We start from the raw sequence: 144179 nt of genomic DNA on the forward strand, positions 1-144179 counted from the left end.
CAGATATGACCTAAATCAAATCCCTTAAGATTATACAGACAAAGTGAGAAATAGATTTAAGGGACTAGATCTGATTGCTAGAAAGCCTGACGAACTATAGAAGGAAGTTTGTGACATTGTACAGAAGAGAGGGATCAAGATCATCCCCACTGAAAAGAAATGCAGAAAAGCTAAATCACTGTCTGGTGAGGCCTTACAAATAGCTGTGAAAAGAGGAGAAGTGAAGAGCAAAGGAGAAAAGGAAACATATAAGCAACTGAATGCAGAGTTCCAAAGAATAGCAAGGAGAGATAAGAAAGCCTTGCTCAGCGACCAATGCAAAGAAATAGAGAAAAACAACAGAATAGGAAAGACTAGAGATATCTTCAAGAAAATTAGAGATAACAAGGGAACATTTCATGCAAAGATGGACTCGATAAAGAACAGAAATGGTATGGTATGTGTTCTTAATAGAAGCAGGAGAAATGGAGAAGTGGCAAGAACACAGAACTGTCCAAAAAAAAAAAGATCTTCCCGACCAAGATAATCATGATGGTGTGATCACTCATCTAGAGCCAGACATCTTGGACTGTGAAGTCAAATGGGCCTTAGAAAGCATCACTAGGAACAAAGCTAGTGGAAGTGATGGAATTCCAGTTGAGCTGTTTCAAATCCTGAAAAATGATGCTGTGACAGTGCTGCCCTCAATATGCCAGCAAATTTGGAAAACTCAGCAGTGGCCACAGGACTGGCAAAGGTCCATTTTCATTCCAGTCCCAAAGAAAAGCAATGGCAAAGAATGCTCAAACAACCACGCAATTGCACTCATCTCACATGCTAGTAAAATCATGCTCAAAATACTCCAAGCCACTCTTCAGCAACACGTGAACCGTGAAGTCCCAGATGTTCAAGCTGGTTTTAGAAAAGGCAGAGGAACCAAAGATCAAATTGCCAATGTCCCCTGTTTCATGGACAATATAGTTCCATAAAACATGTATTTCTACTTTATTGACCCATTTCTTTTTTCAGTCATTTGTTATTTAGGCATTGAGCTTCATGAACTGCTTTTGTAGTGTAAGGATTAATTATTTGTCAGTGACTTCGTTTCCTGTTATTTTCTGTTTCATAGGGTACCTTTTCACGTTGCTTATAGTCTCCTACTGTTCGCTATAGTAAAAGAGCGGATATCAAATGAAGTCATAAGTAATCCTGTCAGTCAAGTAAGGAAGAAGTTGAAATTTGCAGTTTAAATATCAGAGGAAGCTGGTTCATCACCTGTAAGCAGTGTATTTGATGAGAAGAGAGACTTGATGAGACCTCAGTGGGAGAAAAATGGATTTTTTGATATCTACAACAAATAATATAGGTACAAGGATTGCTAATTTCTCATCAGAGCTTCTTTCACACTATTATGTCAATCAGTCGTCTAATGGTCTACTTTTCCACGGTCTTTCTTTATCTCCAACACTTCTCAGGAGCTTGGCTTAATTTACAGTTATTTTCTCCATTTCAAAGGGTGCCTTTTCACATTTCTTTTAGGTTCCTTCATTTTACAAAAGCTTTTAACTTCAATTAGGTCACATATGTTTGCTTGAGTTTTATTTCCGTTTCTCTGGGAGGTGGGTCAGAGAGCATCTTGCTGTGATTTACGTCTAAGTGTGTCCTGCCTACATTTTCCTCTAAGAGTTTTATAGTTTCTAGTCTTATATTTAGATCTTTAATCCATTTTGAGTTTAGTTTTGCATATGTTGTTAGGAAGGGTTATGGTTTCATTCTTTTAGAAGTGGTTGATGCTTTTTCCCTCAGCACCACTTGTTAAAGAGATTATCATTTCTCCATTGTATATTATTACCTCCTTTGTCAAAATTAAGATGCCCATGTATGTGTGGATTTATGTCTAGGCTTTCTATTTTGTTCCACTCATCTAGATCTCTGTCTTTGTGCTACTGTCTTGATAACTGTAATTTTGTAATATAGTCTGAAGTCAGTCAGGTTGATTACTTCATTTCATTCTTCTTTCTCAGGGTTGCTTCTGCTTTTAGAGGTTTCCCTGTTTTTCTATATTTACTGTGAAAGTGTAAATACTGTGAAAATATTAGTTCTAGTTTTGAGAAGAATACTATTGCTTACTTGGTAAGAGTTGCATTGAACCTATAGATTGCTTCGGTTTGTGTACTCATTTTCACTATATTATTTCTTCAAGTCCATCAACCTGGTATAATTCTCTATCTATCTCATCTTTCTTTCATCATTGTTTTATAGTTTTCTATATATGCATATAAGTCTTTTTGTTTCTTTATGTAAATTTACCGCTAAGTATGCTATTCTTTTCACTGCAACGCTGAACAGGATTTATTCTCTTTCTATTTTCTCTTTGTTCATGTATAGCAATGCAAGCGGCTTCTGGGTAATAATTTATAACCTGCAACATTTTGATATTCGTCAATTAGCTCTAGTAATGTTCTTGTGGTGTCTTTAGGGCTTTCTCTGTAGAGGATCAGAAAGCTGATCGCCGAATAATCGATGCTTTTGAACTGTGGTGTTGGAGAAGACTCTTGAGAGTCCCTTATACGGCAAGGAGATCCAAACAGTCCATTCTAAAGGAGATCAATCCCGGATGTTCATTGGAGGGACTGATGCTGAAGCTGAAACTGCAATACTTTGGCCACCTCATGCGACGAGTTGATTCACTGGAAAAGACTCTGATGCTGGGAAAGGTTGGGGGCGGGAGGAGAAGGGGACGACGGAGAATGAGATGGCTGGATGGCATCACCGACTCTGTGGACATGAGTTTGAGTGTACTCCGGGAGTTGGTGATGGACAGGGAGGCCTGGCGTGCTGTGATTCATGGGGTCGCGGAGAGTCGGACACGACTGAGAGACTGAACTGAACTGAACTGAACTGATGTAGAGGATCATGTCGTCTGCAAATAGTGAGAGTTACTTTTTTTTTTTTTTTTAACCAACCTGGATTTCTTTTTATTTCATTTTCTTCTCTGACTGTTGTGTCTAGGACTTCCACATCAATGTTGAATAGTTGTGGTGAGAGTGAGCACCCTTGGCTTGTTCCTGATTTTATAGGAAACCCTTTCAATTTTTCACCATTGAAGATACTGTTTGTCGTGGGTTTCTCATATATGGCTTTTATTGTGTTGATATATTTTCCTCTTACACTTGCTTTCTGGAGAGTTATCATAAGGAGGTGTTGACTTTTGTGAAAGACTTTCTCTGCATCTATTGACATAATCATATTGTTTTTAATCTTTCAGTGTAATATGGTGTATCAGATTGATTTGCAAATATTAAGGAATCTTTCCATCCCTGGGATGATGCCCACGTGCTTCTAAGGTAATGATGTATGACCTTTTTGATATGTTTTTGGATTCTGTTTGCTAGAAGTTGCAGGAAAATTTCTGCCCCTATGTTTACCAATATGTTTAGTGACATTAGCCTGTAGTTTTCTTTCTTTGTTGCATCTTTGTCTGGTTTCGGTATTAGGGTGATAGTGGCCTTGGAGAATGAGTTGGGGAGCTTATCAGCCTCTGCAATTTTCTGGAAGAGTTTGAGTTGGTTAAGGCTTTGTTCTTCCATAAACCATTTTTTGGTAAATTCCAAAAAAAAAAAAAAAAGGTAGGATTCACCTGTGAAGCCATCTGGTCCTGGTCTTTTGATCGTTGAAAAATTCTTGATTACAGGTTTTCTTTCCGTGATTCTGATTCATCTATAAGATTTTCTACTTGCTCGTCCATTTATGAACAGTTTTTCTTTTCCAAGATTCATACCTTTGGTATGTCTGTGTTTTCTGTTGTGATTACTCTATTTTCATCTGTAATTTTATTATTTGGATTCTTCTCCACCACCCCAGCACCCCCCTTTTTTTTTTTTCATTTTTTCCTTCATCACTCTGCCTAATGCTTTGTCTTTGATTTATATTCTCAAAGAACCAGATTTTCATTTTATTGAGTTTTGCCATAGTCACTATTGTTTCTTTTTCACTTATTTCTGTTCTGATTTTTATGATTCTATTCATTCTACTAACTTGGGGGTTCTTTTCTTTTTTGTGTTTGCTTTAGATGTAATGGTCACCTCTTTCTTTGATGGTCATCTTCCTTGAGGCAGATTTATATGCTATGAAACTCCTTCTTAACACTGCTTGTTACTGAAACCGAAAGTTTTAGGTTGTCGTGTTTTAATTTTCTTTTTGTAATTTTATTTATTTTATGGAGGCTAATTAGTTTACATTATTGTATTGGTTTTGCCATACCTTAACATGAATCTGCCCCAGGTGTACATGTGTTTTAATTTTCCTTTGATTGAATTTAAATTTGATTTCCTTTTTGACTTTTTCTGTGATCTGTTGCTTATTCAGATGTCTGTTATTTAGCCTCCATATGTTTGGAGATTTATTTAATTTTTCTTCTGTGTTTGACACCTATTCTTACTTCATTGTGATTGGAATAGATGTTCGAAATTCTTTCACTTTTCTTTATTTCTTTCTTCTTCTTTTTTTTTTTTTTGTTTGAATTTAGCAACGGTAGGTTTATGGACTGGGATTTGATCTTTCCAGGAGGCTGTTCCATGTGCACTTGAGGAAAGGTGTGTCCATTACTAATGAGTGTAATGCCTATATATAGCAATTAGGTGCAACTAGACAATTGTGCTATTTAGGAGACCCTCAATATGTAAGGTAAATGCAAGCAAGTAGAAAAGGGGAAATTAACAGTAACACAATTATAATGGGGGCTTTTATATCCCACTCACACCTATGGACACTTCAACTGAAAAGAAAATTAGCAAATAATCATGAGCTGTAAATGTTCTTTTGTAGGTTGTCTGTTTTTACACTTATTGCAGTGCCTCGGGTACGGGAGGAGGAGGTACTTTAAAGTTGGCCATGTTTAGAAGTGGCAGGAAATTACCCAGCACAATTGGTAGAGTTGGAAAATTGATAGAAAAGTCCTAATACAAAGATGTGACTTCCAAGCTATTGCTATCTTCCATTTCTATGAGTCGAGAAGTACTCATCAAGAAAGTGAAATCCCTGATGTGAGGGTATATGATCTCAAAATTGAAATATGCCTATGAAAACAGTCTATATGCATAAAAATGAGTCCTGGCTCGAGCCCTATTAATTATGCTAAGTGTTAGAACATGTCTGATAGACCACATCCTCCGCAAGTCTCCCAGAACCTCCCCTAAATTACTATCTCCTGCATTTCTAAGCTATGGCACTGTACTTGGTATAGTATCATAGGCTGAGGATTTAAGATTGTAAAAGCTCGTTGAGGACAGAGACCACATTAATTTATTACCTTTGGAAATATCTCCCCAAGACCTGAAGCCAAGTTTGGCGCGTCTGCCACCACCCAAAAGACCAGATTCTAACTCTGAAATCTGCCCTTAGTTCTCCTCTCCAACTTCCCCCATCTTATCACCAACCAGTGGTGTCTTTTGTCCCTTGCCCTGGAAAGATTCTTTGTTCTTACAGTCTTCTTCATTGTCCAGGGGTGACTACCCATTGTCTATATTTCAAACTCTCTGCTGATTGAATGAACATAATTTACGAATGGCAATCAGATGCTGCAGACAGGCCTGTACAGAAGTTTCTGAAGTTACATAGTGGGAATCTGCACTGACATATGGCTACTTTGAATGTTATTAGTGACTTGAATCCTATCAACTGGGTCATCTGGGAGATGAACATTTTCTCTGTGAAACTGTACAAAGGATTTCTGTATGATTTCATTTGGTTGCACGCCTTCTCTACAGTCTCCTATACCTGGTACTGTTCCCTCCCAATATTCCCAGTTGAACATACCTTGCCCTGATGTGCACACATTCTGTACTTTAGGCTTGGCTAAGACGGGAGGTTCAGAGGTCTTGTTAGCCCAATTTCTCAAGTTGGTAGAGGACTCTGTATCAATACTGGGGCATGTCCATTGAAGGGCTGCAGATGTTAACAATGAACTTGCCTGGAGCTGTGGTTTTGCTGCTCTAATGGCCCTTCTTAGAGCTGTGGAGGATATGATTATCCATAGGCCCTTCAGTTTGGACTGGTATTTATTTGTTTATTTTTATCAGTTGTGCACTTTGCAAACTAGAATCGTGGTCTTTTGGGGTTCTCACAAATCATGAGGACTGGCAGTAAGATTGGGCGCCATAGATGAAAACTTTTAAAAAGGGACTTCATCTCACCTGGAAAACTCTCTGTGGGAAAGGCTCAGGTGGCTCCAACACATCGTGGGAGAGCTTGTGATCCTCTATTCTCCCTAAAGGCTACTGCAGCCTATTGTCTTGGTTAGGGGAGGTTAACGGAGGTGTGATTACCATGATGTGCTTGCTTTGTGTCATCACTAAATCAATAGGCAGCAATGCCTTGGTCACTGCCCTTTGCAACGAGCAGTCCTCAGGATTGGTCAGGTCTTATCCTCGGGATTTAGAAGGAAATCAGTGGGAAGGATTAAAGGAGAGTTATGTATGTTGTTGACCAGGTCATGCTGCCTTCCTGATTTGCTTACTTTCTTCTATCCCTTTCTCTAAATTATGCCCCTTCCATTGTTTCCTAGGAGATCTTACCCATTTAATAGAATGTTCATCCCAGTTGAATCTCTGAGGAAACAGTGAAAACACTTAGGGAGCACTAGGAATCTTTGAGGATTATCAGTTGATGGGTAAGAGTGTTCTTTACCACTTTCCTTTCCCTGAGAACCTAAGTAAGTACGGTGAATTCTGTTAAGTCACTCAGTCCTGTCCAACTCTTTCTGACCCCATGGATTGTAGCCTGCCAAGCTTCCCTATTCATCAGAAACTCATAGAGCCTGCTCAAACCCATGCCCATCGAGTCAGTGATTCCATCTGAGTATTTCATCTTCTGTCTTCGCCCTCTCCTCCAGCTTTCAATCTTTCTCAGCATCAGGGTCTTTTCCAGTGAGTCAGTCCTTCCCATCAGGTGGCCAACATATTCAAGTTTCAGTATCAGCATCAGGCCTTCCAATCAATATTCAGGACTGATTTCCCTTAGAAATTACTGCTTTGATCTCCTTGCAGTCAAAGGGAGTCTTAAGAGTTTTCTCCAACACCACATTTCAATAGCATTGATTCTTTGGAGGTCAACTTTCTTTCTAGTCCAATTCTCACTTCTACTTGACTCTGTACGTAGCTTTGACTAGACCGAACTTTGTCTGTTTTATAATATGCTGTCTAGCCTGGTCACAACTTTTCTTTTAAGGAGAAAGTGTATTTTGATTTCATGACCAGAGTCACCATCTGCAGTGATTTTGGAGCCCCCTCCCCCAATAAAGTTTCTCACTGTTTCCATTTTTTCCCCATCTTTATGACATGAAGTAATGAGACCAGATGCCATGATTCTGATTTTGGATGCGGTGTTTTAAGTCATCTTTTTCATTCTCTTTCACTTTCCTCAAGAGACTCTTTAGTTCTTTTGAAGTTCTGCCATGTGAATCGTGTCATCTGCATATCTGAGGTTATTGATATTTCTCCAGCAACCTTGATTGCAAACACTGTTTCATCCAGCGTGGCCTTTTGTATGATTAATTCTACATTTAAGTTCAATAAAGAGGGTGACAATATACAGCTTTGACATGCTCCTTCCCCAACTCCTAACCAGTCTGTTCTTCCATGTCCTATTCTAACTGTTGCTTCTAGATCTCCATACAGTTTACTCAGGAGGCATATAACATGGTCTAGTAGTCCCATCTTTTGTCGAATTTCTCATTTTGCTATGATCTACCCAATCAAAGTCTTTGACATTGTCAACTAGGAGTAGATGCTTTCCTGGTATTTTCTTGCTTTTTTCATTCCCCAACAGGTGTTGGCAGTTTGATCTCCGGCTCGTCTGTCCTTTCTAAATCCAGCTTGAACATGTGGAAGCTCATGGTTCACATTCTGTTGAAGCCTGGTTGGGGAATTTTGAGCAGTACTTTGTGAGCGTGTGAAATGTGTGCAACTAAGCCGTAGCATGAACATTCTCTGGATTGCCTTTTTTGCAGTTGGAATGAAACTGACATTTTCCAGTACTCTGGCCACAGTTGAGTCTTCCAAATTTGCTAGCATATAGATGGCAGCACATTCCTAGTATCATATTTTAGAATTTGAAATAGCTCAACTGAATTCCATCACCTCCACGAGCTTTGCTTGTAGTTATGCTTCCTAAATCCCACTTGACTTCACATTCCATGATGTCTGACTCTAGGTGAGTGATCACAGCATTCTGCTTAACTGGGTCATGAAGAACTTTTGTGTATCATTCATCTGTGTATTCTTGCCACCTCTTCTAAATAGCTTCTGCTTCTGTTACATCTGTACCATTTCTGTCCTTTAATGTACTCCTCTTTGAATGCAATTTTCCCTTGGTGTCTCTGATTTTATAGGAGGGATCTGAAGTCTTTCCCATTCTCTTTATTTCCTCTATTTATTGGCATTGATAACCGAGGAAAGTTTTATCTCTCTTTGCTATTCTTTGGGACTCTGCATTCAAATGTGTATAGTTTTCCTTTTCTCCTTTTCGTTTAGTTTGCCTCCTCTTCTCAGCTCTTTGTAAGACCACGTCACTTTGCTTTTTGCATTTTTTTTTTCATGGGGATGGTCTTGATCACTGGTCCTGATCGTTTGTACAATGTCACAAATCTCCACCCATAGGTCTTCAGGCACTCGATCAGTTATAATCCCCTGATCCTGTTTACCACTTCCACTGTATAATCATAAGGGCTTTGATTTTACATGTGTAAAATATATTAATTTCCTGTTTCATGTAGGGAAATTTTCACCCAGGCTTTCATCTAAGAAATACAGAGAACTCTATATGGTATTAGGGAAATACATGAAATATAGCTGTTCAATGTTTGACTGTTTAGCACAGGTCTTAATTTCTGAATCATTGAAAATTCTCTATTTTAAGTTTACAAATCTAGGAAAAGTTTTCATATGTGAATAATTGAGATTTCATATGAGAACCTTTCTCCCCAGATTTTCAAATATGAAATACACAGATTTCCAAATCTCCTATCAGAAGACCTTCATTAAAAATTTCTTGATGGAAATACAGAAAATTTCATAACTCAAGCATGAAAATCTGTGGGCGAATTTTATATGTCTAGTAGGAAAATTAGTGCAAGTTTTTCACATATTAAGTAGACAGTATTCAGTATTTCATGAAGGAAAGACAACACAAAGATTTTCAAATGAGAAATATGAAAATAATCTAATATTGCATGTTAGAAAACCTGTGACCCTGTTTTGATATGTGAAATGGACATTTTCATATCTCCTTTAAAAGAATCTGCATTCAGATTTTCATGGCTCTAACGTAAAAATTCCAGATTTTATGCAGAAAATTCTGTGTCCATACTTTCATGTGTGATGTATAGAGAATTCCATGATTCAAATTGGAAAAACTGTCCCCATATTTGTATATGTGAATAATAGAGAATTCTTTATTTCACCTACTGTAACCTGCATCTAGATTTTCATATGTGAAACTTAGAATTTCGTCTTTTATGTAGGACTATCTCGTTTCAGATGTCTATGCTTGAAACAGAAAATAACTTCATCAAGAGACTCCTTGGTTCCTATTGTTCTTCTGTCATTTGGGTGTTGTCACTGGGATAACTAAGGTTATTCATATCTCCAACATAAACTTTGTTTCTAGCTTGAGCTTCATCTAGGATTTTATTTTTCATGATGTTCTCAGAAAGAGAAGTTAAATAAGTAGGGTAACAATACATAGCTTTGACATAGTCCTTTCCCGATTTTGAACCAGTTTATTGTCCCATGTCCAGTTCTAACTATTGCACCTTTACTAGCACGCATATTTCCCAGGAGACAGGTAAGAAGTTCTGGTATTTTTATAGCTAGGAATTTCCGACAATTATTTTCCCTTTGTTTTGGTTTGTGTGCGATTCACAGTGTCCTAGTCATGCACAGAGACAATTAAGCAAATATAGATGATTGCATGGTATCCCCTTTGTTTTTCTATGATCCAAATATCAATTAATGTGTACCTCTTATGATTAAATCACTAACTACACATTTTGTTTTGTTTGTTTTGTATTTTAATTTTATATTTTGGTCATTGTTGCTATTGTGGTTTTCTCTCTTTTGCAAGTATTCAAGTAGGAACTGGTAATTTCAAGTGTTTGCCTTCTTATTCTACAAGATTTAAGTTATGGTCACGGCAGTCTCTGACCTTTGACACCCACTGAATGGAGTTAAGCTTTGAGATCCAAAATTAGACATCTGTGTTGTGGGAAAATATCAAGAATGTTAAAAAAAAAAAGGTATATATATTCAAGTGATGACTTTTTGAGCTCCATTATGCTATTATATTTTACGTGGAAAGTTCTGAATTTCTTCATGCTGATGAAAATTCTTCATTAAGAGAAATTTCCAAGGGCGAAAGAAAAGCAGTAACAACAACGAAATGCACTTGATTGCATTTGGAAGTCAAAGTAGTACCAGTTATGTGTGTATGTATGCAAACTCCCACCAAACAGAGTAATTCATGTTAAGTAATGTTTCATGTTTTGCTTTCAAGGATAAAAGAGTAATAAAGCTTGCCAGGAAAAACAGAAGTTCCAAGAAGAAAAAAATTTAGGTGGACGTGAAATGCAACTCTTTCAAAGAATGGATCTCAAATACTACTTCTACACTGACAAAAGTTCTCCCAGAGCATCCAATAAATACTAGCAGAAGACCCGGGTCACCAGAGTGTCCCTTGTGGGTTTCAGACATACCAGGGTGTAAAGGAAATAAGATGGAAGAAGGAAGGTAAGAGGAAGCAAGACAAAACCTGCACTTTGGGGTGGGAGAAGGAGAAGCAGGGAAGAGATTTCCAGAACGAGGCAAGACGCTTCACTAAAGTGTACATTACTTTGGCTGAAAGGAAGTAAGGCGGAACAGCTAATGAAATATAAATTGTATAGAGCGAGAGTCACAGAGACAATGTGTGTCATGGCCCTATACGGCCCAGACTACAATGCAGCTCAACCAGTGTGCATGGGGTCTGGCAGCTGGAACACTGGATTTAGAGAGCCTTCCTGGGAGAGGACTGCTCTTGACTATGTGGAGATGGCCTAATGGAGAATGTACGAGTAGATATGTAGCAGCGAATGCATTTTGAGTATTCCCAAACTGCCAAAGAGGCAGGACTTTACTGCTGTGTCACACTCAGGAGGTAGAAACACTTTGTAGCCCCTGCTCTTCCCACCTGTTAACACTGACTGCAAGGCAATAAAGACCAGCCAGAAGTACCACTCATTCCAAATCTCTTATGCCCATGGCTGCTGGCCCCTATTCATAATTGGCACCACCAGGTTTCCAGCATTCCAAGCAGCTGTACCACTTCTGTGCTCACCAAGGCAGACCCCAGTGCTCCACAAGTGTCTCGGGGAAGACTCCTTTGGTGACCACAGGTGAAGGAAAGATGAAAATTACATTTTAGACCCAGGGACAGAGACATTAAGGAAGAGAATTGGATATCTTCCAACCGGTTGAGCATGCCACAGATTAAATACACACTATTAATCACATAGACCCTGTATCTACAGAATAGATCAAAAGATGATAAGAGCTCAAGCAAAAGAAAATTACCAGGCTCAGGCAGCTGTAAGAACGCACAGGAATTATAGCAGTTTTAAGTATGAGCTGTCCTTGGAGAGATCCAGAGTCCAGTTTCCTCCATCATTGGACAGCTTCCTAAAGAGGCATAGTTGTCCTCTGACTCATCTTGGGGACTAGGACACTGACAGATGAGACAAGAGGAAATATGCATTATTCTTTTGATGCATTGCATTGTTGTGTTGTTGGTGCACTAGTTTGCCCAGTTGTCGACTTCTTTGTTATTACACATTGCTTTGGCCTTTTAAGATTATTTCAACCATATTTTTTATTTCTTGTATAGCTGTTTCAACTTTTACTTTGGCTACCTGTTTTCCATGCCTTTAGTTGCTGTTGCATCTCTTCCTTTTTAAAAGGTATGCATTTCTACATTAATTGTGATTTTCTGTTATTCTGTGGGGGCTGTATCTGATCTTGTCAGATTTGCTTTCTTTATTCTTCAGTTGACACTCTGCTCTGGTGTTGTTTTTTTGCTTGAGATTTATTCGATTGGTTCCTTTTATGAATCTGTTGTCTTCTCTGTTGTGTTTATTGCTTGTGCTCCTTTTATTTTATTTTTTTTCTTTTTGCCATTTACCTGTGTTACTTTTTTAAATCTCCTCAATCTCTTCCTATGGTATCTTGGTTCTCTGAGCATAAGTTGGGCCTGATCTTCTCAGGTGTCAGCACGGAAAACAGGATCATGGGACACCAGGGAATTCCTGTCTACAGTGAATATTAACTGGTGACAGTCTCCATGAAGGCCTCCTTCTTGATCTAAGATGTACTCCAACCAACGACCTGTGCAACCCAGGGCTGATGCTTCATACCACACAACAAGCAAGACAGAAACACAAACCAAATCTTCAGCAGATACACTGGCTAATGTCAGACTAATCCCATAGACACATGCAAATGACATGAACAGACATGGTCCCACCATTAGTGAGAGAAGTCTCAGCTGCAGACTCAAGAACATAGTTGCCAGTCTCTCCCACTCCAAAGTCCAAGTAGTCACTCAACCAACTTTATCGACTTGGAGTGGAGATGAGGAGCAATAACTATAACCCAGCAGTCTGAGAAGAAATGACCATTAACACAGAAAGTAGGGAAATATGAAGACAGATAAATATGTTGTGGGCAAAGGAATGTGGTAAAAATTCAAAACACAATGAAAGAAAAAACGGGCAGGCTCCCTACAAAATACTTGGAAATAACGATAGTAAAGGTGAGAAAAGCATTCCTGAGATAGAATGGAGAAAAGACGAGAAATATTTTTGAAGGGCCTAGAAAAACGAATAAGTAAAAAAAAAAACAATTAACAATGGACATTAATAAAAATGGACATTGGTCTCCTATAGGCTAATACACACTGTTGTACTGCTGAAGCCAACACAATTCTAGGAAACAATTATCCTCCAATTTAAAAAAAAAAAAAATGAAGTTTAAAAAGAAACACAACCGTTCAATGGCAAAAGAGACCTGACAAAGTTAAATGATACATATAGGATATTTCAACCAAACAGAGAAAAATATGCATTTTTCTAAAGCGAAAATGAAATATCTCCAGGATATATCACAAACTGACTCTCAAATCAAGCCTCAGTAATTTTAAGGTAATGGCAATTGTATCATTTTTTTTTAAAAACCCACAACGCTATGTTTTACATACCAGATATGGGGGCAGAGACTGTAAAAATCACGAATCCATGTAGGCTAACAAATACACCTCTACATGACCAAGAGATCTCTGATTAAAACAGAGAGAAAATTTAAAAAAATATTTAGAAGAAAATAATATTAAAAGCATGATTATCTGAACGTTGTGGAACATGCTAAAGCAGTAAGAGAGTGAAGTTGATAAATACTACACATCTCAAGTAATTAACATAATATTAAATCTAAAGCATTTAGAGAAAGAAGAAAAAGCAGACAAAATTCCCCAAAGTGAATACAAGGGACAAAAATGATAAAAAACTCAGAGCAGAAATTAAAGAAAATACATGATGAAAGAAAATAGCCAAAATCAATATCTTTAAAAGGGGTCTCTTGGAAAGGATAGACAAAATAGATAAATCATGGTCCAGACTTATCAAGAAAAAAGGGACAAACACTTAAATCAATCAAATTTGACATGACAAAGGGTGACATTATAACAGATACCACAGAAATAACAAAGAATCGTAAGAGACTACAGCAAACAACTGTAAGTCAATAAAATTCAGGGTCTTGAATCCATGGATAAATCCTCTGAAATTCAACGAAGAAGAAACAAAGAATATTAACCCAACAATGGTAAGCACTAATATTGAAACTGTGATAAAATTTTTCCAATTGATAAAATTAAGACAGATGGCTTCACATGGAAATTTTAAAAACCAGTCAGAAAACTGCTAACACATGGGCTTCTGAAACAATTCTAAAATTCTAGAGTGGAAGAAAACCCCACAAACTCTCCTACAAGGTCACCATCACTCCAATGCCAACACCAACATAACAGAGAAAAGGAAAGTTAGACCTATATCACATAGAGGAACAGAGGCAAATATCCTTAGCAAAATACAAGCAAAAAAATCCACCAATACCTTAAAAAGACTGAACACCATTACTAAGTGGGGGGTATATGACAGATACAGAAACATCTTCTGAAGCTTCATATCAATGGGTCAGTTCAGTTCACTTCAGTCTCTCAGTCATATCCGACTCATTGCGACACTATGAATGAGAGTCCGCTAGGCTTCCCTGTTCATCACAATGCTCGGAGTTCACCCAACTCATGTCCATGGAGTTGATGATGCCATCCAGCCATCTCATTCTCTGTCTCCCCTTATCCCCTGTACCCCAACCCCTCACAGTATCAGGGTCTTTTTCTAAGAGTTAGCTCTTCCCAGCAGGTGGCCAAAGTATTGGAGTTTCAGCTTCAGCATCAGTCCTTCCAATGAAAACCCAGAACTGATCTCCTTTAGAATGGACTGGATGGATCTCCTTGCAGTCCAAGGAACTCTCAAGAGGTGTCTCCAACACCACAGTTCAAAAGCATCAACTCTTCTGCGATCAGTTTTCTTCACAGTCCAACTCTCACATCCATACATGACCACGGGAAAAAGCATAGCCTTGACTAGAAGGACCTTGGTTGGCAAAGTAATGTCTCTGCTTTTTAATATGATATCTACGTTGGTCAAAATTTTCCTTCCAAGAAGTAAGCGTATTTAATTTCATGGCTGCAATCACAATCTTCAGTGATTATGGAGCCCCAAAAAATAAAGCCTGACACAGTTTCCACTGTTTCCCCATCTATTTCCCACGGAGTGATGGGACCAGATACCGTGATATTATCTTTCTGAATGTTGAGCTTTAAGCCAACATTTTCACTCTCCTCTTTCACTTGCATCAAGAGGCTTTTTAGTTCTTCTTCACATTCTGCCATAAGGGTGCTGTCATCTGCATATCTGAGATTATTGATATTTCTCCCGGCAATCTTGATTCCAGCTTGTGCTTCTTCCAGCCCTGCATTTCTCATACGTGCTCATCATATAAGTTAAATAAGGAGGGTGACAATATACAGCCTTGATATACTCCTTTTCCTATTTGGAACCAGTCTATTCTTCCATGTCCAGTTCTGACTGTTTCTTCTTGACTTGCATATAGGTTTTTCAAGAGACAGGTCTGGTATTCCCATCTCTTAGAGAATGTTCCACAGTATATTTTGATCCACACAGTCAAAGGCTTTGGCATAGTCAATAAAGCAGAAACAGATATTTTTCTGGAACTCCCTTGCTCCTTTGATGATCCAGCGGATGTTGGAAATTTGATCTCTGGTTCCTCTGTCTTTTTGTAACCAGCTTGCGCATCTGGAAGTTCACAGTTGACATTTTGCTGAAGCCTGGCTTGGAGAATTTTGAGGATTACTTTACTAGTGTGGGAGTTTCGTGCAATTGTAAGGTTGTTTGAGCATTATTTGGCATTGCCTTTCTTTGGGATTGGAATGAAAACTGACTTTTTCCAGTCCTGTGGCCACTGCTGAGTTTTCCAAGTTTCCTGGCATATGGAGTGCAGCACTTTTAAAACATCAAATTGCATTATTTGCAAGAGCTCAACTGGAATTCATCACCTCAGCTAGCTTTGTTCATAGTGATCCTTTCTAAGACCCACTTGACTTCACATTCCAGGATGTCTGGCTCTAGGTGAGTGATCACACCGTCATAATTATCTGGGTCATAAAGACTTTTTTTGTATAGTTTTGTGTATTCTTGCCACCTCTTCAAAATATCTTCTGCTTCTGTTAGGACCATACCATTTCTGTCCTTTATTGATTCCATCTTTGCATGAAATCTTCCCATGGGTTCTCTAATGTGCTTGAAGAGATTTCTAGTCTTTCCCATTCTATTGCTTTCCTCTCTTTCTTTGCATTGGTCGATGAGGAAGGCTTTCTTATCTCTCTTTGCTATTCTTTGTAACTGTGTATTCAGATGCTTATATCTTTCATTTTCTCTTTTGCTTTTCGCTTCTCTTTTTTTCACAGCTATTTGTAAGGCCTCATCAGACAACCATTTTGCTTTCTTTGCATTTCTTTTCCATAGGGATGGTTCATCCGACATTCTATCATATCTAGTCCCTTAAATCTATTTCTCAATTCTACTGTATAAACATAACGGAGGTGATTTAGGTCATACCTGAATGGCAGAGAGGTTTTCCTTACTTTCTTCAATTTAAGTCTGAATTTGTCAATAAGGATTTAAAGATCTGAGCCACAGTCAGCTCCTGGTCTTATTTATGCTGACTGTATATACCTTCTCCATCTTTGGCTGCAAAGAATATAATCAATCTGATTTCAGTGCTGACTGTCTGTGTGTTGAGTCTTCTCTTGTGATGTTGGAAGAAGCTGTTTGCCTGTTTGCTATGACCAATGCATTCTCTTGGCCAAACTCTATTGGCCATTGCCTTGCTTCATTCTGTACTCCAAGGTCAAATGTATCTGTTACTCCAAATGTATCTTGACCTCCTACTTTTGCATTCCAATCCCCTATTGAAGGATTGAAACCATATGATCACCTCAATAGATGCTGAAAAATCTTTCATATATTCCAACAATCATTTGTGATAGAAACTCTCCAACAATTGAACATAGCAAAAACTACCGCAATTAACAAAACCACACAAATCAAAACTATGAGGTATCACCTTGACCATTCCAAATGGCCATCATTAAAAAAAAAAATCTATAACAACCCTGCTGGCCCAGGGGCTAAGACACCATGATCCCAGTGCAGAGGTCACAGGTTTGATCCCTGGTCCTGGAATTAGATTCCACATGCAGCGATTGAAGTTTGTTGCTACCAAATAAAGAAGTAAATATATACGTGTATATATATATTTATATGATTGCATACTAATATATGAAGGAGAAGGTGTGGAGAAAAGAGAAACCCCCTGCCTATAACCCAATAATCCCACTGTTTGCCATACACTAAAAGGAAAGCTTAAACAAAAAATACATGTGTATGCCAGTAACCGTTGTAAAACCATTTAGAGTAGCCAATAAAGGGAAGCAACCTCAGTGTCCATCAAACAAAGAATGGATAAAGAAGCTATAGTCCATATATAGGATGGAAAATTACTCACCCATAAAAAGGGAGAAAGTTGGATTATTTGCAGGGTTGCAGATGAATCTAGAGCTTATTACACAGTGAAGGAATTAAAAAACGGAAAGACCAATATTGCATATTAATATATACAAGTGGAATTTAGAAAATAGGTACTGAATAATCCATTTGAAGGGTAGGAAGAGATGCAGTCATAGAAAACAGACTTGTGGACACAGTGTGGGAAGGAGAGAATGGAATGCATTGACAAATTGCACAGACATATGTAAAATACCAAGTACGGAGTAGATAACTAGTGCTATGGAGAGTTCTAGTAGAGTGGGTTGTGGGGTAAGAGAGGAGGTAAAAGAGGGAGATGGGAGGACCGCTCAAAAGGGAGGCTCAGCTATATTTACTAATAACTGATTTATTTCCCTGGGCCGCAGGAATTAACACAACATTGTAAGTTAATAATGTTCCAAGTTTTAATCATTTTGTTTCAATTGAAGAAAGGAAATCAGTCCTTGGCCAACTTGTGAAAGTGACAAATAAAGTATCCAGGGCATGTCAAGTAAAATATGTAGACTGCTTTAGTATGTATAGACTTAGCAAAAATAAACAAACAAACTTAAAATGCAGAACTAAGTTAGCCAGAATAAGTTCAGACTCTACACTTAAGTGTCCCTTCACTTCACTAATTTGTCATAAACATAAAGAAGGGGTTCCTAAAATAAAGCAAACAAACGTGATATGTTTTCATAAAATGATGTCACCATTTTATGAATCCATGAATCCCCTCAAGTTTTAATAAGTAATAGCAGACCTTTGACTTTCAGAACTATGGTAAGTAGGAATTAGTAAGCATAGGTTAAAACTGAGGTGCTGAACAAGAATCCCTTATATCGCAATACTAGAATGTGTGCTTCTGCTGTTGCTAAGTCACTTCAGTCATGTCCAACTCTGTGTGACCCCATAGACAGAAGCCCACCAGGCTCCCCTGTCCCTGGGATTCTCCAGGCAAGAACACTGGAGTGGATTGTCATTTCCTTCTCCAATGTGTGAAAGTGAAAAGTGAAAGGGAAGTCGCTCAGTCGTATCTGACCCTTAGCGACCCCATGGGCTGCAGCCTACCAGGCTTCTCCATCCATGGGATCTTCTAGGCACGGATACTGGAGTGGATTGTATGTGCTTCGAGAATGCGTGCTATTGACTGGGAAAAATGCATAGCCTAAAAGTGGAGAATTATATTTTCTTCAGCAGGACTTTCATCCTAAGAAGGATTTTATCATGAGGAGTAACTTCTCAAGTATTGCCAAAAGACTGCTCTGAACAAGGATAGATGGAGCCAGGTTTTACAAAAGTTTTGGTACAATGATCAGGTATGGAGAATGTCCAAATATTATGGTTAATGAAGAAACACTGGACACCACAAGTGAATGGATTGAGATATTTTTACTTCTGGGAATATGCAAAAATCTGGGCTCCTTGAAATAATTCCTTTGATAAACACCTTAACTAGGGCTAGTATCTATTCTTTCTGTCTGGAATCAGTCCTTCAGGCAACACTGGTGGCAGCTGCAGTAAATAAGGACTTGATCAGTTCAGTACAGTTCAGTTCAATTCAGTCGCTCACTCGTGTCCGACTCTTTGTCACCCCATGAATCACAGCATGCCAGGCCTCCGTGTTCATCACCAACTCCCAGAGTTCACTCAAAATCATGTCCATCGACTTGGTAAGCCCATCCAGCCATCTCATTCTCTGTCGCCCCCGTTTCCTCCTGCCCCCAATCTCTCCTAGCATCAGTCTTTTCCAGTGAGTCAACTCGTCTCATGAGGTGACCAAAATATTAGAGTTTCAGCTTTAGCATCAGTCCTTCCAATGAACACCCAGGATTGATCTCCTTTAGAATGGACTGGTTCGATCTCCTAGCAGTCCAAGGGACTCTCAAATGTCTTCTCCAACACCACAGTTCAAAAGCATCAATTCTTCAGCGATCAGCTTTCTTCACAATCCAACTCTCTTGATACAAGTCCTTAATTACAAGGACATACCTGAAATTGTATACCTCCTGCAAAATGCATCAGTTCAGTTCTGTTCATTCGCTCAGTCGTGTCCAACTCTTTTCAACACCATGAATCACAGCACGCCAGGTCTCCTTGTCCATCATCAACTGCCAGAGTTCCCTCAAACTCATGTCCATTGAGTCAGTGATGCCATCCAGCCATCTCATTCTCTGTCGTCCCCATCTCCTCCCACCCCCAAACCCTCCTAGCATCAGACTCTTTTCCAGTGAGTCAGCTCGTCGCATGAGGTGGCCAAAGTATTGCAGTTTCAGCTTTAGCATCAGTCCTTCCAATGAACAGCCAGGATTGGTCTTCTTTAGAATATATACTGCTACCTATATACAGCAAGATAACATACGTAAACTTTCTACATATACATACGCATGTATACGTTTAGCTATATATATATGGTTGTCTAGGTTGCACTAGTAGTAAGTATCCTGCCTTCTAACGCAGAAGTCATAAGAGATACAGGTTCGATCCAAGTGTTGGGACGATCTCCTAAAACTAAGCGTGAAAACCAAGTCCTATTTCCTCATCTTGAGAATTCAGTAGATTGAGAATACATGATGGGCGACAGTCTGTGTGATGCAGTGTCAGACAGGAATGTAGTGACTTAACACATGAAATATCACTTTAAATGTTGCTTAAATATATATATATATATATATATATATATATACACATATTACAATACAATATACACTATAATATATGTAAACAATTATGCTAATAGTGTATAATAGTATATATTATATATTATTAATATATATTACATGTGATATAATAGTATAATATAATATATATGTGTGTGTGTGTGTACATGTATTGTACACCTGCTCCTTTCATTTACAACGAATGATATGCTCAGTAAACAATCAGTATAGTACAGCATAAAAAATGTCCAGTTCTCTGGGCTTATTTACAAATAGTGTGGTAACCAATTCTACCTCTTTTTTTAATGAATCTGTTCATTTCTTTCCAGTTTTTAAAATTGTTTTAGTCTCTTTGTTATTCTAGCAATTTGACTGCTTTACATAGCTTGAGACTTTTGTTGACAGAAATACCTGTCCTAAATACCTAAAATTCCTCTTTATTTAGTGTGTTTAATAGAAATGACATCTTATTCATACTCATTTCAGTACTTAAATCTTCTCTTTTTCTTTGTTTAGTTTATCTAATATTCTTTTTACTAATTTTGTTCAATTTTCTCTATTGTTTTATTATCTATATTATCTTATACCCATACCAATATTTGCTGATTTCCTCTTTTTCTTTGCTGTGAATTAAGATTTTTGTTTTCCGTTTCTGAAGAAGGCATTGGCTTCTTCCCAGGATGGCAGAGCTTTCATTTTATATAAGCTTAAATAAATGTGGATTTCCATTCTGATGGCCTGCTACCTTGTGTTTCATTTTGAATCACCTCAGAATATGTTCTTATTTCCCCTGTGAGTTATTCTTTGCCTCATCGAGCCCTTCAGAATGTGTTGTTTAATTTTCCACACATTACATTTCTCAAATTTTCCTCCCATTGTTGATTTCAATTTACATGGTTGGATGCCAGATACCATATGTGGTATGATTTACATAATTAATGGAAATTCCATGGCTTAATATAAACCCAATTATCAGGAATGTTCTGGAGATTATTCCATCTCTCCATGCAGGTGAGATAGATATGTATTTTTCTGTTCTTTTGGAATGGAATGCTCTGCACATCTGTGTTGAGTCCACTGGTTTGTATTGTCGTTTAGGTTTTCCCTTTCCTTACGGGTCTTATCTTTTTCTTGAATGATTTGGATATTTATTGCTGGATGTTTATTCTTGGACTATAATCCTTGCTCATGTTTTGCTTGTTTTACACTTCATGTTAGCATAAAGGATTCAAATATTAGGTAACTGTAACTCTTTGATGATGTGAAATTATGAGTGTGTGTGTGTGTGATATACCAATATATCATTAATATAAGACAATATGAAAATATAAAATTAGAAGGAGTAGAAGATGGGGCGAACACTTTCTTCCCCAAAAAATGAGCAAAAGAATATTTGAATGCTGAGTAAATCCCACAAAACAACTTCTGAATACCGGCAGAGGACACCATGCACCCAGAAAAACAGCCCATAGTCTTTGAAAGGAGGTGGGAAATAGTATAAAAGATAAAAAGAGAGACAAAGAGGGAGGGACGGAGCTCTGTTCTAGGAAGGAAGGCCTAAAGAGAAAAAAAGAGAGAGAGAGAATTTTCCAAACACCTGGAAAAACTCACGGACGAGTCTGTGGTGAGCTTTGGAACCTCAGAGGCCTCATAACCAGGAGAAAAAGAAATAAATAATTAAAACCCACAGACTAAGTTCCCAGAGGAAATTCTCAATGGAGAAGAGGCGCAGACGCCCGCAAACACTAGCAGGCGGGGGCTGGGCAGGGAGGCATGGCAGCAATGCTTAGAGAGAGGACAGGGCCTGAACGCCACGAGGGCAATCTGAGGGCGCTAACAGGAGATAGCTAAGTAGACTGTGCAGCTAAAAGATGAAAAGCCTGTGAAAAGGCAAAAAGCCCTAACCTAAGACTCCACCAGCCCCACTCCCAGAACAAAGGACTGAGCAGAGCAAGCAGGCTGCTGTCGGAACATTCCCCATCCCCCGCCGGGTCTGGCAGGGAGGGCGGCCAGCACCGGAAGAGTCAGCGGCAGCCCCAGATAGGCTTCCCATATCAAGCTGCAGGCAGGCTTCATTGCTAACCAAGACTTCTTGGGTTGGTGTCGGTCGATATCCACCTAAGCAGGTGTTCTGGTTGTACACCCAGAAAACCGAGAGGCAGGGACAGGGGAGGCAATAAATCACGGTGACAGTGCTCACCAAACGCCTGGTCACCTGAGATGCTCAGACCGGGGAAGGTACAAAATGCAGGCCCAACCAAGTCTATGCCTTTGTGGAGTACCCAAGGACCTGAACCTGAGCCACTCAGACATGGGAAGTGCATGCAACCCAGCGCCAGCCATGGACAGCTTCTGGCAGAGTAACTTAGAGCCTGAGCAGCATAGACAGGGAAAACACACATGCCACAAGCAGGAGCAATCCCAGTGTAGCTGTGACACTGCGAGCACTCCTCACAGACGCCAGTGATATTTTTTAGCAGGTTTCCTCCCTTCCCACAGCAGGACTGAACAGATGAGCTGGAAAATAAGTGTCCACCACCGTCCCGAGGTGTCAGGACGGAAATTAGACACTGAAGAGACAAGCAAACAGAAGAGCTTTAACAGAAGGAACTGTCTTGCAAGTAACAGAGGGAGAAGTCTTGAGCCTACTGCAAGAATAAGACTGAAAACCAGAGACAGAGGCTTAAGTCCAACTCCTGAAAACACCAGAGATCTCCTGTTCCAGGGAACAGTAATTGATAGGTGCCCATCAAATGCCTCCATACATACACTGAAACCAGGCACCACCGAAGGGTCAACAAGTTTCAGTGAAAGACATATCACGCAAATTCTCCAGCAATACAAGAGAACAGCCCTGAGCTTCAATATACAGGCTGCCCAAAGCCACTCCAAACACACTGACATTTCAAACTCATTGCTGCTGCAGCTGCTAAGTTACTTCAGTCATGTCCTACTCTGTGCAACCCCATAGATTGCCTCCAACCAGGCTCCGCCATCCCTGGGATTCTCCAGGCAAGAAAACTGGAGTGGGTTGCCATTTCCTTCTCCAATGTGTGAAAGTGAAAAGTGAAAATGCAGTTGCTCTGTCGTGTCCGACTAGTAGCCACCCCATGGACTGCAGACCACCAGGCTCCTCTGTCCATGCGATTTTCTAGGCAAGAGTACTGGAGTGGCTTGCCATTGCCTTCTCTGCTCAAACTCATTACTGCACACTTTATTGCACTCCAGAGAGAAATCCAGCTCCACTGACCAGAACACCGACACAAGATTCCCAAACCAGGGAACCTTGACAAGTCACCCGTCCAACCCCACACAAAATGAGCTAACCATATAATAAAGGGAACTCCACAAACTGCCAGAGGATGGAAAGGCCACCCCAGGCACAGCAATATAAGCAAGATGAAGAGGCATAGAAATACCCAGCAAGTAAAGGAACAGGATAAATATCCACCAATACAAACAAAAGAGGAAGATATAGGGAACCTACATAATAAAGAATTTCGAATTTTAATTGTGAAAATGATTCAAAATCTGGAAAGCAAAATGGAGTTACAGATAAATAACCTGGAGAAAAGGATTGAGAAGATGCAAGAAATGTTTAAATAAAAAGGAGTCAATATACAATGAATAATGCAATAGACGAGGTCAGAAACACTCTCCAGGGAACAAACAGTAGAATAACGAAGGCAAATGACAGGATAAGCGAGCTAGAAGATATAATTGTAGAAATGAATTCACAGAAAATGAAAAACGAATTAAAAGAAATGAGGACAATATTAGATACCACTGGGACAATGTGAAACGCCCCGTCATTCGAATCATAGGAGTCCCAGCAGAAGAAGACAAAATGAAAGGCCATGAGAGAATACTTGAGGAGATAATAGTTGAAAATTTCCCTTAAATGGGGAAGGAAAGAATCACCCAAGTCCAAGAAACCCATAGAGTCCCTAATAGCATAAGCCCAAGGCGAAATACTCCAAGACATATATTAATCAAATTAACAAAGATCAGACACAAAGAACAAATATTAAACGTAGCAAGGGAAAAGCAACAAATAACACACAAGGGGATTCCCATAAGGATAACAGCAGAACTTTTAACAGAATCTCTTCAGGCAAGGAGGGATTGGCAAAACATACTTAAAGTGATGAAAGAAAATAACCTACAACCCAGATTACTGCACCCAGCAAGGATCTCATTCAAATATGAAGGAAAAATCAAAAGCTTTACAGACAAGCAAAAGATGAGAGAATTCAGCATCACAAAAACAGCTCTCCATCAAATGTTAAAGGATCTTCTCTAGATAGGAAACACAGAAATGGTGTATAAACTCGAACCCATAACCATAAAGAAAATGGCAATGGGATCATGTTCTGTTCAGTCGCTCAGTCGTGTCCGACTCTTTGCGACCCCGTGGACTGTAGCCTACCAGGCTTCTCCGTCCATGGGATTCTCCAGGCAAGAATGCTGGAGTGGGTTACCGTTTCCTTCTCCAGGGAATGGGATCATACTTATCTATAATGGGATCATACTTATCAATAATGGGATCATACTTATCAATAATTACTTTAAACGTAAATGGGTTGAGTGCCCCAACCAAAAGACAAAGGCTGGTTAAATGGATACAAAAGCAAGACCCCCATATATGTTGTCTGCAAGAGACCCACCTCAAAACGAGGGACACATACAAACTGAAAGTGAGGGCTGAAAAAAGATATTCCACACAAATAGAAACCAAAAGAAAGCAGGAGTAGCAATACTCATATCAGATAAAATAGACTAAAACAAAGGCTGTGAAAAGAGACAAAGAAGGAAACTACATAGTGATCAAAGGATCAATCCAAGAAGATATAACAATTATAAATATTTATGCACCCAACATAGGGGCACCACAATATGTAAGACAATTACTAACAAGTATGCAAGGGGAAATTAACAACAATGCAATAATAGTGGGAGACTTTAATGCCCCACTCACACCTATGGATAGATCAATTAAACAGAAAATTAACAAGGAAACACAAACTTTAAATGATACAATAGACCAGTTAGTCCTAATAGATCTCTATAGGACATTTCACCCCAAAACAATGAATTTCACCTTTTTCTCAAGCGCACATGGAACCTTGTCCAGGATAGATCACATCGTGGGCCATAAATCTAGCATGGGTAAATTCAAAAAAATTGAAATCATACCAAGCATCTTTTCTGACCAAAATGCAGTAAGATTAGATCTCAATTACAGGAGAAAAAGTATTAAAAATGCCAACTTATGGAGACTGAACAACGCACTGCTGGATAATGAACAAATCATAGAAGACATACAGATGGCTAACAAACACATGAAAAAATGCTCAACCTCCCTCATAATCACAGAAATGCAAATCAAAACCACAATGAGATATCATTTCACACCAGTCAGAATGGCTGCTATCCAAAAGTTTACATGCAATAAATGCTGTAGAGTGTGTGGCGAGAACGATCCCTCTTACACTGTTGGAGGGAATGCAAACTAGTACAGCCACTATGGAGAACAGTGTGGAGATTCCTCAAAAAACTGGAAATATGCCATATGATCTAGCAATCGCACTCCTGGGCATGCACAGTGATGAAACCAGAATTGAAAGAGATACATGTACTCCAATGTTCATTGCAACAGTGTTTATAATAGCCAGGACATGGAAACAACCTTGATGTCAATCTGCAGATGAATGGATAAGAAAGCTGTGAATAACCTGTACATATACACAATGGAGTATTACTCAGCCATTAAAAAGAATGCATTTGAATCAGTTCTAATGAGGTGGATGAAACTGGAGCCCATTATACAGAGTGAAGTAAGCCAGAAAGAAAAACAACAATACAGTATACGAACGCATATATATGGAATTTAGAAAGATGCAAATGATAACCCTGTATACGAGACAGCAATAGAGACACAGATGTATAGAAGAGTCTTTGGGACTCTGTGGGAGAGGGTGAGAGTGGGGTGATTTGCGAGAATCACATTGAAATATGTATGTTGTCATATGTGAAACGAATCACCAGTTCAGGGTCAATGCATGTTACAGGATGCTCAGTGCTGGTGTTCGGGGATGACCAAGAGGGAGGATAAAGGGTGGAGGGAGGTGGGAGGGGGGTTCAGCAGGGGGAACTCATGTACACCCAGGTCGGATTCATGTAAATGTATGGCAAAACCAACCAATAAAATATTGTAAAATAATTAGCCTACCATTAAAAAAAATAAAAAATAAATAAGTTAAGTTTGAGACTCCATAAAAGTCTCAGCAGAAAAAAAGAAAAAAAAAAAAGTTTTATGGTTATATTAAAAAATCAGGTCTTGTTTATTGAGAACAGATCTATTTTTTTAAACAAGTCTTAATTTGGTTATAGTTGGTAAAATGAGGGTGATTTTAGGGAGAATAGGATTTTTCAATAAATCTTAAATCCCAGTTTGTTAATGGCGGTCTACCAATGGAGGTAGTAAGACTCATTTCTTGGACAGTTCCTTGCTGTTATATGATATTAATGTAAAATTTAATTGAATTCTTAAAGAACACCCTAAGTTTGTTTGTGAAGCTTATCTCAGTGATCTGTCTTTGGATGAAGATCAGATGCCTCGTGACCTGCAACCATGACTTAAAAAAAAAAAAAAAAAGGACATAATTTAAAGGACTGTCTCCAACCTGGATGGAAGGACTCTTTTCAGAATAAACTACACTACACCAGGATGCAAAGACGACGACATCAGAGGTAGACAGCTTGCCCAAGATACTGGACCTGATTCGCATGATTATTTATAATGTTTTCTTGACTTCTTAGTCCTCTGCATATAAATCAAATGCTTTTCTACCATAAGTCTGATCTTATGTTAGTTTTAGAAATTAAATGAAATATTGGGTTTGTAGACATGTAAAAGCTCATTCTGCTTATACAAAAACTCTGTTATACTTATGCCATCCTAATGTTCTTAAACCATTGCAACAGTCTGATTCTAAATTGGAAAATTAAAAATAATAGCTGGAAATCAGAGTCAGGGCTATGGGAAAACCAAGATGGCTGCTTGGCTTTTCCCAGCTCCCTGACAAACCTCATTTTTATTTGATGGGTTAAAGCCTCCCTGGCTACAGGGTCTTCATAATGAAAGATCATGGAATATTAAGTTTTGTAAATTGTTAAATTAAGTTTCTAGTTTTGTTAATGTCTAGTATTTACTAAGTCTCAATGCTGAGACAGTTCTTTGTTACATGATACTGCTAAAATATTTAATTAAGTTATTAAAAGGACACTCTAGGGTAGTTTCCAAGGCTTATCTCAGTAACCAATCTTCAGATAAAGGTTGAATGCTCCATAATGTACAACCACGAGATTAACACCAGACTGACCTGCCTCTTGAGAAACCTGTATGCAGGTCAGGAAGCAACTGTTAGAACTGGACATGGAAGAACAGACTGGTTCCAAATAGGAAAAGGTGTACCTCAATGTTGTATATTGTCACCTTTCTTATTTAACTTATATGGAGAGTACAACATGAGGAACGCTGGGCTGGAAGAAGCACAAGCTGAAACCCAGATTGCTGGGAGAAATATCAATAACTTCAGATATGCAGATGACACTACCCTTATGGCAGAAAGTGAAGAGGAACTCAAAATCCTCTTGATGAAAGTGAAAGAGGAGAGTGAAAAGGTTGGCTTGAAGCTCAACATTCAGAAAACAAAGATCATGGCATCTGGTTCCATCATTTCATGGGAAATAGATGGAAAAACAGTGGAAACAGTGTCAGACTTTGTTTTTTTGGGCTCCAAAATCACTGCAGATGCTGATTGCAGCCATGAAATTAAAAGACGCTTGCTCCTTGGAAGAAAAGTTATGACCAACCTTGATAGTATATTAAAAAGCAGAGACATTACTTTGCCAAGCAAGGTCCGTCTAGTCAAGGCCATGGTTTTTCCCTTGGTCATGTATGGATGTGAGATTTGGACTGTGAAGAAAGCTGATCGCTGAAGAATCGATGTTTTTGAACTGTGGTGTTGGAGAAGACTCTTGAGAGTCCCTTATACTGCAAGGAGATCCAACCAGTCCATTCTAAAGGAGATCAATCCAGGATGTTCATTGGAGGGACTGATGCTAAAGCTGAAACTGCAATACTTTGGCCACCTCATGCGACGAGTTGACTCACTGGAAAAGACTCTGATGATGGGAAAGGTTGGGGGCGGGAGGAGAAGGGGACGACGGAGAATGAGATGGCTGGATGGCATCACCGACTCTGTGGACATGAGTTTGAGTGTACTCCGGGAGTTGGTGATGGACAGGGAGGCCTGGCATGCTGTGATTCATGGGGTCGCGGAGAGTCGGACACGACTGAGCGACTGAACTGAACTGAACTGATAATCATTTAACGAATGAATTCAGGTGACTTGGCGTATACCAGGCTTTATCTAGTGAAAATTCTTGACTTATAATTCTTATTTTACTAATAACTGCTAAGAAAAGGCAGAGGTACCAGAGATCAAATTGCCAACATCCGCGGAATCATGGAGAAAGCAAGAGAGTTTCAGAAAAACATCTATTATTGCTTCATTGACTATGCCAAAGCCTTTGACTGTGTCGATCAGAATAAACTGTGGAACATTCTGAAAGAGATGGGAATCCCAGACCACCTGACCTGCCTCTTGAGAAACCTGTATGCAGGTCAGGAAGCAACTGTTAGAACTGGACATGAAAGAACAGACTGGTTCCAAATAGGAAAAGGTGTACGTCAAGGTTGTATATTGTAACCTTGCTTATTTAACTTATATGCAGAATACATCATGAGGAACGCTGGGCTGGAAGAAGCACAAGCTGGAATCAAGATTGCTGGGAGAAATATCAATAACCTCAGATATGCAGATGGCACCACCCTTATGGCAGAAAGTGAAGAGGAACTCAAAACCTCTTGATGAAAGTGAAAGAGGAGAATGAAAAGGTTGGCTTGAAGCTCAACATTCAGAAAACAAAGATCATGGCATCTGGTCCCATCACTTCATGGGAAACAGATGGAAAAACAGTGGAAACAGTGTCAGACTTTGTTTTTTTGGGCTCCAAAATCACTGTAGATGTTAATTGCAGCCATGAAATTAAAAGACGCTTACTCCTTGGAAGGAAAGTTATGACCAACCTTGATAGTATAAAGCAGAGACATTACTTTGCCAAGCAAGGTCCGTCTAGTCAAGGCAATGGTTTTTCCCGTGGTCATGTATGGATGTGAGAGTTGGACTGTGAAGAAGGCTGATCGCCGAAGAATATTTGCTTTTGAACTGTGGTGTTGGAGAAGACTCTTGAGAGTCCCTTATACTGCAAGGAGATCCAACCAGTCCATTCTTAAGGAGATCAATCCTGGATGTTCATTGGAGGGACTGATGCTAAAGCTGAAACTGCGATATTTTGGCCACCTCATGCGACGGGTTGACTCACTGGAAAAGACTCTGATGCTGGGAAAGATTGGGTGCGGGAGGAGAAGGGGACGACGGAGAATGAGATGGCTGGATGGCATCACCGACTCTGTGGATATGAGTTTGAGTGTACTCCGGGAGTTGGTGATGGACAGAGAGGCCTGGCGTGCTGTGATTCATGGGGTCGCGGTGAGTTTTACACGACTGAGAGACTGAACTGAACTGAACTGATGGCTGTATTATTTTCTATATCACTTGTTTCACTGAGCCTGGGATATAATGCTGAACTGACAGTTCCATATGAGATCAATAATTGTAATAATGTGACTCTGGGTATGGGAAAAAGCAAAAAGAGGAAATATTTTCCTGGACCAGGAGGCTAGTAAGACAGTGGTCCAGAGGCTTTTGCTACTTGCAAGGCCTGATCCAATTTTAGCACACTGAGTGGCCCATCACTTCCCTAGACCTGGAAATGAGCCTTCCAAGCACCGTGGGACACAATGGCCATGAAATGGTGTCACATGGTCAGATATGTGGTTATGAAGGGACCCTGCTGACTGGAAGTTGGTCCTTGTCAGCTGCATCTACAAAGATTACATCCTGACCATTGCAAGCTTATGACCTTCAACACCCCCTGAAAGAAGTTCAGGGTGAAAATCAGGAATGAGGCACTCTGTGCTCTGAAAAACAAAAACAACAGTAACAACAACAAGAAAAAAACTGGCAGAACAGGCCTTCAGATAGTTAGACCTTTTCAGAAAAAGGTTTTATGAGTTCTAATTCTTTCATCTTCTCATACCTAGAAAAACACGTGATTAATGGTGAAATCTGCTTTGGCTATTATTTTTTATTTACTTATTTTTTACAATTAAAAGTCAAAATAGAGTAGCTATGGTTCAGACATACTGAGAAATAACTATTTCCCTGATATCCTGAAAAATGATGTTATGGGTGTGATTTCAGATTAGACTCTGTGACCTAATGTAGAAATTAATGCTCCTGTAATGCACTTTGGGTTCTATACTTTGCTTGCTGTTCGTAAAACCAAAGTTACTCCATTTTAAGGTAAGGTTGTTTTTAAGTAAAGTTTCCTAAAATTGTTTTTGAAAAAAATAAAATAAATAAGTAAATAAAAATTTTAAAAAATTTTAAAAATCATATTACTATCTCAATAGACGCAGACAAAGCCTTCGACAAAATTCAACATCCATTTATGATAAAAACCCTCCAGGAAGTGGGAATAGAAGGGACATACATCAACATAATAAAAGCTATATATGACAAACCCACAGCAAACCTTATCCTCAATAGTGAAAAACTGAAAGCATTTCTCCTAAAGTCAGGAACAAGACAAGGGTGCCCACTCTCACCACTACTATTCAGCTTAGTTCTGGAAGTTTTGACCACAGGAATCCCAGCAGAAAACGACATCAAAGGAATACAAATTGGAAAAGAAGAATTAAAGCTTCACTGTTCACTGATGACATGATCCTCTACACAGAATACCCTAAAGACTCTACCACAAAACTACTAGAGATAATCAATGAATACAGAAAATTTTCAGGACATAAAATCAACAGACAGAAATCTCTTGCATTCCTATACACTAATAATGAGAAAATAGAAAGAGAAATTAAGGAAACTATTCCATTCACTGTTGCAGTGAAAAGAATTAAATACGTAGGAATATATCTACCAAAATAACAAAAGACATGTAGGTAGAAAACTGTAAAACACTTGTGAAAGTAATCAAAGATGATACTGTGAATATACAGTGTTCATGGATTGGAAGATTAAATATTGTGAAAATGAGTATACTACCCAAAGTAATTTATACATTCAATGCAATCCCTATCAAGCTACCAACAATATTTTTCACAGAACTAGAACAAATAATCTCACAATTTGTATGGAAAAAAAAAAAAAAAACCTCAAATAGCCAAAGTATCTTGAGAAAGAAGAATGGAACTGGGGGAATTAACCTGCTGGACTTCAGGCTGTACTGCAAAGCCACAGTCATCAAGACAGTATGGTACTGGCATAAAGACAGAAATATAGATCAATGGAACAAAATAGAAAGCCCAGAGATAAATCCACACACCTATGGATACCTTATCTTTGACAAAGCAGGCAAGAATATAAAATGGAGAAAAGACAGTCTCTTTAATAAGTGGTGCTGGGAAAACTGGTCAGCCACTTGTAAAAGAATGAAACTAGAATACTTCCTAACACCATACACCGAAATAAACTCAAAATGGATTAGAGATATAAATGTAAGAACAGAAACTATAAATCTCCTAGAGGAGAACATAGGCAAAACACTCTTCGACATAAATCACAGCAGGATCCTCCAAGACGCATCTCCCAGAATATTGGAAATAAAAACAAAAATAAATAAATTGGACCTAATTAAAGTCAAAAGATTCTGCAGAGCAAAGGAAACTATAAGCAAGGTGAAAAAACAGCCTTCAGAATGGGAGAAAATAATAGCAAATGAAACAACTGACAAAGAATTAATCTCTAAAATATACAAGCAGCTCCTGCAGCTCAATTCCAGAAAAATAAATGACCCAATAAAAAAATGGGCCAACAAACTAAACAGACATTTCTCCAAAGAAGACATACAGATGGCTAACAAACACGTGAAAAAATGCTAAACATCACTCGTAATCAGAGAAATGCAAATCAAAACCACAGTGAGATACCATTTCACACCAGTCAGAATAGCTGCTATCCAAAAGTCTACGTGCAATAAATGCTGGAGAGGGTTTGGAGAAAAGGGAATCATCTTACACTGTTGGTGGGAATGCAAACCAGTACAGTCACTATGGAGAACAGTGTGGAGATTCCATTAAAAACTGGAAATAGAACTGCCATATGATCCAGCAATCGCACTCCTGGGCGTACACACTGAGGAGACCAGAATTGAAAAAAACACATGTACTCCAATGTTCATTGCAGCACTGTTTATAATAGCGAGGACATGGAAGCCACCTAGATGTCCATCTGTAGAAGAACGGATAAGAAAGCTTTGGTATATGTACACAATGGAGTATTTTTCAGCCATCAAAAAGAATGCATTTGAATCAGTTATAATAAGGTGGATGAAACTGGAGCCTATTATGCAGAGTGAAGTAAGTCAGAAAGAAAAACATCAATACAGTGTACTAACTCATATATATGGAATTTAGAAAGATGGCAACCTTAATCATGTATACAAGAGAGCAACAGAGACATAGATGTATAGAACAGTCTATGGGACTCTGTGAGAGAGAGTGAAGGTGGGATGATTTGGGAGAATAGTATTGAAGCACGTATATTGTCATATGTGAAACGAATCACCAGTCCAGGTTCGATGCATGATACAGGATGCTCGGGGCTGGTGCACGGGAATGACCGGGAGGGAACATATGGGCAGGAGGGAGATGCGAGGGTGGTTCAAGAAGGGGAACACATGTACACCCAAGGGGGATTCATGTTAATGTATGGCAAAACCAACCAATGTATTAATGTAAAAGAATTAGCCTCTGATAAGAAAATTAAAAAAAGTTGCAATATCCCCAATAATAGACAGAAAATATAGAATTAATATAATCATTGGAATGACTGATCCTGAAGCTGTGACTCCAATATTTGGCCACCTGATGTGAAGAACTGACTCATTTGGAAAAACTTGTTGTTGGGAAAGTTTGAAAGCAAGAGGAGAAATGGGCAACAGAGGATGTATGGTTGGTTGGCATTACCAACTTAATGGACAGGAGTTTGAGGAAACACCAGGTGTTGGTTTTGGACAGGGAGGCCTCAGATCAGATCAGATCAGATCATTCGCTCAGTCGTGTCCGACTCTCCGCGTCCCCATGAATCACAGCACGCCAGGCCTCCCTGTCCATCACCAACTCCCGGAGTACACTCAAACTCATGTCCACAGAGTCGGTGATGCCATCCAGCCATCTCATTCTCCGTCGTCCCCTTTTCCTCCCGCCCCCAACCTTTCCCAGCATCAGAGTCTTTTCCAGTGAGTCAACTAGTCGCATGAGGTGGCCAAATATTGCAGTTTCAGCTTTAGCATCAGTCCCTCCAATGAACATCCTGGATTGATCTCCTTTAGAATGGACTGGTTGGATCTCCTTGCAGTATAAGGAACTCTCAAGAGTTTTCTCCAACACCACAGTTCAAAAGCATCGATTCTTCTGCGATCAGCCTTCTTCACAGACCAACTCTCACATCCATACATGACCACGGGAAAAACCATGGCCTTGACTAGACGGACCTTGGTTGGCAAAGTAATGTCTCTGCTTTTTAATATACTATCAAGTTTGGTCATAACTTTTCTTCCAAGGAGCAAGCGTCTTTTAATTTCATGGCTGCAATCAGCATCTGCAGTTATTTTGGAGCCCAAAAAAATAAAGTCTGACACTGTTTCCACTGTTTTTCCATCTATTTCCCATGAAGTGATGGAACCAGATGCATTGATCTTTGTTTTCTGAATGTTGAGCTTCAAGCCAACCTTTTCATTCTCCTCTTTCACTTTCATCAAGAGGCTTTTGAGTTCCTCTTCACTTTCTGCCATAAGGGTGGTGCCATCTGCATATCTGAGGTTATTGATATTTCTCCCAGCAATCTTGACTCCAGCTTGTGCTTCTTACAGTCCAGCGTTCGTCATGATGTGCTCTACATATAATTTAAATAAGCAAGGTTACAATATACAACCTTGACGTACACCTTTTCCTATTTGGAACCAGTTTGTTGTTCCACAAATTGCCAACATCCGCTGGATCCTGGAGAAAGCAAGAGAGTTTCAGAAAAACATCTATTTCTGCTTCATTGACTATGCCAAAACCTTTGACTGTGTCTATCAGAATAAACTGTGGAACATTCTGAAAGAGATGGGAATCCCAGACCTCCTGACCTGTCTCTTGAGAAACCTGTATGCAGGTCAGGAAGCAACAGTTAGAACAGGGCGGCCTATGATGCTGCAATCCATGGAGCGACAGAATCAGATACGACTGTATGACTAAACTGAATATACTTAATGCCTTTTGTTTCATATCATTTTTAATGTAAAGTCAGTTTTGTCTACTATTAGTACAGTAACTATGATACTCTATTACTTATTGCTTGCATAAAATGTTCTTTACAATATAATGATGAGAATCTATTCAATTGTAAGATTTGTCTCTTTGATAATCCATTTTCCCATCTTCTAGTTTACCACCTTAAAGTGTGGGTTTTGTTGTTGTTCTTGTTATTTATTTTACTAAATAGCATTTAGAGTGATTTTAAGAAATATTTTGAGATATTTTGATTGATGTTGTTCAGTCTTTCATTCATGTCCAACTCTTTTGTCACTCCCTGGACTTCAGCACAACAGGCCTCCCTCTCTTTCACTGTTTCCCATAGTTTGCTCTCACACATGTCCATTGAACTGGTGATGCCATCCAACGTTCTCACCTTATGTCACCCCCTTCTCCTCCTGTCCTCAATCTTTCCCGGTATCATGGTATTTTCCAAGGTTGGCTCTTATCATCAGATTGGCAAAATCCTCGAGTTTCAGCTTCAGCATTAGTGCCTCAAAAGTATATTCAGGTTTGGTTTCCTTAAGGATTGATGGATTTGATCTCCTTGCAGTCCAAGGGACCCCTAAGAGTTTTCTTCAGCACCTCAGTTTGAAGGCATCAGTTCTTCAGCTCTCAGCCTTCTTTAGATTACAATTCTCACATCTATGCAGAGGTTTGTGACTGAGGAGGTTTTTGTTAATAAGCTCATGTCAATTCTTTTTAACACAAGATCTAGGTTTGTCATAGCTTTTCCTCCAGGAAGCAAATGTCTGTTAATTTCATGCCTGCAGTCACCATTCACCGTGATTTTGAAGCCCAAGAAAATTAAGTCTGCCACTGATTCCATGGTTCCACCTTCTTTCTGCCACGTAGTGATGGAACCAGGCACCTTGTGTTGGTCTTTTGAATGCTGAGTTCTCAACAAGGTTTCTACTCTCCTCACTCATCCTCATCAAGACACTCTTTAGTTCCTTTTCACTTTCTCGTTTTACAGGGTTGTCATCTGCATATCTAAGGGAGTTGAAGTTTATCCCAGAAACCGTGATTCCAGTTTATTATTCATCCATCCTGACATTTTGAATAGTATAGTCTGCATATATCTCACATAAGCAGAGTGATAATGCGCAGTCTTCTTCCTCACCTTTCCCAGGTTTAAAATGGTCAATTGTTCCATGCCTTGTTCCAACACTTGCATCTTGTGCTGCATACACATTTCTCAAGTGACAGTAAGAAGGTTTGTGACTCCAGTCTCTTTCAAATTATTCACAGTTTGCTTTGATACACACAGTCAATGTCTTTAGTGGAGTCAGTGAAACAGAAGTAAACACTTTTCTGAAATTATCTTGTTTCCTCTAGGATCCCATGAATGTTTCCTAATTGTTCTCTGGTTCGTCGATTGTTTCAAAGTCTAGCTTTCACATCTGGAAGTTCTTGGTTTATGTTCTTTTGAAGAATTTTGAGTTTTACACAGCTAGCATGTGAAAGAAGCAACAGTGCATGCTTATTTGAACATTCTTTGGCATTACCATTCTTTGTTGTTGGAATGAAAACTGACCTTTTCCACCCTCATGGCCACTGAAGAGTTTTCTAAATCTGATGACATATGAACTCAGTGTCCCAGTTTAACAGCATCATTAAGAGTTTGGAGGTTTCATGTTAATGAATACTCAACGTTTTGCTTAAACCATTTGGTTTCTCCTTCATATCTGAATGAGATCCTTGTTGGTGTTAGGTTTGGCTCATTCATCATTTTGAGAATGTTCTACCATCCTCTACTGGCCTGAAGAGTTTCTACTGAAAGAGCAGCTGCTATCTTTATGGGGATCCACTTGTATGATATTTATATCTTTTCTCTTGCTGCTTTTAATATTTGTTTTTTGTATTTAAATTTGCAGTGTTTTCATTTTTTTTTCCTCTTACACACACCAATGTGTTTTGTTTATTTCCTCCTTTCTGCTGCTTCTGCTGCTAAGTCGCTTCAGTCGTTTCCAACTCTGTGCGACCCCATAGACGGCAACCTTCCAGGCTCCTCCGTCCCTGGGATTCTCCAGGCAAGAAAACTGGAGTGGGTTGCCATTTCCTCCTCCAATGCATGAAAGTGAAAAGTGAAAGTGAATTCGTTCAGTCGTGTCCGACTCTTCGCGACCCCATGGACTGTAACATACCAGGCTCCTCTGTCCATGGGATTTTCCTGGCAAGAGTACTGGAGTGGGGTGCGATTGCCTTCTCCTTTCTTCCTCCACCTAATTAGTTGTTTCTCTGTCTCAGTTGTTCTACTGTTGGTTCATTCCAGATTAACAAGTGTTGTTAATCTCAGTAATTGCATTGATTAGTATCAATTGATTCTTCTTTACTTCTTCTAGATCCATGGTAAACATGCTTATTTCTTCTCAGTAGAGCCTCCAGGTATTTACTATCAACTTTATTTAGCTTTCAAGATGTTAGACATCTTTACTTTCATCATTCTGAATTATTTTTCACGAAGACTTCCTATTCCCTCTTCTTTTGTTTGTTTTGGTGTGTTTTTATCATGTACCTTTAGCAGTTGCATAATTCTCTCCCTTTTCATTTTGTTTAGATTGCTGCAGTTTGGGTCCCCTTTGTTCAGGCTGGAGGGTTATGGATCCAATTTACTGTGGAAGCTGGTTTTGTGTGTTGGATTGGACCAGTAAGTTTCCAAGGTTTAATATTTGGCGGATCTTGTGCCTGTGGTCTGTCAGGAAGCGCTAGGTCACTTCTCTATGAAGTGCAATGGATTATCCTGCAAGGTGCTTTGCAGGGTCTGTGGCTTTGGTATGCCTTCAGGTAGCACTTTTATATTATTTATTTTTGTGTTTCTGCTTTGCTGATGAATAGGTGAGGATTGACTTGCACTGAAATTGCTGACTTCAACTCGGGGCTTGATTTCCATGTAGGCATGGAAACTTTTAAATGTGCTTCTCTTTTAGTGTTCCTTGGTGTCAGGAGTTCAACAATGATCTAAAGATTGGGAATTGACCTCGTGGCCTCTGGGTTTTGGTCCCTGAGTTACAGAAGCATCAAGAATTCTGCATCCTCAGACAGGAGATAATTCAAGGTTTATGGTGAAGTAATTTTCTATAGCCAAAAACAATCAAAAGGATTCACAGAGTTCTTTGGAGCAGAACAAAGTGAGGTGGGAGATAGAGGTTTCTAGGAGAAGAAAAGGGAGAGTAAAAAGGCCAGCATGCAATCAACTCAGGAAATAAATCCATAAGTGAAAATAGATTCTAAAGATAGAATTCCTAAAGGTATAAACATTAATTAATAAAAAGTTTCAAAAGTCAAAGATTAAGAACCTAGAATAGAATTCAAACTACTGTCAGTTCAGTTCAGTCGCTCAGTACTATCCGACTCTCTGTGACCCCATGGATCACAGCATGCCAGGCCTCCCTGTCCAACACCAATTCCCGGAGTTCACACAAACTCATGTCTATCGAGTCGGTGATGCAATCCAGCCATCTCATTCTCTGTTTTCCCGTTTTCATCCTGCCCCCAATCCCTCCCAACATCAGAGTCTTTTCCAGTGAGTCATATCTTCTCATGAGGTGGCCAAAGTATTGGACTTTCAGCTTTAGCATCAGTCCTTCCAGTGAACACCCAGGACTGATCTCCTTTAGAATGGACTGGTTGGATCTCCTTGCAGTCCAAAGGACTCTCAAGAGTCTTCTCCAGCACCACAGTTCAAAAGAATCATTTATTTGGCGATCAGCTTTCATCACAGTCTAACTCTCACATCCATACATGACCACTGGAAAAACCATAGCCTTGATCAAACAGACATTGTTTGGCAAAGTAATGTCTCTGATTTTTAATATGCTATCTCTATCTATATAAACTACTATAAATACTGGAAAAATGATAGAAGCCAAAATAATTCTCAAACTTGTAATGTAGTATATAGAAATGAATGTAAGGGAATGATAAGGAACCAAAAAAGTTTCCTTAACAAACATGAATAAAATAAGTTGTTCATAGACTATCCTGCTGTGATTTATGTCAGAAAGTATTTTGCCTTTGATATCCTCTAGGAGTTTTGGAGTTTCTCATCTTACATTTAGATCCCTAATCCATTCTGAGTTTATTTTTTAGTGTGGTGTTAGAAAGTGTTCAAATTTCACTCTTTTACAAGTGGTTGACCAGTTTTCCCAGCACCATTTGGTAAAGAGATTGTCGTTTCTTGATTGTATATTCTTGCTACCTTTATCAAAGAGTCTATAGTTGTCTCAATTTATGTCTTGACTTTCTGCTTTATTCTATTGATCTATATTTTTGTCTTTGTCCAGTAGCATACTGTCATGATGACTGTAGCTTTGTGGTATAGTCTGAAGTCAGACAGGTAAATTTCTCCAGGTCCATTCTTCTTTCTCAAGCTTGCTTTGGCTAGTCAAGGTTTACTGTTTGTTTGTTTCCCCATACAAATTGTGAAGCTTTTTTTCCAATTATTTAAAAAAAAAAAATACCGTTGGTAACTTGATAGGGATTGCGTGAATCCATAGATTGCTTTGGGTATTATACTCATTTTTACTATACTGGTGCTTTGAATCCATGAAAATGGTATATTTCTCCATCTACCTGTGTTATCTTTTATTTTTTTCAGTGTTTTATAGTTCTCTATGTAGAGATCTTTGTTTCTTTAGGTAGATATATTCCTGAGTATATTAATCTATTCTCTGCAATGGTGAATGGAATTGCTACCTTAATTTCTTTCTGTTTTCTCATTGTTAATGTATAGGAATGCAAGGGATTTCTGTATGCTATTATTATATCCTGCCACGATACAATATTCATTGATTAGCTCTAGTAATTTTCTGCTGGTGTCTTTATTTATTTATTTTATATAAAGGATCATGTTCTTTATAAACAGGGAGAGGCTTATTTGGTCTTTCTCAATCATTCTTTTTATATATTTTTCTTCTCTGATTGCTGTGGCTAAAACTTAAACAATTATGTTGAATAGTAGTGGTGAGAGTGGGCACACGTCTTATTCCTGACTTTGAGAAATGCGTTCAATTATTCACCATTGAGGATACTGTTTGCTGTGATTTTATGATATATGGCTTTTATTATATTCAGGTATGTGCGTTCTATACATGCTTTCTGGAGGATTTCATCATAAATCGATGTTGAATTTGGTCAAAGGCTTTCTCTGGATTTATTGAGAAAATCGTATGCTTTTTTGTTTTGTTTTGTTTTCACGTCTCAATGTATTAACCTGGTGTAATCCATTGGTTGATATGCAAATACTGAAAAATCCTTGCATCAATGCTTTAAAGCCCCCTTGGTCATGATGTGTAATCTTTTAAAATGCAGTTGGATTCTGTTTGCTAGAAATTTGTTGAAGACTTTTGCATCTGTGTTCATCACTGATATTGGCCTGTAGATTTCTTTCTTTGTGGCATCCTTGTCTGGTTTTGGTATTAGGGTGTACCATTACATCTTGGCTGATGTTGGCGTCTTCTCTCAATTTCCACTCACCATGTGGCCTTTCACCACCACTGCACAGGCAAAGGTTGTAATGGCTTAAGGCTGGTTCAGGTCAATACTGAAGGGTTGTGGGAAGAAATGGTAAAGGATACCAAAAGGGCAGGATACAGTGCCTAGAGACATTTTCACTACTGGAACACCTGTGCCTCTGTGTGTGTGTGTGTGTATGTGTGTATCCAGCCAACTGAAGATGCCGACAAGAAGACAGCAGTAGATGAGATTTGGGGCAACCCAAAGAGAAGGCACAAGGCATCCACAGACAGCAGGAGACTGGTTAATATATTTCCACAGTGCCCCAGTTCAGGACTTGAAATTGGAAAGAATGGCTGATGATAACTCAGGACAGTGGTTCCACAAATCTGGAATGACCTTAAGAGACATAAACACACTCAGAATGTTTGCTGTGTGTTGTCTGTGTTTGTACTGGGAGGAAGGTGTTGAGATTTTGAGGAGTCACCCACTGGTGTGGGGCTTTTAAACCACAATCCTTGGACCCCCTAAAGGGCCTACTGTGAGCTGAAACACACGGTCTTTCACAAGCGGAAGCTCCATTGGGGCCAAAAAGATCCTGGCTTAGAATTGTATTCCTTATGTGGAGCTGGTGGAATTCATGACAAAAATCACTGCAAATGGTGGCTACAGCCAGGAAGTTCAAAGATGCTGGCTTCTTGTCGGAAAAGTTATGAACTTCTTAGACACGTGTTAAAAACAGGGATATTACTTTGCAGCAAATGTCCATCTAGTAAAAGTTATGGTTTCCCCGGTAGTCATGTAGGGATGTGAATGTTGTTCTTGAAAGAAAGCTGAACGTGGAAGATTGGATGCTTTTGAACTGTTCTGTTGGAGAAGATTCTTGAGAGTCCCTGGGAAAGCAAGCAGATCCAAGTGGCCCATTCTAAAGGAAATCAATTCTGAATATACACTGGAAGGACTCAGGCTGAAGCAGAAACTAAATAATTTGGCCATCTGATGCAAAAAACTGACTAACTAGAAAGGCCCCTGAGGCTAGGAATGATTGAAGGCGGGAGAAGAAGGGAATGACAGAAGATGAGATGGTTGCACAGCATCACAGACTCAATGCATATGAGTTTGCATGAACTATGGAAATTGGTGACGGACATGGAGGTCTGGCCTGCTGCAGCCCATGGGTTCTCAAACAGTCAGACAGGACTGAGTGACTGAACTGAAAAGAACTGATAGATAATTTAATATTGAATGGAGGACGAATGAATGTCCATATTTTCAGAGGGGACAAACAGGGGATTCCATATATCGTGTAGGAAAGTGTGCACAGAGAAATTCCTTTATGTAATATAAAGAACTCAAAATTCCATTCCCTGTACACTGATTTCCATATTGGCTGCAGGGAAATCTGTGCCAAGCTTTTCAAATGACACATATAGTGTACTCCATCTCATGACATATAAAATGTAGAAATTACAGCACTCATATTTTCAAATTAGAATATAAAGCATTCCCTATGTCAGAAATTAAACCTGGGCTCATATTTTAATAAGGAAAATACAGAGAATTCCACAGAGCACTCAAGAGAAGAAAGTCTACACCTAGCTATGTATATGTTACACATCGCATCTGTCCTGTCATAGGGAGAAAAATCAGTATTCAGATTTCTTATATGGGATGTAAGGATTCTGAATTTCCTACAAGAATATCTGAGGTAAGATTTCCATATTAGAAATATGGGAAATTCACATATCACGGTGAATATCTGTAACCAAATTTTCATATCCGAAATATGTACACTTCATATGTACTCTTACAAAATCTATAGCCTTGTTTCCATAGGAGAAATGAAGAAAACCTCAATTTTCCATATCACAAATTCCTCATCAGGTGAATTAAAAAGAATATATATGCAATAGAGAGAATTCCATATTGCATGTAGGAAACTCTTCTTGCAGATTTAAGTATGTGAGATACGCAGCCTTCCATATTTCCTTTAGAAACTTCGACACCTAGATGGAGAAATATGGCCCATAAAACATACAGTATTTCATGCAAGAAAACAAGTGCCTTGATTTTTATATGTGAAATTTAGATAATGGCAAAAATCAGGGGAGATGATCTGCACTTAGCTTCATGAATGAATTACAGAGGTTTCACATTTCATCATCGGAAAATCTGAACACAGATTTTTATCAGCGAAATAAAGATAATGACATTATGTGTGATAAAATCTGGGCTCAGCATTAGATCTTGGAAGGACTGAGAGTTTCATATTTAATGTAGGAAAATGGATGACCTGATTTTCAACTGAATTTCAAAACTTCATGCAGTAAAATCTGCACACAGAGGCAGATGAATGGGAAAAGAAGTTATCGTGCCTATAAGAGAGTCTGATGTTAGGAAGGATTGGGGGTGGGAGGAGATGGGGATGACAGAGAAAGAGATGGCTGGGTTGCATCACCGATTCGATGGACATGAGTTTGAGTGAACTCCAGAGTTGGTGATGGACAGGGAGGCCTGGTATGCTGTGATTCATGGGGTCGTAAAGATTCGGACACGACTGAGTGCCTGAACTGACCTGAACTGAACTGAACTGATGCACAACAAAGCAGTATTACTCAGCTGTATAAGGGAATGCATTTTACTCCTTTGAACGAGGTTTATGGACATGGAAACTCTTATATAAATTCAGAAAGAGAAAAATCAATACTGAATATCAATCCATGTATTTGAAATTTATTTTTTTTTTCAAGGTTTTCCATCTTTTTTTTCTTTTTTCGAAAACAATTTTAGGAAAATTTACTTAAAAACAACCTTGTCTTAAAATGGAGTAACTTTGGTTTTACAAGCAGCAAGCAAAGTACAGAACCAAAAAATCATTACAGGAGCATTAAGTTCCAAATTAGGTCACAGAGTCTAATCTGAAATCACACCCGTAATATCATTTTTCAGGATATCTTGGAATTAGTTATATCCCAAGATGTCTGAAACTTAGCTACTCTATTTTGATTTTTAATTGTAAAAAAAAAAATTAATAGCCAAAGCAGATTTCACCATTAATGACGTCAGTGTTTTTCTAGATATGAGAAGATGCAAGAATTGGAACTCATAAAACATTTTCCTGAAAAGATCTAACTATATGAAGGCCTGTTCTGCCAGTTTTTTTTTCTTTTTTTCAGAGCACAGAGTGCCCCATTCCTGATTTTCACCCTGAACTTCTTTCAGGGAGTGTTGAAGGTCAGCAGCTTGCAATGGTCATGATGTAATCTTTGTAGTGGCAGCTGGCAAGGGCCAACTTCCAGTCAGCAGAGTCACTTCATAGCCACATATCTGACCATGTGACACCATTTCATGGCCATTGTGTCCCGCAGTGCTGGGAAGGCTCATTTCCAGGTCTAGGGAAGTGATGGGCCACTGAGTGTGCAAAAATTGGACCAGGTCTTGCAAGTAGCAAAAGTCTCTGGACCACTGTTTTACTAGCCTCCTTGTCCAGGAAAATATTTCCCCTTGATGCTTTTTCCCATACCCAGAGTCACATTATTACAATTATTGATTTCATGTGGAATAGTCAGTTCAGAATTATGATCCAGCCATCGCACTCCTGGGCATACACACCGGGGAAACAAGAATTGAAAGAGACACATGTACTCCAATGTTCATTGCAGCACTGTTTATAACAGCCAGGACATGGAAACAACCTAGATGTCCATCTGCGGATGAATGGATAAGAAAGCTGTGGTATATATACACAATGTAATATTACTGAGCCATTAAAAAGAATGCATTTGAATCAGTTCTAATGAGGTGGATGAAACTGGAGACTATTATACAGAGTGAAGTAAGCCAGAAAGGAAAACAACAATACAGTATACTAACGCATATATATGGAATTCAGAAAGATGCAAATGATAACCCTGTATAAGAGACACAGATGTATAGAACAGTCTTTGGAACTCTGTGGGAGAGGGTGAGGGTGGGATGATTTGGGAGAATGGCATTAAAACATGTTTGTTGCCATATGTGAAACGAATCACCAGTTCATGGTCGATGCGTGTATTTGAAATTTTATGGGAACTGACAATCCTACATAGTGAACATCGAATAAGACACGGACATAAAAAACAGACTTGTGGACTGAGTGGGATAAGGTGAGGGTAGGATGATTTGAGAGAATAGCACTGAAACTTATATATTGCCATGTATATGTAAAATAAATGATCAGTGGGAAATTGGTAGAGGAAGCAGGACACACAAATTCGTGCTCTGGGACAACCAAGAGGGAGTGAATGGGGAGGAAGGTGGGAGGGGATTAAGGAAGGGGTGTGTGTGAGGAACACATATATAGCTTGGGCTGATTCATCTTATTAATGCAAAAACCCTCACAATATTTTAACGTAGCTACCATTCATTACAATGAATAAATGAATGAAAATATTATTCACCATACTATTTCACAATGGCCAGGAACCTCGGAACGATTGTGGGAGGAGAGAGAGATGCCAAAGCACATCCAAAGTAAGTGCGATGATGAAAAGAGAAACGAATGATGGATAGTGAGGCACAGCTCTGTACAAAGGAGACTCACTGATTTCTTCGGAAGAGTGATAGTATTTGAGCCCAAAATGAGGAAGCACCTGTAGTTGGGGTCTTGGTTATGGAATGAGAGTTCAGAGGCACAGTGCAGCTGAGTCATCTGTAAATCTGAGAAGTGACTTTTGTAGGTCAGGCTGCTTCATCTACCCCAAGATTCCCTAGTGGGAACCTGTTATTCAGTAGGTGTATGCACATGCTATCTCATCCAGCTGCCCTCATGCACTGGTGTCACGCTGTGTTACACAGATGCTCAGTTTCTCCACAAGGGAAATACATGACCCAGATTCCTGGAAACATGCCTGTCAGTGCCCATCCCACAGTCTCCTCACTTGGCCTCCTGTCAGTTATCTTTCACGGTGTTGCCTTCTCCCTAGTATTAGTCCTAGTAGTCAGAACTAGCACTGAGAGTTTTGGGCTCGAGAACCTCAATGATGATATGCCAGGGAAACCAGTAAAGTCAACAGAAGGTTGGTCAGACCCTGAGCTCACCGAGCACTCCTACGTGAACTGCCAATTCTGTGCAGGCACAGAGAGAGCCAACGTCTACAATCCTGCTAGATCCTGCTAAATTTTGGTCACAGAACAACCTGAAAAAGTTCATGCTGTTGCTATAATTGTGGTGCCTGTAGGACTGTGTTTTATGTTCAAGTCTCTCGTGCCACTGAATTGGAGGGGAATGACTTGCTGATTCAGGATGCTCCAGGACAGAAAGGGTATGGGGGAAGGACTTAAATCATCTACCAAGGCTAACCTATCCCGTTCAGTCCCCACTCTCCATATCCAGGGTGCTGCCTTATACCAGTGATGCTGGCTACTCCTTAACAATCAGTTCACTGCCATGGCTGCTTGCGAAAGAACAGTGTCCTGTTACATCAATCCGTGGGTTGCCTGAGTTCCTCCACTTGCCAGGACAAACTCAAGGTAAGGCGGGGTGTGAAACCTCATTACATGAAAGCTGTCCTTTCCTCTTTTCAGGGGCAAAATGTGTACCCACCCCTTCACACTCACCATCCTTTTGCATGACATTGTCTCCAGTCTGATATTCAAGTTCATCATGTAGCAGTAAAGCATGTCTTCTTCACGGTATCTAATCAAGGCTGTCATCTGGGAATGGTTTACAAACTACTTTGGGTCAAGGAGCCTCTAGATGATAGAGGTGACAGGGCTGGAAGACAAAACCCAGTCTAGCATCATCCGACATCATCTGAATTTAATTTGCGACTTGTAACGAGTCACGTTCTGCTCACCCAGAATGTATGAAGGCCAAAACCCCTAGTCTGTGCATATCAAACTCTTCCCGAAAGGAGGTGCTGTTCTATCTGAAGGCCCTGAGATCCATCTTCAGGTCAGTTCAGTCATTCAGTCATGTCCGACTCTTTGCGACCCCATGTATCACAGAACTCCAGGCCTCCCTGTCCGTCACCAACTCGGGAGTTCACTCAAACTCATGTCTATCGAGTCGGGGATGCCATCCAGCCATCTTATTCTCTGTCGTCCCCTTCTCCTCCTGCCGCCAATCCCTCCCAGCATCAGAGTCTTTTCCGTTGAGTCAACACTTCACATGAGGTGGCCGACGTTTTGGAGTTTCAGCTTCAGTATCAGTCCTTCCAATGAACACCCAGGACTGATCTCTTTTAGAATGGACATTCATCTTGGACTCCTGAAAATTAGCTTATTCCTGGAAAACACAGCCTGCTCGCTAGGACTAGCATGAGCACTTAGACATCCCAAAAACCTCACCCCAAAATTCACTCAGTGTTTTGGATGGGAAGTGTGTAGCACACAACCCATTTTTCTGAAGAGTCTGTCCCTGGTGCTAATAATTCTGATTAAGACAGCTGCAAGGACAGGCTAAGCATCAGTTTGTGCTCATCAGAACAACAGGGCCATCACCCGTAAATCAGGAACCGATTTGTAGGACTGCAGCCAACACTCATTATCCAGTAAGTATATTTTGTACCCATGCCTCCAGATCTGCAACTCTTTTTCTCAAAGCCCAGATAAAATGGATGCGACAGCACCCAATGGGCCCACAGATTTGAACCAGAAGTGGCAGATTCCCCGTGCATGGAATTTTTCTGTTCTAGACAGGTCTTCCACTTCTGACCAATCCTGGGTTTCATCAGAGATTAGGTCCCTTGGCAACCACAGGGAGGACTTTGAGAGCCTCATATCACTTGATTAACTGTTAGTGACTCCTCAAAACCTTCACATCTGCTTCCCAGTATAAACACACAAAATAACACAACAGAAATTGTGAACTTCTTTATTTTTCTTGATGTAATTCCCGATTTGTGGACCCACTGTCCTGAGTTACACTGGCCATCCGGGAAAGAGCACACAAAGAAATTCATAAATGCAATATAAAAAATTCAGTATTTCCTTCCACTGTATTGAATTCCATATTTCATGCAGGAAAATCCATGCCTAAAATTTCAACTGTTATATATAAAGTATTGTTTTACATTACATATTTATGAATAACAGCACACATATTTTCAAATGTAGACTATGAACCATTCCCAATTCAGAAATTACACCTGGGCTCATATTTTAATAAGGGAAGTACAGATAATTCCACATTTCAGGAAGGAATATCAACACCCAGCTATTTATATGGGAAATAGAGCATCTGGCACTGCAAGAGGTGAAAAGTTGGTGTCCAGATTTCTTTTCTCGAATACAAGGTTTCTCTACTTCATATAAGTATATCTGATGTAAGATTTCCATATTGAAACATAGAATGTTCCATATTTCATGGACAAATCTGCACTCAAAGTGTATGTCTTATTGCACACTCTGTAGTTTGGTTTTCATATTGGAAAGGAACAAAATTCCAAAATTTCCACGTCAAAAATCTCCTTGTCAGGTTAATTAAAGTGAATATATGAAATATAGAGAATTCCATATTGCATGTAGGAAACTCTGCTTGCAGAATGAAGTATATGACATACAGAGAACCCCATATTTCAGTTAAATACATCAACACCTAGATGGAAATATATGACATATAAAGCATACCTTATTTCATGAAGGAGGTGGATGAAACTGGAGCCTATTATACAGAGTGAAATAAGCCAGAATGGAAATAACCAATACAGTATACCGACACATATATATGGAATTTACAAAGATGATAATGATAACCCTGTATACAAGACAGCAAAAAATACACAGATGTATAGAAGTCTTTGGACTCTGTGGGAGAGGGCGAGGGTGGGATGATTTCGGAGAATGACATTAAACCATGTATATTATCATATGGAAATGAATTGCCAGTCCAGGATCGATGCATGATACAGGATGCTCTGGGCTGGTGTACTGGGATGAACCAGAGGGATGGGATGGGGAGGCAGTTGGGAGGGGGGTTCAGATGGGGAACACAGGTACACCAAGGGCAGATTCATGCAATGTATGGTAAAACCAGTGCAATAATATAAAGAAATTAGCCTCCAATTAAAATAAATAAATTTAGAAAAGCAAATAAAATAAAATATCTTATTAAAAAAAAAGAAAAGTTGTGTCTTAAATTTATATGTGAAATTTAGATGATTCCAAAATTCTGATAAGATTATCTGCACCCATTTTCACGAATGAACCTCAGAGGTTCCATATTTCATGTGGGAAAAACTGCACCCAGTTTCTCAGTAGTGACTTAGAAATGATTTTATATTATATATGAGTATGTGATAAAGTCTGTACTCAGAGTTAGATCTTGGAAATACTGAGTATATCGTATTTAATATAGGAGAAAGGACACACTGATTTTCTACAGAATTTCAAATCTTCATGTAGCAAAATGTGGAGATAATAGTAGATAAATGGATAAGGAAAATGTGGTCTAATACTCAGCTCATCTATTGCACTCAGCTATAATAGTGAATGGATTTGATTCACTTCTAACTAGGTGGATGAACATGGAGCCTCATTTTCAGAGTAAAGTTAGAAAGAGAAAGAAGAATACTGAACATCAATGTATGTATTTGGAATTTAAAAAGATGTTACTGACAATCCTATATACAAGGCATCCTATAAGAGTCGGACCTAAAGGATAGACTTCTGAACTGAGACGGATAAAGCGAAAGTGGGAAAAGATTTGCGACACTAGCGCAGAAATACAGACATTACCATATAAATGTGAAATAAATGACCAGTGTGAGTCTGACACAGGAAGTTGGAGACCCAACATTGTGCTCTGGGATAACCCAGAGAGAGAGAGTGGGCAAGAAGTTGGGAAGGGATTCAGGAATAGTGTGTGTGTGCAGAACACCAGTATGCCTAGGGCTGATAAATCTTGATAGATGGCAATAAACCATTACAATATTGTAAAGTAATTACCCTCCAATTGCACGAAATAAATTAATAAAAAGTTTATTCACCGTAGTATTGCACAAAGGACAGTAATCTCAGAAGGACTGGGGATGTCAGAGAGATGCAAAGGAAATTACAGTTTAAATGCGATCAAAAAAGAGAAACCAACGGTGGAATGTGGGTCATGTGTTTGTAAAAATTGATACACTAACTTTTGTGAAAAGGGACTTTGAAGAGGAATAGTAGGTGAACCCAAATTTAAGTCGAGATTCTGGGTGGGGTTATTGGCAATTGAATGACAGCAGAGAGGCTCAGTGAAACCAAGTCGTTTTGCAATCTGAGTAGTGAGTTTGGTCGGTTAAGTTGCTTCGTCTATCTCAGTCTTCCCTAGTGCATAGTTCTTCACACTTCTGACTCATCCTGATTCCCTTTTGTCCTGTGTCACTCTGTGGTCCATGGAGGATCAGTTTCTCCATAAGGTTAATAAATGACCCACATTCCTGTAAACAAAAAAGTCATGGCCAAGCCTCCAGTCTCCTCACTTGGCTTCCTCACAGCCTTCTCCTACAATTAGTACTGAAATGGTTTTGGACATAGATTCTTAAAGGTGATCTTCCAGGAAACAAGCAAAGTCCACACAGGGCTCGTGAGATGCTGAGTTGCCCTGTTCGCTGGCAATTTCTCCATATCAATTGCCAATTTTTGGAGGCTCAGGTTGATCCCACAACTGCACTCCTGCTAGATCCTTCAATTTTTGCCTGAGAACCATTCTAAGAGATTTCAGGTGCTCTAGCAATGACAGTGGCTGTTTGCATTATCATCAATCCTTAGAGGGTAACTGGCAAGAAGACCAGTGGTCTTCAAATGGGAGAAATAGGCCACAAGTATCAGACATTTTTTTATCTCTCTTAAGTGGCAGGAGGAAGCAAACTATAAATTTTAGATTGTTTCCCCTTCTGTATACAGATTTAAAAGTAGGTTTCATTTAAAATTCTGTGCTGCCTTGAGGAACCTTGATTAGAACTGAATTTAAATTTCTCAGGTCTTAATCTAACCAATGCCTTTTTCATAAGGAAATGATTTCCTTAAGCTATGTTAATGAACTATACACTTTCCCTTTGCTCTGTCTTTTTCAATACCGTTCTGCCTCAGATTCATAACCTACTTGACAAAGCAGAATGTTTGTCTAACATAATTTTTTGCTTCAGTTCAGTTCAGTTCAGTTCAGTCACTCAGTCGTGTCCGACTCTCCGCGACCCCATGATCCACAGCACGCCAGGCCTCCCTGTCCATCACCAACTCCCGGAGTTCACTCAAACTCATGTCCGCAGAGTCGGTGACGCCATCCAGGCATCTCATTCTAGGTCGTCCCCTTCTCCTCCCGCCCCCAACCCTTCCCAAGTTATGGTAATTAGATGATGTGCTTGCTGGGAAAGCTAAACCATTTTATGGCGCAGAACAAAACAGATTGCGTCAGTGTTATCTCAAAATGTATGTTATGGGTGAGGATCTCTGATTTTTGAGACATTTTCTTTCTCTAATTAGCGTCCTGCTAGTACCTATGTAAACTTTGACTAAAGAGAGGCAAAGGGTCACTCTTTCTTCCCCCTTCTAATGTCTATGTCTAACTCTTTTTTAATCTTATTACACAAAATAAAACCTTATTACACAAATGATCTGCATGATGAAGAATCCTAAGTGGCCACAGATTGAATTCCTGTCTTCCCCAGGACACGAATCCAAGTACCTTTCACTGTAGCTCATAAGCAACTTTTCAAATCCTGGGTACCGCTGAGTTGTATTGGAATGAATTCCGCGGTATCCTGTAGGAAAAGGAGTATGAAAGATGGACCAAAATCACTTGCCAAATTAAACCCACGCCTCTCTGCTCCTACCCTTGACATCCAGGGAACTGTCTCTTACAACAGATGCTAATGAGATGCTCCTTAACAGTCACCTCATTCTGGAATTGCCAGGTATTTTAACAGAACAAACTGACCTTGCAACACCTTGCTACTTTCTGGATAACCCAGAATTTCAAAAATAACTCTCTGAAAACACTACTCTGGTACACAGTCTCTGGTCACTGATGACATACATTTCCTGCCAAATTGTATGGCTTCTATTCAAACGTGAGTCAAAAGCAGTCTTCTATAGTCATTCGCTCAGACATACAGGTATAGTGATTCCCAGGCTGTTCTGGCACTGTGCCTTTGGTGATCGTAATTCCCGGAGCCCCAAATTCACTTGGCCCCTGTCTCCTAGCCTGTGCCATCACCCCTGGCCCTCTCCTGCTCCTGTTCTTTCTCCTTCTCCTGAGCAACTCACCCCCAAGAAGTGGCAGGAAATATACGACATTGGCTCAGAAGCCAGCGATGCCCTGGATGATGGCACTTCTCTGATTAAATGGATGCCTTCTCTTATCGCCCTTCCTCTGGAGCCATAGATGGGCTTTGGGGTCTTTCTCATTCTCCGAGCTCAGCTCCACCTGCAGGGACACCAACACCTTCTGTAAATTCCAGTGGGGGCTGGTCACTCTAGACGCTTCTCCTTGGATGTTCCTGGCCCTACTCCTCCAGGTCCTGCTCATACTCCTGGAAGGACTCCTGCTCCTGCTCCTCCTCTGCCATCACTCGAACTTCCTCAAAGCAAGGTCTTCAACCAGCAGCTGGAACTTTTACCCAATTTCTGACACCTCTCCCTCATTCAGGAACATGGTTTCCTCCACTGACTCGCCACTGATAAGAGTGGCCTCCTCACCCGGTGTGCCACCTTGTCCGTGAAACATTCCCAGATGGATCCACCATACCAGCGGGTCCAGAGTCCCATGTACCTTGCAGACTCACACTCACAACTATGCAGATTCAGGTTGGTCCAGGGGTGCTCCCACCTTCCTCTGGTCTCACTCTCTATGTGGCACTGGTATTGGCCCAGAACTGCAAAGGAACTGGACACCAAAGCACAACAGGTTCCCCTAAGCTCAGCCACTCCCCACTAATTGGTTTCTTGCCTACAACCTATGAGCAGGGAATGTGAAACATGCTTGTCCCAGGGTCTTGTGACATCACACATGCATAATTTGTTGGTGAGAGGGGACTCACTTCTACACCCTGACCTCCACACCCTATCATGAACCAATCAAACGGAATCGACAGGCCTTTTCTCACAGGAACAACGCCCTAGTAATAATGGGCAATCTGGCAACAGTGACCCCGTTGCCAAAACTGGCTCAAGACAAAGTTGTGGTGAGTCCTCAGAAACTGTTTTAGTGGGCAACAATGGAGAAGAGACTGAGCAGTGAGTGGGACAACAGGGCCAGTAACAATCAAATCAAGGATTAGGAACCTGACGCTGTAACCCTCCTCAAGCCTGAAATTGCCTCTGGGGCAGTGTGTGACTGCCTGTACCGAGGAGTACACTCTGGTGAGAGAAGGTAGCCCTGAGGGTCAGAGGTCCTCACCTTGGATTCAAACTGCAAGTCCTGGGCAGAGAGTGGGGTTGGGTGGCGCACACAATGACCTCGCCTTCTGTCAGCTGTTGCAGAGTCCATCCAAAAACTTGTGCCTTGGGCTACAATAGTGTCAGGAATGCAGTCAATCTCTGAGGAAGGAGAATAGCACTTCCGTTGGCTCTCTGTCTGGTCCCCACACGTACCCCCTAACCAAACCATCCTGAAAATCCTGGCCCAAAATCTGTCAGCTCCAGGCATAGGGACACTGATGTAAAGAGGGAACACAGGTGTTTCATTAGTTGAAATACCAGTGGGTCATATAAATTGAGAGATTTCCTTATTTTCTTGGAAAGTCTTCTCCATTCTGATCTTCAGATGTAAATGTAGAGAATTCCAACTTCCATGAAGAAGGATTAGTTCCTAGATTTTTATATGGGACATATAGAGAATTTGATAGGGGGAAACTGTCCAGACTTCTATGAGAAATACAAATATGTTCGTATTTCATGGGGAAAAAAATTGTTGTTTTGGTATAAATGAATACTACGAAGAAGAATTTCATATTTCATGAAGAAACATTGGTGGCCAGAATTTCATTTTTGAAATAGAGCTAATTCCAAACCCATTTGGCTTTCCCATATCTTTATTACACTTTTTTGTCAGTAAAACTTGATTGCCATGTTTATATTGGATGTATACAATTTCACAATTCAACCAGTAAAATGTAGGCACCATTTTCACATATGAAATATCTAGAATTCCATATTGAGGAAGGAAAAATTTGTGTGTACTTATCCACATGTGAAACATACAAGATTCAATGTATGATTAAAGACATATGTAAGTAGATTTTCAAACATGAAACAGATTTTTTATTTCACATAGAAAAAGCTACACCCATATTTTCTCATGTGAAACATAGAATATTACATACATAATGCAGGAAAATCATCATTTAGGTTTTCTGATGCTTGAAGTAGATCATCCAAAGTTAGTGCTCTGGAACAACCCAGAAGAATAAGGTAGAGAAGGATGTGGGATGGGCTTGATGATGGAAAGGACACATTGATACCTGTGATAAATTAATGTTGATAAATGACAGAAATCATCACAATATTATATAACATTTATACTTCTGATATAATTAGAAAATATAGTTTAAAAAATGCAAAAGAAGAAAGGACTGTATTCATTGATTTATCATGACCTAAATGGAAAATCGGAGAAGGCAATGGCATCCCACTCCACTTCTCTTGCTTGGAAAACCCCATGGATGGAGGAGCCTGGTATGCTGCAGTCCATAGGGTGGATAAGAGTCGGACACCACTGAGGGACTTAACTTTCACTTTTCACTTTTATGCACTAGAGATGGAAATGGCACTTCACTCCAGTGTACTTGCCTGGAGAAACCCAGGGATGGGGGAGCCTGTTGGGCTGCCATCTATGGGGTCGCACAGAGTCGCACACGACTGAAGTGACTTAGCAGCAGCAGCAGCAAATGGAAAAATATTAAAAAGTGAATATGTACAGATGAAACTGATTCACTTTCACTTACAGCCAACAAAATTTTAATGTGACTATAGTTCAATAAAAACTGGTGAAAAATACTGCATCAACTATACCTCCAACAAAGAGTAAATAAACGGTTGCCTTTCTGCACTATATATGTCATTGAGGACATTATGCTAGGTAAAGTACTTAAGTTAGCAGAAGCAAATTTTTGATAATCCCACTACGTTGTTAAAGTACCTGAGTTATAGAAACAGAGAGTGGAATGTGGTTTCTGAGCTAGTGGAAATGAACCATGTTGATCCAGGTTACCAACTTTTAGTCACAGGTTGAATAATCTCAACACAAAAGACTGTAATAGAGGCAGGATGGACATGGAATGGCAGCCCTTAGGACAGGAACATAAGTGAAGTTTGAAGTCCAACTCCACCAACAGAAAACTTCTCAGCAGAGTGTAGTGAAAGATGTATTGCAACCCTCCATGTTCTCTGGCCTTAGGCTGAGTAGAGAGCAGCAGAGTTTCAAAACAAACTGTGTCTTGCAGAGGCTCAGAGCACTTGCTAGAGCCACTCATGGACGTGTCCTGAGTTTCAAAGTAATAGCCAATGTGTCCTATCCCCACATTCATGACCTATGGTCGTGGCAATTTGCGTGGGTCACTGTCTGTGGGATCCGGTGCCCCATTTGGATAAACTGAGAAGACTGAAGGCCAACTGCATACTGGGCACATGTTTTCCTTATTGAAGATGCGTGGGTATAGTATGAGGATCTTGGTAAAAGGAAGGCAGAGAAAACTGACAGATATCTCCTCAGCTGGGAGTGGGCACTTGTGGCAGGACCAAGAATGGGTGCTGGATGCATTTTTCCCAGACAGGAGAGCCAGCATGCACAGGGACACCCTCCTCCTTACCAGGACCTTGGAAGGTGAAAGTCAAACGCGGGCCCCTTTCCTTTCAGGATAGGAAATTATATTTATTTCTGTGGAAGTTTACAGGAACACTGTTACCTGACACTGACCTTACCTCAAGAACAGAGGGTCTACAGGAAGATGGTTGCAACAGCTAATCACACCCTTCCCTCAACTTCCCTATGAGTGGGCTTTGCTGAAAGCTGTGGGGACAGGTTCAGTTCATTTCAGTTCAGTCGCTCAGTCGTGTCCGAATCTTTGCGACCCCATGAATCACGGGGGGCCTGTGATTCACGCCAAGCCTGTTAGCGTTTTTCAAAGGTATAACCCACCCAATTTCTCAAAACAAAAAAAGCCCTGCAATAAAAACACCTTGGTTTTAAACACCTATGTTCTGATATTGCTTAGCCTAACTATGTTGGGCACATGGCTATTTGGTAACAGTAGCACCTAATCTCTCAAGTCTTTAGAAGGTTGCTGACTATCTGAAACCACATCCAAAACCACATTCTCTCATGAAAGTATGAGAATGTGTATTCTTCTATAGAAAACGAGCTTGGAAAGGCTGATGGTAACCCCAATTACCAGGTGAATTTAAACAAACTGAAAAAATGTTGTCATTAAATCTTACTTCAGTTCAGTTCAGTTCAGTCGCTCAGTCGTGTCCGACTCTTTGCGACCCCATGAATCACAGCACGCCAGGCCTTCCTGTCCATCACCAACTCCCAGAGTTTACTCAAACTCATGTCCATTGAGTCGGTGATGCCATCCAGCCATCTCATTCTCTGTCGTCCCCTTCTCTTACCACCCGCAATCCCTTCTAGCATCAGAGACTTTTCAACAGAGTCAACTCGTCGCATGAGTTGGCCAAAGTATTGGAGTTTCAGCTTTAACATCAGTCTTTCCAAAGAATACCCAGGATTGGATATTTAGAATGGACTGGTTGGATCTCCTTGCAGTCCAAGGGACTCTCACGAGTCTACTCCAGCACCACAGTTCAAACGCATCAATTCTTCGGTGTCAACTTTCTTCACAGTCTAACTCTCATATCCATACATGACCACTGGAAAAACCATAGCCTTGACTAGACAGACGTTGTTTGGCAAAGTAATGTCTCTGCTTTTTAATATGCTATCTAGGTTGGCCATCACTTCCCTTCCTAGGAGTAAGAGTTTTTTAATTTTCTGGCTGCAATCTATTAGTTTTTAAAATTCTGTAATGAACTGATTTGCTAGCATAAACATATAGAGTATATCTTTTTGTCTTTACAGTTTTTTAGTAGTTTACTTATCATGAGCATCATCTTATGGCTTACTATTCATTCACAAACAGAAAAGTTTTCCTTCCCATATGTCTTTGTGGTGAGGACTTCTAGATTGGTTAACAACAAACAAGCAAACAAACAAAAACTGAAATTTGCTTTCATCTGTATATTCCATGCACAACCCATTTCCCTTAACCAGTTACTCTTGGGTTCAGGAGTCTTGTCTACTTTTGTGAAAATGGTAAACAGATGCATATACAGCAGTACAAAATGGAAAGAAGAAACTCAATATTATACAATACGTTGTTTTCTCTCGAAATTTGTATGTTGAAGCTCTAACTCTCTGTACTTTATAGTTAGTGAAACTGTGAGTAAATTTTAGTTCTTTCTGACCCTATTTGTAAATAGGACCTCTAGATTGCTAGTTGAGTTTATACGATTGGCACTTTATAAGAAAAGCAGATCAGTCAGAGACAAACAGAAACATTACTATGTGAAGACAAAACCAGAAAATGGCCGGTAAAAATCCAAAAGAGGTCTCAGATGAAAACAAATCAGCTGACTTTAATTACTGCCTTGAACCTCAGAAGTTTGAAATAGATTTATTGACGCTCCCTGGTATAGGACACTTTGTTATGGCAGATTTCAGTTCAGTTCAGTTCAGTCGCTCAGTTGTGTCCGACTCTCCGCGACCCCATGAATAACAACACGCCAGGCCTCCTTGTCCATCACCAACTCCTGGAGTTCACTCAAACTCATGTCCACAGAGTCGGTGATGCCATCCAACCATCTCATTCTCTGCCGTCCCCTTCTCCTCCCGCCCCCAACCTTTCCCAGCATCAGAGTCTTTTCCAGTGAGTCAACTCGTCGCATGAGGTGGCCAAAGTATTGCAGTTTCAGCTTTAGCATCAGTCCCTCCAATGAACATCCAGGATTGATCTCCTTTAGAATGGACTGGGTGGATCTCCTTGCAGTATAAGGGACTCTCAAGAGTCTTCTAGCAAACCAATATATGTGCTTCTCTTGAAAAGCATCTGTCAATTCCCAAAGAATCCTCCATTTCTTACACAAGTTTTCAGGGATTGGAAACTGGCAAAAAAAACTCTCTTATCCATCAATTGATTACCCTCACAACGTCCTAGTGCTCCCTAAGAGTTATCATTCTTTCTTAGAGATTCAGCTGGGTTAGAACTTATTCCTACTTCATGGTTAAAGATGACCTAGCACATATTAGCATGATCATAATTTACAGGAAGTGGTAGAAAATAAGCACAAGGGAAAGCAGGCTGACATTGAAAATATACAACCCTCTCCACTTATCTTTCCCATACATCATGTTTAATTCCCTAGGAGAAAAGTGATAGTCACCAAGGCATTGCTTCCTAATGCCTTGGGAAAATCACAAAGATGTGATGTTGTGGTAATCATACAGACCTAAACATTCCCAAACCAAGACACTAAGCTGCAGTAGCCATGGGGCAGCCTAGAGGACAACAAATCTTCCCAAACTGTTGGGGTCACCTGGGCCTTTCCACCAGACAGTTAGCCAGGAATGTTTGTGTCAGCATCTCTATGGCAGAATTTGTGGTTTATGCCTGCCATTTTTATCACCAACCCTCTCGATTCCTGAGACACCCAAGAGACCATCATTTTAGCCTGTAGACTACATATCTTAAAAATACAGGAATACAACCCAATCCAAAGTGAAGGGTTCCAACCCATGGAGATGTTAAATGGTCCTCAGACACACGAAGGGCTCTTATAAGCAGCAATACCACAGCTCCAGGCAAGCTCGCCATTAACACTTGCAGCCAATGCCAGAAACATATCCTCAGTATCAATAGAGAGGGTAGATTTTAAGTCCACTATCAAGTAGAGGCCACATCCCTAGTGGCTCAGATGGTTAAGCATCTGCCTACAATGTGGGAGACCCGGGTTCAGTCCCTGGATAGGAAAGATCTCTTGGAGAAGTAAATGGCAACCCACTCCAGTATTCTTGCCTGGCAAATCACATGGACGGAGGAGCCTGGTAGGCTACAGTCCATGGGGTCGCAAAGAGTCATACACGACTCAGTGACTTCACTTTCACTTTCACCAACTAGAGGGAAATAAAGTTATATATATATAACCTTCTGTCTTAGTCAAGTCCAAAAGACAGAGTCTGTACTCCAGCACATCATGCCCAATGCATACATAAGTAATAATTTTTGCAGGGAACAGTACCCTGTACAGGACACCTTTTAGCTGATGTGCAACCAAAGTGTAGTAATATAGAAACCTTTAATGATGCTAGTTTCAGAGAGAAAATGGTCATCTCCCAATTGATACAGTCAATAGGACTCAAATTACTAATAACATTCAACTTGGCCATAAGGTATTGCAGCTTCCCTCTATGGAACCTAGTCAAGAAGTTTCAGTTCAGGCCTGTCTGCAGGCTCAAATTTCCATTTCTCAAATATTTTCATTCAATCCTCAGACAGTTAATATATAGACAATCTACATGCCCTCTCGGAAAATGATTAAGACTGTAAGAACAAAGAACATTTCCAAGGCAAGCGACAGATGGTGCTACAGGTTGGTGATTAGATGGAGGAAGATGGAGAGGAGAATGAAACGGAGATTTCAGAGCTTGGATCTGACTGTTTGAGTTGGTGGGAGCAACACCAAACCTGCCTGCAGACCTCAGAATGATATACTAGACCAAGTGCACTGTTAGCACTTAGAAATTCAGGAAATAGTATTTGGGCAGGGGGGTGGTGGTCTTGTGGGAGAATTCTCTATTGGAGTTCTTCCAACATATAGCATAGTTAATAGATCTGGAGCCATGTTTCACGTTTCGATAGCATGCTCTTTCACAAATATTTCAATTGAGTTATCTTCAGTGGATCTATCATATCAAATCTTTGTGAACCCCATGGACTGCAACAGGCCAGGCTTCCCTGGTCGTCACCAAGCCCTGGAGTTCTTCAAACTCGTTTATTGAGTTGGTGCCACCATCCAACCTTCTGCTAATCTGCCATCCCCTTTTCCTCCGGTCTTCAATACATTCCAGGCATCAAGGTCTTTTTCAATGAATTCGAACTTTGAGTCAGCTAGAGCTTCAGTATCAGCCCGTCCAATGAATATTCATGGTTGGTCTCCATTCGGATTGACTGGCTTGATCTTCTTGCAGTCCAAGGGACTCTCAAGAGACTTCTCCAACACTGAAGTTCAAAAGCATCAGTTCGGCACTCAGCTTTCTTTATGGTCCAACACTCACATACATTCATACATGACTACAGGAAAAACTATAGCTTAGACTAGATAGACATTTGTTGGTAAAGTACTGTATCTGTTTTCTAATATGATTTCTAGCCTTATCAAAACTCTCATTCAAAGGAACAAGGATATTTTAAATCATGACTACAGTCCTCATCTGCAGTGGTTTTGGAGCCCAAGAAAACTAAGTCTCTCACTGTTTCCATTGTTCCCCCATCTATTTGCAGTGATGGACAGGGAGACCTGGTGTGCTGTAATTCATGGGGTCGCGGAGAGTCGGACACGACTGAGCGACTGAACTGAACTGAACTGAATGGGACTGCATTCCATGATCTTCATTTATTGAATGTTGGATTTTAAGACAGGATTTTTAGCTCCAAAATAGGTTCTTTTGTTACTTTTCATTTTCTGCCTGAAGGGTAGTGCTATCTGAGTATTCGAGATTATTGTTATTTCTCCTAGCACTCTTGATTCCATATTGTGCTTCATCCAGTTCAGCATTCCGTATGATGTACTCTGCATATAATTTAAATAATTAGGGTGACTACATGTAGCCTCGGTCATCTGTTTTTTTTTTTCAATTTGTAAACGATGTAATGCACCTTGTCTCGTTCTAACTGTTGCTGTTTGACCTGTATACAGATTTCTCACAAGGCAGTTAAAGTAGTCTGGTATTTCTGTTTCCTTAAGAGTTTTCCAGTTTGTCGTGATGTGCATTATCAAAGGTGCTAGCATAGTCAGTGAAGTAGATTTGTTTTTTGGGAATTCTCTTTTCTATGATCCAGTGGGGGTTGCCAATTTGTTTTCGGGTTCTTCTGCTTTTTCTAAATTTAGCTTGAATATCTGGAATTTATCAATGCACTTACTCTTGAAGACTAGCAGGAGAATTTGATCATTACTTTGATAGAGTGTGAGATGAGTGCTACTGTGTGACAATTTCAATATTTTTTTTGCTATGACCTTTCTTTGAAACAGGAATGAAACTGACGTTTTCTTGTCCTGTGGCCAATGCTATTTTTTTTTTTCCCTAATTTGCTAGCATATCATGTACAGCACTTTCACATTCTCATTATTGGGGATTTGAAATAGTTTAGCTGGAATTTCATCATCTCCAATAGCTTTGTATGCAGTGATGCTTCGTAAGGCCTTCTTGACTTCGCATTCCAGGATAGCTAGTTTTAGGTGAGTGATCACACCACTGTGGTTACTGTAAGATCTTTTTTCTGAAATTCTTCTGTGAATCCTTGTCACCTCTTCTTAATATCTTCTGCTTCCTTTAGCTCCATACACTTTTGTCTTATTCTGCCTATCTTTGCATGGGATATTCCCTTGGTATGTCTAATTTTGAGGGAGAAATCTATAGCCCTTCTCGGCCATTGTTTTCATATGCCTTTTTACATTTATCACTTAGAAAGGTTTTCTCAGCTCTCCCTGCTATTCTTTGTAACTATGCATTCAGACGGACATATCTTTTTATTTTGCCTATCACCTTTCCCTTCTCTTCTTCTGTAGAAAGTAAGAAAATTGAAAGTCCTCCTCAGACAACCATCTTGCCTTTTTGCGTATCTTCTCCTGGGGGTGATTTTGATCACCACTTCCTGTGCAGTGTTATGAAGCTCCATCCATCAGTCCATCATATTGGGCACCTGGCAGTCTTGGGAATTCATCGTTCAGTGTCCTTTCTTTTCACCTTTTCATTCTGTTCATGGGATTCTTCTCAAGACAAGAATACTGAAGTGGTTTGACATTCTTTTCTCCAGTAGACTATGTTTCATGAGAATTCCCACCATGACCTGAATATCTTGGGTGGTTATACACAGTATAATTCATAGCTTCATTGAGTTAGACAGGACTCTGTCCAAGTGATCACTTTGGTAAGTTTTCTGCAATTGTGGCTTCTGTTTTGTCTGTCACCTGATGGATGAGGATAGAGGCTTATTGGGGTTTCCTCATAATATTTCAGTTATGAAATCATATAACAACATACCTTGGATTTGCTATTTTTTTTTTCTCTTTGAATACTTCTCTACTGATACAAAATGAAGAGAGTACACACTTGGAAGTCCCATATTTTTATTAGATTTTTTACTAATTTTTTAAACTGTACCAATGTTGCTGAATGACTTCCTGACACTAAATATAACCTATTTTTTAGTAACTCCTCCTGCCATACGAGACACACACAAATAAATGGAAAGGAAGATAAAATGCAAAAGAATAGACAAACCAACTTCTGAAGAGTGTTGCAAATAAAGAAAAGCCGTGGGAAAATCAGCCATCAGTTGATTGACTGACATAGTAGTGTGAGGGAAACTCTGGAGAGAAATCAGCAAAACTTGTAAACAAATCATTTGTCATCAATCTAGTACAGTTCAGTCTCCAAGTCGTGTGTGACTCTTTGTAACCCCATGGATTACAACATGCCAGGCTTTGCTGCCTGCCCACCAGCAACTCCCAGAGATTTCTAAAACTAATGTCCATTGAGTCCATGTTGCCATCTAACCATCTCATCCTGTGTTGTCCTCATCCCCTTCTGCCTTCCATCTTTCCCAGTAGCAGGGTCTTCTCCGGTGACTCATTTCTTCACATTACGTGCCCAAAGGATTGGAATTTCAGCTTCAACATCAGTCCTTCCAATAAATATTCAGGAATGATTTCCTTTGGGATGCACAATTTGGATATCCTTGATGTCCAAGTGACTCTCAAGTCTTCTGTAACCCCACAATTCAAAAGCATCAATTCTTCAGTGATTAGGTTTTCTTGTAGTCCAGCTCTCACACCCATACAAGACCACTGTCACTTGCCATAGATATCAGTAAGTTCCTATTGATAACATCTGATTCTCATTATCCCTCCCTTCCTAATTATCTTGCCTACATATTAAGAACCGGCTGGATTTCAAATCTAAATGACACATTTCAACTTCTTCCTTAGTCTCATGACAGGATTACTTATGACCTTGTTAGCCACCTCCATTTATTTTAGCCTAGTAATCAGTCTATCCCTATGCTTCTGACACCAGGAAATATAGGAATGGAAGGGCCATCCTTTCATTTTTTCATGTCATATCCATCTTGTCCTGAGCCTCCAGATACCTCCATCAGTACTTCTTATATGCTACTGATTAAGACAATTGTGACCACGCTTAATGTGTCTTATAGAACTTATTAATGTATGAAGAAGGGAATTATGCTAAAACTAATGCTAAAAGCATTAGTTCTCACTAATTCTTGAGAACTCCTTCAGAAACGGGACTCTAAGCCTTCCTGATACATTCTCTGGCTAGGTCTAGAGGCTCAGAGGAAAAGAATATTATAGAGATTCACCTTTTTGTATGGAATGAATTGTGGAATATAGTTGAGTCTAAAACCTCTTTAAATTGTGACATAAAAGTTGGCATGACAGCATGCTAAAGACAAAAAACAGCCACATACACTGGGAAAATAGTTCTAGTGGCTCTCTAGTGATATGACAGACCTGTTCATGTCTGCAGCTAAGAAGCCTGGTCCTAGATAAGGAAGAGGTACATGTGGGTTTCAATGTTGACATTTCCTCTCAGTTCCAGAGATTTCCATTGCTCTAGAAAAGGGAAAATTTGTTAGAGGTTATTATTCCCAAATCAACAAAGCCATATCCTAGTTTACCAGATCCAATATAGCCAAAGATAGATAGAAATCCATATTTCTGGTAATAAGAAAGAAATTCCAAAACATCAGTGGAGAAAAGGAAGCAAACTTCTTGCCACATGGGAGGAAGTTTTTCTTTGTTTTGTTTTTAAGAAGCAGCCAATAGTCTATAGAACATTCACAGAAATAATATAGAGAAAAATGCTTGGTCCTTCAGTGTGAAACATATGAAGACCTGTGAAAAAGAAAGAAAATTTGTATCTGAACACCAGTTAGATGTGTAAGTGTGTGTCTCTCTCCTATCCAACTCCTTGAAAACCAATGAGTGTAGCCCACATGGGATACAATTCTGTCAATGGGATCTTACAAGCACGAAACCTGGAGTGGGTTGTCATTCTCTACTACATTAAGTTAGATGTATAAAGCTGAAGAAAAACATTACCCAAGTATTTTACAGCATCTTTTTCAAGGTAAAGCAAGCTGTATAAGCTCTCTGCTCCAGAGAGTCTCTCTGTAATTCCAAAGTTGCACTTGTGAAAAGGGCAGGTTTACAAACTTGTGCACTGGGATGAATCAAGGCATAGAAGAGACAAATTAAACAAAAAAGGGAAATGTTTAACAATCTGGATTACTTAAAAATTCCTTGAGTCCTTTATTTTTTCTCTAAGCCCCAAAACAGAATAAATTCCATCCTTTACTGCTTCTACACGTCAAGCAGGAGAAAAAGGTAAAAAGAAGGAGTAGAGTGCTGAAAAGTGGGTCATAAATCTGTGCATCTGAATCAGTAACTTTGCTACATTTTCATTTTTTTTGTCTAGAACTCATCTCCAAGAACTTCCTTCTAACTCTAATAATGCTGCAGATCTTGTGTTGCCTTGGTGATGGCAGTAGAGGGCCAATGAGATAGTGTCCCTGACTATCCCTCAGGGCTCCAGGTATAAGGCAATGTATCCAGTGTTAATCTTTGTTGTAGGAGAGTCTAGAGATCAGGTAATGACATGTTCCAAATGGGCAAAGAAACCATAGGCATGCAGAACCAGTTGCAGATTAAGAACTTTAATCACTTATTCCTCCTGGACATGGTGTTCAAGAAGATAATAAGATCTAGGCACAGTTTTAGTCTCTGTTTCTATCACTCAAGTATGAAGTACAAGTTTGAGCTGGTTTAAAGCGGGGATGGGTGTACATAGAAGCATAAGTGATCATGAGGTAGTCATGAAGGGGCTGGTTGGTGTCACATTCAATGAATGTAAAGCTGAGGACAATAAATCCATGTTGTAGCATGCTGTTAGAACTATGCAGAACTATGGCTGCTGGTGCTGGGTTTCAAAGATGTCTTCAACATGTCCCCCACTAGGTCCTATCACCTATTCCATGTTTTATGCTATCCCTCCAACAAATGTTCAGGGAGGAGAGAATACCACTAGTTTGGTGCCATGAAGCTTGAGCTAATGTATGTGCTGGAATATGGACTTGGTCAAGCAGCAGTCTCCTCCATTCGTACTACTAATTCCAGGTAAGCTGAAAATACAACGTTCCACGACTAAAGCAGATAGGGTCCTGGAAAATGCGCTTCTTAACATCTTAACTGCACAGAAGAGACATCAGAAAATAATCCTCCTCCACTTAAGCATTTCTGATGAGTTTCACACCTAAATGATAAGATGTTTCTAATCATGTCTGACATCGCTGCTCACTGCACGTGTCCATACATGACCAATCATTCAGGTTCCCTTAAGCTCCATGTTTTATTCTTCCCCTCTTCTGTGCCTTATCAGGGTCCTTCATTTTGCCTGAATTGCCCTTCACTTCTTTCACAATTTCTCCTACCAAATGCTGATGTTTTTAATGCCTTCTTCAGGTGTAATTTCATCTTCAAATGCTTCCTGAAACATTTATAAGCTTCCCCAAATATATCACCACCTATAGTGTGTCTACACTCCACGTATTAATATATATTACACATATTCATTACAATCATTTTTCACTATCTCTTCTATTAAGACAAAGACTTAAAATAATGTGAATAGCACTTTTATGCACTCATTCATAGCACTTATATATTCCTGACATATATAGATTTTTTCTTTCTGATGAATAGCCACAGGTAGGGTGAGAAGCCTGAAGAATATATTCGATACTGCTCATCTATGACATATTCATCAAAGAAATATACATTAGACATTTAGTGCCTTAAAATAATGTAAACTTTCAGATGTTCAATCTGAATTTAGAAAAGGCAGAGGAACTAGGGATAAATTGCCAGCATCTTCTGGGTCATAGCAAAAGCAAGATAATTCCAGAAAAAAAAAATCTACTTCTGCTTTCCTGATGACATCAAAGCCATTGACTGTGTAGATGAAAAAAAAAAAAAAAAAACTGTGGAAAATTCTTCAAGAAATTGTAATGCCAGATCCCCTTCCTTGCCTCCTGAGAAGTCTGTATGTAGGTCAAGAAATAATACATAGAACCAGACGTGGAACAACAGACTGATCAAAACCTGCAAAAGGGATATGTCAAATAATAGTTTCACTTTGCTTATTTAACATATATGCACAGTACATCATGCAAAATGCCAGGCTAAATAAAGCACAAGATGGAATAAAGATTACCTGAAGAATTATCAGTCCTCAGATACTCAGATGATACCTAAGTTATGGCAGAAACTGAAGAGGATCTATAGAGCCTCTTGATGAAAGTGAAAGAGCAGAGTGAAAAAGCCGGTTTAAAACTCCACTTGCAAAAAGTGAAGATCATAGCATCCAGTACCATCACTTCATGGCAAATAGATGGGAAAAAAATGGAAACAGTGACATACTTTACTTCCTTCGGCTACAAAATCACGACAGACACTTACTGTAGCCATGAAATTAAGACACTTCCTCCTTGGAAGAAACGTTATGACCAACCTAAATAGCATATTAAAAAGCAGAGACATTTTTTTGCTGATAAAAATCCATCTGCTTAAAGATATGGCTTTTCCAGTAGTCACGTATGGATATAAGAGTCGGATTATAACAAAAACTGAGCACAGAACAATTGATATTTTTGAACTGTTCTGTTAGAAAATACTCTTGAGTGTCCCTTGAACAAAAGGAGATCCTACTAGTCAATCATTAAAAAAAAAAAAAAAATAAGTCCTGAATATTCATTGGAAGGACTTGAAACTGAAGTTGAAACTTCATATTTGGCCACTTGATGTGAAGAAATGACTCTTTACAAAATACTATGATGCTGGAAATAAATTGAAGGCAGGAGGATATGACAAAACGGTATGACAAAAAATGAGATGGTTGGATGAGATCACTGACTCTGTGGCTATCAGCCTGAACAGGATCTGACCATTGTTGGTGTGGTAGGGAAGTTTGGCATGCTGCAGTCCATGGGGTCACAAAGAGTCAGACATGGCTCAGTGACTTAACTGAATGAAAAAGTAAACAAAAACAAAAACCAATCTGAATGTGATGCCTAATCTGAATGTGATTCCTAATCTGAATGTGATTCGTTACAGATATACTACAGCTACTGATACTGATGCTGAGGAGAATACAGAAGAATTAGGGATAATGATGTCAATGATAACAATTGTTTAGAAATAATGTCAGTTTGCTTCTTGTACTTCGTTATCCATTCTTATGGAAATGTAATCCTAACAATAGCTTCAGAATTTGCTGCAATTTATTCAGCTGATCACCGAAGAATAGATGCTTTTGAACTGTGGTGTTGGCGAAGACTCTTGAGAGTCCCTTATACTGCAAGGAGATCCAACCAGTCCATTCTAGAGGAGATCATTCCTGGATGTTCATTGGAGGGACTGATGCTAAAGCTGAAGCTGCAATAATTTGGCCACCTCATGCGACAAGTTGACTCACTGGAAAAGACTCTGATGATGGGAAAGGTTGGGGGCGGGAGGAGAAGGGGACGATAGAGAATGAGATGGCTGGATGGCATCACCGACTCTGTGGACATGAGTTTGAGTGTACTCCGGGAGTTGGTGATGGACAGGGAGGCCTGGCGTGCTGTGATTCATGGGGTCGCGGAGAGTCGGACACTACTGAGCGACTGAACTGAACTGAACTGGACTGATTCAGGTCAACATTGTCTGAGGAAACCTCATACTAAAAGCTTGCTGGACTTTGACATGCAACATCATTATATTGCTGTTTCTTCATCTATATACATAAGATAGTGGATCAGTTTAGCAGTTGTTCACCTCTAAGCTTTAACCTTTTCTTCCTCAGATGACATTGTATACAACAGACAAAATTTAAACTATTCGAGTTGATTTATGGAATGAATGTGGGCCTGCAAAATTCTGATTTCTAATTTATGTTTTTCCTGCCATCTTCTTAATCAAGACATCTCCCTTTAGCTTCTAAACTCTTTCATGTTTGGATATTTTCAATGACAAACATTTGACTCTTTTGCTCCTTAGAAGCCTTCCAGCTCATAAATATCTAGCTTTGTGCACCTCCCATTGTAACAGGGTATGCAGTTTAGAGAAGGTTGATCTTACAGCCTGGATTAGTAGAAGTCATCATCAAAGAACCATTCAACAGAATTGCGCCAAGGATCTTGAACTTTGAGTATGGTGGTTAGTCAGTGGAGTCCTCATTGTCATTGACCTGTACAGTTCAGACACAAAAAATATCTGCTTGCAATGTTGGAGACCCTGGTTCAATTCCTGGTCAGGAAGATCACCTGAAGAAGGAAATAGCTACCCACAACAGTGTTCCTGCCTGGGAAATTCCGGGGACAGAGGAACCTGGGGTGGGGGGCGGTGAGGGGTGGTACAGTCCTTGGGGTCGCAAAAATCAGAAACGTCTAAGTCACTAACACTTTCCCACTTTGTTAGTACTTTGGTATGGTGGTTTACTGGAAAAGCCTAGTGGTCCAGAAGTCAGAGGTAGACTCTGACTCAGGCATGCAATAAACAGGAAGAACAATGGCAAAAAAGAAAAAGAAAGAAAAAGAGAACTCACCCAATGTGGCTTGCTGGGAAAACTGTACCAGACTATTCCTCCTTAATATTATACCACAAAGGTTTATTTAAAAATTAGGCAACCTTCAACCTTACAAATCCTGGCCACTAATACCTGTAAAAGACTCCCTATTCCGGAAAACTGCCTTTGGTTAAATGAAAGTCTCCTCATCTGAGAGGTGAAAATCCCATTTCCATTGGTAAAATTTTGACAGGGATAACATGGAAACAAATGACTGAATAGAAAGTGAGATAAAGTGTAGTATAATTTGGTTTCCAGTTGGGATTATACTTGCTTTTCCACTGCTCTATCTTGCTTCTCTCATTCCATGTCTCCTGAAAATCCTCACCACTAAGTCCCATGAACAGCTATCATGGGCACTGATTTAAAGGATTCTTATGGAAAATGTTCCAACCACAGTATAGAAAATATATACCATTCACCAAAATAGTAAAGGGAAAAACATTCATAGTCTAGCGTCAGTTTCTCTTAATGAGAAATTTTGCTCTTTCTGCCATTTACTATCCCTGATACAGACCTCTGAAATCTCTCTATTTTCCTCTTTTAGGTTCCTTGCCCACATAAGTCATTGTAAAATATTCTTTCCTTAGAAGATGATGACATTTTTTTAGCTGATCTTGGGAAGGACACCCAATGTTGGTGATTTTAATTTGTAAATTATATACTATTTTTTCAGAGGGTTAGGATCTTAACAATCTTGCTTCCATCCAGAATTTCTTAAGATGAACATGTTTAATAAGTGTTTCTTATTGATCCCATAAGTCCTTATTCAGATGTTTTTTATTTATTTTTTCTAATTAGAGACCTCTACTCCTGAAGCAGGTGAGTAAAAGCAAAAGGAAAAACAGACATGGAATATGACTGTTTATTCCAATCGGAGACCACAGTCTATGAAAGAAAATTGAACAGCTCAACTAAAATAGTAATCTTTTAACAATCTGTAAATTCAGATTAGAAAACTTCATGAGTTATTTAAAATCATATCTCAAAGGTCATTAACACAAAGATAAAAATTAAGGGAAGCAGAAGAATGGCAGATGCACAGGCAGTGACAACAAGAAGAACAGAACACAGACTGAAAGTTCAGTGTGACTGAATTAAAAAAAGTTAATGGAACAACAGGAAGATTGATAATTACTAGTTTAATGTGAACAATGTCAGATTCCTGATCTCTGAAGAAACAGGTTTTGTTTCAGGTACAGGGACAACACTCGATCACTCATGAACTTTTGTGTAGCAGAATTTTATCCAAGAATGAAATGGGACAGAGAAAGCTTCTGACATAGACATCAGAAAGTGGACAGAGAATGCCCCCTGACTAGTCTAAGCACGATAGCTATATACTATTTCATTTCGTCATAAAAATAAATCCACAGAATGACGCAAGGTTGTAAAAAAGTTTACCAGACCACTTCCATAATTTACATTTTAAGGTAACAGGATTAGAATTTACCAGACCCATTCCCACAGTCTACGTTCTAATATTAAGTTTAGTCAGAATGCTTTCAAGAAGGAGAAACTGTTCTCAAGCAGGATACACTGTTGTTATATAATCCTTTCTAAGGAATAATAATAATAAAAAGCTTGTGTTTTCCAACTCCTAGAGAATTCCAGGCCTCTATTTCTTCTTCAAGAACCTCAAACTCTTTCTCCTCCTCAATGCCTCTGGACTTATCATACTGCCTATGAACTGACTCTCTTATTATCCTCTTTTCTTTTTAGGAGAATTACTTTGCCAAGGAAAAGCGGTGTCATTTTAATTCCATAACTACTTCCTGATGTGATGGGGCTTCATCCTTAAATTTATCAGCATCTCTTCTAACCATCATATTGACAGTCTCTGGTTCAAGTAATAGATGGGAGAGGCTGCGGCAATTGTAGGAGCCTGTACATTTGTAACTTAAAAACTTTCACACAGTTAGAAACAAACCCTGTTTTAAAGTTAGAGATGAAAGATAAAATAGTCATTAAACCAAATTAAAACCCAGTCAAAGTTAAGAGTTACATTATGTCCATAGTTACATGAGTCCATTTTAGGATTTTTAGATATCATCAGATCAAGAAGTGTCACATATGATTGTTGTTACTGAAGGCATTCACAGAGCTGAAAAAAGGCCTTTCCTTGAAGTGGAGAATCCCACCATGGGAAGCCCCCTTCAACTGATGGGGAGTTTGAAAAGTTGAAACCTGAATCACATAGTTAATTCTAAACCTTCAGGATACATGCAAATATATGTGCTTAAAAATAGTCTGTCATTGAGATAATCCTTTTTTTTTTTTTTTTTTTTTTGGCGGAGGGGGCTTTCTGAACCTTCGTTAAAGGTATGGGTAAATTTTCAACTAATGGTTTTGTGTTTCCTGAGTTAGATGCAGATGCCTCTTAATGATATCATTTCTCTTTTTCTACCTTTCCTGAAGACTGGAGTTGGTTAAGTGATATTCAATTCATATAACTTTTGACACTCCTTCAGTTACAATAGTTTTAAAAATGGAGCCACTGTTGCTCTGAATTGTAGAGGTTAAGATCCCACTTGAATCATGAGAAGTCAGTACAGTAAGATTTTGTCCATTCCTTAAACTCAGGCTGTAATGGATACTGCTCTTGACATGAAAATAGGTCTTTGAGCACGGTATACACAGTGTCTTTGAGGTTGATAACAACAGGAACAACATTTGCGCTCGACCCATACTTTTCCCATCAGCCCACACCCTAACATTTACATTATTGTTCATATTAAAAGAAAGGGTTCTGTATTCATGAAAACAGAGGCCTGGACTTGTTCAGCATATTCCTCCCCCAAAAGGATAAGAGAGGCTCTGGCATCATTAGGAACCCATGCTGAATTAACACAGAATCCTAGCTGCAGCTTAATGGATGACTGATATAATAGTGTTTGGCTCATCCTGACAGCTCCAATATAATAGTGCATAGGAGGAAAGTGGACCAGAGGCTTCAGTGAGCACAGAGAAATTTGCCACGGTTTGCAAAAGGAATCAACAGATTAGTCCCCGCACAGTGCTTAATACCTGGTGTCCTCTGATTTTATTAAGATGTGGGCTAGTGTGTGGTCCCAGTTCTCTAGAGAATCTGATAACTGGGGCCTAAACCTCAGAGGTCAGTCTCTCTCTAGTGTGGTCTTTTGCAGACAAGACAGGGATCAGAGGTGTCTTAGACGCCTGAGGGGAACCCATATGGAGATGCCCCTCCTTTCCACAGTAATAGCAAGCCCATTCCTTTTCAACTGTGTTCTTCTGCTTATTTTTCTCAGGCTGTTTCAGAGCAGTTGTAACAGACATTGTTGGGGCTTCAGTCTTTTGCTGGATTTCCCCCTCTATTTTCCACCTCATATTCTTTACAATAATATAGCATCTGAAACATTTGCAACACTTTTTCAAGGTTTCAGTTCAGTTCAGTCGCTCAGTTGTTTCTGACTCTTTGTGACCTCATGAATCACAGCACGCAAGGCCTCCCTGTCCATCACCAACCCCTGGAGTTCACTCAATCTCATGTCCATCGAATTGGTGATGCCATCCAGCCATCTCATTCTCTGTCGTCCCCTTCTCCTCCTGTCCCCCATCCCTCACAGCACCAGAGTCTTTACCAGTGAGTCAACACTCCACAAGACTTGGCCAAAGTATTGGAGTTTCAGCTTTAGCATCAGTCTTTCCAATGAACACCCAGGATCGATCTCCTTTAGAATGGACTGATTGGCTCTCCTTGCAGTCAAAGGGACTCTCAAGAGTCTTCTCCAGAACCACAGTTCAAAAGTATCAGTTCTTCGGTGATCAGCTTTCTTCACAGTCCAACTCTCACATCCATACATGACCACTGGAAAAACCATAGCCTTGACTGGATGGACCTTGTTTGGCATAGTAATGTCTCCACTTTTTAATATGCTATCTAGGTTGGTCATAACTTTCTAAGGTTAAATTTGGTCCAAATAACTGTTTTCGTAAATTATGGCAGAAATCTGGAGCCAAATGAATGAAAAATCTTTTTTTAGAATTATTTCCCCCTCTGTAATATTAATGTGAAAGTCAGTAAAATTATGGAGAGACTCCATAGTCTATCTAGGCATGTAACTGAATTTCCTTGTCTCCCTATTCTATGTCAGCCAACTTAGCATAGTTTAAAATCAGTAGGGAGTTGGGGGGTGCAGTCCTAAGATGGCAGAGGAATAGGACGGGGAGACCACTTTCTCCCCCAGAAATCCATTGAAAGAACATTTGCAAGCTCAACAAATTCCACAAAACGAATTCTTTACACTGGCAGAGGAAAAATGACACCCAGAAATGTGGCCAGTTTTCTTCAAAGGAGGTAGGATAGAATATAAAAGATAAAAGGAGAGCAAAAAGCGTTAGTAATTGAGATCCATCCCAGGAAGGGAGTCTTAAAGAGGAGAAGTTTCCAAACACCAGGACACCCTCTCTGCGGCAGGTCTGTGTGGAGTTTTGGATTCTCAGAGCGCAACGTACCCGGGAGGAAAAACACATACATACATACATAAATACACAAAACCCACAGATTATGTGCCTAACGACGACTCCCAGTAAAGAAGTACCCGTCACTCGCATCTACCACCAGGAAGAGGAGGCTGAACAGGGAGAAGCGGGATACATCGCTTAGGGTAAGGACCAGGTTTGAATGCCCTGAGGACAATCTGAGGGAGTTATCATGAGAAAACAACCTCAACTGTGTGATAGCCAGGGCCGGGGTGGGGGTGGGGGATGTGTGTGAAGAGAGGGAGAACTATCCTGCAAAATACCCTAACCTAAGGTATGGCCAGGCCAGCTCACAGAACAAAGGACTGAGCGAATACCAATAGAGAGTTAGCCGGAAGTGGACAGCCCATCAACTTCAGGAGTCAGGAGGGTGGAAGCCAGAGCAAGAAAGGGGCAAACTCGGCCCAGAGACAGCATCCCCTATCAAACCATGAACAGCATTCCACTTGCTAACCAAGACTTCCTGGGATTCTGGACAGTTGACATCCATCAGGAGGGTGGCATCTAGAGTTCAGCTCCCCAGTGGAAATGCATGGTACACCAGAGATGGTGCACGCTATCACCCAGTAAACCAAGCTGCTGGGACACGGGAAGTGATAGGACGAACTAACTGCCCAGGGAATGCACAGTCGCCAAGCACCTGGTTGCCTGAGCTGTTCCGACCTGGGAAGGGTACAAAAAAAAAAGCCCAACTGAGTCTAAGTCTTTGTGGAGTACCTGAGAACGTGAACCTAGATCAGGAACGTGCACACAACTGGGGGCCTACTCCATGCAGAGTAATCTGGAGCCTGAACAGTGTAGACTGGGAAAGCACACACACCAAAAGCAGGAGCAAACCCAGGGTGTCCAAGACACTGTGAGAACTCCCCACACACCAGTGATATTTGTTTGCAATGTTCCTCCCTCTTCACAACACGATTGAAAAAGTGAGCCTAAATAAGAGATCAATTTTTGCCCTTATTTGAGGGTGGAAATTAGACACTGAAGAGACCAGCGAACAGAAGAAACCAAACAAACAGAAGGAACCACTTTGAAGTGACAGGTGAAACAGAATAAACGCTGTAGATAACAGCAACTACACTGAAGGGGCCTTAGATCACCTAAGCTGGAACCAAGAATTATCTGAAACTGAACTGAGCCCACACTGTCTGCAACATCTCCAGAAAAATTCCAGGATTTATTTTTACTACAATATTTTTTTTTTAACTTCTTTTTTTTAAGACCTCTAAACTGCCTTTAATTTTCATTTTTATAACATACTATTACATTCAATTCAGTTCAGTCGCTCAGTCATGTCCGACTCTCAGCGACCCCATGAATCACAACACGCCAGGCCTCCCTATCCATCACCAACTCCCGGAGTTCACTCAAACTCATGTCCACAGAGTCGGTGATGCCATCCAACCATCTCATTCTCGGTCGTCCCCTTCTCCTCCTGACCCGAAACTTTCCCAGCATCAGAGTCTTTTCCAGTTAGTCAACTCGTTGCATGAGGTGGCCAAAGTACTGCAGTTTCAGCTTTAGCATCAGTCCTTCCAATGAACACCCAGGATTGATCTCCTTTAGAATGGACTGGTTGGATCTCCTTGCGGTATAAGGGACTCTCAAAAGTCTTCTCCAACACCACAATTCAAAAGCATCAATTCTTCGGCCATCAGCTTTCTTCACAGTCCAACTCTCACATCCATACATGACCACAGGAAAAAACATAGCCTTGACTAGACGGACCTTGGTTGGCAAAGTAATGTCTCTGCTTTTTAATATATTATCAAGGTTGGTCAAAACTTTCCTTCCAAGGAGTAAGCGTCTTTTAATTTCATGGCTGCAATCAGCATCTGCAGTGATTTTGGAGCCCCAAAAAATAAAGTCTGACACTGTTTCCACTGTTTTTCCATCTATTTCCCATGAAGTGATGGGACCAGATGCCATGATCTTTGTTTTCTGAATGTTGAGCTTCAAGCCAACCTTTTCACTCTCCTCTTTCACTTTCATCAAGAGGCTTTTGAGTTCCTCTTCACTTTCTGCCATAAGGGTGGTGTCATCTACATATCTGAGATTATTGATATTTCTCCCAGCAATTTTGATTCCAGCTTGTGCTTCTTCCAACCCTGCGTTCCTTATAATGTACTCTGCATATAAGTTAAATAAGCAAGGTGACAATATACAGCCTTGACGTACTCCTTTTCCTATTTGGAACCAGTCTGTTGTTCCATGTCCAGTTCTGACTGTTGCTTCCTGACCTGCATACAGGTTTCTCAAGAGGCAGGTCAGGTGGTCCGATATTCCCATCTCTTTCAGAATGTTCCACAGTTGATTGTGATCCACACAGTCAAAGGTTTTGGCATAGTCAATGAAGCAGAAATAGATGTTTTTCTGGAACTCTCTTGTATTCTCCATGATCCAGCGGATGTTGGCAATTTGATCTCTGGTGCCTCTGCCTTTTTTAAAACCTGCTTGAACATCTGGGAGTTCACGGTTCACATATTGCTGAAGCCTGGCTTGGAGAATTTTGAGCATGACTTTACTAGCGTGTGAGATGAGTGCAATTGTGTGGTAGTTTGAGCATTCTTTGGCATTGAGTTTCTTTGGGATCGGAATGAAGACAGACCTTTTCCAGTCCTGTGGCCACTGCTGAGTTTTCCAAATTTGCTGGCATATTGAGTGTGGCAGCACCAAAAAAGTAGAGGTTAGACCATCAAAACTACAATATTTAAACAAAAACATGATCCCCAAAATTATATATATATATATAGTTTCGTTTTAATATTGTATTTTTGAAAGTCCAACTTCTACTTTAGATTTTTAATCTTTGCTTTTTGGTATTTGTTATCAATTTTTACCTTTACAAATCTACTCAATAGTACCCATTTTTATCTTGGAGTGTGAATACTAGCTTGATTACTCTCTCACGTTTGGAAGCTTCTTTTTCTACACCAGGTCACCTCTATTTCCTCCCTCAACCTTCATTTCTCTACCCACATCTGCGAATTTCTCTGTGTGTTCTTGGCTGTGCAGAAGATAGTGCTACCTTGATCTATCTCTCTCCTTTTGATTCCTCTTTTCTCCTTCATTTCAAGCTATCTCCTTCCTCCCTCTTCTCTTCTCTGTATAACTCAGTGAGCCTCTCTGAAGGTTCCAGACTGTGGATAGCACATAGAGAATGATTTACTGGCTCGATTTCTCTCTTCCCTTGTAATTCCCCCTCTCCGCCTTCTGGTCACCTTTTATCTCCCTCCTTCCTCTTCTCTTCTCCATGTAATTCTGCAAACTGCTCTGGGTGTCCTTCACTGTGGAGAGTCTTTTCATCATTAACCTTGAAGTTTTAACATTGGTGCTGTATGGATGTAGAATTCTTGAGGTTACTGTGAGAATAAGACTCTAAACGAGAAGCAAGAGGCTTAAGCCCAAATCCTGAGAACACCACAGAACTCCTGACTTCAGGGAACATTAACTGAAAAGATATCATCCAAAGCCTCCATCAATTCAGTAGCTCAGTCGTGTCCGACTCTCTCCGGCCCCATGAATCACAGCATACAAGGCTTCCCTCTGTATAACCAAATCCCGGAGTCCACTCAGACTCATGTCCATCCAGTCGGTGATGCCATCCAGCCATCTCATTCTCTGTCGTCCCCTTCTCCTCCCGCCCCCAAGCTTTCCCAACGTCAGAGTATTTTCCAGTGAGTCAACACGTCGCATGAGGTGGTCAAAGTATTGCAGTTTCAGCTTTAGCATAAGTTCTTCCAATGAACACCCACGATTGATCTCCGTTAGAATGGACTGGTTGGATCTCCATGCAGTAAAAGGGAATCTCAAAAGCATTAATTCTTCGGCGATCAGCTTTCTTCACAGACCAAATGTCACATTCTTACATGACCACGGGAAAAGCAAAGCCTTGACTAGACAGACATTGGTTGGCAAAGTAATGTTTCTGCTTTTTAATGTATTATCTAGGTTGGTCATAACTTTCCTTCCAAGGAGTAAGCGTCTTTTAATTTCATGGCTGTATTCACCATCTGCAGTGATTTTGGAGCACCCCAAAATAAACTCTGACACTGTTTCCACTGTTTTTCCATCTATTTCTCATGAACTGATGGGACCAGATGCCATGATCATTGTTTACCGAATGTTGAGCTCCAACCAACCTTTTCACTCACCTCTTTCACTTTGATCAAGAGGCTTTTGAGTTTCTCTTCACTTTCTGCCATAAGGTTGGTGTCATCTGCATATCGGAGGTTATTGATATTTCTCCCAGCAATCTTGATTCCAGCTTGTGCTTCATCCAGAGTTCCTCAGGATGTACTCTGCATATAAGTTAAATAAGCAAGCTGACAATATACAGCCTTGACATACTATTTTTCCTATTTGGAATCAGTCTGTTGTTCCATGTCCAGTTCTGACTGTTGCTTCCTGACCTGCATACAGGTTTCTCAAGAGGCAGGTCAGGTGGTCTGGTATTCCCAACTCTTTAAGAAATTTCCACAGTTTATTGTGATCCACACAATAGATCCAAAAAATAGATGTTTTTCTGGAACTCTCTTGCTTTCTCCATGACTCAGCAGATGGTGGCCATTTGATCTCTGATGCCTCTGCCTTTTCTGAAACCTGATTGAACATCTGGGAGTTCACGGTTCACATATTGCTGATGCCTGGCTTGGAGAATTTTGACCATCACTTTACTAGCGTGTAAGATGAGTGCAATTGTGTAGTAGTTTGAGCATTCTTTGGCATTGCCTGTCTTTGGGATTGGAATGAAGAGTGACCTCTTTCAGTCCTGTGGCCACAGCTGAGTTTTCCAAATTTGTTGGCTTATTGAGTGCAGCACTTTCACAGCATCATCTTTCAAGATTTGAAATAGGTCAACTGGAATTCCATCACCTCCACTAGCTTTATTCATAGTGATGCTTTCTACAGCCCCCTTGACTTCACATTCCAAGATGTCTGGCTCTAGGTCAGTTATCACGTTATCGTGACTATCTTGGTCGTGAAGATATTTTCTGTACAGTTCTTCTGTGTATTCTTGCCACCTCTTCTTAATATCGTCTGTTTCTGTTAAGTCCAAACCATTTCTGTCCTTTATCGAACCCATCTTTGTATGAAATGTTCCCCTGGAATTTCTAATTTTCTTGAAGAGATCTCTTGTTTTTCCTATTCTGTTGTTTTCTTCTATTTCTTTGCACTGATCACTGAGGAAGGTTTTCTTATCTCTCCTTGTTATTCTTTGGAACTCTGCATTCAGATGCTTATATCTTTCCTTTTCTCCTTTGCTTTCGCTTCTCTTTTTTTCACAGCTATTTGTAAGGCCTCCTGCGACAGGCATTTTGCTTTTATGCATTTCTTTTCCATGGGGATGATCTTGGTCCCAACATCCTGTATAATGTCTCGAACCTCCGTCCAGAGTTCATCAGGCACTCTATCAGATCTAGTCCCTTAAATCTCTTTCTCATCTCCACTGTATAATCATAAGGGATTTGATTTAAGTCATATCTGAATGGTCTAGTGTTTTTCCCTGCTTTCTCCAATTTAAGTCTGAATTTGGCTATGAGTATTTCATGATCTGAGCCACAGTCAGCTTCTACCTGCCTTGAATGCAAGGATCACCCAAGAGCCAACAAGTTCCAGAGAAAGACATACCACGCAAATTCTCCAGCAACAAAGGAACATAGTGCTGAGCTTCAGTATAGAGGCTTCCCAAAGTCACACCAATCCCATAGACATCTCAAAACTCACTACTGGACACTTCATTGCAATCCAGAGAGAAGAAACCCAGTTCCACCCATAAGAACATTGACAAAAGCTCCACGACTCAGTAAATTAACAAAGATCAAATGCAACGAACAGATTTTAAAAGCTCCAAGGGAAAAACAACAAATAACACACAAGGGGATTCCCATAAGAACAACAGCTGATCTTTCAATAGAATCTGTTAACGTCAGAAGGGAATGGCAGGACACATTTAAAGAGATGAAAGAGAAAATATATAACCCAGATTACTGTATCCAGGAAGGATCACATTCAAATATGAAGGAGAAATCAAAAGCTTTTCAGACAAGTAAAACCTAAGAGAATTTAGCACCACCAAACAAGCTCTTCAACAAGTGCTAAAGGATCTTCCCTAGACAGGAAACACAGAAAGAGTATATAAATTCAAATCCTAAAGAACAAAGTAATTGGCAATGGGATACTACTTATCAATAATTAACTTAAATGTAAATGGGTTGAATATCCCAAACAAAAGACAATGACTGGCTGAATGGATACAAAACAATACCACGACATATGCTGTCTACAAGAGAGCCATCTCAAAATGAGGGGCACATAAAAGTGACCGAAAGTGAAGGTCTGGAAAAATCATCTTACACAAATGGAGATTAAAAAAAAAAAAAAAAAAAAACACTAGTAGAGATACTTTTATCAGATGAAATAGACTTTTAAATAAAGTCTGTGAAGAGAGACAAAGAAGGGCAGTACGTAATGATCAAAGGATTACTCCAAGAAGAAGATATAACAATTATAAATATATATGGACCCAACATAGGACATGGAGAAGGAAATGGCAACCCACTCCAGTGTTCTTGCCTGGAGAATCTCAGGGACAGTGGAGCCTGGTGGGCTGCGGTCCATGGGGTCGCACAAAGTTGGACACGACTGAAGCGACTTAGCAGCAGAAACCTAGGAAATTGCAATATGTAAGGCAAATGCTAACAAGTATGAAAGGGGAAATTAACGATATCACAATAATAGTGGGAGACTTTAATAACCCACTTAAGCCTATGGATAGATCAAATAAACAGAAAATTAACAAGGAAACACAAATTTTAAATGACACAATGGACCAGTAAACCTAGTTGATATCTATAGGACATTTCACTCTAAAACAATCAATTTCACTTTTTTTTCAATTGCACATGGATACTTCTCCAGGATAGATCATATCCTGGGCCATAAAACTAGCCTTGGTAAATTAAAAAAAAAAAAAAAATTGAAATCATTCCAATCATCGTTTTTGACCACAGTGCCGTAGATTAGATCTCAATTACAGGAAGGAAAAAAAAAAAAAAGATTAAAATGCCAACATATGGAGGCTTTTCAATAACCAAAAATCATAGAGGATAGAAAAAGAGAAAAATATACATAGAAAAGAGTGAATAATGAAAACACAACAACCGAAAACCTATAGGACACTTTAAAAGCTGTGCTAAGGGAAGGTTCATAACACTACAGGCTTACCTATGGAAAATCCCCAGAAGAGGGCATGGCAATCCACTCTAGCATTCTTGCCTGGAGAGTTCCATGGACAGAGGAACCTGGTGGTCCACGAAGTTGCAAAGAGTCAGACATGAGTGAGTGACTAACAATTTAATTTGCAGGTATGTTCATTAAGGGTCTTGGGCTGTGGCAGACTCCAGGCTTCAGCTGACTGAAACCTTGAGAATCAGAACGAGATGCTATCAACATCCCTTACATTCCAGCTGGTCTGGTGCAGATATAGATATCTATTCCTCTTCATATTGAGAGAGTAACAGGCAGGAAGGCCAGGGGTCTCCAAACGGAGGAAATAAGCTGGAAGTGTCAGACATTTTTATCTCTCTCAAGCAGCAGGAGGAAACAAACTAGATATTTTTTTCTTCTCTAAACAAATTTAAAGAAAAGTTTCTCTTAAAATACTGTGTTGCCATAATGACACCTGGTTTCACCTGAAGTTAACTATTCTCAAATCTTGAGTTAACCAATGTATTTTTCTTATGGAAATGTTGGTCTTAAAAAATGTTAATGTACTAAGCATTTACCCCAGACTCTATCTTCAAGTCGGTTCCGCCAAATGGCTCAGGACCTACTTGATAAACCTCTATGTTATACTCAGATATTGTTCCCTTAATCTATGCAAAATGAAACTCTTTGTATGGTAATCTGCCCTTCTACAAGATTCAAGCTAATCATTTTTTGGCGCAGGATGAATCATCTGGTGTCAAAATTATCCCAAATGCATCTTATATTTGAGGGGCGTGGTGCCATTCTAAGCCTTACGGCATTCCTTTCTTTCATTAACAGACAGCTGCTGCTGCTGCTGCTGAGTCACTTCAGTCGTGTCTGACTCTATGTGACCCCATAAACAGAAGCCCACCAGGCTCCCCCGTCCCTGGGATTCTCCAGGCAAGGACACTGGAGTGGGTTCCCATTTCCTTCTCCAATGTGTGAAAGTGAAAGCTGAAAGTAAGTCTCTCAGTCCTGTCCAACACTTAGCGACCCCACGGACTGCAGCCTTCCAGGCTCCTCCATTCATGGGATTTTCTAGGCAAGAGTACTGGAGTGGCTTGTCATTGCCTTCTCCGCTAGTGACTATATAACATCCAGCTGAAGACTAGCAGAGGGGAACTCTTTCTGCCCACTTCTGATGTCTATGTCAGAAAGCTTTCTCTATCTCCTTTATCCTTTAATAAAACTTTATTACACAAAAGCTCTGAGCGATCAAGCCTCGTCTCTGGCCCCGGATTGAATTCTTCTCCTCCGGAGGCCAATATCCCGGTGTCTTGCGTCATTCCGCAACAAACTTTCAATATTCTTTCCCCTTATCAGTTCAGTTTAGTTGCTCAGTCCTGTAAAACTCTTTGTGATCCCATAGACTGCAGTACTCCAGGCTACCCTGTCCATCAGTAACTTCCAGATCTTGCTCAACTCATGTCCATCAAGTCGGTGATGCTATCCGCCCAAATCATCCTCTGTCATCCCCTTCTCCCACCTTCAATCTTTCCCAGCATCAGGGTCTTTCCCAATGAGTCAATTCTTCACATCATTAGCCATATTATTTGAGCTTCAGCATCAGTCCTTCCAATGAATATTCAGGACTGATTTCCTTTAGAATGGACTGGTTAGATCTCCTTACAGTACAAGGGACTCTCAAGACACTTCCCCAGCACCACAGTTAAAGGCATCAATTCTTCAACACTCAATATTCTTTGTGAGATTATTTTATGAGAGTTCAATTCTCTTATCCATACATGATTCCTGGAAAATACCACAGCTTTGACTAGACGGCCTTTTGTTGACAAAATGATGGCTCTACTTTTCAGTATGTCTAGGTTCCTCAGAGCTTTTCTTCCGAGGAGCAAGCATCTTTGAATTTCATGGCTGCAGTCACCATCTGTGGTGATTTTGGAGACTACAAAAATAAAGTCTCTCGGATTTCCATTGTTGCCCAATCAATTTGCCTTGAAGGAAGGAAAACAAATGGCATGATCTTCGATATCTGAATGTTGAGTCAAACCAGCTTTTTAACTCTCCCTTTTCACTTCCATCAAGAGGCTCTTTCGTTCTGCTTCACTTTCTGCCCTAAGGATAGCTAAGGTTATTGATATTTCTCCCAGAAATCTTGGCTCTAGCTTGTGCTCTGGCATTTTGCATGATGTACTCTGAAATAAGTAAACATGGTGACAATATATAGCTTTGACATATGTCTGTCCAATTTAAAACCAGCCCATTGTTCCATGTCTGGTTCTACTGTTGCTTCTTTACCTGCATACAGCCTTCTCATGAGTCAGGGAAGGTGGTCTGGTGTTCGCATCTTTGGAGAATTTTCCAGCATTTTCTTGTGACCTACATTGTCAATGGCTTCCGTTCAGTTCAGTTCACTTCAGTTCAGTCGCTCGGTCGTATCCAACTCTTTGTAACCCCATGAATTGCAGCACGCCCGGCACCCCTGTCCATCACAAGCTCTCAGAGTACGCTCAAACTCATGTCTATTGAGTCGATGATGCCATCCAGCCATCTCATCCTCTGTCGTCCCCTTCTCCCTCTGACCCCAATCCCTGCCAACATCAGGGTCATTTACAATGAGTCAAAATTTCACATGAGATGGCCAAAGTATTGGAGTTGCAGCTTTAGTCCATCAGTCCACTTAATGAACACCCATGACTGATCTCCTTTTATGATGGTCTGGTTGGACCTCCTTGCAGTCCAAGGCACTCTCAAGAGTCTTCTCCAACACCACAGTTCAAAAGCATGAATCATTCGGCACTCAGATTTCTTCACAGTCCAACTCTCATATCCATATATGACCATGGGAAAAACCATAGCCTTGACTTAATGGACCTTTGTTGCAAAGTAATATTTCTGCTTTTTAATATGCTATCTAGATTGTTCATAAATTTCCTTCCAAGGAGTAAATGTCTTTTAATTTCATGGCTGCAATCAATTTATGCAGTGATTTGGAGCCCAAAAAATAAATCCTGTCACTGTTTCCACTATTTCCCCATCTATTTCCCATGAAGTGATGGGTCCATATGTCATGATCTCAACTTTCTGAATGTTGAGCTTAAACCCTTGTTTTTCACTCTCCTCTTTCACGTTCACCAAGAGGGTCTTTAGTTCTTCTTCACTTTCTGCCATAAAGGTGTTGTCATGTGCATATCTGAGGTTGTTGATATCCAGGCAAACTTGATTCCAGTTTGTGCTTCTTCCAGCCCAGAATTTCTCATGATGTACTCTGCATATAAGTTAAATAATCAGGGTGACAATATGCAGCCTTGACATACTCCTGGGCATAGTCAATAAAGCAGAAATAGATATTATTCTGCACTCTCTTTCTTTTTCTATGATCCAGTGTATGTTGGCAACTCGATCTCTGGTTCCTCTTCCTTTTTCTATATTCAGCATGAATATCTGGAAATTCTTGGTTCAGTTTTGTTGAAACCTCACTTGGAGAATTTTGTGCATTATTTTACTAGCATGCGAGATGAGCACAATTGTGCAATAGTTTGAATATTCTTTGGCAGTAACTTTCTTGGGGATTGGAATGACAACTGATCTTGTCTAGTACTGTGGCCACTGCCGAGTTTTCCACATTTGCCGGCATATTGAGTGCAGCACTTTCACAGCATCATCTTTTAGGACTTGAAAGAGCTCAATTAGAATTCCATCACCTCCACTAGACTAGCTTTGTTCATAGTGATGCTTCCTAAGGCCGATTTGACATCACATTCCAGGATGTCTGGCTCTAGGTGAGTGATAACACCATCGTGTTTATCTGGGTCATTAGAGAGACGCCGGCCCCAGTGGCACAGACGTGAGAGACGCCGGCCCTGGTGCAAAAGACCACGCAAAGAGGTGCGGCTGTGAGGAGGTACCCCAGGTCTGAGGCCAGGGCCAGTGGTCGAGAGGAGTTACCACACGTCCAATAGGCCATGGCTGTGCGGGCGCAGGAGGGCCGAGAGGAGCTACTCCACCTTCAAGGTCAGGAGGGGCGGCCATGAGGAGATAACCCTCATCCAAGATAAGGTGCAGTGGATGCGCTTATTTGGAGCAGCTGTGAAGAGACATCCCATGCCCAAGGTAAGAGAAACCCAAATAAGATGGTAGGTATTGAGAGGGGTATCAGAGGCCAAACACACTGAAATGATGATCATAGGAAACTAGTCGATCTGATCACATGGACCACAGCCGAATGTGCTTCACTGGAGAAGGGAATAGCAAACCATTTCAGTATACTTGCCTTGACAACCCCATGAACAGTATCAAAGGGCAAAATGACAGGATACCGAATGAGGAATTCCCCAGGTCGGTAGGTGTACAGGATGCTACTGGAGATCAGTGGAGGAATAACTCTAGAAGGAAAGAAGGGATAGAGCAAAAGCAAAACCAATACCCAGTTGTGGATGTGACCGGTGATAGAAGAAAGATCCAGTGCTGTAAAGAGCAATATTGCATAAGAACCTGGAATGTTAGGTCCATGACTCAAGGCAAATTGGAAGTGGTCAAACAGGAGATGGCAAGAGTGAACACAGACATTCTAGGAATCAGTGAATTAAAATGGACTGGAATGGGTGAATTTAACTCAGATGACCATTATATTTACTACTGTGGGCAGGAATCCCTTAGATGAAATGTAGGAGCCATCATGGTCAACAAAAGAGTCCGAAATGCAGTACTTGGATGCAATCTTAAAAACGACAGAATGATTTCTGTTCATTTCCAAGGCAAACCATTCAATATTGCAGTAATCCAGGCCTATGCCCCAACCAGTAACACTGAAGAAGCCGAAGTTGCACGGTTTTGTGGAGACCTACAAGGCCTTTTAGAACTAACACCCAAAAAAGGTGTCCTTTTCATCATAGGGGACTGGAATGCAAAAGGAGGAAGTCAAGAAACACCTGGAGTAACAGGCAAATTTGGCCTTGGAGAACGGAATGAAGCAAGGCAAAGGCTAATAAAGTTTTCTCAAGAGAACGCACTGGTCATAGCCAACACCCTCTTCCTACAACACAAGAGAAGACTCTACACATGGACATCACCAGATGGTCAACACCGAAATCAGATTGATTATATTCTTTGCAGCCAAAGATGGAGAGGCGGTATACAGTTAGCAAAAACAAGACTAGGAGCAGACTGTGGCTCAGATCATGAACTCCTTATTGCCAAATTCAGACTTAAATTGAAGAAAGTAGGGAAAACCACTACACCATTCAGATATGACCTAAATCAAATCCCTTATGATTATACAGTGGAAGTGAGAAATAGATTTAAGGGACTAGATCTGATAGACAGAGTGCGTGATGAACTCTGGATGGAGGTTCGTGGCACTGTACAGGAGATTGGGACCAAGACCATCCCCATGGAAAATAAATGCAAAAAGCAAAATGGCTGTCGGAGGAGGCCTTACAAATAGCTGTGAAAGGAAGTGAAGAGAGAAGGAGAAAAGGAAAAATATAAGCATCTGAATGCAGAGTTCCAAAGGTTAGCAAGGAGAGATAAGAAAGCCTTCCTCAGTGATCAATGCAAAGAAATAGAGGAAAACAACAGAATAGGAAAAACAAGAGAGCTCTTCAAGAAAATTAGAAATTCCAAGAGAACATTTCATGCAAAGATGGGCTCGATAAAGGACAAATATGGTATGGACCAAACAGAAACAGACGATATTAAGAAGAGGTGGCAAGAATACACAGAAGAACTGTACAAAAAAGATATTCACGACCAAGATAGTCACGATAATGTGATCACTGACCTAGAGCCATACATCTTGGAATGTGAAGTCAAGTGGGCCTTAGAAAGCATCACTAGCAACAAAGCTAGTGGAGGTGATGGAATTCCAGTTGAGCTATTTCAAATCTTGAAAGATGATTCTGTGAAAGTGCTGAACTTAACATGCCAGCAATTTTGGAAAACTCAGCAGTGGCCACAGGACTGGAAAAGGTCAGTCTTCATTCCAATCCCAAAGAAAGGCAATGCCAAAAAATGCTCAAACTACCACACAATTGCACTCATCTCATACGCTAGTAAAGTCATGCTCAAAATTCTCCAAGCCAGGCGTCAGCAATATGTGAACCTTGAACTCCCCGATGTTCAAGCAGGTTTTAGAAAAGGCAGAGGCACCAGAGATCAAATGGCCACCATCTGCTGAGTCATGGAGAAAGTAAGAGAGTTCCAGAAAATCATCTATTTCTGCTTCATTGACTATGCTAAAGCCTTTGACTGTGTGGATCATAATAAACTGGAACATTCTGAAAGAGATGGGAATACCAGACCACTTGGCCTGCCTCTTGAGAAACCTGTATGCAGATAAGGAAGCAACAGTCAGAACTGTACATGGAAAAACTGACTGGGTTCAAATGGGAAAAGGAGTACGTCAAGGCTGTATATTGTCACCTTGCTCATTTAACTTATATGCAGAGTACATCATGAGGAACTCTGGGCTGGAAGAAGCACAAGGTGGAATCAAGATTGCTGGGAGAAATATCAATAACCTCTGATATGTAGATGACACAACCCTTATGGCAGAAAGTGAAGAGGAACTCAAAAGCCTCTTGATGAAAGTGAGAGAGGAGAGTGAAAAGGTTGGCTTGAAGCTCAACATTCAGAAAACAAAGATCATGGCATCTGGTCCATCACTTCATGGGAAATAGATGGAAAAACAGTGGAAACAGTGTCAGACTTTATTTTGGGGGGGCTCCAAAATCACTGTAGATGCTGATTGCAACCATAAAATTAAAAGACGTTTACTCCTTGGAAGGAAAGTTTTGACCAACCTTGATAATATATTAAAAAGCAGAGACATTACTTTGCCAACCAAGGTCCGTCTAGTCAAGGCTATGGTTTTTCCCGTGGTCATGTATGGATGTGAGAGTTGGACTGTGAAGAAAGCTGATAGCCAAAGAATTGATGCGTTTGAACTGTGGTGTTGGAGAAGACTCTTGAGAGTCCCTTGGACTGCAAGGAGATCCAACCAGTCCATTCTAAGGGAGATCGATCCTGGGTGTTCATTGGAAGGACTGATGCTAAAGCTGAAACTGCAATACTTTGGCCACTTCATGCGAAGAGTTGACTCACTGGAAAAGACTGATGCTTTGAAGGGTTGGGGGCGGGAGGAGAAGGGGACGACGGAGAAGGAGATGGCTGGCTGGCATCGCTGACACTGAAGATATGAGTTTGAATGAACTCCTGGAGTTGGTGATGGACGGGGAGGCCTGGCGTGCTGTGATTCATGGGGTCGCGGAGAGTCGGACACGACTGAGCGACTGAACTTTACTGATGCCTTGTCACTAAAAAAATTAATAATTATTGACTCTGATGTGAGTAGATTGACGACAGGAGACGGGGACGACAAAGGATGAGATGGCTGGATGGCATCACCAGCTGTGTGAGCATGAGTTTCAGTGAACCCCGGGAGTTGGTGATGGACAGGGAGGCCTGGCCTGCTGTGATTCATGGAATCACAAAGAGTCGGACAGGACTGAGTGACTGAACTGAACTAAACTGAAGATCTCTTTTATGTAGTTCTTCTGTTCTATAATTCTTCGGTTTTATATAGTTCTTCTGTTTTTACCACTTCTTTTTAATAGCTAATGCTTCAGAAAAGTCCATACTACTTCAGTCCTTTATTGTGCCCATCTTTGCATGAAGTATTTCCTTGTATATCTAATTTTTTTCAAGAGATCTCTAGTCTTTAGCTTTCTATCTTTTCCCTCTTTTTTTTTTTTGTGTGTGTGTGGGGGTTGTGAGTACTGTTCATTTAATGTTATTTTCTTATATCTCCTTGCTATTTTTTGGAACTCTGCATTCAGATGGGTGCATCTTATTCCTTTACTCCTTTGCCTTTAGCGTCTCTTCTTTTGTCAACTATTTGTAAGGTCTCCTCAGACAACCCTTTTGCCTTTCAGTACTTCATTTTGCTGGGTGGTTTTGATCATGGCCTCCTGTACAAGTTTAGGTACCCCCAACCGTTGTTTTTCAGCATTGTGCTTGTCAGAACTGATCCCTTGAATCTAATTTCTCTTCTACTGTATAATCATGAGGAATTTGACTTAAGTCATACCTGAGTGGCCTATGGGTTTCCCCTACTTTCTTTAATTGAAATCGAAACTTTGCAATATGGAGGTCATGATAGAGCCACAGTAAGCTCTTGGTCTTCTTTCAGGTTACTCTATAGAGCTTCTCCATCTTTGGCTGCAAAGAACATAACCAGAATGATTTTGGTGCTGACCATCTTCTGATGTCCATGTGTCGTGTCTTCTCTTGGGTTGTTGGAAGATGGTGTTTTATATGACCAGTGCATTTTCCTTGCACTTTTCGATGGCAGCTATTCTAACTGGCATGAGATGGTAGCTCTTTGTGGTTGTGATTCACATTTCTCCAATAATGAGTGACATGGAGCATCTTTTCATGTGTTTGTTACCCATGTGTATGTCTCCATTGGAGAAATGTCTGTTTAGATCTTTGGCCCATTTTTTGGATTGGGTTATTTACTTTTCTGGCAATGAGCTGCATGAGCTGCTTGTATATTTTGGAGATTGATTCTTTGTCAGCTGTTTATTATTTTCTCCCATTCTGAAGGCTGCCTTTTCAACTTGCTTATAGATTCCATTGTTGTACAAAGGCTTTAAAGTTTAATTAGGTACTGATTGTTTATTATTGCTTTTATTTCCATTACTGTTGGAGGTGGGTCATAGAGGATCTTGCTGTGATTTATGTAAGAGACTGTTCTGCCTATGTTTTCCTCAGGCGATTTAGTTTCTGGTCTTATTATTAGATATTTAATCTATTTTGAGTTTATTTTTTTGTATGGTCTTAGAAAGTTTCCTAGTTTCATTCTTATACACATAGTTGCCCAGTTTTGACAGCACCACTTGCTCAAGAGAATGTCTGTTCTCCTTGCATACTTTGGCCTCATTTGTCCAAGATCAGTTGTCCATAGGTGTGTGGATTCATCTCTGGGTTTTCTATTTTGTTCTGTTGATCTATATTTCTGCCTTTGGGCCAGTACCATACTGTCTTGATGACTGTAGCTTTGTAGTATTGTTGGCTTGACATCCTATTTTTGCATCCCAGTCCCCTATGATAAAAAGGACAAGTGTTTTGCGGGTAATAGTTCTAGAAGGTCTTGTGGGTCCTCATAGAACCGTTCAACTTCAACTTCTTTGGAATTAGTGGTTGGTGCTTAGATTTGGCTTACTGTGATATTGAATGGTTTGCCTTGGAGATGAACCGAGATCATTGTCGTTTTTGAGACTGAACCCAAGAACTGCATTTTGGACTCTTCAGTTGGCTATAAGGGATACTCCATTTCTTCTAAGGGATTCTTGCCCACAATAGTAGATGTAACGATCATCTGAATTAAATTCACCCATTATATTCCACTTTAGTTCACTAATTCCTAAAATGTCAATGTTCACTCTTGCCATCTCCTATTTGATCACATCCAATTTACCTTGGTCATGGACATAACATTCCAGTTCCTATACAATACTGTTATTTATAGTATCGGACATTGCGTCCATAATCAGTCCCATCCACAACTGGGCACTGTTTTCACTTTTGCCCTGACTCTTCATTATTTCTGGAGTTACTTCTCCACTCTATATGCAGTAGCATATTGGGCACGTACTGACGTGGGGAGTTCATCTCTCAGTGTCATGTCTGTTTGCCTTTTCATACTGTTCATGGGGTTCCCAAGGTAAGAATACTGAAGTGGTTTGCCATTGCCTTCTTCAGTGGACCACGTTTTGTCTGAACTCTCCACCATGACCCGTCCATCTTGGGCAGCCCTACACAGCATGGCTCATAGTTTCACTGAGTTAGACAAGGCTGTAGTCCATGTGATCAGTTTGTTTAGTTTTCTCTGTTTGTGGCTTTCATTCTGTCTGCCCTCTTATGGATAGGGAAAAGAGAGTTCTGGAAGCTTCCTGATGGGAGACAATGACTGGGGGAATCTGGGTCTTATTCTGATTGGTGGAGCCACACTCAGTAATATTTAATCCAATTTTCTGTTGATGGCGGAGGCTGTGTTCCCTACAGGTGGTTGGGTCTGAGGCCAAAGTGTTGACACATGCTTCCATTAGACTCCTGGACTCTCCCAGGGAAGTCCAACTCAGTCATTTGTGGGAACACTGCTCCTTTCTTCTGGCTCCTGGTGCACACAAGGTATTGTTTGTGCCCTCCAAGAGTCTGTTTCCCCAGTCCTGTGGAAGTTCTGCCATTAAATCCCACTGGCCTGCAGAGTCAAATTCCCTGGAGGTTTTCTGTCCATTTTATAGATACCCAGGTTTGTAAATCTTCTGTGGGTCTTAGAACTTTAGTAACAGTGCGAGAATTTCTTTGGTATAATCGTTTTGCAGTTTGTGGGTCATCTGCTCGGTGGCTCTGTGATGGGTCAGATGGCAGCTTCCTACAAGAGGCAAAGGCTCTTTATTATTCCGTGTATGAAAATCTGGACAAAAAATTTATTGCATGAATATGGCATACTCTTTATTTTACATTTGGAAACCTGAGTACGGATTTTCCCATAAAAAATATGGACTGCTCAGTACTTAACATTTGAAAGCCTAGACATACATTTTTATAAAGGAAACATGAATCTCTCTATATTTCACAGTGAAAACCTGGGCATATTTTTCCATTTAAATATTAATTACCCTTATTTGCCTATGAAAATCTGAATGAGTAGTTTGAATCATGAAACACAGAACGATGTTCATTTTACTTATATTCTGAAGTGAGATATTCATACATGAAAAATGAGATCTCTATATTTTACATATGAACGTATGAATGAAGATTTAAGTACGTGGATTATATTTTTTGTGTGTCCTATATTGAATTCTGGAGGAGATCAATCCTGGATGTTCATTGGAGGGACTGATGCTAAAGCTGAAACTGCAATACTTTGGCCACCTCATGCGACGAGTTGACTCACTGGAAAAGACTCTGATGCTGGGAAAGGTTGGGGGCGGGAGGAGAAGGGGACGACCGAGAATGAGATGGCTGGATGGCATCACGGACTCTGTGGACATGAGTTTGAGTGAACTCCGGGAGTTGGTGATGGACAGGGAGGCCTGGCGTGCTGTGATTCATGGGGTCGCGGAGAGTCGGACACGACTGAGCGACTGAACTGAACTGAACTGAACTGAATATTGAATTCTAGGCATACATTTTCTGATATGAAATATGGAATTCTACATTTCACATATGAATATCTGGGCTTAAATTTTCCTATGAATTTCCTATGAGAATTATGCAATCTCTATAAAAATTTTGGCATGCAATATGGAATACTGTACATCGCAAACATGAAAGTCTGAGAGAAAATTTTCTTCTAGGAGATATCAATTATCAATATCTCACATATGATTATGGTGCAATATGGAAATTTCTATATTTCATGTATTGAAATATGACTCCAGATATTCCCACTTGAAAGATGAGATTCTCAGTTTTACGTATGAAAATGTATGTGCAGACTTTAAGACATGGAATATGAAATTCTCTGTCATTCACTTATGAATATCTGGGGACAGATTTTCCCAGTGAAAATACAGACATATAAAATATATATTTCATATCTATATAAATCTATATTTTACATATTAAATATGGATACAGGTCTTTCTGTATGAAATGTGGAATTCTTTATATTTCACTTTTGAAATTCTGGATGCAAATTTTCTACCATGACAGAGAAAAATTTCTCTATTTCACACATCAAAATATGGTCTACATTTACTAACACGAAATGTGTAATTTTTCGTATTTCTCAATTGAAAATCTCTGTTGATTTTTCTTCATGAAGTATGGAATTCCCTACATGTAACATTTGAACAAATTGGCATTAATTTTCCTTAAGAAATAATGGAATTTTATATTTTACATATGAAAATCTGTCCTGCTTGAGACATAAAATTTTTATTTTAGTGAAGAAAATTTGAATGGATGCTTTCCAACATGCAATATAAAAATCTGTCTCTTTCACAATTGGGAACAGATTTTCTTATGTGAAATATGAATGTCAATATATCACATATGAAAATTTGTGGACAGATTTTTCACACATAAAGTTTGAATTTTCTATGATTCAGAACGTATAATCTGGCCTAAATTCCCAAATATAGAATCTACTATTTTTCGTATAAGAACATTTGGTCACAGATTGTTCTAAAGTTATTTGGAATTCTCTATGTTTCAATAATGAAAATCTGGTTGAAGACTTCCCTAAATGAGATATGAAATAATATGTATTTCATATCTGAAACATCGACTGTCAATATTTCTATATGATTTTTAATTCTCTCAATATTTGAATTTCGTGATTTTGATTTTTCCACAGAAAAAATGGAAATCTTTATATTTCACGTATGGGAATCTGGATGCCAGTTTTCATACATGTAATATGGAACTCTCCATATGAATATCTGGGTGCAGATTTTCCTACATAAAATGTGAGACTCTATAATTAATACGAGAAAATATGTGCATTGATTTTCCCCCCATGAAAGATGAAATTCTCATCGTTTTCGATGTCTAAATTTGAGCATATATTTTATGACTTAAACTTGTCATTATTTATATTCCACATTTGAATGTCTGGGTGCAGATTTTCCTGCGTTAGTTATGCAGTTATCTCTCTTTCACCTTTGAATATCAGGGCATCAATTTTCTCCACATGTGGCATGCTGAAGAAAAAAATCTGCTTGCAGATTAAAATATGTGAAATATAGGGAATTCCAAATATTAGGCAGAGGCATCTACTCCTGGTTGTCCATCACAACTATTTGTGACACCATGGATTGAGATCTCCAGGCTTCCCTGTCCTTCACTGTGACCCGCAGTGTGCTCAAACTCATTCACTGATTCAGTATGCCATCCAACCATCTTATCCTCCATCACCCTCTTCTTCCGTCCTCAATCTTTCCAAGCATCAGTGGCTTTTCCAATGAGTCAGCTCTTCACATCAGGTGCCCAAAATACTGGAGCTTCAACATCATCCATTCGAATGAATATTCAGGTTAGTATCTTGGATTGATCTCCATTCTGTCCAGTGGACACTGAAGAGTCATCTTCAGCACCACAGTTCCAAAGACTCATTTCTTTGGCATTCACCCTTCTTTATAGCTGAAATGTCACAGCCACACGCAACTCCTGTAACACCATAGCTTTCACTATGTGGACAAAGTCAGCTAGTGATATATCTGCTTTTCAATCCATTGCCCCCAGGTCTGTCATAACTTTTCTTCCCAGGATCAAGGGTCTTTTATTTTCATGACTGTAGTCACTGTCCCCAGTGATTTTGGAGCCCAAGAAAATTGTCTGTCACTGTTTCCACTTTTACCATTTCTATTTGCCAAAACTGTTAACCTTGTCCTGCCTCATTTTGTACTCCAGTGCCAAACTTGCCTGTTACTCCAGGTGTCCTTTGAATTCCTGCTTTTTCATTCTGCTCCCTTGTGATGAAAAGGATATCTTTTCTTGGTGATAATGCCAGCAGGTCTCGTAGGTCTTCACAGAACTCTTCAATTTTCCTAGTCGCTTAGATGGTAAAGAATTGAAATACAGAGACTTCCTTTTTTCATGTAGGAAAATCTACATTCAGATGTACATGTGAAAAATAGTGACTTTCACATTCCCTCTAGGAAAACTGTCCCTTCAGATTTTCAAATATGAAATACAGAGAATTCCATCTTTCACATCAAATTGGCAACTAGATGTTCATATGTGAAATGTGGAGAATTCTTTATTTCATGTAGGATAATCTACACCAAAATCTTCATATATGAAATCTAGAGAATATATATTTCATGTGGGAAAATCGACCATATTTTTCATATGTACAATATGGTTAATCTAATTTTCAAGGGGTTAATTCTACATCCAGATATTCATTGTGAAATATTTTAAAAAATCATATTTCAGGGGAAAAAGCTCAGTGCCTAGATTTTCACATGTCAATAACAGAGAATTCCATATTTCATGAAGGAGTATCTTTGCCCAGATTTTCATTGTGAAATAGAGATTTCAATATCTGCATGGAAATCCTAACCCAGATTTACCTATATGAAATACAGGTAATTACATATTTCACTGAGTTAAATCAGTGCCAAGATTTTCATATATGATATATAGAGAATTCCATATAAATGTAGAAATGTGAGTGTTCTGGTTTGCATACATGAAATAGAATACGGTATTTGGTGTAATGAAATCTATGGTCAGATGTTCATATGTCAAATATGCAAAATTACAAATTTCATGTAGAAAAGCCCACATTATATTTTATATGAAATATATACAATTCCATATTTCATATAGGAAAATAGGTACACAGATTTTCTTGTGAAATATACAGAAATTTCGTTTTGAAAAGTATGTGCCAAAATTTTCATCTGTGAAATACAGAGAATTCCACATTCCTTCAGGGAAACTACATACATAGTTTCATATGTGAAGTATACAGTCCCATTATTTCATATAGGAAATTTTTGGCCACATATCTAATTATGACATAGAGAGAATTACAATTTGTGTAGAGAATTTGCACTTGAAATTTCTTCTATGAAATTCAGAAGATCCCATATATTTGGTAGGTGATGTCATACAATCATCTCATCCTCTGACATCCCATTCTCCTCCTGCTATCCATCTTTCCCAGCATCAGGGTCTTCTCAAATGAGTCAGTTCTTCACATCAGGTGCCAAAGTATTGGAATTTCAGCTTCAACATCAGTCCTTTCAATGAACATTCAAGACTGATCTCCTTTAGGATGGACTGGTTGGATCTTCTTGAAGTCCAAGGGACTCTCAAGAGTCTTCTCCAACAAAAACAGTTCAAAAGCATTGACTCATTGGCACTCAGCATTCTTTACAGTCCAAATTAAAAAAACTAATTTTCAAGAACCTGTAGCAATCATGACAACATAATTCAACATTATATATATATATATATATATAACTGTTTTATATATATATATATATAACTGTTTAAACATTGTGGAAATATACTTTTCTTGTCAATGAAAAACTCATATTTTTTAAATGAATGGGGAAAAGACGTTTAATATTCATCCTTAACAGGTTAGTAAAAGACTGTGTGTGACAAATAAAACATACATTTTAAGGAATCAATTGAATAACTAAATCCAGGTGACTGATAATAGTTCTGTTCCAACCTATTTAAAAGGTATTTTTTCTTTTCGGAAAATCTTTCAACATTTTGACATACACATATACACTAATTTCTGTACTTCACATTTATTTTTATTCATACTATTTTCATGATAAGTGCATTATCAAATAAAATTCAGTTTTCAGGGCTTTATAGTCAATTTGTCATTCAGGTATATTTGTTTCGAGTTCTTCTTTTGAATTCGTAAGTAACATGAGAAGCAGTAAGAGATATGCGTTTTTTTAGTTGAATATACTTTGAAATTTAAATTTTGATTGGAGCATAATTGCTTAAGACTCTTTTCTTAGTTTCCACTCTACAGCAAAATTATAGCATGCTGCAATCCAATGGTTCCAAAGACTCGGACACCATTAAGTGATTGAACAATCATACATCTATCCTCTCATTTTGAGACTTCTTTCTGATTCACATCACTACAGTGATGTTCCCTGTGCTGTATATATATATGCATCAATAGTGTACAGCTGTCAGTTGCAATCTCCCACTTCCTTCCACCAGCATTCAGTTTATCCTTGATATGCATAAGTTTCTTCTCTATAAATGTGTCCCTACTTTTGCTTCTCTTATAAGATCATCTATACAGTCTGTTTACTTTATATGCAGAGTACATCATGATAAACCGTGGGCTGGAGGAAGTACAAGCTAGAATCAAGATTGAAGGAGAAATATCAGTAACCTCAGATATGCAGATGACACCAGTCTTATGGCAGAAATTGAAGAAGTAAAGAGCCTCTTGATGAAAGTGAAAAAGTCATAACAGCTCTTTAAGCCAACTTAAAGCTTAAAGCTCAACATTCAGAAAACTAAGATAACGGAATCCAGTTCCATCACTTCAAGGCAAATAGATGGGAAAACAGTGGAAATAGTGGCTGATTTTAATTTTCTAGGCTCCAAAATCACTGCGGATTGTGATTGCAGCCGTGAAATTAAAAGACACTTACTCCTCGGAAGGATGATATGACTAACCTAGACAGCATATTAAAAAGCAGAGACATTACTTTGCTAAAAAAAAGTCCGTTAGTCAAGGCTATGGTTTTTCCAGTGATCATGTATGGATGTGAGAGTTGGACTATAAAGAAAGTTGAGTGCAGAAGAACTGATGCTTTTGAACTGCGGTGTTGGAGAAAACACTTGAGAGTCCCTTGGACTGCAAGGAGATCCAACCAGCCTTTCCTAAAGGAGATCAGTCCTGGGTGTTCACTGGAAGGACTGATGTTGAAGCTGAAACTCTAATACTTTGGCCACCTGATGAGAAGAACCAACTCATTTGAAAAGACTCTGATGCTGGGAAAGATTGAGGGCAGGAGGAGAAGGGGATGACAGAGTATAAGATGGTTGGATGGTATCACTAACTCAATGCACATGGGTTTGGTTGAACTCTGGGAGCTGGTGATGGATAAGGAGGCCTGGTGTGCTGTGGTTCACGGTGTCGCAAAGAGTCGGACATGACTGAGCGCCTGAAGTGAACTGATACAGCATATATATATAAAGTTTATATATATATAAAGTTATGTTACATATAATATATAGGCTATAAAATATAAAAATATATATATTTGTATATATGATACAATATATTAAAATTTTATGTTAGATAAACAGTCTATATTATATAAAGTTATGTTATTTATAATATATGTGATAAAATATGTTATATATAATGTATTAACAGTTTGTATATATGTTAATAAGAGATATTTGTTTTCCTTTTTCTATTTTATTTCATTATATAGGACTCTTTTTCAACCCGTCCACCTCTCTACAAATGACCCTATTTCATTCCTTTTTTGATTGTTCAATGTTCTATTTTATATATATACCAAATTATCTTTATTCATTCCTTTGTAAATGGACATTTCTGTTGCTTCAGAGTTCTGCTGTTGTAAATCCTGGAGCCATCAATACTGTTGTTATGCATCTTTTGTAATTATGATGTTCTTTAGGTAAATCCCAATAATCCCAGCACTGGAATTGCTAGATCATATAGTTTCTTCATTCCTAGATTTTTAAAGGCTCTTCATGCTGATCTGCATACATAGTGGCTGTATCAATGTATATTCCTTCCAGCAGGACTGGAAAGAAAATGAAAGTGAATGTCACGATGCCATGTACAAATCTTTGTGACAGACTGTAATTCTATAGTCCAGAATGCTTCCTCTGAGGAATCTGAGTTCCTGAATTCAGAATCTGAATTAAAATATTCAGGGCAATTCCCTTCTCCAGGGGAATTTTCCTAACCACGGGATTGAATCCAACTCTCCTGCATTACTGCTGGATTCTTTCCGTTCAAGCCACTTGGGAGGGTTACCTTTTCTCCACACCCTCTGCAGAATTTATTTATTTGTAGATTTTAGTTGCTGTTGTTGTTGTTGATAAGGGTCACTCAGGCCAGTGTTAGGTGCGACCTCATTGAAGGTTTTGTTTCCCTTTTACTAATAGTGATGTTGAGCATCTTCTCTTATGATATTGAAAACCTGTTAGTCTTCTTGGGAGTAACGTCTATTTCCTCTCGGTCCATTTTTTTCCAATGAGATTGTTAGTTTCTCTGCTATTCAGCCATGTGTTCTATTTGCTTATTTTGGAGTTTAATCTGTTTTCATTTCCTTCATTTGCAAATGTTTTCTCCCACAATGAAAATTGTTTTCTGTCTTGCTTGTGGTGTTGCTGTGTGAAAGTTATTAAGCTTAATTAAGTCCTACTTGGTTATTCTTTACTTTATCTTCATTGCTTTAGGAGCTAGATTTAAAAAGAAAAAAAAATATCATTCTCCATTTTATGTCAAAATGTGTTCTACCTATAATTTCCTCTAATAATATAGATTTAGAACGACTGACCTTATATTTAGGTATTTAATCCAGTTTGAGTTTATCTTCTTGTATGATGTTAAGGAGTGACTAAAGGTGATCCACTGAAGAAGTGAATGGCAAAACACCCCAATACACCCATGAATTAACTCTATAAAAAGGCAAAAACATATTACCCTAAAAAGTGTCTCTCCCGGTGCAGAAGCTGTCCAAAATGTTACTGGGGAAGAGCAGAGGGCGATTTCTAATGGCTGTAGGAAACATAAAGTGGTGAGATGAAAGAGGAAATGAAGCTCAGTTATAGATATGTCTGATGATGAAAGTAAAATCTGATGCTGCAAAGAACAATAATGCATAAGAACACGGAATGATAGGCCCATGAATCAAGGTAAATTGGATGGGGTCAAATGGGAGAAAGCAAGAGTAAACATCAGCTAGGATTCATGGAACTAAAATGGAGAGGAATGGGTGAATTTAATTCAGATGACTATTTTTTCTATTACAGTGGGCAAGAGTCTCATAGGAGTAAAGGAGTAGTAATCATAATCAACCAAAGAGTCTTAAATGCAGTATTTGGGAGCAGCCTCAAAAGCGACAGAATGATCTCAGTTCGTTTCCAAGGCAAAACATTCAACATCACTGTAATCCAAATCTAGGTCCCAAAAGCTGACCCAAAGAAATTGAAATTGATCAGTTCTATGAAGACTGCAAGAACTCCTAGAACTAAGACCGAATAAAAGATGTCCCCATCACCATAGGGGAATACAATGCAAACGAATGAAGTCAATAAATACCTGGACGAAACTGGAGCAACTTTGACCTTGGAGTACAAAATGAAGTAGGGCAAAGACAAATAGAATTACACCCAGAGAATGTAGTGGTCAGAGCAAACATTCTTTAACTACGTCACAAGAACCGACTTTACACATGAATCTCACCAAAAGGTCTGTAAGGATTATCAGTTTGGTTATTCTAGGCAGCAATCAAGATGGAGAAGCTGTATAGAGTTAGCAAGAGCAAGACCTGGAGTTGATTGTGGCTCAGATCATCAGCTTCTCATGAAAAAGTTCAGGTTTAAAATAAAGAAAGAGTTGATTGGGTTGGAACCGCTAGGCTAGCCAGGTACAACAAAAATCAAATTGCCTCTGGAAAATGCAGCGGAAATCACAGCCAGTTTTAAGGGCTTAAATCCAGTAAACAGTTCCCCAAGAACTACAGAAAGAGGTTCAAAATGTTGTACAGGGAGCAGTGAACAAAACCATCCTAAAAAAAAAGAAAAGCTCGAAGACAAAGTGATTTTCTGAGGAGGGTTTATATGTAGCTGTGGAAAGATGAGAAGCAGAAAACAACTGAAAAATATAAAGATAGCCCAATTAAATGCAGAATTCCAGAGAAATTCAAGAGACAAGAGGGTATCTTCAATAAATAATGGAGATAAAAAGAAGAAAGCAAGCAGATAGGGAAATACCAGTGATCTATTCAAGAAAATTGAAAAGATCAAAAGATCATTTCCTCCAAAGATGGACACAATAAAGGACAGAAACAGTAAAGGACTAAAGAAGCAGAAGAGATCAAGGCAGGATAGAAAGAATACAGAGAAAAACTTTAGAAAAAAAAAAAGTAATAATCCAGATAACCACAAGGTGTGAGCATTCACCCACAAACACTCATTCTGGAATGTAAAGTCAAGTGTTATGAAGCATTTCTGACCATAGAACTAGTGGAGGTGATGGATTTCCAGCAGAACTGTTGAAATCTTAAATGCTCTCAAAGTGCTGCAATCAAAATGGTGCAAATGTGGAAAACAGCAGTGATCAGGCGACTGGAAAAGGTTAATCCTTATCCAAATTTCCAAGAAGGACAGTACTAAATAAAGTTCAAACCACCACTCAGTTTCACACATCTCCCATGCTAGTAAAGTTATGCACAAATTCCTTCAAGCTAGTCTTCAGCATTACATGAACTGAGAACTTCCAGAAGTTTGAGCTGGGATTAGAAACATCAGAGGAACCACAGATCAAATGATCACCGATTACTGGATCACAGAAATACCAAATGAATTCCAGAAAATCTCTGCCTGTTTTTCATTGACCACTGTAAAATCATAGTCTGGGCAACATATAAGTTGCAGAAAACCCTTAAAGAGATGGGAATAGCATAACATTTTATCTGTCTCCTTCATACTTGACCTGTAGGCAGGTCCAGAAGCAATAGGGTCAAGTTTGCAATGACTGACTAGCTCGGGGTTGAGAAACGAGTATGATAAGGCTGTTGATTGTCACCTCATTCATTTAAATTATATGCATAGCAAAGCATGAGAAATGCCAGGCTGGATGACTTACAAGCTGAATCAAGATTGCTGGGGACAATGTCACCAACCTCAAATATGTGTGTGACTATCACTCTGCTGCTACTGCTACTACTGCTAAGTCACTTCAGTCGTGTCCGACTTTGTATGACACCATAGATGGAAGCCCACCAGGCTCCCCCATCCCTGGGATTCTCCAGGCAAGAACATTGGAGTGGGTTGCCATTCCCTTCTCCAATGTGTGAAAGTGAAAAGTGAAAGTGAAGTCGCTCAGTCGTATCCGACCCTTAGGGACCCCGTGGACTGCAGACCGCCAGGCTCCTCCATCCATGGGATTCTCCAAGCAAGAGTACTGGAGTGGCTTGCCATTGCCTTCTCTGAATGATAGAAAAAGATGATGAACTAAAGAACCTCTTAATGAAGGTGAAGGAGTACAACAGCTTTTTTTTTTTTTTGGCAGTGGTGACAGGGTAGTTTACTTTATTACTCATTTCTTTATTTTCTTTGTTTAAATTTATTTATTTTAATTGGAGGCTAATTATTTATATTATTGTATTTGTTTTGCAAATTGACATGAATCTGCCCCAGGTGTACATGTGTTCCCCATCTTAAACCCCCCTATTGTACAGATTGAATTAAGCAAAAGCTTTTGAAGAGTGCAAAGTGAAAGTGAAGTAATTTAGTCGTCTCTCACTCTTTGAGATTATAGCCTAACAGGCTCTTCTTTCCATGGAATTTGCAAGGCAAGAGTATTGGAGTGGGTTGTCATTTTCTTCTCCAGGGAATTTTCCTAACCCATGGTCTAACTCTGCTCCCCCGCCTTGTAAGCAGACACTTTACCATTTGTCCCGCCAGAGCAGGCCTAAAACTCAATGGTATAAAAACTCAGATCACAACCTCTGGTCCCGTCACTTCATTGCAAAGAGAAGGGGTAAAAGGAAAAAACAATGGCAGATTTCCCCTTCGTGGGCTCTGACATCAAGGCCGATTGTGTCTGCAGCCATGAAATTAGAAAATAAATGCTTCTTTACAGAAAATGTATGACAGAATTAGATACAGTGTTACAATGAAAGAAATCACCTTGCTGGCAAAGGTCCGTTACAGTCAAAGCTATGGTCTTTCCCGTAGTCGTATACTGTTGTGTGAGGGACCATAAAGGAGGCAGAACAACTGAAGAACTGATGCTTTTCAACCAGGGTTCTGGAGAAGACTCTTGAGAGTCTCTTGGACAGCAAAGAGAAGAAATCAGTCAATCTTAAAAAATCACCCTGAAATACCCATTGGAAGGATTACTACTGAAGTTGATGCTCTAATAATTTGCCCACCTTATGTGAAGAGACAACTCATTGGAAAAGACCCTGATGCTGAGAAAGACTGAAGGCAAAAGGAGAAGACAGCATGAAGGATGAGATGATTGGGTTGCATCAGTGATGCAATGGACATGAACTTGGGTAACCTTCAGGAGATGGTGTGGGACAGGGAAGCCTGGCATGCCACACTCCATGGTGTCACAACAAGCCAGTGTCCTAATTTCATTCTTTTACTTTTAGCTGTCCAGATTTTGCAACATCACTTATAAAAGAGATTATGTAGTCTCCATTGTATATTGTTGTCTCATTTGTCAGAGATTAGATGACCACTTGGGCAAGCGAAGATCAGGGTTTCTATCCATCCCAATGGCTTATATTTCTGCTTTGAGCCCATTCCATGCTGTACTGATTACTGTAGCTTTGTAGTATTGACTTATGTCAGGAAACTTGATTCCTTAAGCTCTGTTTTCTTTCTCAAGCTTGCATGGCTATTCAAGGTCTTTCGCATTTCCATACCAGTTGCAAAAATATTTTGTATTAGTTCTGTTAAAAATGCCATTGGTATCTTGATAGCAACTGCATTGAAACTGTAAACTGCTGTTTATAGTGTAGCCATTTTCACAATATTGTTTCTTCCAGTGCATGTTAATGGTATATCTCTCCTTCTCTTTGTGTCAGATTTGCTTTGTTTCTTCCATGCTTTATTATTTTCTGCACACCAGTCTTTCTCCTGCCTCGGTAGGTTTATTACCAGGAATTTTACTCTACTTGTTTCCATGGTGAATGGGATTGTTTCCTTCATTTCTATTTTTGATATTTTGTTGTGAGTGTGTAGGAATACAAGGGATTTCTGCATAATAATTTTATATCTAGCAACTCCCCTAAACTTATTGATCAGCTCTAGTAATTTTCTGGTGGCATCTTTGGATCTCCAGGCATAATAGCATAGCACGTGTAAACAGTGGCAGTTTTACTCCTTTTCCCGTTTGTTTGAAATTGTATTTCTTCTAATCTGATTGATATAATGAGGAGTCCAAAGTCTATGCTGAATACCAGTAGTGATAGTGGGTATTTTTGTCTTATTCATGAATTAGAGGTCACATTTACAGGTTTTTACCATTGAGAATCATGTTTGCAGTGAGTTTATCCATATGTGGCCTTTATTAGCTTGCAGATGGTTCCATCTGTTCCCACAAGTTATATACAGGGTTTATTTTGAATAGGTCTTCCATTTCGTCAAAAACTTTTACTACATCTCTATCCTAAACTGTTTCAAGATCTTTCCTCTTTAAAGGTAGTTGTCTTTTAGTGTTCTTTCTTCCTTTGTCCACCTAATGCAAAGAACTGACTCATTAGAAAAGGCTCAGATGGTGGAAGATATTGAAGGTCAAAGGAGAGGTGGGCAGAAGATGTTGGGACAGTTAGATAACTTCACCAACTCTATAGACATGAATCTGAACAAATTCTGGGAGATAGTGAAAGGAAGCCTGACAGACTCTAGTCCATGGGGTCACAAAGTTGGACATGATTTCCTGGAAGAGCAACAAATTCTCTCCTCTGTGATTGAGACCATTACTTATTCTCAACTGCTTCATTTTCTATCCACCTCACCCTCTCCACATCTCAGGTATCTTAATTTTACTCGTTATCATGTTTAGAATCAGTTATGTTTGTTTGACTTTATTGTCACCCACCTGGCCCCAAATTTGTGTGATATCTCAATTGCACATGACTTATATGTGATGAGAGCATGGCGTTGACAAATAATGATATTGAGAGGTGCAGGCAGAGATGGGTTTTTTCCAAGTCAGCTGAGCACAATGCCCTATGCTATTTGTCTGTGGTTTCTGGAAAGAAAGCACAGAGGATAGAATCATGCCAACGTGAATAGCACTGTGAATCTGTCCAAAGTGATGTGAGAATACAGAACACTGTTGTTCATTTCTCAGCTCTCCTTAGTGAGCACTTCCAAACCTGCCCACCTCTTTGCAAGGCTGTCCTCCTCAGGAGCAAATCCCCAGGTTAGGAACCTTCCAGGATAATTAGCAGAAGTGGAAGAGGTGCTTGACTTGATTGAAGAGGGAGTGAAAAAAAGAAATAAAAAAGAACTGGGACAAAATAAAAAGGGGGGATGTTGCTTGCATGAAATATTGAATTTTGTATGCTTCACATTTGAAAACTGGGGGAAGATATTCTTACAATTAACGTGAAATCTCTGTATTTCACATGTGAAAATGTAGGTGTAGCTTTTCACACATGAGATATAGGATTTTATATGTTACCAAGATAAAATCAAGTCCTAATATTTTTTCTTAAAATATGGAATTTTCTACATGAAAAATAAAATCTCTGAATTTCCCATATGAAACTATATTGGTCTTGATTTTTGTGAATACATTTTGGAAGTTTTTATGTTTCACATAAAATGGAAATCAACCCCAGGATATTTCTATATGAAACATAGATTTCTCTTTCTTGCTGACATGAAGACCTGCACGCATGTTTTCCTAAATGAAAATAAAGAATTCCTTGTAGTTCCTGTGTAAAAATATTGATGGTGATTTGAAACATTAAAACTTGAAGTGAAACATGGAATTTTTCAATTTTATATTTTAAAATCTGGGTGGGTATATTTCACAAGATAATCGGAAATTTTGTAAATGTTTAATGAACTCTGCACTGATTTTCCTACATGAAGATGGAAAAATCATGTATGAAAACTTTAGATATTCCCCCTGAAATAGGTTTTGTCATCTATTTTGCACATGAAAAGCTGAACACACCTTTTCCTAAGTGATAATTAGAACTCTCTCTATTAGTTCATGTATGATTCTGTGTGTGCATGTTTATACATGAGTCATTTATTTCTCCAAATTTTTGTATGTTAATCAATGTGCTGGTTCTCTTCTATGAAATACGGAGTTCTTTATGAACACATATCTAATACTTGCGCTGATTATTCTACAGCATTATATGATTCTCCAAATTTCTCACATGAAATTTTGTGCATAGATGTTCCAACAGGGAACCTTGTGTCCTCTGTAATTAACATATGAGAACTGACTTGATTTTCTGACATGAAAAATAACATTACATATAATTAATATATTCATCCTAGGTGTGGTGAAATATGGATTAATCTATATTATATATATGAAATTCTGCAGATAGAATTTACCACATAAAATATATAATTGTGTATATTTTACATATGAGCAAATGAGTATAATTTTTCAATTTAATATATGGAATTATCTGTGTTTCATATATGGACATCTGAATAAAGTTTTTTTGACATGACTTTTGAAAGTTGTATATTACACATAAGATTTTCTTACATGAAATATGAGGCGTATATTTCACATATGAAAATTAGGATACAGTTTTGATAGATGAAATATGGATTGCGTTATCATTCATAGGAAAATGTGGGTACATTTTCATAAATATATTTGGAAAGTAAAAAATTTATATGCAGTCCTAAACCCAAATTGTCATGTGTAAAATAGGAGTATTTGATATTTTAAATATAAAGAAATCACTTAGTCTTTCAAGCATGAAATATAGAATTTCCTATATTGTTAATATGGAAAACTGAGTGCATATTTTCTCATATGAAACAGAATAAACTCTATTTCACATTTGAAACTCTGGACACAAATTTCTTACATGAAATTTCAGATTTTCTGTATATCATATATGAATATATGTGCTCCAGTTTTTACAGGAAAAATGGAATTCTCTCCTTTTCTTTTATGAAAATCCAGATGGCAACCATCTAATTGAAATATAGGATGCTGTGTATTTCACATAAAAAATTTGGGCTTATCTTCTCTAACATGAAACATGAAAAGTTTTTTACTCTTCATATGAAAGCCTGGACTCTGATTTCCCTGTAAGAAATATGGAATTCTCTGTGTTTAACACAGGAATCCTATAAACAAATTATCTTACAGTAGGGTTCTCTATGTTTTGCCTACGAAAATCTGCACACACCTTCTCCTGTATGAAACATGAAATTCCCTACATTCAATATATGTAAACCTGGGCACAGGTTTTTTAGCATGATATATAGAGTAAAATATGCAAATTTCCTTATTTTTTATATACAAACTGGGATTCCATATAAAATATAAAAGATTTCCATACAAAATATTTGTCATTTTACTGAATTTATATGAAATCTACTTACAGTTTTTAGTATATGAAATATAAGAATTCTAACATGATATATGTTAAAATAGCTTCAGACTTCCAAACATGAACCAAGGAATTTGTACATTTTGTATATGAAAATCTGGGCAAAGTTTTTCTTATGTGAAGACATGAAAGCCTCTTTATGTTACATTTGGAGTTTGACATGCAGATATTCCAAAATGAAATTTGAGATTTGCATATTTCATTTCTGAACATCTGGGTGCTGTTTTCTACATGAAACGTGGAATCCTTTAAATTTCACATGTGAAAATATCAGTGTCTATCTAAAATATGGAACACTGTCTATTTGCTATTAGCAGATTAGGGTGCAGATCATCCTAAATGACATTTGAAATTCTCTATATTTCACATAGGAAAAACCTAAGCACTGTTTTTCTTAGATAAAATGTGGTATTTTTATTATCTGTATGAAAACATTTTCACAGGACAATTTTACATATGAATTCTCTATATTTCACATAGAAATGCAGGTACAGACTTTCCTCCATGTAATTGGGAATTTTTATATTTCATAAATTTAAAACATACCCAGATTTTCTGTATAACATATGGAATGATCTGTTTTACATATGAAATCTGGACTTATTTTCATGTTAAATATATCCTGTCTATATTTCATGCATGAAAATATGGGTCCAGGTTTTCCTCTTGAATTTACTATGCAATTAACTTTGCTTCACATATCAATTCTACACACCAAAATTTCTCCGTGAGTTATGGGATCCTCCTTATTTTACATAGGTTTATCAGATGGTAGATTTTTCTACATGAAGTATGGAATTCTCAATATGATATAAGTATGAAAACCAGAGATTTTCTTACATGAAAAATGTCACTTTCTAGATTTTGTATATGAAAACGTGTGTGGAGGTTTTTTAAATGAATTACTGAATTTAAAATATTTCATGTGTGAATGTGTGGATAGAATTTAATGCATAAAATATGGAATTTCCTGTATTTAGTGTATAAAACTCTAGACAAAACTCTAGGCAAAAGTTCTATGATTGCAAAGAAATTTTCTCTTCCACATGTGAAAATCTGTGCCCAGGTAATCATCCAAAAAATATGGGATTGTCTATATTTCATATCGAAACATCTAAGGACATATTTCCATTATTAAGTGTATATTTTATGCAATATATCACAATAAATAACTTTAGGAAACATGAAAATCTCATCATCAATATCCTTCATGAAATATGGAATTTTGTATGCTTCACATGTTAAACCTTGGGCACTGATTTTCCATGAGGAATTTTGGAATTTTCTATTCTTACATAGAAAAATCAAAGCACTGATAATCCACATGAAGAATGGAATTTTCTTTCTTTCCCATATGGGTGTCTATTTTCCCACATATAAACAGAATACTTTATATTTCAAATGTAAGCTATGATCACTGATTTTCCTACATGAAATAGAGAATTCTCTGTATTGCCCATAGGAAAATCTGGGCCCAGGTATTCTTCCATAACCCGTGAAATTCTGCATACTTCAGGGTCAATTTCACCTGAATGAGTGTATTGCCTGCATATGTGAATCTTCTAAAAGATTCTAAATATAGTACTGAAGTCACCATTTTACATATGAAAATCTGCATGTCAATTCTCTCCCATGAAATATGGAATTCTGAAATTTATCATACAAAAATCTGGACTCTGGAATATGCATTTAGAGAAAATTTCATATTCTATTTCACATGAGCAAATATGGATGTAAATTCTCCAACAAGAAATGTGCAAGTGGCTAAATCCAGGTGAGCAATTTCCCTGCATGACACTTGCAACCCTCTATCGGTCACTTATAAGCTATAAGGTTTTTCTATATCATGGACTGAATTGGATATATTTCATGCATGAATATCTGGACACAGATTTTCCTAATTAAATATGGAATTCTCTGAATTTAATATACTAATCTAGTCTCTTTACCTACATGAATTATTCCTGCTCAGTTGCTGCATTCATGTTAGACTCATTGTGACCTTGGATTGTAATTTTCAGGATTCTCCATCCATAAGATTCCCATAAAACATGGAATTTTCTATTTTCAATTATGAAATGGTAGAGATGATCCTATATAAAAAAGTAATTTCTCTATACTTAAACATCTGAACATTTTCCCACCTTTTTTCATATATGAAATTTGGAATTTTCCTTATTACATAGATGATTGTATGGGAGCCAGTTAACCTATATATGAAATGTTTAATTCCCTACATTTCACTTGTGCGCATCTCGACAATCCAAGAACTTATTATCGAACATGACATATGGAATCTCTATGTCTCCTTTAAAATTCTCTGTGCAGAATTTTGTACATTCAAAATTGAATTCTCTATATTTCACATATGAAAATCTTATCAAAGATTTTCTTCCATGACTTACTGAATTCTTTAGTTTACCTATGAAAATCTGGATGTTGATTCTCCTACATGAAATTGGGAAATTTTATTATTTCACATAGGAAAATCTGGGATAGATATTTTTTCTTAAGTGAATATGGGTTTCTCTATATTACGCAAATAAAATTCAAACATGGATTTTTAATATTAACTTGAAATACACACTCATATTTGAAAATATTCTTATATCCAATATGGAATCATATTTTTTCACATATGAAATTCTTGACACAGATTATTTTCATGCAGTATTCTCTAGGCTTCATGTATCAATTTAGGATGAAGATATTCCGAAGTGAAGTACGCCTTTCTTTCTATTTCACGTATGAGCATCAGAGGGGTGATTTTTCTATATGATACTTATGGTACTCTTTATTTCACATATCAACACTTGGAGTAGATATCCTACATAAAATATAGATTTGGTATATTTCTCATATGAACATCTTATCACAGATTTTCCTACATGAAATATGGAATTCTCTATGGTTTGCATATCAAATTGTGGGTGGTAATTTTTCCATATGGAATTCTCTAGATATCATTTATGCATGTAATCTGAGTGGCAATTACCCTTATGTATTTCTCTAGATAGTACTTATTAATATTAAGATCTACAGGTGCTTACATGAAAAATGGAATTCTCTACTGTATTGCACCTATCAAAAATCTGGTTCAGAAACATAAAATTCCCTTCACATCACATAGGAAATTTTGGGCTCATTTTTCTGATATAGGGCGTGGAATTATGATATGATACATGCATATATGGTCGTATGGGTCCCTATTAATCTACATATCACATATGAAAACCTAATCACACATTTTCTCAAATGAAAGTGTGAATCCAATGTATTTAACATTGAAAATGTAGACCCAGAATTTCCATATTGAAGTATGGAATTCTCTGTATTTCACAAATGAATATCTAGCTGCAGATTTTCCAACAGAAAATGTGGAATTATCTATAGTTCATACATGAACGGCCAGGTGATATTTTCCATGTGAAATATGGATTTCTCAATATTACACAGGTATAAGTGTGAGAATACAAAATTTTCTGCATTTCATATTTGAAAAGTTGAATGCAGATTTTCTCAGAGAAACTTGGGTTTCTCTATATTTCATAGAGGGATGTATGGGTGCAAATATTCCTACTTATAATACTTTTCAAGTGATCATACATGTGAAAATCCGCGAACACTTTACTGAGACGTATTACGAAAATTTCTATTTGTCTTATTGAGAATTTGTGTTCAGTTCTTAAAAGACTAAATATGGATATTTCGGGTTTGTGTATTCAAATCTGGCTGGCTACTTACATATACAATATTTGTAACTTTCCTGAATGTATATGAAAATCTACAGAAAGCTTTTCATATGTGAAATATGAAAATTCTAGAATTTTATATGTGATAAATTTTTGGATTTCCAAACATGAAATATGAAATCCTTTATATATTGTATAAGAAAATCTGAACAATGGTGTTTCTATGTGAAGTACATGAAAGCCTCTGTATGTTGTATTTTTGAAATGGATGCGGATGTTCCAAAATGAAACAGTAGAATTTGCTGTATTTCATATCTGAACATTTGAGTGCAGATTTTCTACATGAAATGTGGAATCCGCTATATTTCACATAGGAAAAATATTGCTGTCTATTTTTCTGTCTAAAATATGGAACAATCTATGTTTAACTTTAGCAGGTTAGAGTGCAGATGATCCTAAATGAAATATGGAATTCTCTATATATGACACATAAAAATATAAATACTGGCTTTCCTGGATGAAATATGGGATTCTCTATATCTCAATGAATATTTGTGCTGAGGAGAATTTTCTGTCTGAAATCTCTATATTTCACATAAGAATGTAGGTACAGATTTTCCCACATAAACTTGGAATTTTATATATTTCACAATATGAAATATTGACTTTCCTATATTTCACATGTGAACATCTGGGGATAAATACTCTCAGATGAAATGTTGAATTTTATATTTTAATTGGTAATGTCTCAGTGTATATTTTTAATAAAATATGAAATACTACATTTTCAATAGGGAAAATATGTGCACAGATTTCTAGAAACAAAATGCCATTCTCTGTATTTAGCTATGAATTTAGCATATGAAACTCCAAGAGCTTATTATTTTACACATAACATATGGAAATGAATATATACACATACATAATATATGGAAATCTGTATTTCTCCTGTAAAATTCTGTGTGCAGAATTTGTACACACAATATTAATTTCTCTTGATTTCACATGTGTATGTTTGTCAAAGATTTTCCTACCCATAATACCGAATTCTTTATTTTACATATTAAAATCTGGATTTGGATTTTCCTTTATGAAACTGGGAAATCTCTGAATTTCACATATGAAAATCTTGGGACAGATTTATCTCCATAAAATTTGATTATTTTCATTTGATAAATGAATATACGATACTTATTTTTCTACATTACATGCATATATTTTGAGCACAGGTTTTCAAAAGTATATATGGAATTAAAGATGAAATACACATTTCAGAATAGGTAGGACCAGAATTCAATATATGGCACTAGAGAATTCTATATATCATGTATTTAAATCAACATTCTAGTATCTATATATGAAATATAGAAACTTCATATTTCATGTTTGAATTTCTTTTTTCAGGTTACCATATATAAAATGTATAAAATTTCATATTATATTTCAGAAAATATTCATTCTGATTTTCAATGTGAGTATATAGAGAAACAAAGGTTTCAACAGAAAATTATGGAATCCTTTTTTCTCTGTGAAATATACAAAGGTCCCTATTTCTCGTAGGAAAATCTATGCGTAGAGTTTCAAATGTCTAATATTGAGCATTTCATATTTCATTTGGGAATATCTGTGCCAAGTTCTCAAATGTAAATTAGAGAGAATACTATATTATTGCACAAAAGTTTGTGTCCAGATTTTCACAAGTATCCAGTAACATATTTTGTGAGATATAGAATACACGTATGAAAGATTTTGAATAGAATTAAGTACATAAAAAATTAAAACATAACAAATAGACCCAAAGGTAACCTGCTTCGATTATATCCAGGTTACTGATAGTAGTTCTGTTGCCACCACTTTTAAAGTAGATTTTCTTTGGGGGAAAAAAAAAAAAAAAACTTTTAGTCTTTTAACATGCACATATACACTAATATATGTACAACACATTCAGCTTTATTTTACTATTTTCTTAATAAGTGTATTATATATTTGGATGACAATTGAAATTTTCAATAAGATACTGACATTTAGATTTCTTATTTTGACTTTCAAATTGACGTGAGATCCACCAAGATTTATACTATTTTAGTAAAATCGTTAATATACATTGAACAGTTAATTTTATTGGAGTATAACTGATTAAGAATACTTTATTAATTTCTACTCTAAACCACAATGCTTGTATATTGCATTCTGTGGGGTAGAAAAGACTCAGAAATGCCTTAGTGATGGAACAATAGCCATATATCTAAACCTTCAATTTTAGACTTCCTCCCAATTTAGGTCACCACAGTGCGTTAGGTAGAGTTCCCTGTGTTGCATATAGGCATCATAAGCACATGTGTGTCAGTTACGGTCTCCCAGTAGCTTCCACCACAAACCGTTTCCTCCCTGCATCCTTATATTTCTTCTCTATATCTGTGTCCCTATCATTGCTTCTCAAATAAGATCATCTCTATCAGTTTCTTAGAGTCCATATATGTGTTATTCTGTAATATTTGTTTTCCTTTTGCAATTTAGTTCTTTATGATTATACAGTAGAAATGAGAAATAGATTTAAGGGGCTAGATCTAACAGATAGACTGCAGGATGAAATATGGACAGAGGTTCGTGACGTTGTATAGGAGACAGGGATCAAGACCAGCCCCATGGAAAAGAAATGAAAAAAAGCAAAATGGTTGTCTGAGGAACCTTCACAAATAGCTGTGAAAAGAAGAGAAGTGAAAAGCAAAGGAGAAAAGGAAAGACATTCCCATTTGAATGCAGTGTTTCAAAGAATAGCAAGGAGAGATGAGAAAGCTTTCCTCAGCCATCAATGTGAGGAAAACAACAGAATGGGAAAGACAAGCGATCTCTTCAAGAAAATTAGAGATACCAAGGGAACATTTCATGCAAGATGGGCGCAATAAAGTACAGAAATGGTATGGACCTAAGAGAAGCAGAAGATATTAAGAAGAGGTGGCAAGAATACACAGAAAAACTGCACAAAAAATATCTTCACAACCAAGATAATCACGATGGTGTGATCACTGACCTGGAGTCAGACATCCTGGAATGTGAAGTCAAGTGGGCCTTAGAAAGCATCACGACGAACAAAGCTAGTGGAACTGATGGAATTCCAATTGAGCTATTTCTAATCCTGAAAGATGATGCTGTGAAAGTGCTGCACTCAACCTGTCACAAAATATGGACAACTTTGCAATGGATACAGGACTGGAAAAAGTCAGTTTTCATTCCAATGCCAAAGAATTCTCAAGCTACCACACATTTGCACTCATCTCCCATGCTAGTAATGAAATTATCCAAGCCAGACTTCAGCCATTTGCGAACCGTGACCATCCAGATGTCCAAGTTAGTTTTAGAATAGACAGAGGAAGCAGAGATCAAATTACCAACGTCTGATGGATCATTGAAAAAGCAAGAGAGTTCCAGAAAAACGTCTATTTCTGCTTTATTGACTCTGCATAAGCCTTTGGCTATGTGGATCACTATAAACTGTGGAAAATTCTGAAAGTAATGGGAATACCAGGCCGCCTGACCTGCCTTTTGAGAAACCTATATGCAGGTCAGGAAGCAACAGTTAGAACAGGACATGGAACAGACTTGTACCCAATAAGAAAAGGAGTACATCAAGGTGTATATTCTCACCCTGATTATTTAACTTATATGCAGAGTGCATCATGAGAAAGGCTGGGCAGAAGAAGCCCAACCTGGTATCAAAATTGCTGGGAGAAATATCAATAACCTCAGGTATGCAGATGACACCAGCCTTATGGCAGAAATTGAAGAGGAACTCAAAAGCCTCTTGGTGAAAATGAAAGAGAGTGAAAATGTTGGCTTAAAGCTCAACATTCAGAAAACTAAGATCATGACGCCTGGTCCCATCACTTCATAGCAAATAGATGGGGGAAATGTGGAAACAGTGTCAGACTTTATTTTGGGGGGGCTCCAAAATCACTGCAGATGGTGACTGTAGCCATGAAATTAAAAGACACTTACTCCTTGGAAGGAAATCCATCACCAACCTAGATAACACATTAAAAAACCAGAGACATTACTTTGCCAACAAATGTCCATCTAGTCAAGACAATGGTTTTTCCAGTAGTCATGTATGCATGTGAGAGTTGGACTGTGAAGAAAGCTGAGCACAGAAGAACTGATACTTTTGAACTATGGTGTTTGAGAAGACTCTTGAGAGTGCCTTGGACTGCCAGGAGATCCAGCCTGTCCATCGTAAATGAGATCAGTCTGGGTATTCATTGGAAGGACTGATGTTGAAGCTGAAACTCCAGTACTTTGGCTGCCTCATGTGAAGAGTTGAATCACTGGAAAAGACCCTGATTCTAGGAAGGTTGGAGGCAGGAGGAGAAGGGGATGACAGATGATGAGATGGCTGGATGGCATCACCGACTCGATGGAGATGAGTTTTCATAAATCCCGGTAGTTGATGATGGACAGGGAGGCCTGGTGTGCTATGGTTCTTGGGGTCGCAAAGAGTCAGACACGACTGAGAGACTAAACTGAACTGAACTGATATGACCTTATCTGAATCCAGACACATTTCTACAATTGACATGATTTCTTTCCTCTTTAAGACTGAACTCTGTGGTAGAGGGTGAGGGTGGGATGTTTTGGGAGAAAGGCATTGAAACATATATATTATCATATGTGAAACGAATCACAGTTCAGGTTCGACACATGATACAGGATGCTCAGGACTGGTGCATGGGGATGATCCAGAGGGAGGATAAGAAGAGGAAGGAGGGGGGGTTCAAAAAAGGGAACACATGTACACCAGGGACCGATTCATGTCAATGTATGGCAAAACCAATATTGTAAAGTAATTCAGTTCAGTTCGGTGGCTCAGTCGTGTCCGACTCTCCGCGACCCCATGAATCACAGCATGCCAGGCCTCCCTATCCATCACCAACTCCCGAAGTTCACTCAAACTCATGTCCACAGAGTCGGTGATGCCATCCATCCATCTCATTCTCGGTCGTCCCCTTCTCCTCCCGCCCCCAACCTTTACCAGCATCAGAGTCTTTTCCAGTGATTTGCCTCCAATAAAAATAAATGAATAAAATAAAAAATAAAAGACTGAGTGATAGTCTAATATATGAGTTCAATTCAGTTCAGTCACTCAGTCGTGTCCTACTCTTTCCGACTCCATGAATCACAGAACGCCAGGCCTCCCTGTCCATCACCAACTCCCAGAGTTCACTCAAACTCATGTCCATCGAGTCGGTGATGAAATCCATCCATCTCATTCTCTGTCGTCCCCATCTCCTCCCACTCCCCAATACCTCCTAGCATCAGACTCTTTTCCAGTGAGTCAACTCGTCGCATGAGGTGGCCAAAGTATCAGAGTTTCAGCTTTAACATCAATCCTTTCAATGAACACCCAGGATTTATCATATTCAGAATGGACTGGTTGGATCTCCTTGCAGTCCAAGGGACTCTCAAGAGTCTTCTCTAGCACCACAGTTCAAAAGCATCAATTCTTCGGTGATTATGTGCCAGATTGTCTTTATATATTTCTCCGTAGGTTGACACTTGTTTTTTCCAGGTGCTAGCTATTGTAATTATTGCCACCATCAATTTGGGGATATGTATCTTTTGGAATTTAGATTTTTTTCAGGTATATGACCAGTAGTGGGATTGTGAATCATAAGGTAGTTGCATTTTTATTTTTTAAAGGACCCTTCATATTGTTCTCCATAGTGACTCCTTCAATGTATATACCAAGCAGGAGGAGAGAAGGATTCTCTTTTCTTCACACCCTGTGTAGGATTTATTTTTTTTGGTAGATTTTTAGATACTTGCCATTAGGGCCAATGAGAGTTGATATCTCATTGAAGCTTTTATTTTCTTGTCTCTAACAGTGATTTTGAGCATCTCCTCATCCATATTTGCCATCTCTATATCTTCTTGACAGAAATGTGTATTTCGTCTTCTGTCCAATTTTTTTTCAATTTGGTTGTTTGTTTTTCTGTTATTGGGCAACATCAGCTTCTTCATATTTTGGAATTTAACCTCTTGTAATTTCCTTCATTGCAAAATATTTTCTCCCATAGTGTGAATCATTTTCTGTCTTATTTGTCGTTTTGCTGTGCAAGCCATTTAAGTTTAATTAGGTTGCACTTGTTTGGTTGATTTTTGTTTTATTTTCATTAAAATAGGAGGTAGGTCAAAGATAAAAATTAAAGATATGTTGATATAATTTATGTCAAAGAGGTTACTTATACTTTCTTCTAATGTTATAGATTTAAACTGGCTGGGATTATATTTGGGTCTTTCATCCATCTTGAGGTTATCTTTTACTGCAATAATTTGGCCACCTCATGCAACGAGTTGACTCACTGGAAAAGACTCTGATGTTGGGAAAGGTTGGGGGTGGGAGGAGAAGGGGACGACTGAGAATGAGATGGCTGGATGGCATCACAGACTCTGTGGACATGAGTTTGAGTGAACTCCGGGAGTTGGTGATGGACAGGAGGCCTGGCGTGCTGTGATTCATGGGGTCGCGGAGAGTCGGACACGACTGAGCGACTGAACTGAACTGAACTGAACTGAAAGAGTGATTCCAGTTATCCGCTGATGAATGGCATGGCAAACCACTCCAGTCACTTGCCCTGATTCCCTCATGGATGTGTAAAAAGGTAAAAAAAAAAAAAAAAAACACACACACAAATGACACTGAAAGTTGAGTCCTTCAGTTCAGAATGTGTTCAGTATGCTACTAGGGAAGAGCAGAGGAAAATTACGAATGGCTGTAGAAAACATGACATGTTTTGACCAAAGCTGAAATCAAACTCATTTATGGATTTGTCTGCTGAGGAGTGTAAACTGTTTTTTTCCCTACCTTTGTGAAAGGTTCTATTAGTAATTGCATAGGAATTACATTAAACCTTCAATCTCTTTTTGTATTGTAGGCATTCCCCAATATTGATTATTCCACTGCAAGAGAACAGTATATCTCTACATTTCTTCGTGTTATTTTGATTCATTTCATTTCTGCCTTATTCTTTGCTGCACACCAGTGTTATCCCTACCTAGGTAGACATATTCCCAGGAATTTCATTCCACTTGTTGCTGTAGTGAGTGGGACTGCTTCCTAAATTTAAATTTTTGTCCTTTTGCTGTTAGTGTGTAAGAAGGCAAGATATTTCTTTAGGTTAATTTTGTATCCAGTAACTTCCCTAGGTTACTGTAATTTTGTATCCAGTAACTTCCCTAACGGAGAAGGCAATGGCAAGCCACTCCAGTACTCTTGCCTAGAAAATCCCATGGATGGAGGAGCCTGGCAGGCTGCAGTCCATGGGGTCACTAAGGGTCGGACACGACTAAGCGACTTCACTTTCACTTTTCACTTTCACACATTGAAGAAGGAAATGGCAATCCACTCCAGTGTTCTTGCCTGGAAAATACCAGGGATGGGGGACCCTGGTGGGCTTCTGTCTATGGGGTCACACAGAGTCGGACACGACTAAAGTGACGCAGCAGCAGCAGCACCAGCAACTTCCCTAAACTCAACCCTTAATTCTAGGCATTTTTAGGTGGCTTATCTTTCACCATAATCTTTCATCTCAGACTGGATCTTCAGGATAAGTTAATAACATTCCAGAGCTCTAGCCCCTCTGCTTTCACAATATACATGTTTTCTGCTTTACTTTACTAACTCTTCAGTGTGATTGTGTGAATGAATGACAACTTGCAGAAATGAACCTTGAGCCCTGCTCTATGGTTTCTCAGTGCCTCATAATGACTGAAAGTAGTCCCAAAAAGAGGTGCCTTCTCAGGGGTTTATACCAAACTGCCAATACCAAGAGGCATACAACATCCCTGTGAAGGGAGTGGCTAGAAATTGGTGAAGTGTGTAGACTGAACTTTCCTTTCTAGGTCACCTTTTCATGATCTCTTTGACCATTTCATAATCGCATCAGGATGTATAACTACTAACCTAATCTGTCAGATTATCCACTTTCAAGGGAGTTGAGAGCCATGTTGTTGCTGTGTACTTTTACTTAGCCTCCATGTATGTAGACATCTAGCCTTGTTAGGGGCCAAAAGTTACAGGAACACGTTTGGAAATGATTTGGAACTCTATCTTCAGCACCAACCCAGTTCACTGCCTGCCTCAGGGGCTAGGGACCTGGAAATGACGCTTTATCATGCTGTGCCTCTGATTGATAGATCTATGTGAATTGGAAGAGCAATGGACTTCTTCCTTTGGTAGTGCTAGCTCTTAACAAACCAGACAAAGCTCCTCAGTGGCTTCAGTTTCTATTATATAGATAGTTGTTTTGTAGAATCTGTGGAAATGAACTGAAAGTGTTGACCCTAGAAACTCGAGAAAATTCACTTTTTCCTTGCTGGCCACTCTACCACCTCTTTTGATTTCAAACATACTAGCGTGGTGAAACTCAGATGGGACATCTTGGTTCTTGATCATTCCTTTATGACTCACTGTTTCTATTGTGGTCACGACTACTCAGGAATGTGCACAGGTACACATTAGATGGATGCCTCCCCAAGTAGTCCTAGTTTGAGAAACATTCTGAGAAAGCAACTCTGTTACACTCTGGGTGGTATCTGACTAAAGTGAAAATCAAACAAAGGTCTTGGTGATAAGTAACTAGAAAACAGTCTGGGATGCCATCAGGTCTACCCCTGGTGCATCTCCACCGTGCCTCAGTGGTATAACCGGGAGGGACCAGTAACACGCCTTTGTTGGTGAGGAACAGACTAAATCCAAACAGGGAAGGAAAGCTTTGTTGGAAAATCCTGTCTCCACCCACTTCTAGGGTAGGAAGGGACACCTCCTGGTGAAAGGAGCCATGACCGTGGATGCTGCTTTTTTCTCTTTTACAGATGGGAGATTGACATTCTGGAACCACTCCTTTAAAATGTGTTAAAACAGCAGAGGGAGGAAGCTGGCAGAGGAATAGGATGGGGAGACCACTCCCCCCCTCCCCCACAATTTATCAAAAGAACATTTGGACGCTGAGTAAATTCCACAATACAACTTCTGAATGCTGGCAGAGACATCAGGCACCCAGAAAAGCAGCTCATTGTTTTCAAAAGGAAGTAGGAAGTTAAAATAAAATATAAAAAGAGAGTCAAAAGAGGTAGGGATGGAGATCTGTCCGGGGAAGGTAGGCTTAAAAAAAAAAGAGAGAGAGAGAAGTTTCCATACACCAGGAAACACTCACTGGCAAGTCTGTGGCAAGTCTTGGAAGCTCAGAGGGCAACATAACTGAGAGAAAAAATAAATAAATAATTTAAACCCACAGATTATGTTTCCAATTGTAACTCCCAGTGGAGCAGCAGTGCAGACGCCTGCATCCCCACTAGAAAACAGGGGCTGGGCAGGGTGGCACAGGCTGCATTGCTTAGGGTAAAGATTGGGCCTGAATGTCCCGAAGGCAATCTCAGGGAACTAACTTGAAATACCAAAGCAGACTGTGGGATACCTACCCTGTGAAAAGGCGAAAAGCCCTAACTTAAGACACTGCTAGACATGCTCACTGAACAAAGGACTGAGCAGAGCTAGCCAGCTGTGGATGGTCTATCCCTGCCAAGACAGGCAGGGTAGGGCAGCCAGAGCCAGAAGGGGGCAATCGCGCCCTCAGAGAGGCATCTGATACCAAACTGCAGGCAGGCTTCATTGCTAACCAAGACTTCCTGGGATTCAGGCCAGTCGACATCCACCTGAGAAGGTACGCTGGTTTTACACTCAGAAAACACAGGGGCAGGACTGGGGAGGAGATAAGTCACAGTGACCACGCTCGCCAAATATCTGGTCACCTGCGCTGCTCAGAGAAGGGCACAAAACGCAGGCCCAACCAAGTCTGAGCCTTTGAGGAGTGCCCAAGTACCTGACCCTGAGGGGCTTAGACCTGGGAAATGCATACAACCCAGGGAAGTCTTCAGACTCTTCCTGGCAGAGCAACCTAGAGCCTAAGCAATATAAACAGGGAAAGCACATACACTGTGAGCGGGGACAAACACAGTGTGGCTGAGACACTGCAAGCACTCCCCACAGACGTCAGTGATATTTGTTTGCAGTGTTCCTCCCTCCCCACAGCATGACTGAACAAGTGAGCCAAAATGGTGTCCACCACCGCCCCCTTGTGTCATGTCGGAAATTAGACATTGAAGAGACCAGCAAACTGAAGAAGCTAAAACAGAGCGAACTGCCTTGGAAGTGATGGATGGAGAAGTCTTGAGGCTACTGCAAGAATAAGACTGAAATCTAGAGGCAGGAAGCTTAAGTCCAAATCCTGAGAACAGCAGAGAACTCCTGACTTCAGGGAATATTAATCCATAGGAGCTCATCGAACGCCTCCATACCTACACTGAAACCAATCACTACCCAAGGGTCAACAAGTACCAGAGCAAGAGATACCACAAAAATTCTCCAGCAACACAGGAAAATAGCCCTGAGTTCAATATACAGGTTGCTCAAAGTGACTCCAAACCCATCGACATCTAATAAAACATTACTGGACACTTCATTGCACTCCAGAGAGAAGAAATAGAGATTCACCCACCAGAACACCAACGTAAGCGTTGCTAACCAGGGAATCTTGACAAGCCACCTGTCCAATGTCACCCACAGCAAGGAAACTCCACAATAAAGAGAAATCCACAAACTACCAGAAGACAGAAAAGCTACCCCCAACACAGCAATATAAACACCATGAAGAGGCAGAGAAATGCCCAGCAAGTAAAGTAACAGGATAAATGCTCACCAACCCAAATAAAAGAGGAAGAGATAGGGAATCTACCTGATAAATAATTACCAATAATGATAGTGAAAATGATCCAAAATCTTGAAAACAAATTGGAGTTACAGATAAAAAAACCTGGAGACAAGAATCGAGAAGATGGAAGAAAGGTTTAACAAGGATCTAGATAAAATAAAAAGAGTCAATACACAATGAATAGTGCGATAGATGAGATAAAAAAAAAAAAAAAAACTCTGGAGGGAACCACAATAGAATAACTAAGGCAGAAGATAGGAAAAGTGAGATAGAAGATAGAGTGGTAGAAATAAATGAAACAGAGGAATAAATAAAAGCGAATTAAAAGAAATGAGGACAATCTCAGAGACCTCTGGGACAATGTTAAATGCCCGAAAATTCGAATCATATGACTCTCAGAAGAAGAAGACAAAAAGAAAGACCATGAGGAGATACTTGAGGAGATAATAGTTGAAAACTTCCCTAAAATGGGGAAGGAAATAATCACCCAAGTTCAAGAAACCCAGAGAGGACCAAACTGGATAAACCCAAGGCGAAAAATGCCAAGGCACACATTAATCTAATTAACAAAGATCAACGCAGAGAACAAATATTAAAAGCAGCAAGGGAAAAGCAACAAATAACACTCAAGGGATTTCCCATAAGGATAACAGCTGATCTTTCCATAGAAACTCTTCAGGCCAGGAGGGAATGGCAGGACGTACTCGAAGTGTTGAAAGAAAATAACCTACAGCCCAGATGACTGAACCCAGCAAGGATCTCATTCAAATATGAAGGAGAAATCAAAAGCTTTACATACAAGCAAGCCTGAGAGAATTCAGCATCACCACATCAACTCTCAAGCTAAAGGACCTTCTCTAGATACGAAACACAGAAAGAGTGTATAAACTCGAACCCAAAACAAAAAAGTAAATGGCAATGGGATCATACTTATCAATAATTACCTTAAATGTAAATGGACTGAATACCGCAACCAAAAGACAAATCCTGGTTGAATGGATACAAAAAGAAGACCCCTATATATGTTGTCTACAAGGGACCCACCTCGAAACGAGGGACACATACCAACTGAAAATGAAGTGCTGGAAAAAGATACTTTACGCAAATAGAGACAAAAAGAAAGGAGGAGTAGCAATATTCATATCAGATAAAACAGACTTTAAAACACAGGCTGTGAAAAGAGACAAAGAAGGCACTACATGATGAGCAAAGGATCAATCCAAGAAGAAGATATAATAATTATAAATAAATATGCACCCAACATAGGAGCACCACAATACGTAAGGCAAATACTAACAAATATGAAAGGGGAAGTTAACAAAAACATAATAATAGTGGGAGACTTGAATACCCCACTCACACTTATGGATAGATCAATTAATAGAAAATTAACAAGGAAACACAAACGTTAAATGATACAGTAGACCAGTTAGACCTAGTTGATATCTATAGGATATTTAACACCAAAACAATGAATTTCACCCATTTCTCAAGTGCACATGGAAACTTACCAGGGTAAATTAAAAATAAAATAATAATAATTCCCAGCATCTTTTCTGACCACAATGCAGAAAGATTAGATCTGAATTACAGGAGAAAAACTATTAAAATTCCAACATATGGAGGCTGCACAACACGGTGCTGAATAGCCAACAAATCATAGAAGAAATAAAAAAAAAAGAAATCAAAAAATGCTTAGAAAGGAATACAAATGAAAACACAAAAACCCCAAACCTGTGGAACACTGTAAAGGCAGTGCTAAGGGGAAGTTTCATAGCAATACAGGAATACCACAAGAAACAAGAGAAATGTGAGCTGTATAACTTAACTCTACACCTAAAGCAACTATTAAAAGAAGAAATAAAGAAACCCAGGGTTCATAGAAGGAAATAAATCTTTCAAATTAGACCAGAAGTAAATAAAAAAGAAACAAGAGTCCATAGCAAAACTCAACAAAGCCAAAATCTGATTCTTTGGGAGGGTAAATAAAATTGATAAACCACTAGCCAGACTCATCATGAAGTAAAGGGAGAGACACCAAATCAATAAAATTAGAAATGAAAATGGAGAGATCATAACAGACAACACAGAAAGACAAACGATCACAAGAGACTGCTACCAGCAATTATATGCCAATAATATGGACAACCTGGAAGAAATGAATAAATTTTTAGAAAAGTACAACTTTCCAAAACTGAACCAGGAAGAAATAGAAAATCTTAACAGACCCATCACAGGCACGGAAATTGAAACAGGAATCAGAAATCTTCCAGCAAACAAAAGCCCAGATCCAGACAGCTTCACAGCTGAATTCTCCAAATTTTAGAGAAGAGCTAACAACTATCCTACTCAAACTCTTCCAGAAAATTGCAGAAGGTAAATTTTCAACTCATTCTATGAGGCCAACATCACCCTATTAACAAAACCTGACAAAGATGCCACAAAAACAGAAAACTACAGGCCAATATCACTGTTGAACATAGATGCAAAAATCCTAAATATATTTCTAGCAATCAGAATCCAAAAACACATTAAAGAGAGCATATATCATGACCAATTGGGCTTAATCCCAGGGATGCAAGGATTCTTCAATATCCAACAATCAATCAATATAATACACCACATTAACAAAATGAAAAATAAAAACTATATGATTATCTCAAGAGATGCAGAGAAAGCCTTTGAGAAAATTCAATCAATTTATGATAAAAACCCTCCAGAAGGCGGGAATAGCAGGAACATACTTCAACATAATAAAAGCTATATATGACAAACACATAGCAAACATTATCCTCAATAATGAATAATTGAAAGCATTTCCCCTAAAGTCAGGAATAAGACATGGGTGCCCACTATCACCACTAATATTCACCATCGTTTTGCAAGTTTTGACCACAGCAATCAGAGCAGAATAAGGTATAAAACGAATCCAAACTGGAAAAAGAGAAGTAAAACTCTCATTGTTTGCAGATGACGTGATCCTCTATCAGAAAACCCTAAAGATTCTACCAGAAAATTATTAGAGCTAATCAATGAATAGAGTAAAGTTGCAGGATATAAAATCAACACACAGAAATCCCTTGCATTCCTATACATCAATAAAGGGAAAATAGAGAAATTAAGGGAACAATTCCATTCACTGTTGCAAATAAAAGAATAAAATACTTAGGAATATATCTACCTAAAGAAACAAAAGCCCTATATATAGAAGACTTTAAAACACTGGTGAAAGAAATCAAATAGAACACTGATAGATGGAAAAATATATCGTGTTCATGGACAGGAAGAATAAATATTGTGAAAATGAGTATACTACCCAAAATTATTTATAGATTCAATGCAATCCCTATCAAGCTACCGATGGTATTTTCACAGAGCTAGTGCAAATAATTTCACAATTTTAATGGAAATACAAAAAACCTCAAATAGTTAAAGCAATCTTGAGAAAGAAGAATGGAACTTGGGGAATCAACCTGCCGGACTTCAGGGTCTACTACAAAGCCACAGTCATCAAGACAGTATGGTACTGACATATCTCATGAATAGCAAACTACGAAGTAAGAAGTCCTCAATTTCACTGTGTCATTTTGCTCAAAGCCAAAGAAATATCTCCAACCACTATTTTTGTCCATAAATTCCAGATGACAAAGAACTGAAGAGAATACTGTAAATCTACTATATATCAATAAAAAATCAAATTGGTGAAATATACCAAGAATGTTTGATTTGTTGATATCCTGTTTTATAGTGACTAGTGAAAATTTAGCTATTGACAGATTAGTACGAATAAAATATTTTTCTCTCTCTTAAAAAAAAAGAAATATAGATCAATAGAACAAAATAGAAAGCTCAGAGATAAAGCCCTGCATCAATGGACACCTTATCTTTGACACAGAAGGCAAGAATATTAAATGGAGAAGACAATCCCTTTAACAAGTGGTGCAGGGAAAACTGGTCAACACCTTGTCAAAGAATGAAACTAGCACACTCCCTACTACCATACAAAAAATATAAACTTCAAATGGATTAAAGATCTAAATGTAAGACCAGAAACTATAAAACTCCTAGAGGGGAACATAGGCAAAACACTCTCTGACATAAATCACAGCAGGATCCTCAATGACCGACCTCCCAGAATAATGGAAATAAAAGCAGAAATAAACAAATGGGACCTAATTAAAAACAAAAGCTTCTGCACAGCAGAGGTTCACAGACAGCCTTCACAATAGGAGGAAATTATAGCAAATGAAGCAAGTGACAATTAATCTCAAAAATATACAAGCAGCTCCTGCAGCTCAATTCCAGAAATATAAGAAACCTAATCAAAAAATGGGCCAAAGAACTAAACAGACATTTCTCAAAAAAAAAAAAAAAATACAGATGGCTAACAAACACATGAAAATATGCTCAACATCACTCTTAATCAAAGAAATGTAAATCAAATCAACAATGAGGTACCATTTCACACCAGTTAGAATGGTTGCTATCCAAAAGTCTACAAGCATTAAATGCTGGAGAAGGTTTGGACAAAGGGGAACTCTCTTACACTGTTGGTGGGAATGCAAACTAGTACAGTCACTGTGGAGATTCTTTAAAAACCTGGAAATAGAACTGCCATTCCACCCAGCAATCCCAGGGATCTGCATACAGACGAAGGAATCCAGAATTGAAAGAGACATATGTACCACAATGTTCATTGCAGAACTGTTTATAATAGCCAGGACAAGGAAGCAACCTAGATTTCCAACAGCAGATCGATGGATAAGGAAGCTGTGGTACACAATGAAGCATTACTCAACCATTAAAAAGAATACATGTGAATCAGTCGTAATGAAGTGGAAGAAACTGGAGCCTATTATACAGAGTAAAGTAAGCCAGAAAGAAAAACACAAATACAGTGTACTAACACATATATATGGAATTTAGAAAGATAGTAACAATAACCCGGTATGCAAGACAGCAAAAGAGACACGGTAGTATAGAACAGTCTTTTGGACTCTGTGGGAGAGGGAGAGGGTGGCATGATTTGGGAGAATGGCACTGAAACATGTACATTGTCATATGCGAAATCAATCGGCAGTCCAGGTTTGATGCATGATCCAGGCTGCTTGGGCCTGGTGCACTGGGATGACCCAGAGGAATGATATGGGGAGGGAGGTGGAAGCGGGGTTCAAGATAGGGAACACATGAACACCCAGGGTGGATTCATGTCAAACTATGGCAAAACCAAAACAATACTGTTTTTAGCCTCCAATTAAAATAAATAAAATAAATAAATAAAATGTGTTAAAAAAAAAAAAGCCTACAGCAGGTTTGAACCTTATGCCTGATCTTCTTTGGTGAAACTGAATTGACAAAGTACTGTTTGGAAGATGGGGAACTAAAAAACACTTTATCAGTGTTTTATAGTTTTCTATATATAGTTGTTTTGTTGCTTTCAGTTCAGTTCATTTCAGTCACTCAGTCGTGTCAACTCTTTCCGACCCCATGAATCACAGCAGACCAGGCCTCCCTGTCCATCACCAACTCCCGGAGTTAACTCAAACTCATGTCTGTCGAGTCAGAGATGCCATCTAGCCATCTCATGCTCTGTCATCCCCTTCTCCACCCGCCCACAATCCTTCCCAGCATTAGAGTCTTTTTCCAGTAAGTCAACTCATCAAATGAGGTGGCCAAAGTATTGGAGTTTCAGCTTTAGCATCAGTCGTTCCAATGAACACCCAGGATCAATCTCCTTTAGAATAGACTGCTTGGATGTCCTTGAAGTCCAAGGTACTCTCAAGAGTCTTCTCCAGCACCACAGTTTAAAGCATCAATCCTTCGGCGATCAGCTTTCTTCACAGTCCAACTCTCACATCCATACATGATAACTGGGGAAACCATAGCCTTGATTAGACGGACCTTCGTTGGCAAAGTAATGTCACTGCTTTTTAATATACTACCTTGGTTGGTCATAACTTTTCTTCCAAGGAGTAAGTGTCTTTTAATTTCATGGCTACAGTCAGCATCCTCAGTGACTTTGGAGCCCAAAAAAATAAAGTGTGACACTGTTTCCACTGTTTTCCCATCTATTTCACATGAAGTAATGGGACTTTGTTTCTTTAGGTAGGTGTATTCCTAAGTTGACTTTTTTTTATTTTTGTTGCAATGGTGAATGGAATTGTTTCCTTAATTTTTCTTTGTGTTTTCTAATTATTAGTGTATAGGAATGAAAGGGATTCAGTTCAGTTCAGTTCATTTCAGTCGCTCAGTCGTGTTCGACTCTCCGCGACCCCATGAATCACAGCTCGCCAGGCCTCCCTGTCCATCACCAACTCCCGGAGTTCACTCAAACTCATGTCCACAGAGTCGCTGATACCATCCAGCCATCTCATTCTCTGTCGTCCCCTTCTCCTCCAGACCCCAACCTTTCCCATCATCAGAGTCTTTTCCAGTGAGTCAACTCATCGCATGAGGTGTCCAAAGTATTGCAATTTAGCATCTGTATGTTAATTTGATATCCTACAATTTTACTATATTCATTGATTAACAATTGTAATTTTCTGGGAAAGTCTTTAGGGTTTTCTATATAAAGGTTCATGTCATCTGCAAAGAGTGAGTGTTTTACTTCTTGTTTCCCAATCTGCATTCCTTGTATTTCTTTTTCTACTCTGATTGTTGTGGCCAAATCTTTAAAAACAAACAATGTTGAATAGTAGTGGTGAGTCACCCTTGCCTTGTTCCTGACTTCAGGAAAAAGCTTTCAATTTTTCACCATTGATGTTTACCGTGGGTTTGCCATATATAGCTTTTATTATGGTGAGGTATCCTTCTATCCCTGCTTTCTGAAGGGTTTTTATCATAAATGGATGTTGAATTTTGCCAAAGGCTTTTTCTGCATCTATGGAGATAATCATATGGTTTTTATCTTTCAATGTGCTCATATGTTGTGTTACATTGACTGATTTGCAAATATTAAAGAATCCTTGCATTCCTGGAATAAATCCCACTTGGTCATGATGTATGAACTTCTTAATATGTTGTTTGATTCTTCTTGCAAGAATTTTGTTAAGGATAGATGCATCAATGTTCATCAGTTATATTGGCCTGTAGTTTTCTTTTTTGTGTGTGGCATCTTTGTCTGGTTTTGGAGAAGGAAATGGTTAAGCCACGCCGGTACTCTTGCTTGGACATTCCCACGGATGGAGGAGTCTGGTGGTCTACAGTCAATGGGATTGTAAAGAGTCAGATACGAATAAGTGACTTCACTATTCATTTTGTCTGGTTTTGTTATTAGGATGATTGTGGCCTTATAGAATGAGTTTGGAAATTTACCTTCCTCTTCAATTTTCTGGAAGAGTGTGAGTAAGATAGGTGTGAGAATTCATCTGTGAATCCGCCTGTCCTTGGCTTTTGTTTGCTGGAAGATTTTTGATTACAGTTTCAATTTCCTTGCTTGTGGTGGATCTGGTAAGATTTTCTATTTATTCCTGGTTCATGTTTGGAAAGTTAGACTTTTCTAAGAATTTATCCATGTCTTACAAGTTGTCCATTTTATTGGTATATAGTTGCTCATAGTCTCTTTGTATTTCTGTGTTGTCTTTTGTGATTTTTCCATTTTCGTTTCTAATTTTGTTGATTTCATTCTTCCCCTCTGTTTCTTGATGAGCTTCGCTAATGGTTTATCAGTTTTATTTATCTTCTCAAACAAACAACTTTTCCTTCTTTTTCATTTCTATGTTCTCTTTTCTTTCTTTTGTATTTATTTCTGCCCTAAATTTTAAGGTTTCTTTCCATCTATTAACCCTGGGGTTGTTCATTTATTCCTTTTCTAGTTGTTTTAGGAGTGGAGTTAGGTTATTCAGTTGACTTTTCTATTGTTCCTTGAGGTAAGCCTGTAGTGTTACGAACCATCACTTAGCACAGCTTTTACAGTGTCCTATAGGTTTTGGGTTGTTGTGCTTTCATTTTTCACTCCTTTCTATGCATATTTTTCTTTTTTTATTTCCTCTGTGATTTTTGGTTATTCAAAAGCCTCCATATGTTGGCAATTTTAATAGCTTTTTATCCCCCGTAATTGAGATCTAATCTTACTGCTTTGAGGTCAGAAATGATGACTGGAATGGTTTTAATTGTTTTTGAATTTACCAAGGCTAGATTTATGGCCCAGGACATGATCTGTCCTGGAGAAGATTCCATGTGCACTTGAGAGAAAGTTGAAATTGATTGTTTTGGAGTGAAATGTCCTATAAATATCAACTAGGTCTAACTGGTCTATTGTGTCATTTAAAGTTTGTGGTTCCTTGTTAATTTCTGTTTAGTTGATCTATTGTGTTATTGTTAATTTCCCCTTTCATACTTGTTAGCATTTGCCTTACATTATTGCAGTGCCCCATGTTGGGTCCATATATATTTATCATTGTTATATCTTCTTCTTGGGATGATCCTTTGATCATCATGTAGTGTCCTTCTTTGTCTCTGTTAACAGCCTTTATTTTAAAGTCTATTTCATCTGATATGAGTATTGCTACTCCTGCTTTTTTTATATTTTTGGTCTCTATTTTCGTGTAATATGTTTTTCCAGCCCTTCACTTTTGATCACTTTTTTGTGTCCCTTGTTTTGAAGTGGGTCTCTTGTAGAGAGCATATAACGTGGTAATGCTTTTGTATCCATTCTTCCAGCCATTGTCTTTTGTTTGTGAAATTCAACCCATTTACATTTAAGGTAATTATTGATATTAGTATACCATTGTCATTTGCTTTGTTGTTTGGGGTTCGAATGTATATACTCTTTCTGTGTTTCCTGTCTAAGGAAGATCCTCTAGCATTTGTTGAAGAGTTTGTTTGGTGGTGCTGAATTCTCTTAGCTTTTACTTGGCCGTAATGCTTTTGATTTCTCCTTCATATTTGAATGTGATCCTACCTGAGTACAGTAGTTTGGTTTGTAGGTTTTCTCTTTCATCACTTTAAATATGTCCTGTCATTCCCTTCTCACCTAAAGAGTTTCTACTGAAAGATCAGTTGTTATTCTTATGGGAGTCCCCTCATATGCTATTTGTTGTTTTTCCCATGGAGGTTTTAATATCTGTTCTTTGCGTTTGATCGTTGTTAACTTACTGATTCGTGGAGCTTGTCTCTGGGTTCTTATGAGTAGAACTGTGTTTCATCTCTCTGGATTGCAATGAAGTGTCCAGTAGTGAGATTTGAGATATCTATGGGATTGGTGTGACTTTGGGAAGCCTGTCTATTGAAGCTCAGCACTATGTTCCTGTGTTGCTGGATAATTTGTGTGGTATGTCTTTGTCTAGAACTTGTTGACTCTTGGGTGATCCTTGCTTTCAGTGTAGATATGAAGGCTTTCGGATGATGTCTTACCAGTTAATATTCCCTGAAGTCAGAAGTTCTCTGGTGTTCTCAGGTTTTGGGCTTAAGCCTCCTGCTTCTGGTTTAGAGTCTTATTCTCACAGTAGCCTCAGCACTTCTACATCCATACAGCACCAATGATAAAACTTCTAGGTTAATGATGAAAAGACTCTCCACAGTGAGTGACACCCAGAGAGGTTTGCAGAATTACATGGAGAAGAGAAGAGGGAGGATGGAGATAGAAGTGACCAGAAGGCGGAGAGGGGGAGTCAGAAGGGGAGAGAGCAATCGAGCCAGTAAACCATTCCCTATGTGCTCTCCACAGTCTGGAACCCTCAGAGAGGCTCACAGAGTTATATGGAGAAGAGAAGGAGGAAGGAGATAGAGGTGAAATGGTGGAGAAAAAGTGGAATCAAAAGGAGAAGGATAGATAAAGGTAGTACTATCTTCCCCACAGCCCAGAACACACAGAGAAATTCGCAGAGTTGGGAACAGAAGATAAGGTGGAGGGAGGAAATACAGGCGACCTAGTGGAGAAAGAGGAGAATTAAAAGGGGGAGAGAGTAATCAAGCCAGTAATCTCACTCCTAGATAAAAATGGGTCCTTAAGTTTAGATTCGTAAGGTAAAATATTGATAACATCTACCAAAAAGCAAAGATTAAAAATCTAAAGTAGAAGTTGGACTTGCAAAACTACAATATTTAAAAACAAAACTAAAGAAAAAAAGTATAATTTGGGGGATTTTGTTTTTGTTTAATATTGTAGTTTTGATGGTCTAACCTCTACTTTTTTTGCAGGGGTAAATGTTATAAAAATGGAAAAGGCAGTATAGAAGACATAAAAAATAAAAATTAAAAAAATGATAGTAAAAATGCATCTAGGAATTTCTCTTGTACTGTTGCAGACAGTGTGGGCTCAGTTCAGTTTCAGATAGTTCCTTGTTCCAGCTTAGATCTTGTTCTCAAGATCTAAAGGCCCCTCCAGTGTAGTTGTTGTTATCTACACCGTTTATTCTGTTTCACCTGTCACTTCCAAAGTGGTTCCTTCTGTTTGTTTGGTTCTTCTGTTCGCTGCTCTCTTCAGTGTCTAATTTCCACCCTAACATAAGAGAGAGAAATGGTCTCTTATTCAGGCTCACTTTTTCAATCGTGCTGTGAGGAGGGAGGAACACTGCAAGCAAATATCACTGGTGTGTGTGGGGAGTACTCGCAGTGTCTTGGACACCCTGGGTTTACCCCTGCTTTTTGTTGTGTGCTTTCCCAGTCTACACTGCTCAGGCTCCAGATTATTCTGCAGGGAGCAGACCCTGAATTGGATGCTCTTTCCTGATCTAGGCTACTAAGGTCCAGGTTCACAGGTACTCCCCAAAGATGCAGACTCAGTTTGGCTTTTCTTCTACCCTTCCCAGTTCTGAACAGCTCAGACAACCAGGCTAGTGTCCTCTCCCTGGCAGTGAGTTCGCCTTATCTCCTCTAGTATTGGCTCAGTCCTTTGTTCTGTGAGCGGCCCAGTAGTATCTCAGGTTAGGGCTTTTCTAGGATAGTTCTCGCTCCCTCTCTCTCTCTCCGCACCCCCTTAGATTGCTCTCAGGACATTCAGGCCTGATCCTTACCTAAGCAATTCAGCCCACTCCTCCCTGTTCAGCCTCCTCTTCCTGATGGTGGATGCAAGTGTCTGGGGGTACTTCTCTGCTGAGAGTTTTCATTAGGCACATAATCTTTGGGTTTGATGTATGTCCGTATGTATTTTTTTCCTAGGCACATTGCCCTCTGAGATACCAAAACAAGCCACAGACTCGCAGAAGAGAGGGTTTCCTGGTGTTTGGAAACTTCTTCTTCTTTAAGACTCCCTTCCCAGGACGGCTAACTCTCACTAACTCTCCTTTTATTTTATATTCTGTTTTACCTCCTTTTGAAGAAAATTGGCTGCATTTCTGGATGTCTGATGTTCTCTGCCAGCGTTCAGAAATTATTTTGTGGAATTTGTTCAGCGTTCGAATGTACTTTCGCTAGACTTTTTGGGGAGAAATTGGTCTCCCAGTCCTATTTTTCTGCCATCTCAGGATGACACCCCCGCCCCGCTCACTGACTTTAAATTATGCCAAGTTGATTGACAGAGAATAGGGAGAGAAGGAAATTCTGGTACATTCCTAGATAGACTACGGGAAGATCCCATAATTTTACTGACATTCACCTTAATATTACAGAGGGAGAAGTAATTCTAAAAATAGATTTCTCACACATTTGACTCCAGATGTCTGCCATTAGTTCTGCAAACAGGTATTTGGGCCAAATTAAACCTTAGAAAACTTGTTGCAGATATTTCAGATGGTATATTATAGTAGAGAATATGAGGAGGAAAATGGGGGGGGGGAATCTAGCAAAGGCCTGAAGCTAAAACAATATTTGTTAGAACTGCTCTGAAGCAGCCTGAGAAAAATAACGAGAGGGACACAGGTGAAGAAGGAGAAGGATGGACTTGCTATTACTGAGGAAAGGAGGGACATTTCAAGAGGTTTTCCCCCTCAGGCATCTGATGCACCTCTGGCTACCTGTCTTGTCTGCAAAGAACCATACTGGAGAATAGACTTATCTCTGAGGTATAGGCCTGAGTCATCAGACTCTCAAGAGAATTGCCACTACACACAAGCCCCCATTTAATAACATCTGAGGAACACCAGGTTTTAAGCACTCTGTGGGGGCTAATCAGTTGACACCTTCCTGAAGCCAGGGCAACTTTCTCTGTGCTCACTGAAGCCTCTGGTCCACTTTCCTTCTATCCGCTATTTTACTAAAGCTGTCAGGATGAGCCAAACTCTATTATGTTCAGTTCAGTTCAATTCAGTACAGTCGCTCAGTCGTGTCCGACTCTTCCCGACCCCATGAATCACAGCATGCCAGGCCTCCCAGTCTATCACCAACTCCTGGACTTCCCTCTAACTGATGTCCATTGAGTCCGTGATGCCATCCAGCCATCTCAGTCTCTGTCATCCCCTTCTCCTCCTGCCCACAATCCCTCCCAGCATCAGAGTCTTTTCCAGTGAGCCACCTCTTCACATCAGGTGGCCAAAGGATTGGAGTTTCAGCTTTAGCATCAGTCCTTCCAAAGAACACCCGGAACTGGTCTCCTATAGAATGGACTGGTTGGATCTCCTTGCAGTCCATGGGACTCTCAAGAGTCTTCTCCAACACCACAGTCCAAAAGCACCAATTCTTTGGCAATCAGCTTTCCACAGTCCAAATCTCACATCCAGACATGACCACGGGAAAAACCATAGCCTTGACTAGATGGACATTGGTTGGCAAAGTAATGTCTCTGCTTCTTTATTATGCTATCTAGGTTGGTCATAACTTTCTTCCCAAGGAATAAGCGTCTTTTGATTTCATGGCTGCAATCAGCATCCGCAGTGATTTTGGAGACCAAAAAATGAAAGTCTGACCCTGTTTCCACTGTTTCCCCATGTATTTCCCATGAAGTGATGGGACCAGAAGCCATGATCTTAGTTTTCTGAATGTTGAGTTTCAAGCCAACATTTTCACTCTCCTCTTTCACTTTCGTCAAGAGGCACTTTAGTTCTTCTTCACTTTCTGCCGTAAGGGTGGTGTCATCTGCATATCAGAGGTTATTGATATTTCTCCCGGCAATCTTGATTCCAGCTTGTGCTTCTTCCAACCCAGCGTTCCTCATGATGTATTCTGCATAGAAGTTCAATAAGCAGGGTGACAACATACAACCTTGATGTACTCCTTTTCCTATTTGGAACCAGTCTGTTGTTCCATGTCCAGTTCTAACTGTTGCTTCCTGACATTAAGATGTAACTAGGACTCTCTGTTATTTTCTCATGGATTCCAAATTAGGCCACAGTCTCCCTTAATCCTTTGCAGGATAGATAGGCTGAGCAAGTTCCAAGCCACTGTTTTCATGAATACGGAACCTTTTCTTTTAAAATGAACAATAATGTGAATATTAGGGAGTGGGCTGATGGGAAAAGTATGGGTCGAGCACAAATGCTGTTCCTGTTATTTCCAACCTCATAGACCTTGTGCATACCAGGCTCAAAGACCTACTTTCACGTCAAACGAAGTATCCATTACAGCCTGAGTTTAAGGAATGAACAAATTCTTAGTGTGCTGACTTCTCATGATGTAAGTGGGTTCTTAAACTTTACAATTCAGAAAAACCTTATTTTGAAAGCTGTTGTAACTCAAGGAGTGTCAAAAGTTCTAAGAATAAAATATCACTTACCCAACTCCAATCTTCAGGAAAGGTAGATAAAGGGTAATGGTGTCATTAAGAGAAATCCACATAATTTAACTCAGGAAACACAAAACTGTTGGTTTAAATGTAACCACACCTTTAACGAAGGCTCAGTCTGCCCCCCACCCCCCAAAAAAGGGGATTATCTCAATGACAGACATTTTTATGCACATATATTGCTATAGTTCCTAAAGCTTTAGAATTAACTCCATGACTCAGGTTTCAGCTCTTCAAACTCCTCATCAATTGAAGGGGGCTCCCTATGGTGGGATTCTTCACTTCAAGGAAAGGGATTTCTTCAACTCTGTGAATACCTTCAACAGCAACAATCATATCTGACAGTTTTTCTTGATCTGAGGACATCTAAAATCCTAAAATGGAGTCATGTAACTATGGACATAATGTAACTCTTAATTTTCATTGTGTTTCAATTTGGTTTAATGACTCTTTTATCTTTCATCTCTAACTTTAAAGCAGGGTTTTTATTCTAACTGTGTGAAAGTTTTTAAGTTACAAATAAACATGCTCCTACAGTTGTCGCAGCCTCTCCAAACTATTATTTGGGGCCCTTGGTCCAGAGACTCTCAATATGAGGGTTAAAAGAGATGCTGATTAATTTAGGGATGAAGACCATCGCATCAGGAAGTAGGTATGGAATGAAAATGACACCCCTTTCCCTTGGCAACATAATTCTCCTAAAAAGAAAAGGGGATAATGAGAGAGTTAATTCCTAGGTGGAATGATAATTCCAGAGGACCTGAGGAGAAGAAAGAATTTGAGGTTCTCAAAGAGGAGATAGAAGCAAGAAATTCTCAAGGGGTAGGAAAGGGCAAGCTTTTATATTTTAATTTTTCTCCTGTATTCCTTCGTAAGGATTATATAACAACATTTTGTCCTGCTTGAGAACAGTTTCTCCTTCTTGAAAACATTCTAACTAAACTTGATATTAGAATGTATATGACGGGAGTGGGTCTAGTAAGTTCTAATCCTGTTACCTTAAAATGTAAATTGTGGAAGTGGTCTGGTAAACTTTTTTACAACCTTGAGATATTCTTTGGATTTATTGTTATAACGAAATGAAATAGTATAGAGCTCTCTTGCTTAGATTAGTCAGTGGCACTCTCTTTCCTCCTTCTGATGTCTATGTCAGAAGGTTTCTCTGTCCCGATTCATTCTTGGAGAAAATTCTGCAAAACAAAAGCTCATGAGTGATCAAGTGTGGTCCCTGTTACTGAGGCAAAACCTGTATCTTCAGAGATCAGGAATCTCACACTGTTCACAATAAGCGGGTAATTCTCAATCTTCCCATTGTTCCATTAACTCTGTTTTATTCAGTCACACTGAACTTCCAGTCTGTGTTCTGTTCTTCTGGGTCTCACTGCCTGTGCATCTGCCATTCTTCTGCTTCCCTTGATTTTTATCTTTTTGTTAATGGCCTTTGAGATATGGTTTTAAATTACCCATGAAGTTTTCTTCTGACTTTACAGATTGTTATAAGATTACTAATTTAGTTGAGCTCTTCAGTTTTCTTTGATAGACTGTGTTCTCCGATTGGAATAAATGATCATATCCCATATCTATTTTTCCTTCTGACTTTACTCACCTTGCTTCAGGAGTAGAGGTCTCTATTTGGGGGTGGGGGGGAATGTCTGAATAAGGACTTATGGAATCAACAAGAAACACGTTTATTAAACATGTTTATCTTAAGAAATTCTGTACGGAAGCAAGATTGTTAAGATCCTAACCCTCTGAAAAAATAGTATATAGTTTACAAGTTAAAATCACCAACATTGTTTTTCCTTCCCAAGAAGAGCTAGAAAATTGTCATCATCTTCTAAAGAAAGCATATTTTACAGTGACTTCTGTAGACAAGGAACCTAAAGAAGGAAAGCAGAGAGATTTCAGAGGTGTGTATCAGGGATAGTAAATGTCAGAAAAAATATTTCTCGTTAACAGAAATTGACTCTTGTGTATGAATGTTTTTTGCTTTCCTATTTTGGTGAATTATATGTATTTTCTATTCTGTGGTGACAAAGTTTTCCATAGCAATCCCTTAAATCAGTGTCCATGATTGCTGTTCATGTGACTCAATGGTGAGGATTTTCAGGAGACATGGAATGAGAGAAGCAAGATAATGCAGTAGTAAAGTAAATATAATCTCGACTGGAAACTAAATTGTACTATACTTTATCTTATTTTGTATTCAGTCATTTGTTTCCATGTTATTCCTGTCATAATTTTACCAATAGAAATGGATTTTCACCTCTCAGATGAGGAGGCTTTCATGTGACCCAAGGCAGTTTTCAAGAATAAGGAGTCTTTTACAGTCTTTTAGTTGCCAGGATTTATAAATTTGAAGGATGCTTAATTTTTAAAGGAACCCTGGTGGTACAATATTAAAGAGGAATAATCTGGTAGTTTTCCCAAAAAGCCACATTGGGTGAGTTCTCTTTTTCTTTCTTTCTTTCTTTTTTCCTCATTAGTTTTCCTGTTTATTGCATGCCTGAGTCAGAATCTAACTTTGAGCTCTGGACCATAGAATTTTCCAGGAAGCGACCCATAACAAAGTATTACCAGAATGGAAAAGTGTTAGTGGCTCAAACGTGTCCGATTCCTTGTGACCCCATGAATCACAGCACGCCAGGCCTCCCTGTCTATCACCAACTCACGGAGTTCATTCAAACTCATGTCCATCGAGTCTGTGATGCCATTCAGGCATCTCATTCTCTATTGTCCCTTTCTCTTTCCGACCCCAATCTCTCCCAGCATCAGAGTCTTTTCCAGTGAGACACCTCTTCACATCAGGTGGCCAGGATTGGAGTTTCAGCTTTAGCTTCAGTCCTTCCAATGAACACCCAGGACTGATCTCCTTTAGAATGGACTGGTTGGATCTCCTTGCAGTCCAAGGGACTCACAAGAGTCTTCTCCAACAGGAAAGTTTGAAAGCATCAGTTCTTCTGTGCTCAGCTTTTGTTATAGTCAACCCTCACATTCATACATGACTACTGGGAAAACCATAGCTCTATCCTGATGAACTTTTGTCGAAAATTAATGTCTCTGCTTTTTTTGTATGCTATTTAGCTTGATCATAGCTTTTCTTCAAAGGAGCAAGTGTTTTAATTTCACTGATGCAGTCAACATCTGCAGCGATTTGGAGACTAAGGAAATAAAGACTTTCATTGTTTCCATTGAACCCATCTATTTGCCATGTAGTGATGGAACCAAATAATATCTTCATTTCTTGAAAGATGAGTTTTAAGATAGCTTTTTCACATTCCTCTTCATCTTTTTATGCTCTTTACCTCTTTTGAACTCTCCACTTAAAAAAAAAAAAATCAACGTTTGGTAGGAAAAATCGTAAAAGAAGGGAAGGACAATTCAGGCAAAATGAAGGACATTGACAAGGAACAGAATATGAGAAGAACAAAATATGGAGCTTAAAGCTATATGAATCACTGGTCATGTGTGGACCTGAGCAGTGAGCAGGAATGACAGAAATGATTAGAAATGTCTTGTCATATAGGTAGTGAAACTCATCAGAAATCCTTAAGTGGAGTTATATTAGGTTCTGATGTCTTTTCTGTGCAGTTAAGATGTTAATAAACACAGATTTGAGGACCCTATCTGCTTTAGTCTTGGAACGCTCTATTTTCAGCTTACCTGGAATTTGTAGCACCATTGGAAAAGACTGTTTCTGGCTGAGTCCATACTCCAGCACATACATTAGCTCTAGCTTCATGACAGAAAATTAGTGGTATTTTCCCTTCCCTGAACATTTTTTGTAGAGATAGCATAAAATATGGAATGGGTGATAGGACCTAGTGGGGTATATGTTGAAGCCATTCTTGAAACACAGCACCAGCAGCCATAGTTCTGCATAGTTCTAGCAGTATGCCACAATATGGATGTATTTTCCTCAGCTACACATCAGTTGAATTTGACACCAACCAGCCCCTGCATGACTACCTCATGGTCACTGATGCTTCTGTGTACACCTAGCCCCTCTATAAACCAACACCAATATGTATTTCATACTTTAGTGATAGATACGAAGACTAATATTGTGCCTAATACTTATTGATCTTGTTGTAAACCATCTCCAGGAGGAATAAGTGATTAAACTTATTAATCTGCAAATGGTTCTGCATGCCTATGATTTCTGTGCCCATTTGGGACTTGCCAATGCCTGATCCCTAGAATCTACTACAACAAAGATCAACACTGGATGTATTGTCTTATTCCTGGAGCCCTGAGCGATAATCAGTGTCACTATCTCATTGGCACCTTTACTGCCATCACGAAGGCGAAACAAGGTCTGCAGAATTATTAGAGTTAGAAGGAAGTTCTTGGAGATGAAAATGTAATAAAGTTACTGAGTCAGATATACAGATTTATGACCCACTTCCTGGCACTGTATTCCATCTTTTTACCTTTTTCTCCTGCTTGACGTGTTGAAACAGTAAACGAAGGAATGTATTTTGTTTTGGGGCTTAGAGAAAAAAAAATGGGACTCAAGACATTTTGAAGTAATCCAGATTGCTAAACATTTCCCTTTTATGTTTAGTTGGCCTCTTTTATGTCTTGATTCATCCCAGTCCACAAGCGTGTAAACCTGCTTCTTTCACAAGTGCAACTTGGTAATTTCAGAGAGACTCTCTGGAGCAAAGAGCTTATATAGTTTGCTTTGTCTTGAAAGATGCAATAAAATGCTTGGGTAATGTTTTTCTTCAGCTTTACACGTCTAACTTAATGGAGTAGAGAATGGCAAACCATTCCAGGTTTCGTGCCTGGAAAATCCCATTGACAGAAGAGCCAGGTAGGTTACACTCATTGCTTTTTAGAGTCACACAGGACAGAACACACACACTTGCACATTTACTTATGTTCAGATACAAATTGTCTTTCTTTTTAATGGGTCTCCATGTGGTGCACACTGGAGTTAGTAAGCATTTTTCCCTAAATTATCTTTGTGAATTTTTGTAGACTACTGTCTGTTTCTTTTCCCAAAACAAAACAAAAACAAACAAATTACCTCCCTTTTGGCAAGAGGCTTGCGTCCTTTTCTCCACTGAGGTTTTGCAATTTCTTTCCTATTACCAGAAATATGGATTTCTATCTTGCTTTGGCTATATGGGATCTGGTAAACTGGGATATTGGTTCTTTGATTTGGGAATAACAACCTGTAACATATTTTCTCTTTTCTAGAGCAATGGAAAACTCTGGAACTGGGAGGAAATGACAACATTGAGACCCACATATATATCTTCCTTATCTCGGACCATACTCCTTAATGACAGACATGAACAGATCTGTCATATCACTAGAGAACCACTAGAACTAATTTTCCATGTGGGTGTGGCTCTGATTTTTGTCTTTGTAATGCTGCCTGCCTACTTTTATGTCACAAGTTAAAGCGGTTTTAGATTAACTGTATTCCACAATCCATCCATACAAGAAGGTGAATCTCTATAATATCCTTTTCCTCTGAGCCTGTAGACCTTGCCAGAGAATGTACCAGGAAGGCTGAGAGTCCCGTTTCTGAGGGAGTTCTCAAGCATTAGTGAAGTTTCCCCAGGATTTTAGCATATTTCCCATTATCATACTATAATAAGTTCTATAAGATACATCAAGTGTGGTCACAATTGTCTCAATGAGTAACATATAAGAAGTACTGATGGAGGTATCTGGAGGCTCAGGAGAAGATGTAAGGATGGTCCTCAATTTCCTATATTTCCTCGTGTCAGGAGCAATGTGATAAACTGATTGCTAGACTAAAACAAATGAAGATGGCTAATAAGGTTATAAGTTATCCTGTCATGAGACTAAGGAAGAAGTTGAAATGTGTCATTTAGATTTGGAATCCAGCAGGATCTTAATATGTAGGCAGGATAATTATGAAGGGAGGTACTTAATGAGAATCAGATGGGAGAAAGAGGAACTTACTGATACCTATGGTAGTGACAGTAGTCTTATATGGATGTGAGAGTTGGACTATAAGAAAAGCTGAGTGCTGAAGAATTGAATTGTCGGTTTCAGAAGACTCTAACTGTGCATCCTAAAAGAAATCAGTCCTGATTATTCGTTGGAAGGCCTGATGCTGAATCTGAAATTCCAGTCCTTCGGCCACCTAGTGTGTAGAACTGACTCACTGGAGAAGACCCTGATACGGGGAAAGATTAAAGGAAGAAGAGGAAGAGGACAACACAGCATGAGATGGTTGGATGGCATCATGGACTCAATGGGTAGGAGTTTCAGAAAACTCTGGGAGTTGCTGATAGGCAGGGAAGCCTGGCATGTTGCAATCTATGGGGTCACAAAGAGTCTCATGTGACTGAGAGCCTGAACTGAACTCGACTGATGACAAATGACCTGTTTACGAGTTTTGCTGATTTCTCTCCAGAGTTTTCCCCACACTATTGTGTCAGTCTGCCAACTTATGGCTCACTTTCCCATGGCTTTCCTTTTTCTGCAACACTCCTGAGAAGTTGGCTTGTCTGTTCTTTTACATTGCATCTTTCATTCATTTATCTGAGTGTGTCTGCTATGGCAGGAGGAGTTACTATAAAATAGGCTATATTAAGTAGCAGGAAGTCATTCAGCAACATTGGTACAGCTGGGAAAATTAGAAAAAAAAAATCTAATACAAAAAATGGGACTTACAAGTGTGTACTTTCTTCATTTTGTATCAGTAGAGAAGTATTCAAATAGAAAAAAATTCCAGGTCTGTTGTTTATGATTTTGAAATATTATGAGGAAACTCCCATAAGCCTCTCATCGTTACGAATCAGGGGAGAGACAAAATGGAAACCACAGTTGCAGAAAACTTACCAAAGTGATCACTTGGACAGAGTCTTGTTTAACTCAAAGAAGCTATGAAACATACTGTGTAGGGCCACCCAAGATATTCAGGTCATGGTGGGAATTTTCATGAAATATGGTCTACTGGAAAAATTAACATCAAACAACTTCAGTATTCTTGTCTTGAGATCCCCATGAACCGAATGAGAAGGTAAAAGAAAGCTCCCTGAACGATGAATTCCCAAGGCTGCTAGGTGCCCAATATGAAGGATTGATGGATGAAGGTTCATGACACTGCACAGGAAGTGGTGATCAGAATCATCGCCAAGAAGATACACAAAAAGGCAAAATGGTTGTCTGAGGAGGACTTTCAAATTTCATTCTTTCTACCAAAGAAGAGAAGGGAAAGGCGATAGGCAAAATGAAATGAAATGTCCATCTGAATGCAGAGTTACAAAGAATAGCAAGGAGAACTGAGAAAACCTTCCTAAGTGATGAATGTAGAGACACAGAAAAACAACAAACTGAGAAGGGCTAGAGATCTCTTCCAAAAAATTAGACATACCAAGGGAATATCCTATGTAAAGATGGGCAGAATAAGACAAAAGTGTATGGACCTAAAGGAAGCAGAAAATATTAAGAAGAGGTGGCAAGGATTCACAGAAAAACTTTAGAGAAAAAGATCTTATGATAACCATAGTGGTGTGATCACTCACCTTGAGCTAGCTATCATGGAATGTGAAGTCAAGAGGGCCTTACAAAGCATCACTACAAACAAATCTATTGGAAATGATGGAATTCCAGCTAAACTATTTCAAACCCCAAATAATGAGAATGTGAAAGTGCCATACATGATATGTTAGCCAATTTGGAAAAATTAGCGGTGACCACAGGACAAGCAAACATCAGTTTCATTCCTATTTCAAAGAAACGTCATACAAAAACTATTGAAATTTTCACACAGTTGCACTCACGTCAAATGCTATCAAAGTAATACTCAAATTCACCAAGCTAGTCTACAAGCGTAAGTGCACTGATAACTTCCAGATGTTCAAGCTAAATTTAGACGAGGCAGAAGAACAAGAAAACAAATTTGCAACACCCATTGGATCATAGAAAAGACAAGAGAATTCCAGAAAAACAAATCTACTTCTAATTCATTGATTATGTCAGGGTCTTTAATAGTGTACATCAGAACAAACTGGAAAATTCTTCAGAAAGCAAAAATACCAGACTACTTTACCTGCCTTGTGAGAAATCTGTATACAGGTAAAACAGCAACAGTTAGAACGAGACAAGGAGCAATACACCGTTTCCAACTTGCAAGAAAGCAGCTGACCGAGGCTGTATATTGTCACCCTGATTATTTAAATTAATTACAGAGTACATCATGCGTAATGTCGAACTGGATCAAGCACAGTATGCAATCAAGACTGCTGGTCGAAATAGCAATAACCTCAAATATACAGATAACACCACTCTTCAGGAAGAAAATGAAATGTAACTAAAGATCCTCCTGGCGAGATTGAAAAAATCTGTCTTAAAATCCAATCTTCAATAAATGAAGATTGTGGCACACACTCCCATTACAGCATTGCAAATAGATGAGGAAACAATAAAATAGTGAGACTTAATTTTCTTGGTCTCCAAAATCACTACAGATAGTGACTATAGTCATGATTTAAAAGAGCCTCTTTCTTTGAAGAAAAACTGTGAAAAGGCTAGAAAGTGCATTAGAAAACAGATATAGTACTTTACCAACAAATGTCTATGGAATCTAAGCTATGGTTTTTCCTGTAGTCATATATACATGTATGTGAGTGTTGGACCACAAAGAAAACTGAGTGCAGAACTGATGCTTTTGAACAATGGTGTTGGAGAAGTCTTTTGAGAGTCCCTTGGATTGCAAGATCAAGCCAATCAATCCTAACGGAGATCAGCCATGATTATTCATTGGATGTACTGATACTGCAGCTCCAAAAATTAGCCAGCTGATGCAAAGTTCAAATTCACTGGAAAAGACCTTGTTGCCAGGAATATATTGCAGGCTAGATGAGAAGGTTGGATGGCATCAACGACTCAATAAACATGAGTTTCAGAAACTCCAGGAGTTGGTGATGAAAGGGAAGCCAGGCATGTTGCAGTCCATGGAGGTCACAAAGATTTGATATGAGAGATCCACTGAAGATAACTCAATTGAAATATTTGTGAAAGAACGTGCTATCTATAGATGAATCATGGCTCCAACTCTATTAAGTATGCTTTGTGTTGGAACAAATCTGATAGAGAAGTCTCCTACAACTCCCCCACCCAAAAATACTATCTTCTGAATTTCTAAGTGGTGGCACTACACTTAGTCTAGTATAGTATTCTGAGGTCTGAAGATTGTTAAACATGGCTGAGGCCAAAGATCATGTTAGTTTGTTAAATATTTGAAAAGCATCCTCTAGGTCTGCAGGCAGGATTGGCATTTTCCTCACAAAATCAAACAGCCAGATCCAGCTCTGAAATCTCCGTTTGATTCTGCTCTCCATCATCCTCCATCTAATCAACAACTTGTCACTTGACCTGGAAATGTTCTTTGCTCTTGCAGTCTTAAACATCTTCCAAGAGTGCATGTATACTGTCCATATTTTGAGCTGTCAGAAGATTGAATGAAAACCTTTGAGAAATGGAAATTTGAGCCTGCAAACAGGCCTGAACTGAAACTTCTTGATTAAGATCCATAGAGAGAACCTGCACGGTCTTATCGCTAAGTTGAATGTTATTAGTGATTTGAGTCCTATCGACTGTATCATCTGGGTGATGACCATTTTCTCTCTGAAACGGGCACTAAAGTTTTCTATATTACTTCACTTTGTTTGTACGTCAGATCCAAGGTGTCCTCTACCTGGTACTGTTACTTGCAAATATTAACAGTTATGTATGTCTTGGGCATGACGTTCTGGAGTACAGACTCTGTCTTTTACATTTTGACTAAGACAGAAGGTCAAGAGGGTTTTTTTGTTTTTTGTTTTGCTTTTTTCCCTCTAGTTTGTGAACGTGAAAGTGAAGTTGCTCAGTCGTGTATGACTCTTTGCGACCCCATGGACTGTAGCCTACCAGGCTCCTCGATCCATGGGATTTGCCAGGCAAGAGTACTGGAGTGGGTTGCCATTTCCTTCTCCAGGAGATCTTCCCTACCCAGGGATTGAACCCGGGTTGATAGTGGACTTCAAATATACCCTCTCTATCAATACTGGGGATATGTGTCTGGCATGGGCTGCAGGTGTTAATGGTGAGCTTGCTTCAAACTGTGGTATTGCTGCTCATAACAGCCTTTCGTGTGGTTGAGGACCATCTATGCATCTCCATTGGTTGGAGCCCTTCAGTTTGGATTGGATTTTTTTCCTATATATTTAAGATATTTAGTCTAAAACCTAGAACTGTGGTCTCTTGGGCTTCTCAGGCATCGAGAGGGTTGGAGATAAGAGTGGCAGTCATAAACCACAAATCCTGCCATAGAGATGCTGACACAAACATCCATGGCCAATTGTCTGTTGTAAAGGGCCAGGTGGCTCCAATGGTTTGGGAGGATTTGTTATCCTCTAGGCTGCCCCATGGCTACTGCAACCTAGTGTTTTAGTTTGGGAATGTTTAGGTTGGCATGGTCACCACAACTTCAGAACTTTATGATTTCCCCAAAGCAACAGGAATCAAAAACTTGGCCACTACCTCTTTTCTCCAAAGGAATTAAGCATGATGTATGGAATAGATAAGTGTAGAGGGTTGTGCATTTTCAATGTCAGCCTGTTTTCCCTAGTGCTTATTTTCTTCTACCAGTTCCTGTAAATTATGATCATTGTAATATTTTCTAGGTCATCTTTAACCACGAAGTAGGAATAAGTATTAACACAGCTGAATTCTAAAGAAAGAATGCAACTCTTAGGGAGCACTAGGACTTTGTGGGAGTAACCAATCGATGGATAAGTGAGTTCTTTGCCAGTTTC

Source organism: Moschus berezovskii, chromosome Y, assembly GCF_049115385.1.
Source record: "Moschus berezovskii isolate FMDL1 chromosome Y, NW_MosBer_1.0, whole genome shotgun sequence".
In the NCBI taxonomy this organism is placed as follows: domain Eukaryota; kingdom Metazoa; phylum Chordata; class Mammalia; order Artiodactyla; family Moschidae; genus Moschus; species Moschus berezovskii.